The sequence below is a fragment of the Equus asinus genome, chromosome 8 (genome assembly GCF_041296235.1).
Source record: "Equus asinus isolate D_3611 breed Donkey chromosome 8, EquAss-T2T_v2, whole genome shotgun sequence".
Classification (NCBI taxonomy): Eukaryota; Metazoa; Chordata; class Mammalia; order Perissodactyla; family Equidae; genus Equus; species Equus asinus.
This window is the reverse complement of record NC_091797.1, coordinates 52,797,143-52,940,407: the sequence shown is the minus strand read 5'-3', so window position 1 is coordinate 52,940,407 and position 143,265 is coordinate 52,797,143. Positions and strand designations below refer to the sequence as shown.

The following is a 143,265-nucleotide window of genomic DNA, read 5'->3' as shown; positions in this document are numbered from 1 at the left end:
GCCAAATGGATGCCTTGGAGAGAAATGACAGTCGGTGGGAGGGACCTCAGATACTGGAGAGCTCTGGGGCCTCACAGCTTCCGAGCTTGCCTTGGCAACAGCTCTTTTCCCTATTCTCTGTTGAAAGGGAATTATGTGACTGCTGGCACTAGGCAATTATCATTTGTGAACAGTTTTTTTCTTGTGTCATGTCAGAGAAAGACACACACAAACTGTGCCTATGAACAGTACATTCAGGAATTATAGGCATAAACCAATCTAGTTTTAAAAATGATGTTGCCATCTAAATTCTATTAACCCTACAATGCAATCTCCCTTAGACCAAAATATTGCAATTTCCTTCTCTTTTCACTTTCTTTTTCCCCAATTTAATTTGATTTTTGCTCTCTTTAGAGGATACACAGTAATCGGGTTAGGCCATCATCCTTTCAGTATTGCCCTTAAAGTTCCTTCTCTTTCTATTTCAGCCCATTCTCTGCTTCTTCCTTAATCCACTTTCTGCCCAGTGAATATTCCAAGAAGAACTGGACAGAGATAAATCATTTTGCCTTGGAAATTTATCAGGTTGAAAAAAATAAACAAGCTGATGCCCTCCAAAACTCAGAAAATCACGTTAGCCTAAGGTACCAAGTCTGTTTATTTTCCTTTATCTAAGGGATAGATTTCATTATGAAACCTGGGCCTGACCGAATGGCCAAAGGAGTCCCTAACGCTAAGGAAGTGCCAGAAATAATAAATGGATGTGTTTGCTGTTGAAATAGTCCACTCTGGGTTTCAGAAGGGATTGTGTTTGTTTTTTTGGAGGATAGTGAATCATATAGGTTTTAAATAATAATTCTGCAACTTCAGCCCTTTTTGAGGGCATGCAGAGTTGTTTGCCAATTCCTGAGAGCCCAGAGAGTAATTGATTTAAGAAGACTGAGGCAATATTGCTTTTTATGCAGCTTCAGGTATAAACAAATATTTCCTTTTAACACATTTCTAAAGTTTGGTATAATAACATTCATCAAATTAGATGAAAACAGACATATCTTTTAAAAATCCAGGCTTCTTTCATTCCTTCTTTTTCTGTCTCCAAGAAAATGAAGAATAGAATGAATAAGCTAGAATTGGGCAGCTGATGAAGGCTAAGTGGCTTGTTTATTTCTCTCTTATAAAGTTTAGTTACGTGTTGCCTTGAAAAAGAGAGAGCTCTCTGCCTACAAGATCTAGTCAAAAGTGCCTTTTTTATTCTTTCTGAAAGGAAAACGAAGAAGTAATAACAATATGATGACACTTCCATTCTGGCAAGGCGACCCCATGTGTGGTAGTGCAGCTGTGGAGAGTGCCGTGGTCTGGAATCATTCAAAGAAGCATCTTTGGCAATGCGAGCCTCAGTGAAACTCCACAACAAAAAACTCAGGCGATCAGACTCATTTGCTAGCTCCCATGTTCTGGTCAGCCTTTCTACCGTCCTTGGTCTGGCTTCACACACTGGCATACCAACCTAGTAGGATTCTGCCACCCTGAGACAAGACGGATTTGATGTTAGGATGACCTTGAAAGACATCCTTCTGTTAACAAGCCTGCCAGGTTACAGACATCCTTGGTTACAGCTCAACCAGTGTGGCTTGGAAAAGTCTCCAACCAGGATGACTGGGCATGAATCAGTGGGCGATTCCTGCAGTCAAAAGATAGGGTCCATGCTCCTCCAAAGGAGAAAACAAGTCGTTTAATATGCAGGGACAAGATAGAATATGTAAAGGCCCATTGGCAAAATCTTGGTCTCTGTCAAATTTAAAATTAGATGGGTCACTGATAGAGAGATGAATGGATCTCTCCAGATATCAATAAACATAAACCAACAGGACTGTGTCTGTCTGTCTAGTGAGCTATCTCTCTATCACGATATAAATATAGTTCCAATTAATATGTTTTGCTAATACTTATTATACTTTATTTACACAACTTAACTTGGCAAATAATGCCATGATGTTTACTCTCGTTTTTTTAAATGAGCAAAATTAGAAGTAGCTCATCCTTAGGCAAGGCAACAAGCAAAAGTCTGTGATCGAATCACTGTCAATGACTCGTAGCGGGCTGTAGAGAAGACTCTTAGAAATGAAAATTGACTGGAAGAGTAGGCTTGTACACTTTGTGCAGCAGACATGAACACAATTACAATTTGCCTCAAACTTTGCAGGCAATTTACCTTTGGATTGATGTCAAACAGGGAAAATTTCAGCCTGAGGACACTTTTTAAAGAAACTGATCAGTGTTGAAAACAGAGGAAACAGAGAGAACAAGAATGGGTGTGTTAATGGGAACTCCATCTCAGTCATGCCGGTGGTGCTAATGCGAATACGACAGTGGAACGAATATCATTGAAACAGATAATTCTTCTTGTTCCTATTTCCCCACCATTCAACCTGCCAACCTGTCATGATTTGGAAGTAGGAGCTTTCCTCCTCCTTTCTGTTTTCAGTTGACATTTATATCTGAGCACTAAGGTGCTGCCAGAATGTACCTGTGAAATGGCCTGGAAGGGAGGGATAACAGGCCAAGGTCCACGACCACAAAGAATATGTGAGGATCTTCAGTATAACTAGAGACCCAGCAGAAAACATACCTCAAAGCAACTTTATCACAAGTGACTATCTTTGTTTGTTTGTTTATCAAGTGTCAAGCTTATTATGATTGGTTACCTTTGTTTAATGTGTCCACCTATTTATTTGTTCAAATAATACATATGTGTCATTAGAGTTATCTGAAACCAATGTAATTCATTCAAAGCGTCTCTGCTGAATCTTCTCTCCATTATCTATCTCTGCTGTCCAGGGAGGGCCTAGGTCATGATGCCATCTGCTATGTCAATAAACAAGCAAAAGGCAGGGGCTGGAGTTAGGTGATATGCTTTCTGTTCTAGTAGGCATGTGCTTTAGTAGGTACGTCTTGGGCCCAGAGCTGAGCCTCCGTCTCTTTAGGTACTGGAGTAAGTATAAGCAGACTATATAGGCATACACTGATGTCATCTTATCCCTACTTCCATTTTTAAGGGAGAAGTCACGTAGAGTGAAAGGTCCAGTTGGGAAAAGAAAATGAAGGCCAAAGGGACAGGCTGTGGGATTCTACCTGGGGTTCTCATCAATCCTATCTCCTTACTGTGGGGCTATCTCTGTAGTTGTGGGTAGATGGTTTTCTCCTTGGCTTTCAATTCATTCCAGTTCATTCCAATCCAATTTAATTTCTCAATACACACACACACACACACACACACTCCCACACTCCCACACTCCCCTCTACCTTTGTCTTCACCTGGGAAAGAAAGAGAAGAATAGCTGAGGTGAGAGTGGAAGCCATAAGTCAGGCCACAAGGGAAGTAAGAGGCCAGCAAAGGAAGCAGATAAGGCAGCAAGGAGAAGCTTAGGAATGAGGACTGTGAGAAGTACAGTCTTGGGTGAAGCATGGATGACTCAGTGGGTGAAATCACGTGAAAGCTATTTTATCTGCCCAGTCTGTAGTCTCACCCCATTCCTCGTGTTTGTTTTTCTACCTTAGTGGGAATTTGTGCATATGTACTGGGGTAGGGAGGAGAGGATGGTGGGTTTGGAGTAGCAGGAACAGAAATACGGGAAGAGGAAAGGAACAAAAGGGAGAAGGGAAAGACTGCTAATGATTCCCTTGATTCTACACTTTCTTGACTTTGCCTCCATGTTTGCTCTGCATAATGTGTGATTACAAGAGCAGGTACTGCAGATTCAGCAGCCAAGGCGTGAGAATTGGAATCACTCACCTTCAGAGAAGGACACATTTGTGATAGGATAAATGGAATGACTATGTTCATTCATCAGAGGCTGCTATGCAATGAATTTCCAACTGGTTAACGTCTAAATAACAAGGTTTGCTATAATGAAGGCTGAAGGGCACTGGAGTTTGGTTCTTATACTACAAAAAGCATCCAAATTTACACTTATTTTAAACTTGGTAGGAAGTTATTAATAGAAAGAAATAACAAATCCTGACCAGTGGGTCTTCATCAGTGTAGGCAAGTACATGAGAAATCAGTGGCCGAAAAAGAAAAGACTATGGCGAAAAGAGAAAGAAAGTTGTAGAGATAAACTTTAGTAATGCCTATCCAAGCACCACTTAGGGGAGAAGATGCTCCCAGGCTGGTGTGAGCTGTGTCCACATCTTAGTGAGGGATGTGTGCAACTATCATACTCTATGCTGTTAAACATTCAATCCAATTCTGATGCCCTGCTCACAAATCCCCCTGTGATGACCTGACTTCCCAGAGAGCTTGCCTCAAAGGAGGAGAGGACACAGTTCGGGCTAATGCAAATTTCTGGGCTATCCAGAGTTACATTTCCTATTGTCGATTAACATGCTTACATGTTATGTATGTATTTTAATATTCTAATTGCAATTCTCCTGAGTCAAAAATGACATCCTACAAAGCTTCCTTCCTTCAGAGCCATACGTAGTAGACATTATCAAGATCAGCAGTTGTTTCCAAATGGGCAGCTCCCACAATCATCCCCAATTTTGGCATCCCCAAAACAATGAAATCAAATTGTATAAGATAAGTCAATTTCGAAGGTACCTTAAGTGAGTCATTTCGCAGGGCTGACTCAATTGGTTATGTATTGGTTTTGAATTTACATACCACATACTTTACTTTCCATTGCTAGTTTCATCTTGCTCTTCAGCCTCCGTTTATGCTGATGGCACAAAACGTGAGCTTGTCATCCCTTCTAGCTTAAAGTCATCTCCTTGGGTTAACTCTCCAGTCTTTCAAGATTTCTCCCCTGTTTGGTTGGTGGGGCCGTTCTCTGGGTCTTCCCAGAATCTGTGGTGGTGTTGCTTGACCCACCTGTTCTTTTGAGCATCTAGCTGGCACCAGTGCCTAAGACTCTGGGTGTGGCCATTGCCTCTAGGGTTGAAGTCTCCACCCTCTGTGGCCTCCTCATCCCAACCCCAGCCTTCTTTCAGCAACCAAATCTCTAAGAATATCGAGAGCTCCCGAGGAGGTTCTAAGGCTCAGCTGCCAACCCCTGAGCTGTAGGTCTTGTACCCCTCCATGCCATGTTGGGTGTAGAGCCATGCCACTCAATTCAGCTTTTATTCCAATGCATGGCTGGAGGGATCTTTTAAAAAGTCAGATGCTTTTTCATCATCCCTTCCCCTGAAGTATTCAAAAGCTCACTATTGCTTTTAAGACAAAGTTTCTTAACAGGGCCAATGGAGCTCTGCACAAGTTGCTCCTGCCCTGTTCCCACCCTCATTAGGCTCTATATTCTCTCCGACCCCTGACTTCTGCTGCAACCCCACTGACTCTCTTTTGGTCTGTACTATCCACCATGCTCCAGCCCACCACAGGGACTTTACACGTGTTGCATCCTCTGCCTTAAATGTTCTTTCTTTCCTCTTGCCTGGTTAACTATTATTCACCCTTTAAATCTCAATTCAGCCATTAAGTATTCAATGGATGAATGCACTGCTAAGGTACTTAGGCATATCCTTTTCATGCCAAGGGTTTCAAAACTGTTTTTAGCAGCTATCATCTTATTTCTTAGTGAAGCAGGAGTAGAGGACCAAAACTCTGCCCTTCACTTCCTCCTTGCTTTCAGGCACTGTCTTAGACCCCAGGACTCTGACAACCATAGTGGGAAAACCACTGCTTTCAGCAATAAAGAGTCCTTTGAAGAAGAGGAGGGCATGAGGACACCTATGCTTTAGGAAGATCACTCTTGCAGCTGTACAAGTTTTATCAAAGTGGGTATCATACATCTCTCATATACAATTTCAGATATTTTCAGTCTCTCCTTTCTCTTGTTCCAGCTGCAGCCATGTCAAACAACTCTACATGGGCTCTGGCTGAGCTAATGAAGGTACGTCCTAATGGTTGCTTGCTTCTTCCCAGGGCCACATGCCTCTTGCCTCCCACTGTGGAGTCTCCTTGTTGATATCAAGGTGGGATGCTTCACAAGATCCTACTCGACACTCAAAATGCTCACCCTGTACATTCAGGAACTTATCACCCCATGAGGACGAGTTCTCCCTTTTTCCCCTAGAAGGTTGGTCCTCAGATGGAACTTATGTGGCTTTTCAGAAGATGTTTTTCCAGAATCAAGCAACCAGTCGCTCTTAACAATGGCCAGTGTGGTCATACATCCTATGTCGACTCTCCCTCCTTCCATGTCTCTCTCTTTGTCCTTCACTACTGTTCCCTCGGTATGCGGTCCCTAAGAAAGCAACAGCTTCTACCTCTGGCTAAGACAGAGGGCCAAGACTCCAAGGCAGAATGACTTCCAGCAGGTTCCAGTCAGTGGAAGTCCATCCCTGCATCTGGTTAATTGGTGGTTTGCCAATAATTCATGTGAAAGACGACCTAGGTCTCATCACAAGGAGTGGCTATGGGGATGGAGAAAAAGCGGTAGACTAGAGAGATATTTCGAAAGGAGAAAATGTAGGATGTAATGACCAGTTAGATTTGGTCTAGGATGACTCCCAGCTTTCTAGCTGGTCCTCTTGCATAGGAAGATGGAAGTTTAGTTTTGCAAATGTTGTGCTTTTGGTACCTGTGACCTTAAAGATGTAAGACTCATCGGGATGCCTGGAGTCAAAGAGAGTAGGGGCTGGATCACCCACAAAAAGCATGTAGAATAAAAAAAAGAGCCAAGGAAGCCTCTGTGGGGTGAAGTGGGGTAGATCAAAAAAGAACAGCTATGGAAGAGGAAGGTGAAGTCCGAGATGTAGGAGCGTATGAGTCAGGTGGTGTCTAGCTTAATCATGTGACAAAATGACGTCCAATACATTTTTCCATGAGGAAATGGAAGATTTAAGAGACAAGGTCAAAAGAACTTTGTTTATACAAAATTAACATAGTGACTCCTGACTTGCTTTAATGTATATAGATATATAGCATTCAACATAATATGGGCACTAAACTGTAAATCACTTTCAAACTTTGAAAGATTAAACAATATGATCTCTGCAGAAATCATGGTATTTAGGGAAAAAAATGTGCACTTCAAGACGGAGAAAAAAATCAACTTGCATGCAAATAAATGGGCATTTCAGTTTTAGGAACTCTAATATAAGGATTTTTTTGGCTGCATCTATACTGTAGGCCCAAATGTCCATTTGGTGGGTGGGAAGGGTAACTCCTTTTTTAGGTCTGTAACTATATTAAAAAATATAAAATAAGCATTTAAAAACAAACAACTGGTTGGAGTTGTAGAGTTTTTAATGGTCATTTACAAAAGTGGCTATTACAGACCTTTTGAAAAACCCACTTTAATCGTGTATTCTGGAGCAAACTCAAAATATCGTGAAAGCAAAGTGAATACTTACTAATTCATTTAGATAAGTTTGAGAAAAGGCAACCTGAAACTAATATAAAGTTATACGTCACTGAGATATGTTCATATCTTAATTTAAAAAAAAAAAAGGGTATGGGGCCAGCCCCGTGTCTGAGTGGTTAAGTTCGTACACTCCGCTTTGGCAGCCCAGGGTTTTGCTGGTTCGGATCCTGGGCATGGACATGGCACCGTTCATCAGGCCACGCTGAGGTGGTGTCTCACATAGCACAACTGGAGGCATTCACAACTAAAATATACAACTATGTACTGGGGTATTTGGGGAGAAGAAAAAAAAGATTAAAAAAAAAGAGTAAGGAAGTGATCTAGTTTAAGAAGCAAATTTAGCTAAAATACATGAATAAAAATTTCTGGATACCACTTTAATTTTCTCAAAGAGCATTCATAATTTAAAAAATAAATTCATACAAAGTTCACTTGTTTTCCCGTATATATTTTTATGAGCACATTTGATACATATATATGTATATAGAGGTGTGTGTGTGTGTCTAGGTGTGTGTGTAAATATAAGTGCAATAAAATTCTATTTTACACATACACACACAAAGTCAGGTTCAGCTTCTAGTGTACTCAAAATAATTCTGTTTTTTGAAATAGTGAATCATACTGTTAAGGTCTAAAGCCTCATTGCTCTACTAAATGATCAAATGATAATATCTATGCATTTGTCCACTAATATGAAGTCAATGAACTGTACTTCTAGGAGCAGTTTTTTCTTTTGTTGTGTTTTTTTGGTGAGGAAGATTGGCCCTGAGCTAACATCTGTTGCCTTTCCTCTTTTTGCTTGAGGAAGATTATCGCTGAGCCAACATCTGTGCCAGTCTTCCTCTATTTTGTATGTGGGATGCTGCCACAGCATGGCTTAATGAGTGGTGTTTATTAGGTCTGCACCCAGGATCTGAAAATGTAAACCCCAGGCCGCCAAAGCAGAGCATGTGAACTTAACCACTACACCACCAGGTTTGCCCCTGAACTTTATTTCTAATTAGAACAATGGTGAAGAAACTAACAAACAGATCTTAAGCTGATATCAATAGGTCATAAATAGGAGCCAAGGGGCTATTATAACATGGCAAGATTTCTCATTTAATCTTGCCCAGCAGGGTAACTGCTTTTAGCTACCTGTGTCACATCATGTATTGACAAATATATAGCTTTGTAAAATACACGTCAAGATGGATTTGGTTGAATAATATATATTTGGCCTTATTTTTCTCCCTGGCTTATGTTATAGTCACAAAGTCGCAATGACTTTGGATAATGGTGGTTGGATAAATGAGGGACAGTATGTGGCTTTTGATTTTCTAAGAAGGCTGAGTTATAAAAACTTTACGTATCTGTGAGCTTTGGATAGAGATCCAATGAAAGAAAAGTCTTTTAACAACCCCTGGAGATGGTTCCATTCAGCAGGATGAGCTAACCTGGGAAACAGTCACTTCTGGCCAGTTACCCTGCTCCGGTTGCAGCTGTTGATTTGGTAAGCAGTTTAGTTGGTTGGTTGGCAAAGTGCTGTGAGAGCAAATGTGAAACCCCAGTACACACACACACACACACACACACGCTATGCACCCATACGAGGTTACAATCACTGAACCTAAAAGAAGAGACACAGATTTTCTTACAAAGTGAAAATGAATAAAGCTACATGTCTCAGTATCTGTTATCATCGTCCAAATGGCATTCAGGCATCAACTGGGACATTTGTTAGCTATTCAGCTTCCAAGATTAACTCAACAATAGCAAACAGGAATAGAAATTTTAGTAAATGACAAAAGACCCAAAAGGAAAATGCATCCTCAAGGTCTGGCTTCCTTAGCAGGGAACTTCCATCCTCCAGCACTCTTGCCTGAGATAAAAGTCGTGAAGGGGTAATACCTTAAAGAGGTAGTGTGACTGTGGCCTCTGCAACTCTAACCAGTGGGACAGCTCCACTCTTTGACAGGCAACACTCCAGCAATTTCGAGTGGCCATTCTAACAGAACGGGATCATTGCCAAAGGACCATGAAATACATATTCTCAACCCAGGGGCCTTGCTTCTCTGTGTATATGGATGTCTGTTTGGATGCATTGTCCAGGTGTCCATGTGAGATCAATTCTCATTCTCTTTTCTCATCTTACTCTTTAAAATGCAAGCTTCAATATCTTAGGAAGAAAGCTTTTCTTGGAGATAGATTTAGAACACATGGAACTAAGTCTACACAAGGGAAAAGGACATTAATGTGAATTTAGTAATGTGGGAAATACTCTTACAGCAAGCGGTCTTATAGAGCTCCTTTGTGTCTCTCCCACAATGATACCAATGCATTGCTGTACGTCAAGCAGGTCACTGCTGAGTTTTTCACAGTTAGTAATGGATGCTTCTGATCTGGTTGCACAGACAACAGGCAATAAGTGACATGAAATTTTGGAAATAAATCATTGGGCCCCTTGAGCCCAAGGATGCAATGTTTCGGGTCACAATTCTTTCATGTATAAAATTATTTCCCACTTACTCCATTTACAAGTCTCTTTACTCTCGTTTCTTCTACACACCATTGCCAGGTTGATTTACATAATGATAGCTCTGCTCTCAGCCCTGCCCTGCTCAGAGGCTGCTCTTCACCTTTAGACTGATGTAGAAATTTTCATCCACAACCAAGACCTGCTGGTATGAAATTCCAGCCAATCGTTCAACTGTTTTCCTCACAATGTTCCTGCTCATACTGCGCACTTGAGCCAAAGTGGACTGATTTTCATTCTCCGTATGTCTTTACACTGTTCTTTCCTCAGTCTCAATCTTTTAACGTCTTTCTTATTCCCTAAAGTCCATCTCACATCTCATCTCTTTAATGAAACTTTTTCCTGGGTCCTCCGATAATACATGGTCCTCGCTCTTTCAATAGTAACCGAGCCTTGTATTTCTCTTAACTAGGTCTCTTAACGAGGTATTTCCCTCCTAGACGTGTGTGTACTCATTTCCATGCCCATCCTCCAGTTCGACTGAGAGTTCCTCAAGGGCAGGCATTGTGTCATAATCTCATCTGTCTGCCACTGCCCAAACCCTACAGCACAGTGCCTTGCTCAGAATGGATATCTGTGGGAAGGCACTGAATCAATATATTTTCCATTTATTTATAAACAAGCAAAGGAGTGTCAGGTACTAAATGGGGCTATGGAAGTGAAATATTAGATAAGAAGATTCCACAAGGAATTTGTTGTCTCTCTTCCCTTTAGAGAAGAAAGAATACCTTCCCATCCAGCTTTCCTACTAACCTGTTACTGTCCCATACCATAAATATCCCAGTGAGGTCAAGAAATAGCAACAGAGAAAAACAGGATTTCTGATATCGTGGTACCTTTGGAGTGCAGGGGCCTTCGCTTCTCCCAGCATCATTGTAGAGAGTCTGTGAATGGTGGGGGAAATGCAGAGAGAAATAGAGGGGTTTGGGAACGCCTTACTACTAACAAGAAAGCAGGGAGGGAGTGGTGAGTGTGGGGATGGGAAGAAAGAAAGAAAATGGGCTACTAAGTTGAAGATAAAAAACCTTCCGGTTGGTTGAGACCAGGCCTGCTGAGAAGCCACCACACAGCTCTGGCTCTTCTTATAACTTCATCTCTGTCCTTGCCTGCTTATCTACGAAATTCCACAGAGACGCTGAGAGTCCAAAGCACTGGAAGATTCTTGAATCAAAAGGCAGTATGTAAAGGCAAAGCATTGTCATTATTATTATAAGGAAACTGTCATAGATGGAAACAGACACCACAATGCATAATTTTTTAAAAATAAATACCATGCTGTCAAATTGGATAGTGACTGGCTGTTAGATAATTTGGCAACTGCGGAGAAGCAAATGTTCAGGAGAGGTGAGTATTTTTCCACTCTTCCAGAAGGCTGGAAGCATAAACAGCAACAATTTTTGCATCAGTCTTTCAGTCGTGTCCATCAAATTAGGCTTTCAAGTTTAATGCTGAATAAAATACCCTAAACACAGCAGAGAGCAAGCCCAGACTGAACATCTTGAAAGCAGTAAGCTGAAAAAGAGAGCGTGCACATTCCACGTGAATGTTTCAGCAGTGTCAGAAAATGCAGCACATTAAAAAAATCAGTCTGTGGTTTTCTTCAGTGCCTTCCCTTTTAACAGTCCAAAGGGAATTCGTGTTTTAACCAGACGATGTACTCTCATAGCAATTTAGACAGAGTTGATAGCATCAGAAGAGGGGAGCAGTTAGCTGGGCACCCTGTACTCCACAGCAAACTAGGACACTCTGAGTGCAGAGGAAACTTACACAGTAGGTGTGTCCCTCACACAGCCCAGCTCTTCATGCCAACGACGGGCACAAGGTGGAACAAAATCAGCTGTGTGTCTGGATTTACGACCAAGGGCACAGTGAGAATGAGAGGGTGCAGCGACACACTTGCCCATGAGCAAAGAGATTGGCTAATAATAGTTGTGTTTATACCAGGGGGAATTGAAGCCACAACAGAAGGGGAAACTAGAGACATTAAATTTTAGTAGAGCTAATTTTGGAAGAAAGGGGAAAGTGCTGAGGGAAATGAAACAGGATAAAGCTGTTGAAGAGAAAACCACCAAGGAAATAGAAAGTGTTCAAAGATAAATTAATGCATGACCAAAATCACTACCAGCTACCCAGTCGTAAATATTCCAACAGGGTAAAAAAAAAAAACCAAGGTGGATTAAAAGTGGGAATCAATGGTAAGAGAAACAGAAATGCTGTAAAATAAGAATTTGTGGAAGTATAAGAAATCAAGGATTGGCTAAAAGGCTATCACTAGATGAAAATAAAATGTGGAGAGGCAATTTTTTTGTTGGACAAACACCTCTATTTACTCCTCTATACATTTTCCTCCCAGTTCACTTTCTGTCATCCTATAAATACTCCCATTTGTACTTTTCTGCCTGGAAACCCCTTCTTGATTCATCTCATGTTTGCTCCTGTATGTTCTTGATTGAAGGTAAGGAGGTGGTTTATCTGAAACTGGGGGGAAATCCACCTCAGGGAAAATACTGAGGACTCAGGCAATGGCTAGACTGCCTCTTAAGAATACTTCCCTCAACATCAGAAGAGGAGGTGAGAGAAAAATTTCTGAGGTACACTACGAAGAAGTCAAGGTGTCAGCAGAAGATATTCAAACCAGCGCCTCCTTATGGAGAACACAGAGTTGCTGATGAAGGCACACAAGAGTATTTCTGTTGCACTGTTCCCTTAGGGACAATCCTGTGAACTCAGTGGGAAGAAGGCACACGTCTATCTCGGTGGCTTTGCACAAGGGGAAGGAAGGCATGAGGGACCCACAGCTTTTAAGTCTTAACTTCCTAATAAGTAGGTCAAGTGGACGTCTGCAAATTAAACATGGGAATCAAGAAGGGGCAAAAATTATGCCTCATGGCTAAACTACCAGCAAGTGACTCCAACTCAGCATGGTAAAAAGAGAAGAAAACAATAAAAAGAATTGAATCCTCTGCTCTGTGGAAATCAAATATGCTTATCAGCAAGCACACATACTCTGCAAGCCAAAATAGCCTGAGTTTTAATATTTCACTTTCATAGAGTATAGGGGTCTTGGTTTGGTGAGTTGCTTTCATCTGGGAAGGTTTTCTAAATATTAGTAGTTACTACATACAGATGAGTCCCTTCTAGAGGCCCTGCTGGGAGCAAGCCACAGGTCAGGAATTTCCAGTCAACTCCACCATCTTTGTGTGAGCTGTACTTGGAGGGGAATGGACACGGCTAGACTTTCCACATATACCTCCTACAGTAGAGAGAGTAACATTTCCTCACTAAGAGATCTGGTGAGTAAGAGTCCCAGAAAATGGAGTAGGGTTGGAGCCAGCTTGAAGACTGAGGACAGCAAGCTGATTCTTAGATTCTGGAGAAGGCTGGGAAAGAAGAGGCTATGCCTGGCTATCCTAATGTCCTAGATCACAGTACATTAACAACAGGAAATTAGCAGAAGGCTGTACTGGGTTGAATAATGTTCCCCCAAAGTGCATATCCATCCAAAACCTCAGAAAGTGACCTTATTTGGAAATAGGGTTGTTGCAGATGTAATAGTTAAATTAAGATGAGATTATATTGGATTAGGGCAGGCTCCAAATCCTATGACTCATGTCCTGATAAGATACAGATACAGACACACACACACGGGGAAGTTGGCCGTATGAAGATAGAGCAGAGATTGGAGTGATGCACCTACAAGCCAAGGAATGCCAAGGATTGCAGGCAACCACCAGAAGCTAGGAGGAGGCAAGAAAGTGTTTTTCTCTAGTACCTTCAGAGTGAGTGTGGCCCTGCTGACACTTGATTTTGGACTTCTGGCCTCCAGAATGTAAAGGAATACATTCCTGTTGTTTTAAGCTATCCAATTTGTTATGACAGCCCTAGGAAACTAGTACAATGGTGATCACAGGCAGATATTCTGACAATAAGTGACAAAGGAGTGAGGAAACAGTCAAAACAACTACAAAAAGCTGACCCAAGGACAATAAAAGCACTGCCTCTCAGGACATTTTATCATAGAGTAAACAACCCAATGTGGCCCCCACACACAGTTGGGGGTGGAGGGAAAAGTCAGAGGACACTTTTAAAATCGAATCTCAGGACAATTTTGATGTGCATGAAAGTAACACTCAAATCTCCATTGTCCAGATCCTACAAAGGGAACAGTGAGCAGGGGCAGAAAAGAGAGCATCTTTTGTTTCCAGAAGTCAGTGTTCCCAGCAGCACTCTGCTGGAGCTATTCCTTCCCCCCTGAAAAGCACAGGGGAAGATAAATTGCTCCTCCTAGGCAGGTTGCAAGGGGAGACCAGAGGGTTTGTTGGAATCAGCACAGTAGGAGATTCAGGCACTTACAATAAACCATGGAAGTCAGGCTGGGAAGACGTGTGAGGTAATGGCTTCTCAGGTGTTCTGCTATATGCCTATGGCCAGTTTCTTCTTCCATTCCTCAGTGTGTATTTCCAAGCCTTCGAGACTTTCCCTGAGGCTCCCAACCTCTTCCTTCTGTTCTTTTCTTCCTTGGTTTTAGACATCCTTGCATTTTGCTACACAGAGAAATTTCAGGCTATCCACCATGCATTTCCTCAACTTCCTGCCTCTTGTTCTACGAGTACTCGTTACACATCTTTCCTTCCCGTCTAGAAAGAACAGTGTCTCCTTCATGTTAAAAGTCAACTCCCCCACCTGCTTCTGCATTTTCCACTCTTTTCAGAGACCTTGCTCCATCAGCTCTTTCCTCTTTCATTCTCCAGCCTCTTCTTGTTCCCTTCGGGATAAAATATATTCAATCTTCCTCAATTTAGAAAACCTCTCCCTGGCTGCTGTGATAGCTCCCGTCACCCTCAGTAACTACCCTCTCGTACTCCTTCCCTTCTTGAGGCTTCTAGGAAGAATAGACTGCATTCGACAGGTGCATTTTTGCACCATCCTGCTGCAAGTCTGTCTTTTGGCCCCATTACATTGAAACCATCAGAGACAAGGTGGTTGCAAAATTAGTGGACACTTCCTAATCTTATCTTAGTTGATATCTCCATTCTATTTGGCATTGCTTCCTTGAAATTCTATTCTTCTTTGACTTAAATAACATCACTCTCTCCTTGTTTTTCTCCTACCTCTCTGGAAAGTCATTTTTTATCCCCTTCCCTTGATCTCCTCTTGTTTTGGGATTACCCCCAGGGTCTTCCAATAGCTTCCCTTTGTTTACAATGAGCCCTTTCTTTTTTATTCTGAGAGAAGAATGCTTGGGAACATTCTGCCCAAAGGATACTATCCACGTCCATATCTTAATACATGCTGATGATTCCCAAATATAGAGCTAAAGCTCTGTTCTTTCTCACTAAATTCATGTCCCACAGGCCTTCCCAATTCAACATGTTCAAAGTTAAACTAATCCTCTTGCTCCATTCATCCTTCTTTCCCCCCACCCCCGCCAATCAAAAACCCTCTTCTCCTCTTTAGCTTCTTTCATTCACTGTTGATAATTCACCTAAGGTTTCTTGACATACAAAACACTAGATGCTTGGTCCTGAGTTTGCAGAGATAAATGAGATCTCAGAGGACAGAAGGAGAGAAAGACAAATATATATTACGTTAAAGTTTAACAATGGAAACAAAATAGGAAGTCTGTACAAGATATAGAGGTAGCATGGAAAAGATGATGATTTGGATCAGAGGAGGAGTAGATTAGGTCAGCAGTGCCAGGGAATGCTCCCAAAGATAGATGAGACAGTCTCTTCCCTCAAAGAGCCGCTGGTGGGTCTCAGTTCATGCCCACCACCACCACTCCACCACTGGAGCCTGAAACCTAGGAATTTTCCTAGAGTCATCTTCCACATCTGATCAACTCTTATTGTCTTTTATGCAAAAATCTCTCAAAATTCCTCTTGGACAATTCAATTTATCTCCCAATTGGCTTAGCTCCCACTGCATCCCCAGTTCTACCTCCATGAGAGCAAGGATTTCGTCCACCTTGTTCACTTTTTTATCATGCATAATTAGATCAATTTCTGCACATAGTGGGTGCTTAATAAATACCATTGGGAAGCAAGAATGCTTCAGAGTGACCAGAGTGATATTCCTAAGCCCTAGATCTGATCGTGCCACTTTACTCTTTACAAATCTAAGTAAAATAGAATATTTGCTTAGTCAACAAAGACCTTTACATGCCAGTCTCCACGGTTCATGGCAGCACACATATCACTCTCTCAAGCTTCCGTGTCTTTGATTGTTCCCTCCCTTGAAATACATGGACCTTGCTGGTCCACAAGACTGCCTTCTACTCATCTTTTATGATTCAGTTTAGGCGTCTTCTTTTTATTTCTCCCATGCTTTCTGACCAAATAAAGCCATGACTTGTCCTTGATCCTTTGTGTTCTTAGACTCTCATGTGTTTGTCACTAATGATCTCTTTGACATATTTACATATCCACTTCCCCACTAAAATTGTGAGCTCCTTGTAGACAGGGCCTGGGAGTCAGAACAAAAAAAGCCACCTAATTAGCACGTGATGGTGTCACTCTTGGGCCAAAGAGAAAACCACAAGTACAAAATAAACACAGGCTGATTTGAGATGCTTTTTCTACTCTACACGTATTGCTGTCTCCCTGGGTGAAATTATATTATGTTTATATAAGAAGGCAATCAAGTGTGTAATATATTTAGAAATATTTCTATCAAAACGGTTCCGATTTTTAAAAATATTTGGGAGCTTACAGAGGATAAGCGTTAATTATCTAAAGACTCATTGGTATGGAACACCTCATTGCCTTACAAAACCAGGTAAATGGATATATGTAAAGATTACAAAACACGCAGCAACACCTTCAGAGACAACATGAGATGACAAACTCCATTGGTATGATTGGCATCGTTGAGCCCCAAAGGGAAAACTAGAAAGACCGTGGATAAAAGCCACAAAACAGGGGAGACTATAAAACATTCAGCAGGAGAAAGGAAGGGAGATACAGTGCTGTGGGAGGGACAGAGTTCTAGAGGCCTGAAAGGGAACTTTCTTCTTTTAGACATAAAGGGAGACTGCTGCTTATAAACTGCTTTCAATAAGATGGCATTTAGCATGACTTTGACTCTCCTGATTTGCAAAGCATGATTGTGAATATTAACTAACTGATCAACCTGCAAAACACTCTTTAGAATTCAGTAATACTGGATCCCAATTAAAGAGGAGAAAACATGCCAGGAGAACCCACATAAAATCCTGTGGTTGAGCTGGAATCCTCAGTAGCAATGAGGTCAGCCATTGCAGATGTAAATTGGTCAGGTCTTAGGCATGGGCCAGCATTTCACAAGTTCTGGAACCTTCATGAGATGAGTTTAGTGGGTAAAGGATAGACCTTTTTTTCTAGCTTTATTGAGAAGGACAGTTTTTTTTCTGAGGAAGATTCACCCTGAGCTAACATTTGTGCCAATCTTCCTCTATTTTGTGTGTGGGTTGCCACCACAGCATGGCTTGATGAGTGGTGTAGGTCTGCCCCCGGGATCCGAACCCACGAACCCAGGTTGATGAAGCAGAGCACGTGGAAGTACTAGGCCACGAGGTTGGCCCTGAGAAGGACAGATATTTTTAATTTTAATAGTTGATTAATTTAATGTGCCTTTGGACAACTTCTAAATATAGCATCTTATTTGTAATTATAATGCTTAAGATGAGTTAAAAATTTAAAAGGTAAGTCTATTCAAAGAAAAATAGTAGTAGTACCCATATCATGTGCCAATGGTGTTACAGGAATAACTGAAGTTTTGGGAAATGCTGAGCAAGAACAATACTCACTGTTATTGTTTTAAATTTGTGCCTGTTTATCCTTCATGTCTATAACTTAATGATTATAAATTTGTAAAGCTTTTATTTCTGATGTGGAGTTAAAGGAAAAGGGATAGAAAAGGAGGATGATATGAGGAAAAAGGAAGCAAGTAGGGAGAGCCATACATGCAAGCTCTAAAAACCGGCAGAAATAAGTTCTTTGAATACAGTGTACAAAACAGCCTTCATGAAGATGCAGCTCTATTTTATTTAGAATTTGGCTCTCTTGAGTGCCCTGGGGAGACAGGCATCTCATTTTCTGGAGGGGCCCAGAGAAACAGCAGTCACTCGGCATTCTCCTTGCCAACATCTTGCACAAACAGCACACAGCAGCAGCTCGATCTAACAACACTGAGCACTAAGAGCCGAGCTCTCTCAGTGGAGACAAGGCTCCTGGAGGTGTCAACTAAAAAAAATAAAGGATTCTTTTGAAGTTCCTTTTTTTTTCTTTTTTCAAATTACCTCTTCTAATTGCATGCTTGTGGTTGATAGTAATTTCACAGAAGAAACCAGACTGAGAAATGTAAGAGAAGAGGTGACACAGAGACATGTCATGTCAATTCTGCAGATTGCTGAAGCAGGAGCCAGTAACCAGATCTGCCAGAATAAAAGCCCGTGACATCACATTTCAGCCAAAAAGGGATGCTTTGTGGTTTCCTATAGAAGGGTTCAGCCTCTGGCCCTTGACCATCTCTCAGCCTCATCTCTGACCACTCCAGCTGAGATAGCCCATTCTCTCAGCCTAGTTGGTACCTCTTAGTTTTTCAAGACTAAGCCCAAACTCGCTTCTTTCAGAAGACTTCCCTGGTTCCTGTGTTCTGAGTCAGATCCAATGCTCTGGGCTCCTGTAGGGCCCTCTTCCTCCTCCCTGCCTCCTTCCCTCCCTCCCTCCCTCCTTATCTCCCTTATTAGATCCTTCAGCAAGTATTTACTGTGTACCAATGACTGTTCTAAGCACTAAAGCTTTCATGGAGTGCACATGGGGAGGGGTTGGGGTGAGAAACAAAACGCAGCCCTCTTCCCCCGCAAAACACTCCAAATTATAAACGATATAATTTTTATTTTTATTTATTTATTTTTTTAGGAAGATTAGCCCTGTAACATCTGCCACCAATCCTCCTCTTTCTGCTGAGGAAGACTGGCCCTGAGCTGACAACTGAGTCCATCTTCCTCTACTTTATATGTGGGACGCCTACCACAGCATGGCCTTACAAGTAGTGCATAGGTCTGCACCCAGGATCTGAACCGGCAAACCTCGGACCTTCAAAGCAGAACCTGCGAACTCAACCGCTACACCACTGGGCCAGCCCTTAAGCAATATAATTTATGATAATAAAAGTCTGTGATGACAACAAAAAGGGTCCTATGTAGTGACCTGAGGAGAGTTGTTTACTTTAGATTGAGTAGACAGAGAAGGCCTCTCTGATGAGACCATTTTAAGCTGAGACGTTGATGACACAAAACAGCTATAAATGGGAAGATCTGGAAGGTCAGCAGCAACGGTATATGAAAAGCTTCTAAGACAAGGAAGGGCTGGTGGGAGTTTCAGGAAGAGAAATGAGGTCAGTGGTCTTAAGTCACTGAATAAAGAAGGGGTCAATATGGGGTCAAAGAGGGAAGTAGGGGCCAGGAACCACCGGGCTTTGGGCTTTTTAGGCCATGGCAAGACAATTGTCCAAAGGCAGTTGGAAGCCACCTACATAAGTGGTTTTCGACCAGCGTGAGGTGGGAAGATCTTATCAAAATCACCTGAGGGTCTATTTTTAAAATTCATTTGTTGCCAGACATTCTGATTCCACAGGTCTGGGTAGACCAGGCAACACATTTGGTGAACCGTTGACCAAGATGCTCTGTAGACACATTAAACTTGACCTGATCAAAACAAAACTCATCATCTTCCCCTCACTCATCTTCATTGCCCTTGTTATGTGCCGCCAAGTCAACTCTGACTCCTGGAAACCCTGTATATGAGTGATGTCCACAGTATCCTGTCCTCAACAGCCTTACTCAGCTTCTGTAGACTCTTGCATACGGCTTACATCTCACCAAAATGGCTCCTTTTGTATCCTATTGCTGACATTGGCAGTGCACAGTCAACTAAGTTGGAAATCAGAGTCATCCTTGATTTCTCCTTCACCTTCACAACTAAATTTAATCAGACTGAGTCCTGTTCATTTTATCATCCAAATATCTCTTGATCGGGTCTCTTCTCTCCTTCCCACTGCCAACTGCATTAGTTCAGACTTCATTGTCTGTCATCTGATATTTGTAGTAGTCTTCCCAACTTGCCCAAGGTCTCCACGTGCAAAGTATCTTCCACACTGTAGTCAGTGTTCTCTTTCTAAAAAAGGGGCCATGATCACAGTGGGTAAGTCTCTGTTTGAGAGGGAGTATACTGATATTTCCTTTCAGATATTGCCGGCTTTCTTTCCTGTTAAATATCGCTGACAACTCCACGTGCTTACAAAATAAATCTCAAGCCCTTCCCATGGTTTATCAGACCCTTTTGAATCTACCTCAATTTATGTCCCTCACACCTCTCCAACACTCGATTTCCTACAATTACTTCTTGCTTCTAGGACATTCCCTGCCTTTTCATGCTTCTCTGTCTTCTCACAAGCTGTTCCCTCTATCTAGACTGCTCTTCTGCCCAGGCAAACTTCACTTGTTTTTAAAGCTCTGGCTCAAATGCATCCTCCTCTATAAGTGTGGGTGCTCCATTATCAGTGCCCCCACATATAGCTCTTAGCACTTTATATTTTCATGACTTCTCGTTTCGGTTATAAATATTTGAATCCCTATGAACCTCTCAAGAGCAGAGACTGGATCTCATTTATCTCTTTCTTTCTAGCACCTACTATAGTATCTGACACAAAGTGCCCAAAAAGATATTCATTGAATGGATAAACCAATGAATTACCTGTGTCCCCCACCCCCATTTGCCATGTATTTTTATATCCAACTCCCCCACCCCATTTGCAAGCAAACAAGAAAACAAACAAGGTCCAATATTTCAAGCCAGTTCTGTTGGATGGCCCCCATGGATACCTCTTCAGTCACAGATTTAAATAATGGAAGGTGATGCTAAATTGGAATTATCTTGGCACAGTTAACTGCCTCTGAGATTTATCTGAGTTTGGGCCAAAAGATTTCATTTTTCAAGTGCTTTGCCAAAATGGCTAAAACAGAAACAAGCAGGCACTGCTTTAAATATAGTTTGCTTCCTCTTCTGTTCAGGGAGTTACTGGCCCACTTTGAAACTGGTGAAAACTCTCCAGGGGAGAAAAGCAATGATCATTCCTCTTAGTTTAACTACAGGTAGGACAGCCACTCAGAGACACTGGACTGTTTGAACTATTTGTCCTGGCACTTTTATTTGGCTTTACCTGATATAGTGCTCTGCTAAGAACTTGCTAATGAAAAAGTGGTGTTATTAACATTTGGCTGTGCTTAGAAGCCTAGGCAAGAAGGTCAGCAAGATCTAGAAAGAAGATGTCAGTATGTCTCCGTTGGAAAGGTTTACCCACTGCAATCACAAAGCAGAACACAGAAAGCAAAGGCAGCTGTAGGGCTGAGTTAGAAGACTTTTGATGCACAATCACGTTGAAACACAGCCAGAACCTAGGGAGAAAGGGGCTGCCATTGCACAGAGAAGACCTCTGTGTTGGCTCCCTTGGATTGTTCAACTGTGTCCATCTTTGCCTGGTTAATGGAAAGGAGCTTCACTGAGCTGTGCCTTCACTGTATAGAACGCATGTTGCCCAGCTTTAGAGTGAAGCCAACCCTACTGGCAGGTTTCCATTTCCTCATCTGTAAAATAGGGACATTCATGTCTAGAGGAGTTTGAGTCTTTGAGTTCAGAGGAACCAAAGATCGCTAACGAGGGATATGACTCACATCAGGGAAAGCTGCACAGAAGCTGTGGGCTTTGAGCAGTACCTGGAAGAATGCACAGGATTTAGAGTTTGAGAGAGGAGGACAGTGCTGTTCAGAAAGGGACACTGATGCATGGAGGGCAGAGACAGGAAAGGGGGAAGTATGTCGCAAGGAAGGTTAGTAAACCATTTTGGTAGGAGAGCTAAGTTCCCCCATATCTGTCATTTAAGTCTTTTATCTGCTAATGTTAATAAATTTCCTTGTATATACTAAGCACTGTACTAGTGGCCTAGGGAGGTAGAAAAAAGTGTTCATGTCCTCAAACAATGCATAGTCTAGTGGAGGAATCAGACTTCTAAACAAATTCAGAGCAATATGATGGATACTGTGGTAAGAGGTGGAAGCAAATACCTTGGAAGCTCATATAAAAGACTGCAGGATTGCCCAGAGAATTCACAGAAGCCTTCATGGAGGTGATGACCTTTGGATTGAGTCTTATAGATAAGTGGAAGCTTGCTAAGTAAGGCAGAAGAGAGCTCCAACAAAGAGTCTCTCTCTAAACCTCGCCTCCTGTTATTGTATGAACCCTCAAGTACTTCTAACTTCCTTGATGTTCCCATATATGCCAGACTCGTTTCTCCTCTTTCTCATCATTATCCACTCTTTCTCCTCATTACCTACTGTATGTGCTGAGCCTGGAATGCCCATTCCTAAATACCAAGACCCAGCACCTCTTTGAAGCCTTCCACATGGTCTCCCCAACTATAGTTAGTTGGAGAAATAATATCAATGCTGATACATCTGAGATGTCAAGAGATGAGACAATTTAGTGTATAACAGCATAAAGGTTGGTATAAACTCATACAAAAGAATTGCTCATTGGGGTCCTTCTACTCCTGTTCCCAAAAACGTCTCAGGAAAATGTGATGCCAAGCTTGCAAATGGCTTCCACTACTCCAGTCCATGGTGTTCTTTCCCTGCTTTGAAATTCTAAAACGCTCTTAGTTTGTCCTGCCAACTCAGCATTTATAAATTTATCATTTAAAACATAAATTCATCATTTTTATTGTTTCTTATGTGTCACTAACTAAACAATAGTTAGTTGTATAGTTAGATGTATCTCACTAACTAGAAAATAAGCTCCTTCATGACAGGAATCAACTCTCATATTCTTCTGTAAGTAGTGTGACCCTATGCCTCTGGGATCCAGTAGCAGTCCCGGTCACACCAATTACGTGATTGCCCTACTTCGAAGCTTCCCAATAATCAGCCCTGTACTGGAAACAGTTGCAGGCACATAAAAAATATCTGAATCATTGATTTCCTCCAAACTTTCACCAGCCACCTGATCCTAAAGACAAAATGCCTCAGAGCATCGCCTTGCCTGAGACAGCGGCTCCACAGAATTCAATGAATCCAACAACACCACTTTTATGGAAATGATTCCTCAAGCGACACCTTGAGCCCTGACACGTCACGTGGTCTTCAAGACTCCCATTGCCCTGTAACCCCAGGCACTTAAACTCAATATGTCCAGAATTCATCCTCACCACCTTACCCTGAGACATGCTCATTCTCCTTCCTTTCTTATCTCAGGGAGTGGCATCCATTCTGCTGCTCAAGCCGAAACCCTGAGACATCTTTCACTTCAAACTAGAGTAAGCATAAAACTGTCACACTCTTGAGAGTGAACAGAGGTGCCAATAGTAATTACTCTGGCACAACTAGGACTGCTATGGACAAACCAGGACCTATGGTGACTCCACTTCTTATTGTCTCTCACCACTGCCTTCCTTGATGATTAATCAGTTGCCAAGTCCTGTTGATTCCATGCTCTGCTGTCCCTGTTGCTTGTTGCCATCATACCTCGCTTTGATTGTTGTGAGGGTTTCCAAACACATTTCCCTGCTCACAGTCTTGCAAGTTTCCAATCTATTTTCCTCCTAACAGAGGGATCTTTCTAAAACATGCATTTAATCATCTCACTTGGTGCTTAAAAACTCTTCAGTGATCTCACATTTTTTTAGGAAAAAAGTTCAAGCTCCTCAATCTGGTCCCCATTTACCTCTTGGACATCATCTCTCATCATCCTTGCAACTTATGCTGCAGCCAGATTGAAGAACGCTATGTTTCCTACCACTGCTGTACTCTCTCATCATGCGGCCTTTACACGTGCTCTGCTCAGAGTCTGAAACCCTTCTCTCCCCTCACATCTTTCACAGGGTGAACTCTTCTTTATCTCTCAGTACCCCTTCAATCTTACCCCCAAGGTTTACAACTAACTTCTATCCAACAACTGGAAAGACCTCGCTAAAACACAAATCTAACCACTTCGCTTCTTTGATTAAACAATTCAGTGATTTCTGATCTCCTACAGCATAAATTCCAAGCTCCTTAGTAGATCTCCACCTGGAATGATCCTCCATATTTGGGGGATCATGGTGCTAGATTTGACTCTTGGTTCTAACACTTATTAGTGGGGATCTTGGGCAAATTTTTAACCTATCTCTGTGTTAGCTTTATCCTCAGAACAATAGAAATAATCATAGCATCTATCTTAGAGATGATATGAAAATTTTGTGATGACATGAGTGTTTTTTATTTATTTATTTACTTATTTATTTATTTATTTTGGTGAGGAAGATTGGCCCTGAGCTAACATCTATTGCCAATCTTCCTCTTTTCACTTGAGGACTATTGTCACTAAGTTAACATCTGTTCCAGTCTTCCTCTATTTTATGTGGGATGCCACCACAGTGTGGCTTGATGAGCAGTGCTAGGTCCATGCCTGGGATCCAAACCTGTGAAGCCCAGGCTGCCGAAGCAGAGTGTGTGAACTTAACCACTATGCCACAGGGCTGGCCTCTACATGAATGTTTTAAATAGTGACTTTCAATGAATATTAGCCATCATCATTAGTATCCTTATTGTTATTAATGGTCTAGACATCATCTCCTCCAAGAAAGTTTTGTTCAACCTCCAGCTTTTATTCATTCACTCAGTAATATTTTTTAAACCCCTATGGTCTTCCAGAGACTCTCTAGATACTAAGAAATAAAGATCAGTAAGATAGTCATCTGCTTTCAAGAATATCATAGCCTAATCCTTCCCCCATGTCACTAGTGGTAATTGTACCACTTTACCATGATGAACCAGTTTCACTATACGTCACCTTCTCCATGAGTTTGTATGATCCTCAGAGGCAGAAGTGGAGATATTCACTCTTGATTCCCCAGTGGCTAGTACACTTCCTGGCACATAGTAGGTCCTCAATTAATGTTTGTTGGACTGAATAAATACCACATTTCATCATTCTAGTCTTATACAACTCTTAGCAAATATTCTGCAAGCAAGTCTCAAATTCATAAAAACCAGTTTATACCAGTTCTAAAATTTCCTTTCTTGTTTCTGCTGTGCTGAGGAAAATAAAAGTGATACTGCACAGTTTATCTATTATATCTGATGATTTCAGAAGTCTGCAAACTTGAGACAAAATGTGCTACAGCCTGTTATAAGTTATGGATAGAAGTGAAACAATATTCTACTTTTCTTAGTAAGCTCCATAAAGATAATCATTGTGTACTTCTCTGAAGCATCAATAACAGCCCTGTACTGTGGACAAATTTCAGTAAGGATCATTCTAACTTCAAGCCACCTGTCCATCCTCTCTTTGTCCATCCATCCATCCATCCATCCATCCCTCTATCCACCTGTTCATTCACCAATTAATATCAATTAAACTTAAACTCTAGGGCTGGCCCTGTGGCTGAGTGGTTAGGTTCGCGCGCTCCGCTGCAGGCGGCCCAGTGTTTCGTTGGTTCGAATCCTGGGCGCGGACATGGCACTGCTCATCAAACCACGCTGAGGCAGCGTCCCACATGCCACAACTAGAAGGACCCACAGTTAAAAATACACAACTATGTACTGGGGGGCTTTGGGGAGAAAAGGGAAAAAAAATAAAATCTTTAAAAATAAAAAAAATTAAAAATTTAAAAATTAAAAATAAGATCTTATTCTAAAAAAAAAGAAAAACAAAAAAAACTTAAACTCTATGACCAGAATGATGTCAAGGAAGTAAAGTCTTATGTATTTCAGTATTTCTTATAGAATTTTCTGCATTAAAAGTAGGAGTAAAGAAAAAGATAATATGGTTGTCTAATTTCTCCTTAACACATTTATTATTGGTATTTTAATTTAATCGTGAGCAGTTTTGTCAGAGTTTATAATAAATATGCCAGTTTGGGGAAAAGTTACCTTTTTAAGAAAGCAAAATATTCTTTTTAAGCTGCTTTGAGAAACTAAACATGAGTGAACAGATGAAAGGCCTAAGAATTTAATAGAGGTAGAACCTCAAGGTCTAACGAACAAATGGAAGGAGGTGATCACGTGGTTCTACGTTAAAGAGAAAATTGCCCAGAGCTCACTTGGCAAATTGTAATCATTACCAGCTCCAAGCTTGCTAATAACATTAATAAATCCAATCTCCCAAACCAAACTTAATCAACCCGGAATAATTGCAAAGAATATCAGCCATAGTAAAAGGGAAAATGCTTAACCATGGACTCTTTGTGTGGTTGCATTCTCTCAGAAGCAACATATCAAGGAATACTTTCTTCAAAGAAAATCCCACGAGAACAATTCTATCACCATAGTCCATGGTGTTCAGTACTCTCCACAAAGTCTGATCCCTTTCAAATCAAAGAAGAAAAATCTCCAGGCCTAGATATGTCATTTCTTGCATAGTTATAGAGCTCCACCTGCTGAACAAGGCATGGACAGCACACTCACAAGTCAGGAAATCTCAAGGGTGATAAAAAGATTGGCTCAAACCTGTGATGACCAGGAAACAATCACACACTTAGTTTTGCAAGAACTCTTTTTCGGGAACCCTGAGCATGTAAACCTTCGGCCAAGCTCATTTAACTTCATTAAACATCAACAAGCAAAGGTTGTATTCTTACTTTGTATAGTCTAGTCCCAAGGGGATAATCAGGAAGTTGGAGGAATTTAGGGCAGTTCCCAGGCTTACCTCTCTTCCTTCTGCTGTACATGAGGGCCTTCAGCTCCTAATCCTATACGGAAGAAGACAAATATATCCAACTATAAATAACTGATGATATCATCCCAGAAAAGCTTGCTTTCTCTCTCTGCTCTAAAACCACTGCTACTTTTTCCAGGTGTTTCTCTTGAGAAGGGACCATCAGCACTTCACAGAGTACGCTGCCCACCTGCTCTTCCGGAAGCAGCAACCCACAAGCTCAGTGACAATAGCTGAAGTCATTTTCTTCTTTGGGGTCCTTTTATAGCAAGTGTCTCATCTTTAAATCTGAAGAGGCTGACAAATAGGACTTTCTTGGTGGAGGAACTTAGGGACACCGTCTGCCAAGGAACAACTTTCAAGCCTTCTGGGCTCTGTCATTGTCTGAAAGATCGTAATTCCTCCTTAGTAATTAGTCACTGTTTCCTAAGATTCCCTAAGGCTTTCTAATTATCTAAAAAAAACCTGTAAATGGTGTGTTTTATATCCTACCTGTAGATTTTGCTCCCTCACTTTGAATTCTAGTTTGCCGGTTACTTACTTATGCTAGAATCATCTCATGGAATCGTCGGCTCAGTAGTCTTATGCCTCGTGTCCTCTCCTATTGCCCAGGTGCAGCTCTCTGCCTGGAGGCAATCATCTACAAGGGGACAGACTCATGGACAGGGACGTCGGGAAGCCTCTGAGAGACCATGCAAATCAGGCCAGCCTTTCCAAGTGCTGAAATGAACCTGCAGGAGCCTTTCAGGCAAAGGTATATTTTGGGACATCAGCACTGCATATTTAGTGTCAAATCCCCTGTTACATATTAGTGTTTCTCTATCTCTCTCTTTCTCTTTTGCTCACTCTCATTCTCTCTCTCACGCGCACATGCACACACACACACACACACACACACTGAGACACATAGATACAATCTGTGTGTTTCTCACTGTGTCTGATTGTCTCCTTCTGTGTCTGTCTATCTTCTTCTGTGGCTTTCTATTCTCTCTTTCTGTTTCTCTCTCTGTGACTCTGTCTCTCTTTATCCATTTGCTTTTCCCATGTTACTTTCCCCAGTGTATCTTTTTCATTAAAACAAGAAAATCCTATTGTCAAATGGCTACCAGTAATTGGTCACATGAGCCAGTGTGACTTACCCTGTTCTTAAGTTATTCTTCTTGTACTGTAGAGACCTGAGAGGATAATGGTTTTCCAGGGAAGAAGAAACTGATGTTTTTGTATTCCCAAGATTTGGATGCTTAAGAATGGTCTAGCAGTCTGCCAAAAGATACAGAGAGAAGAAGCATGCCTCTGGGAATACGGAGTGCCTTGTCTTCTAACCATGCCCAGGCAATCGTCAGGAATTCGATCACTTCATGAGAAGTGATATGGAGCTGAAGCCCAAGTCACATGCCATCAGGATTCAGATTAAGGCTATTTTGATGATTTTAGCAAATGGAGAGTATTCAGTCCTTGCCATAGGAATGTTTCAAATCAGCCTTCGACAAATTTCTGATGAATAGACCTAAAAGCGATCTCTTGTAGCCATCCCTCCCCCACAAGGCTCTCCAGCAGTCTCATCAATGTCTGGTGGACATTCTGAGTGGAATCTTAACTTCATAATTGGGAGGAGGACAGTGGAGCGTTAGTAAGAAAGAGAAGGAAGGATAACCGGAGGGGACAACAACACTGTAGAAAAGCACTTTTTAGAACTTGGAATGAATATATTCCAAGTTGGGAAATGACCCACTAAAGTAAGTAAAAATTAACTAAAGTTACCAATTTCTAAAGAGTAGATTCAAAGAGAGTATTTCTCACGTACTAAATTGGCATAGATTCTAAACTGAGAATACCTGCAGTGCTGTTAACGGTATGGTGGAAAAAGTACTCTTAGGATACTCATAAAAGGATACAAAGGTTTTGGAAATCAGTCTGATGGGATGTCAAGATCCTTTAAATTTTTCATATTCATTGACACAGTAACATAGAATTTTGGGTAGAATTCTAAGAATAGGTTCTGAAATCGATTTAAAAAACAATGCACAGAGATCTTCCTTACAGCATTACTCATCATTCCATAAAGAAAGAAAAACTAGAAACAATTTGAATATCCACCATAAAGGAAATAGTTCAGGAAAAATAGTTTGCAGAGAATTTTAAATATAGAGGAATGCTTATAATAAAATGCTAGGAGAAAAAGAGCAAGATATGAAATGATCTCAACTATGACATGAGTAAGAAAAACTGAATGTAGAATTATACGTAGTTTTTTTACTTCTGTTATTTTAAGACCTTCCAAAATCTCTACAATATGCAAATACCACTTTAATGATGAGGGAAAAAATGGCGCTCTTTTGGCTGTAATCTGAGAGGTAACAGCTTTCCAATACTTTGATTGAGACCTTAGAATTTAAACTCTTCTCACCAGTGCACAATGCTTGATTAGCTAAAGTGTTCATTTATAGCATTAAAATAATCCTCTTAGTTCACCATAATGCATTCTACTTTCACCCTCAGAAAATTGCAGAGGGCAGAAATTCAAACATTCATATAAATCTTCTGAGTGGACTCACCATCTAATTCTCTAAAGTTTGGTTCCTTGAGAAAAGAAACTGTGTAAATGTTTCCTTCTGAGATTCGTAGACTCTGATAAATTTCTATATTTATCTTTTATTAAATTATAATAACCACAGCCCTGATTACCCACTCACACATAGGATTTTCAGAAATCTTTTGGAGCAGCTTCCCAAATCCTTCCGGCTTTTCTGTAGTTGTAAAACTCAGACGGTTTAGTTAAACTGGCTATTGCATGAAAATATGGTCTTACAAGTTGGCTTGCAAATGTTCTCTGGTAAGATTTTAGTAATCATATTTTGGTGAATAAACAGAACTAGAAGAGTGACTGAATCATGTCCTAAGATGCCGTTGTCCGGGAAGGGATAGTCTTGCTTAGAAACTCTCCCCTGGGCCCTAGGGCTGGCTCCAGGGTACCATAGGACTATTGTCAGTACCTGTTTCCATCTAAATTTAGTAGGCTCTCGCAGAACCTGTTGGTTTGATAATTTCTTGCTTTTGATTTGCATATTCTGGATATCTATATTTGTCACATAAATGTCCTGGTAATATTTTCTCCTAATCTGTGGCTTACAGATTCATTTTCTTAATAATGACTTTTAAAATTTTTGATGAAGTCCAATTTGTTATTTTTTTCCTGTTAGTTTTAGTGTTTTATGTCCTTTCTAAGAAATATTTGCCTACCTCAAGGTCACAAAGATATTCTTCGATGTTTTCTTCTAGAACCTTTATAGTTTTAGCTTTTAAGTATAAGTCTATGGTCCATCTCAAGTTAATTTTTATGGGGCATAAGTTGGGATTCAAGGTTGATTTTCCCCATGCCTTTGTTTAATTGTTCCAGAATGATTTTGTTAATAAAAACTCTACTTTCCTTGTTGAATTCTTTTGACACTTTTGTTGAAAATCAATTGACCATATATATATATATATATGTGTGTGTGTGTGTGTGTGTGTGTGTGTGTACGGGTTTATGACTAGACTCTATTATATTCCACTGCTCTATTTGTATATCCTTATACCAATATCACACTGTCTTGATTACTGAAATATAGTGATGCAATTTTTATTTATTTTATTTTTTATTTATTTATTTATTTTTGTTTCTTTGGTTTTTGGTGAGGAAGATTCACCCTGAGCTAACATCCATGCCAGTCTTCCTCTCTTTTGTATGTGGGGTGCCTCCACAGCATGGCTGATGCGTGGAGTATGTCCACTCCTGGGATCCAAACCCACAAACCCAGGCTGCTGAAGCAGAGCACGCAGAACTTTAACCACTTGGCCACAGGGCTAGCCCTATAGTGAGTCTTTAAATTGCATATTATAGGACTTCCAACTTGGTTCCTTCTCTCTTTTTTTGTTTTCAAGATTGTGTTGACTCTTCTGGGTCCTTCACATTTCCAGATAAATTTTAGAAAGAGCTCTTCAGTTTCTACAAAATGGCTGTTCTGATTTTGATTAAGAGTATATTGAGTCAACAGATAAATATGAGGACAGTTGACATATTAGGAATATTGAGTCATCTTATCCATGAGTGTGGTGTGTCTTTTCATTTATTGGGGTCTTCTTTAATTTCTCTCAGGAATATTTTATAGTTCTCAATGTGGAGTTCTTGTATGTCTTTCATTAAATTCATTCCTTACTATTTTATGGTTTTTTAATTGTTTTAAAAGGATTTGAAATTTTTTCATTCTCCTATTCTTTACTGTTAGTTTATAGAAATGCCACTGATTTATGCATATGGATCATGTATCCTGTGACCTTGCTAAATTTACTTATTCTAGTAGTTGTTTTGTAGAATATTCAGTATTTTCTATATAAATTATCATGTTATCTGCAAGTAAAGACCATTTTATGTCTTCATTTGCAATCTGTATGCCTATTTTTCTTACAGCTTTAAGGTATAGTCATCATACAAGAAACTGAACATATTTAATGTATACAATTTGATACGTTTTGACTTATGTATGGACCCATAAAACCATCACCACAATCAAGATAGTGAATATATCCATTACACTCAAGTTTTCTTGTGGCTTTATGTACTCCCTCCTGTCTGTATCCTCCTCCCCCCCATCTAAATGCCTTTATTTCTTTTACTCATCTTATTGCCTTGGCTAGAGCTCTGAATTACAAATATTAGAAATAAAAGTGGGAAAATCACTGCACATCCTACAGATATTAAAAGGATAATAAGAGAATATTATTTATAGCAATATTTCACAACTTAGATAAAATGGACAAATTCCTTGAGAGATATAGCTTACTAAAACTGAAACTAAATGAAATGGAAAATCTGAATTACTCTACATCTATTAAAGAAATTGAATCCATTTTGTTCCCTCATTTTCAAAAGATTCTCCCAGATATTCCTAGTCATTTCCTTTGTTTTAATTGTCTCCTCTACCCTGATGAATTCCAAATCTCTATTTCCAGTCCAAATTTGTTCTTGAGGCCCAGATCTTATATCCAGCTGCCTATTTAACTTCTCCACGGGAGTGTCCAGACTTAGCATACCTCAAGCTGAACTCATTATATTGCTCCCCACTTCCACTCCACCTTGTCCTCCTATGTTCCTTATCTCATGAGAATGGGAAGTTCAGTTGTTCGTATCAAAATCTAGGTGATATCCTCGACGGCTCTTCTTCCTGGATCTCCCACATTCAATCAGCTGCTAAGTTTTCCAGTTGGACCTCCTAAATATCTCACAAAACCATCCAATGCCTTCCAACCCCACTATATTATCCTAGAGTAAGCCACCATCAATTCTCACTTCAATTCGACATTCGTGTTCTAATTCTTCTTGCTCTCAGTCTTTTCTCCTTCTTATCTGTTCTCCACATTGCAGCCAAACTGGTATCCTAAAACTGAAATCTTATCACGACATCACCCTGCTTAAGACCATTAGATGGCTCTGCGCTGTTCTCACAATGAAGTCCAATGTTCTTAACATTCCCCTGGGCCCTGTGTAATCTGATTGGTGAGTGGCCCCTCAGCATCCTAAACTTCCCCTGTCATAACACTAATTACGTGATAATATCTCAAAATATCATCCTTTGTCCTTTTCTTTTCCCAGCATCCATATGCTTGCGTGACTTCTCCATTTGTCAGAGGCATCTACTCTGCCTCGAGGAAACGTAGGATTGTTAAAGCAAGAATTTAAAAAGCAGGAACCAGCCGATGTTCGGTATTTCTTTTTTTTTTTAACCTCTAAACAGGCTTTTGAATATCTGAAGAGAAGTCCTGAGGGAATCAGAGAACAGAGTTTAGACCATAAAAATAGAAGTAGAAAGAAGATAAGAGAAAAATGGAGCATCGCCTCCCCACCACTACATCTAAACGGAGGGTCCTTTGGGCTGAGGAGCAGGAGCATGATAGAGTGGAGGATGGGCATGGCCTTAGAGGAAGCGGGGACTGGGAATGAGAGGTCTGACTGAGCAGGACAAACATAGAGAAGCAGGGTCAGCGTCAGGAGAATTGCTAACCATGGTATACCAGGGATTCCTGTTGAAGCAGAATCAAAGCCTAGAGACAATTTGTTGCCATTCCAGGGCATACCACACACTACCCAAATGGGGAAGTCATGTCAGCTATTCATCTTGTCCTTGACAGCTTCTATTATAATAGTTAATTGTTTATTTCTTTCCATCTGAAATGTATGGGTAGTCACTTCTCTCCTTCACTTATTAAGAGCTTAAGATACTCACAAATTCTTCTCCCAACAGAGGGTGATGGGGCCTTGGCATGCAGAGATGAGACGGTGGAAGGGACAGTCCCAGCACTGAGACTTGGGTGTAAGTACACGATAATAAAGAGCATTTATATCAAACACTTACTACACAGTAGCATAATAACTTCATTACTTTTCCTACCCTCCACTATTCTGTAAGATTGTGAAGGCACAGATCATGTTGATGTTGGTCAGCATTAAGCCCCACTGCCCACTGCAGTGCCTGGTATGTTGTAGGTGCTCAGTAAACATTGGTTGGTTACTTTAATGATTTCATAAAGAATGAGTGACTTTAAATTCATTGATTTTAGTGGTTTCTTTGAATAGTGATTGATCGATTTCTTTAAATATCAAGATGGTAATATCTTTTTATCCTAAGCATATAAGGTCTAACACTTTTAAAAATTAAGGTAAGGAACCGAACTATGAATAATTGTAAAGTAATTTTCCATTTTCCTGTTCTGTTATTAAGACTTTCAAGCCTTAGAAGCCTGTTTACAGTCTCCTGTATTCATCCTTTGGATGTCCTATATATACTTGGCATTTCAAATGGGAAAATCATTGAAAGTATGACACCCAGAGAGTTAGAACATGCATGTATGTCATTATGAGCAAACTCTGTTCCTTCCATTTGCAAGGAACAGTTTATGTACAGAAAAGTATTAATTAGACATTTTTCTTTTCTATTTGTGGTAAAGTGAATAATGCCCCTCCAAAAATATCTATGTTCTAAGTCTCGGAACCTGTTACTTTATATGGCAAAAGGGACTTTGCAAATGTGATTAAGTTCAGCATCTTGAGATGGCGAGATTATCCTGGATTCTCCAAGTGGGGCCAATATAATCACAGGAATCCTTATAAAGAGGCAGGAAGGTCAAAGTCAGAGAAGATACGATGAGGGAAATACAGTCAGAGGGAGATTTGGAAACGCTCTATTGCTGATTTTGAAGGTGGAGGAAGAAGACTTAGACCAAGAAATGCAAAAGCTGGAAAAATCAAGGAGATAGTTTCTCTTCTAAAACTTCCAGAAGGAACACGGCCATGCTGACACTTTGATTTTGAGACTTCTGACCTCCAGAATTGTTAAGACAACAAATTTATGTTGTTTTAAGCCACTAAGTTTTGGGTCAATTATTACGCAACAATAGGAAAATAATATAGTTCTAAAACCTTATCAGTTGCATTAGGCATATCCAGAATGCTCGCTGAGAGAAGGTGTTTGAGAAGAACTTTATGAGATGATGTTCAACTGGGACAGAAAAGGAATTCTATAAACAGATCCAGTGATGCTAAGGAGCTTAAATTATTCATTTATGTATGAATTGCCTTATGAATATTTATGAGCATATGTCTGACTATTATAAACATATCCAGATTATATATATATATACATATATATATATATACACACACATCGCACACAAATACACACATATACACCATCTTGGGAGAGGTGTAAACAGAAGAGTGTGATACAAGAGTACCTAATCCATTTTTAAATTACACATGCCTTACCCAGATTTTCCACATATAGTACTGTATTTTTCTTGAAAAAAACAAAGTGTTGTAAGAGTTGGTTTTGGAGGGAGGAGATAGAGTTCTTGAGAAGTAAATGAATTGATAGTTAGAATTAATTAAATGAAACAATACAAAGATGTACCAGTGTTTCATAGTAGAGTGGCTATTGACTTTATTGGATTTTCTCTAAGAATATGAAAAACCCTTATCTTTGAGCATAACCATAAAGCATTTTACGTCTGCTTTATATGCCACAAGGGTCAAGGCCAAGTGTATAAATAGAGGTCATGAGTTGTGGTGCCAACTTCTAAGTGTAAATTCTCCCCAATTGCAATGCTTTGAGAGGTACCAGTGGGACCCTCCTAGCCAAAATAATACTCTCCACCTTCATCAAAATGCCTGAAACTCAATTAGTAGCAATTTGTTCAATTATGTTAGCAACATCTTTAGTCTTAGTCTTCTCTTGAGATGCCAGCATCCATAAGATAGGGAAGCTCTCCAGGTCATTGTCACCAGTGACCTTAGCAGGAATAATTAACGTGGATTCCTTTTTAGGGGAGTAGGAGGTGAGCAAGAAGGAGAACACTAGAAAAGAAGGAAAGAAACCAGAATCTGCCTAAGGCTGGCCACAGCTAGGGTCTAGGAACTCTGCGCTCAAATTTTTACCAAACATAGCTGCAAGCAAAATTGCAAAATAACGATTGCTAACTGCATTAACTGGGATATCGCTTTAACCTTACAACAGCCCTGTTTATTAGATGGCGATACGATTCCAAATTTACAGGTGTAGTAAGTGAGGTATAGAGCTCGAAGTGAAAGAATCAGGACTAAGTGTCAGATCTGTGGGACTCACTCTGCTTCCATTTCTCCCACGAAGCTTCTGTTTGGCACCAGCCTCTTCCTCCACTGCTCCTTGACTCTCCATCTCAGATGCTCTGTGCTCTCCTATGTCGCTCAAGGTGTCTCACTCCAGAACCCCCACTCTGCTAGGCCTCAGACTCCTATACGATTCCTTCTCTAAGTGGAGGAGCTGGGGTTTGTTTAATGCAACATAGGTTGCAGAGGCACTCCTGAGAGAACTATCATGGGCTTAGCAGGAAGTCCAAGGTGGCAGAAAGTTAGTACGGCACTGATTTAGTTGTAAGCAGCAGGCCGTTACTGTACAGGCATGTATTTAATGGCCAATGGAGGCCTGCTCTTCACAAGGGAGCTGTGGTAGGTACCGGACAATTGCAGTTAGAGCTGGGGAAGTCTGAGAGAATGCAGTGGACACACAACCACAAAGCTGGGAGTTTAGAAGCAAGACTTTAGTATAGGAGGAATAAAGCACAAAAGAAGATATTGTGCTGGGCTCCCAAAATTGTGAGCCAGTATTGGAATTGGAGTACAAGAAACAAAGCAAGAGCCTGATTGCTAGACTCAGACTCGAGGTGAAAGTCAGCTGAGCAGAAAGTTTGCCTTGACCTTGAACTATACATCTAAGACTCTAAGTTCCTACAGCTGATGGTCATATAGACTGAGCCATTGTTTTTCAAACTGCAGGTCATGACCCATTAGTGGTCATGAAATCAGTTTAGTGGGTGGTAAAGACCACTCTTGAAAAGAGACTAGAATCAAATAGAGAGAAAAGAAGATAATGCAGTACATTGCATATAGTAAGTGTTTCAGTTTTAGATATATGTGTCTTGTGATGTAAAATATCTTTCTTAAACTTACAGTGAGAATTTTGAAAACTTATGATTTAAAACTGGAGGATACAGAGTAGGAAACCAGGTTAGGCAGTGTGTTTAAATTATTTTCTGCTTTTCCCAAATGACCGTGAGCTAACATAATAAACCAATCCAGACTGTGGTGTGGCTAGATATGAATGAATTAAGGAGTACAACTTCCTTCGTGGAGATTTTCCACATGAAGCCCTGCTTGAGAAAGAAAATTGGAGAATAAAGATAGAGAGCTTTTAAAGCTAAATGAGCTATTGGTGGTTTCCATGCCTGCCAGATTCCTTTACATGTTAACAAACGTATCACAGGATCACTAGCTTGGGAACCATTACGCTGTTCTGCCTCCATGAGGCCATGAACTAGGACCAGCTTTGAGGATCTCCCTCTGGCCAATATGGCAGTGCCCTTACGTGGCTGAGTCCAGAGGTTTTCACCTCTTGGTTTATTGCAATAGTTAATACCAATGAATCCAAAATCTGGATCCCAAAACCTTCCTTTGTCTCCAGTTCCACATCTTCAGTGACTCGCTAGATATTTTCACTTCAGCTTTCCTTTCCCTGTCCAATCTTATCCAAAAACTCTATCTTCTTTTCCCAAACAAACTTCCCCTGCTACCTTTTCTGTCTCTATTAATGGCACCAACACCCTTTCACTCACTCCCATTTCAAAGTTTGGAATCATGTTCAGTACTCTTTTCTGCCTTCTCCACAAGCACGTACATAGAACGACAGAACAGAATAAACGTTTGTTGAGATGTGGTCTTTTCTGTCCCAGGTTCCCCATTTCCAATTTCTTCCCCATATCACCGTCAAAAAAATCTTCCCTAAAGTAACTTGTAGTCACGCTATTTCTCCTACTCAACATGTGACTCTCGTTTCCTGCCGTGAGGCACTTCCTTGAATCATTTTCTGGCTGTTTCCACTCTTCATCTCAAACTCCTTCCCTCTGCCTCCCCAGATATAGATTCTTCTCCACCTATTTATTTAACAAACACTTAAATTGCACTTAACTCTCCCCAAGAACAGCTCTAAATGCTTTACAAATATTAAATCTTTAACCCACGTAAAAGCCCTGTGAAGTAGATAATACGATTACTTCCCATTTTACAGATGACAAAACTGAGGCTCAAGGAGGTATGTTAACCCAAAGAACATCCAAATTCATGTAGCTCATCTCACTATTTCCCAGGAATGTCGTGTTTCTTCCATCTGCAATGTTTCTCTCACCTAGAGTGCCATTCCATCCGCCTGGTAGTGATAAAGACGCTATTCATCCTTCAAAGCCCAATTTCTAGTATTGTCCCTTTTTCCTGGCAACTTATCTTTCTTGAAAACTCCAGATCTCTTAATATTTATCTCCTTTGAGTCCTACAGTGCTCACAGTCCACATGAAAGTTGGCACTTAATGATACAGCTGTCTAATATTTCTCTAACTTTTCATGTCTTGGAGGCAAGGACCATGGCAAATAATTGTTCTGCATTCTTCTCTCTCATTTCTTTCCCTCTTGGCCCTTTTTATTCCTCCTCTCCCTCCCCCCCAGCCAAGCCTTGAAAATATTCGGTACATGAAAGATACTCCACAAATAATGAATTGACATTAGAACTCATCATTTGGTAGATAGAGTGGGAAAGCCTAGCACGTTCACTCAGGTCCTCTGAGAAGTAGATCACAAGACAGAATTAGACATGCAAGAGACTTATCGGGCTAAATGTCTGTGAGGAACAAATAGGAGAGAGCCAGTGGAGGTGAGGGCACTGCAGGGCTGACCCCTATGAAGGAGAAGGGAAAGGAAGGAAGATTGGCTAGAGAGAATCTTAGACTGCAGGACTGTTCCAAGAAAATCTTGGTCTTGCAACATCAAAGTCTTCAAGGTAAAGTCCCCAGCAGGAGAAGTCTGGCATTTCACAGCAATAGGCTGCATCAGGACTCTGCTGAGCCAGCTCATTGCCTGGAGCAGCCCAGGGGAAGCATGGCCTGGGCATGAACATGGAAGCAGATGTGGAGCACCATCAGATGTGACCATTAGTCAATTGTGCCTCCTGCAGCAAGAGGTCTGAGTGGCATGTTTTTATGGCCGTTGGTCCTGGGGCATTGGAAAGAACACTGGATTCAGAATCAGTAATCCAACCTTTGGATCTCAAGTTTATCCCTCATTAACTCTGCATCTTCACTAAAACTCATCTTCATCCCTTCATATGTTAAATGAGAACGACCAACAGCTTCATGGATTATTGTGAAGACCACACTTCAGCAACAGTATACAGCATTTGGTCTACACTGACTGTGATTTCATCAGCTTGACCTAATTATAGTAATACCTGATGATTGTGGAACTTCTCACGGTCACAGTAAGCTTTGTTCCAGCCAATGATCCTGTGAGGAAGGAAGACAACAATTCCTTTCCACATTCACTGTCCTCTTGGTTCCCTAAGAATGGCTCTGGAGGGGACATTGGGGTTCTGAATACAGATGGGGGCAGGACCCAGAGTCACTTGCCAGGTAGGACCTGGGTGAAACCATGGCAGGTGAGAAAGCAAATTCCTGAGGAAAAAATATGTAGAAAGGATCAGATGAGCCCTGGTGATCCAGGTAGATGCAAGAGCTGGCCCAGAGCATCCACTCAACCTGAAAGCGGGCTGGCCAGGTCCAGAGTCCAGCAGGTCATAGGTAAAAGTACCACCCGCAAACCTGAGACACAGGAAGTGAGTTCCAATCTTGGGACAGACAATAATGGGCTAATTGACTCCCCCATCCACCTTATGTGCAGGTGGAAAGGAGGCACACACGTGTGTGTGACAGAACCCAGGAGAGAAAGAGACTGCCTCTCTGTAGGAGCCACTGTGGGCTCTTGCAGCAACCATTTGCTGAATAGAATTCCTCTTCCCTTGAGGGTCCAGGCCCTCAAGATTAGTGTCAAGTAAATAGTCACAGAACTGGCCCCTTCTCTTCACAGAAAGCATGGGAAAGTCAAAGCCAGGAGCAAAGAAAATGTCTTACTCTTCTATGTAATACCAGGTTCGAAGAATGCCAAAAGCATCCATAATCTCACTCCAGGAATGTGAGCAGAGGCACCAAATTTGGAAAGAGTACGACCAACGTGCTAGAAGTTGCACATACATAGGTACTAGAATTTGAAAAGAAATTAAACACGAGTTCTGTTATTGGTTGAATTGTGTCCACTCCAAAAAAGACATATTGGAGTCCTAATCCCTGGTATCTCAGAACGTGACCTTCTTTGGAAATAGAGTCTTTACAGAAGTAATCAAGTTAAAATGAGGTCATTTGGGTGCACCCTGATCCAATATGATAGATGTCCTTATAAAAAGGGGAAATTTGGACACAGATACTCACACAGAGGGAGAACACCATGTGAAGATGAAGCAGAGATTGGGGTGATGCTTCTACAAGCCAAGGAATGCCAAAGATTGCCGCAAACCACCAGAAGCTAGGAGAGAGGCATGGGACAGCTTCACCCTCACAGCTCTGAGAAGGAACCAACCTGCTGGCACCTCATCGTGGACCTGCAGCCTCCAGAACTGTCAGGCAATAAATTTCTACTGTCGAAGCCACTCACACTGTGGCACTTTGTTACAGATGTCATAGCAAACTAACACAGGTTCTACAAGAGTTCGCTCAAACTGGCATCTGTGCAGGAAGGAAATGGAACTTGCCCTAATGTAACCGCAGGCCCTCCAGGACCAGTTCAACTGACCCCATCTCTTATCACAGAGCGAATAAGAATTGCCTTTCAGAAAATCTGCAAAGTCATGTTGCCAGAGCATGCGCAAAGGAAGAAATCTTGACCAGAAATGACCACGGAACCAAAGATCCTCCTTCCCACAGAACCCAAGGACGGGGACAGGACTGAAACTCGAAAGTCTGATGCTTATCAGAAGTGAAGGGTCCCTCATTCAGGAAGATCTGGTGTTAAAATTCCTTCCCCATCTCATGCAAAAATGTTTAGAACCCTATCATAAAAGTTTAGAACCTCATCATAAATGTTTAGTACCCTGTCATAAATGTTTAAAACCTTACCATAAATACTTGAAGCCCACCAATTAAAACCTGTGCTGCCAGAGTTTTTGTCCACCAGCCTGTTCTCCCTAACCTCTTAAATTTTGCCCCAAATCCTGAATCAGGGAGACATATCTGAGGGCACACACTCCCTGTTCTCCCTGCAGATCGATCTCATCGAATAAAGCTGATCTCTTTTCCCAAAGGCTGACGCCGTAATTAGTTGGCTGTTTACGTGCATCAAGCAAGAGAACCCCAATTTTGTGCAGTAACACTAATGCTACTTCTTTACTTCCAGTTGAAGTCAAGAGGGTACCTTCTCCCGCCTCTCCTCTTTTTCCTCACTGATGCCCCCATCCCATCAGCCCCAAAGGTTTATCCTGGAGGGATCGGGGGATAGGGTGAGGTTGTGGACTGATCTGAGGAGTAGGTTGGGGCTGGGAGGTATTGCTCTTCCGTTTTTCCTAGGTCATGTCCTGCCACGAATTTGAAACAAAAGACCAAATGCCCTTGATCAAACTACCTCTGCATCAAGATACCAGCTTCTAAAGCTAGGAGGAGCATCCACGCTCACATAGCTTGGCCTCTGTGAGTCACAAGGAGGCCTCTGGAAGCACCCTCTTTACTCCTTCACTTATCCCATGACTTTCATTTACACAAATGCAGGCGCCCTCCTGGTAATCAGAGGAGGGAAAAGCTGATCTATGGAAGGCAAGGCAAGAAAATCTGCGATCAGCTGCCTAAAAATAGCTGTGAGCCTTTGCCTCGCTGCATGCATTTACTGGGTGCCCGGATTTGCAGTGTAGACCCGAATTATTCCAGCCTCCAACACTGTGCCCAGGCTTTAAATGGAATCACTGTCTGTGGTAACTTTTGGCAAGAGCTGGTAAGTTGAGGTTTTCTTTGAAATGTAGACAGGCGTAGCATTTGCTCTCACAGAGGCAGGGCTTTCCAGCAAGTGTGAGCTACAGGACTTGCCCATTGTTAGGAGGGAAAATTGCCCATGGTAAATACCAAGTGGGAGAGACAGGTGTCGAAATCTCGAGAGCAGAATTTGCTGTGAAGCTCCAAGATTTCGAGAGAAGAAACCATCTTGGCATGTCATGCTGCGCATGCTACATCTCTGTTAAATAGAAAAGCTCCAATTTTAAAGGATGAGAAAGCCATGAAAAAAGATATGAAAATTATGTCATGCCCTGCTTCACCTTCTCCCAAGGCAAATAAAAGTCTTGAAATGAAAATGTTTCTGCTTTTTTTCAAATCTTTGCATGAATTGCACCCTTAGTCATACATTCTCTCTCATCTTACAAGCAGCTTAAATGGAAGTTATTAGCATGAATGAACACTCTTTCTTAATGGCTGGATCCTGGATGAAGTCGGTTGTAAAACTCAGTCAGATGAAGAAAAGCAATTAATAGAATTGGCCTTCATCTAAAAGAGACTTACATTGTTTGTGCAGCTGTGTATTGAAGGAAATGAATACGGCGGTTGGTTATCAGGAAAAATAGAGTGAATCCTGTCCACGGGTAAATTCACAAATGTGCTTCCAATGGAAAACCCAAGCCTACAACCTCGAGGAATTGCACCAATGTATCACAAGATGAGATTTGGCCCAGTGCCTAGAAGCTGACGAGGTCACAAAACTCATTACTCAGAAAATAAGCAGTGGGCCAGGCTTTCATTGTATTGCATTTCACTGTCGAATGGAGTTCCCTCCATCTCTTCTCCTGCCCCCACCTCCCATCGTTGGAAGTCAAATATAATTCCCAGGTGTTTAACTTTTGTAATCATACAGACACTCGACACGTACTCTTTCATCCCACAACCTGATTTTAGTTGTGGCTCTTCTTGCTCTGTCTGTAGGCATCTCAGCAGTTAATGGGAGTGATTCAAATGATGCTACTCCAATTCCTGCTATTTTAAGATACTTGGCTTTTCTTAGCCATGGATTTCTTCTGTCTAAATCTGCCCGACTGAATTGGAAGCTGCCCAGAATCATCTTCTTTGGAAATTACATTTGTGCATCTAGGGTATATTTGTCGTACCGCCCACGCTCAAGCCACTTTTTGAGAAGAGCAGAGCGAGTCATGTGACAGTCATCAGTGTATTTGCACCCGTTTTTGTTTAAAAACATAATCTGCATTACAAATTGCACCAATTCCTGTATGTAGTAAGTCATCATTCAATAAAAAGCACAAATGTATGCCTGTCACATTCAACATAATAAACTGCAAGTAAATACATCTTTTCTTAGTCCAAATCAGTCAGTAAATGATGTCTTTATTTTCTCTGTTATGCACCAAGTTTGCAATCAGCTTTATTCTTGATTCTCTCAGGCCAAGCCCGCACAGCTTAAGAGCAGAGGAGGAGCGTGCTTTTGTCAAAAGCGATTGGACATCTGAGGACAAGAACATGACTGAAACAACCCATCTCTCTAATTCACTGTGTTCTACTTCATCAGCATCACTCCGATATTATCATCATCTTCATCATAACCTCCATCTAAAAAAGATTTATTACACAGTGTTTGCGTCTGTGGTCAATATATAATACAGACAAGACAAGTGCTCCCTTCCTGCTATAGATGAGTTTGCAATTTATAAAGGAGTGTGGTGCAGAGGAAACACCTTATGCTTTGAAATAAAACCAAACTGGGTCAGAATCACAGTCTTATCGCATCCATTAGATATTTGAGTTTGGTAAGATTGTTTGACTTCTGAGAGCCTCAGTTTTCTCATCTACAAAATGAGGATAATAGGTACTTTACAAAAAGAGATGTGATGACCTTAAATTACACGTGTGTTGTGCTAGGTACACAGTACCTGCTAAATTAAGTGTTAACTAGTAACACAGACATGTTACGAAAAAAGCCAAGATAGCCAGGCTATGTCTACTGTGGACATGTTACTAGTGACAATGATTATAACAATGGCTACCACGCTTTCCTTTAATTCTGTAACAACTGGGTAAGGTCAGCTCTGTCATTTCCTTCTTACAGATGAAGAAACTGATACTCTAATTGTAAGCCAGATTTTTCTGCTTTAAATTTGGGTCCCTTTTCACTAAGATCATGACCGTGCCACTGCCCTCTTCCTGTCCCTCAGACAATTGAAGCTTATTTCTGCCTTAGGATCCTTGTACTAGCTGATTTCTCTGCCTGGAAAATTCTACCATTTTATAAAATGGTATATGTCTGACTACTTCTCACTATTTAGGTTAACACTGAAATGCCCTGTCCTCAGAGAGGTCTTCCTTGCCCACCCTATTTAGTGCAGGGCCCTCCTCCCAGGCACTGCCTTCCTCCCTGCCCCAGACTTCATACCTTTACACGCAGGAGTCCATGTGACATAATGATTATGAATGAGGGATCAAGAATTAGATGGTCTGCATTTAAGTTTTGGTTTTACCACTTACCGCCAGGGTGACCTTGGAGAGTGACTTAATCTTTGTTTCTGTGCCTCAGTTTCCTCATCTATAAAATGGGGCTGATAATAATGTCACTGGTAGCATCAAAGTCCTGGGGGATTAAACCAATTAATGCATGCAGAGCATGTAAATCAGTGTCTGACACAGAGTCAACACTCCATAAATATTGATTAAGCTTTTACGGTTATGTGGCACACCTCACTCTCTGACGTTATCTCAACTGTTTGTGTTTGTCTATTGTCGTCCCCACCGCAATGAAGGCACAGAGGCTACCTGTCTTGGTCACCACTCTATACCTAGCATCTAGAATGGCACAGAGTAAGGACCTAATAAAAATGCTTTGTTAATGAATAAAAGAATGTGAGATGTGTGTATTAGAGACCATTGACAAAGCTGTGATGGGAAAGAGGTGAGGACAGAGCTGCTATATACTTAGGTAAGATCGTTTCCGGGGACTTTCTGCTTCTAGTTCACTGTAGGTGATGCATTTGTTCTCCCAGTGCCTTCCAAAGCCCTCTGTTCCCCTCTGATTTTATCTCTGTGCACCCAAGCCAAGACGCCATGCAACCAGCCCCTTCACAGGTGTGCTCGTGACCCATGGGTGTAACTTCACAGACTGTTACAACTCAGGAAGAAAGAGCCACGTTGAACCCTCTAGAAACAATAGCAGATTTTGTGCCTACTCAAGAAAGGCAAGCAGCGGGCCGACTCTATAAAAAATCAGCATCTCCGTAAAAATAGAGCAGTGTCCAGAAAGTGAGCAAAAAGAAAGGGGGCCTTGACAAAAGCCGCCTCTGCCACACACCCTCATATACACACACACTCTCACATCGCAAAACAGGGACTCTCTCCCATACAACACACACGCACAACCTTGATGTGCTGTGCTTTTTCATCAGTCATAGGAATCTGTTCAGGCTTATAGAGGTTGTCCGGTTCGATTACTCATTCAATGCATGAAGCCCTGCCAGGTGGTCATCGCACTTTGCCTCCATCTCTTTATCTGTCCAAACATCCAGGGCATCTGTCACCATTCTTCACCTGTCACCATTTCAGTTGCCAGTGCCCTCCTGGTTGTTCTCTCTGTATGTTACACTTTGCTCATGACTAGGATGACATATGTCCCTATTTGTCCAGGACAGCCCCAGTTTGCACACATTATCCCCAAGTTATTACCAGTGGCACTCCTCTTCATAAATGTCCTGGTTTGGACATTAAATTATGTGGTCCCCTAATTATGCTCAGCTTCAACTGTGAGGCTTAGAAGAAGATGCAGAAATCCCAGTGGGGGTCATTTCTAGTGCTCCCCAAAAAAGTGCCTGAGAACAATCCACTCAGTCTTCTAAATCAATAGTAAGCTACCAATCTTTGGCTGTTCCATTTCTAAAAGGAGGGCAAAGATACAGAATGTTAAGGTATCAGAGTTATTGAAAAAAGTCAGAATGCAGATGAACTATAATAAAATGTGATAAACTATAACAAAATAGAGAAATTGGAGCCTTACTTCCTTCAACTTTATGCTATGTACATAAGTAGGTGTACTTTGCCATTTAGAAAGGTGCAACCCTGAAAAGCTGCCTGTAAAATAAATTTCTGTTTCCTATAGCTTATTGTTGAATTTGAATTTAAAATATGTTGTTCAGCATTTATGTATTCTCCTGGAACAAATGGATTTAAAAGTCTAATAAACTTTCACCTAAGTGTGACCGGAGTGAACACCTATGCAGTTTGGGATGCAACTAATGTGCACCAATTCTTCCCCGAAGTGCACATTCTTGACACTGCACGCTGATTTACACACTCACTGCTCAGAGCAGGAGGTCCAGATCAGTCTAATGTTCCTCAGGTCCCTTTCACTTGTGTTCTCACCTCCTCAATAAGATTCTAAGTCTGAAGCAGGAAACAAGTTCTGCAGTTTTCTTACTTTTAATTCAACTTGTTTTTTTACACAAATAATCTATGAATACATTCTCAATGTAAAATATTCAAATACTTCTTTGCACTCTTCTTCTATACCTCAAAAGATCTTGCACATACTGGGCATAAAATAGGTGTTTAGGAAAATAGTTTAATAAATGATATGCATGGAGTCGTTCAGCGTGTTTGAAAGTGCTCCAGGTAATGTTCAATTGAAAAATTTTTTTTCACTGTGAAATAGATTATACATACATAAGAGTATGTAAAACGTGTAGAATGGAAACTGTACTAATATTATGTGTAGAAATTAAACTATACTAATATGAATGCTCAAATACTTGCCATCCAGCTTAAGAGACAGAAGATGACCAGTACCTTAGAACTTCTCTTCTTGACAAGTTCCACATAAAACCATGTTGGAATTTTGTTGAAATTTTCACTCAATGTCTACATACCTTTTTATTGTTAAAATAGAGATACAGAAAACCACACAAGTTTATAGCCTAATGAGTAATTACAAGGTAAAGAAACAGAACTTGGCCAGTCATCCTAAAATCCCTTCCTTGTTCTCTATCCCAAACACTACTTCCCTCTGCCCCAAAAGCAACCACCATCTTAAATTTTATAGCAATTGCTTTCATGAGGTTCTTTATATTCCAATTATTGTCTTGGCTATTTTCTTAAATTTGTATACCATAAAATTAACTTTGGGTGTAGAATTGACTGAATTTTAACACATTCATAAATTCGTATAACCACCTCCACAATCAGGATACAGAACACTTCCATTGCCCTCAAAATTTCCCCGGGCTACTCCCCCCAAGTCAAACCTTTGCCCCCCTCTAACCATTGTCAATCACTGATCTCTTGTCTATCCCTATAGTTCTGCCTTTTCCAGAATGTAATACGAATGGAACAATATGGCATATAGCCCTGACTAAGCATGATGCATTTGAGATTCATCCTTGTAGATGGTATCTTTTTATTGCTGAGTAGTATTCCACTGTATGGATCACCGCAGTTTAGTTAATCCCTTCACCCACTGAAGGACATTTAGTTTGTTTCCTAGTTCGAGTAACTATGAAGAATACTTCCATAAACATTCGTGTGCAGATTGCTGTGTGAACACATGTTTTCGTTTATCTAGGTCAAATACTTAGAGTGAGACTGTTGGATCAGATTGTAAGGGTGTGTTTTACTCCATAAGAAACTGTCAAACTCTTTCCTAGAATGACTGCACCATTCCACATTCCCCCCAGCAATGCATGAAAGTTCTAGTTGCTGTGTTTCATTACCATCACTAGGAATTGCAATTTTATATTTTTATTTTTGTTTTAGCCTTTCTAATATATATGCAGTAGTATTTCACTGGTGGCTTTAATTTACATTTCTCTAATGAGTGACGATGTTGAGCATCTTTTCGTGTACTTATTTTACATCCCTATATCTTACTTAGGGAAGTGTCTAGTCAGATCCCTTTTTATTTATTTATTTTTTTTGAGGAAGATTAGCCCTGAGCTAACATCTGCCAATCCTCCTCTTTTTTCCTGAGGAAGACTGGCCCTGAGCTAACATCCGTGCCCATCGTCCTCTACTTTATATGTGGGACGTCTACCACAGCATGGCATGCCAAGCTGTGCCGTGTCTGCACCCGGGATCTGAACGGGCCAACCCCAGGCCACCGAAACGGAACGTGCACACTTAACCGCTGTGCCACCGGCTGGCCCCAGATCCCATTTTTAAATTGGGTTACTTGTTGAGTTTTGAGAGTTCTTTATATATTCTGGATATAAGTCCTTTGAGGCATATGATATTTGCAAATATTTTATCGGGGTCTGTAGCTTATTTTTTCACTCTCTTACCATTGTCCCTCAGAGAGCAAAATGTTTTCATTTCTTAATTTTGAAGATGTCCACTTTATCATTATTTTATTTTATGGATTATGTTTTTGGTATGATATCAAAGAACTCTGCCTAACCTAAGATCATAAAGAGTTTTCTCTTGTTTTCTTCTAAAAGTTTTATAACTTAAAAAAATTTAGACTTCAATATAAAGCCTAAGTGAAGCTTTGGATAAGGTGTCAGATATATAGGTGTCCAATTGTTTCAGGACCTTTTGTTGAAAAGATGCTTTTAGTCCATTGAATTACTTTTTACCTTTGTCGAAAGTAAATTGACCATATTCGTATGTCTATTTCTGGACTGTATTTTCTATTCCACTGAACCATGTGTATGTCCTTATGCAAAGATCATACTACCCTGATAACTGTAAATCATAAAATCTGGCAATGTGAGTTCTCTGACTGTTCTTTTCCAAAATTGTTTTGGCTATTGCAGTTCCTTTGATGTTCCATCAAATTTTAGAATCAGTTTGTCTATTTCTACAAAAAAAGTCTACTGGGATTTTTTATTAGAATCTTTAGATCAAGTTGATTCTTCCAATATATCAACAAAATATGTCCGTTTATTTGGGTCTTCCTTGATTTCTTTAAATGACGTTTTGTACTTTTTAGCATATAGATCCTACATGTCTTTTGCCATCTTTGTAACTAAATATTCAATTTTTGGAGCTAAATGGTACTGCTTTTTAAAATTATGGTTTTCAATGGTTTATTGATAGTAGGTAGAAATAAGATTGATTTTTGTATGGTGACCTACAGCCATGCTAAATTCACCTATTGGTTCTAGGAACTTGTTTTATAAATTCCTTGGTATTTTCTATGTAGATAATCATGTCCTCTCTGAAGGAAGAGGGTTTTATTTCTTCCTCTCTAATATGTATATCTTTTATCTATTTTTTCTTGATGAACTGCACAAGCTAAGCCTTCTAGTGTGATGTAGAATAAAAGAGGTAAAAATGGATATTCTTGTCTTGCTCTTGATCTCAAGGGGAAAGCATCCTATCTTTCATCATTAAGCCTGATGTTCACTGTACATTGTAGGTGTTCTTTACTGGGTTAAGGAAGTTCCTTGCTATTCCTAGTTTGCTAGGTGTTTTGTTTTTGTTTTTGTTTTTGTTTGGTTTTTTTTTTGAGGAAGATTAGTCCTGAGCTAACTGCTGCCAATTCTCCTCTTTTTGCTGAGGAAGACTGGCCCTGAGCTAACATCCATGCCCGTCCACCTCTACTTTATATGTGGGATGCCTACCACAGCACGGCTTACCAGCGGTGCCATGTCTGCAGCCAGGATTAGAACTGGCGAACCCCAGGCCACTGAAGCTGTATGTGAGCACTTAACCACTGTGCCACCGGGCCGGTCCCCTGCTAGGTGTTTTTATCATGAAGATGTTTTGGATTTTGTCAAATGCTTTTCCTGCTTCTATTGAGATAATTATGTGTTTTTTGTTCTTTAGTCTGTTAATATGGTGGATTCCATTCTCAAATGTTGAACTAGCCTTGCATTCTGAGATAAAATCCATGAAGATGTGATATATTTTTCTTTTTACATGTTACTGGATTTGATTTGCTAATATTTTGTTGAGAATTTTGGAATCTACTTTCCTGAGGGATATTGTTCTGTAGTTTTCTTTTGTTGTACTGTCATTGTCCCCTTTTAAGATAAAGGTAATTCTTGTCTCCTATAATAAGTTGGGAAGTGTTCTCTCCTCTTATATTTTTTGTTTCCGATTGGCTGCACGCATGCTTAGCTTGGGACTTCATGCAGAGCTTTATGGATTCTTTTCTTACTCTCTTTCTCTTTATGATTTGCTTCATGCTCTCCAGCTCTCAGAGTCCTCTTTTCCTGGTCCCTTGGCCAGAAATATAGGATTTTTTTTTGAAGATTGGCACCTTCGCTAACATCTGTTGCCAATCTTTTTTTTTTCTTCTCCCCAAAGCCTCCAGGTACACAGTGTATATTCTAGTTGTTAGTGCCTCTGCTTATGGAATGCGGGATGCCACCTCAACATGACGTGATGAGTGGTGCCACATCCACGCCCAGGATCTGAACCTGCAAAACCCTGGGCTACTGAAGCAGAGCGCACGGACTCAACCGCACGGACTCAACCACTTGGCCACAGAGCGGGACCCCCAGAAATATAGGATTTTATACTCCCCATTCTGGTACACACTTTCCTTGGCTAGGTCCACTTCTAGGGTGAAGCAGTAAGAGAAAAGAAACAACAATGACGAGATTCCCCTCCCCCTCACACACACACACACTTTCAGGTAACAGGGACTCCTTTCTGCCATGTCTTTCCTCAGAAAGAAGGATTCTTTCTCTCTCAGAGTTTCAGGTGCCTGTGCACTACTGCAGCATTGTTGGCAGCAGCAATTCATCTCCAGGCCCAGGTCTTGCCTCATGGAATGGCCAGGAGAGAAAAAAACAGGTGATTTCCCCTGCTGTCTCCATCCTGCAGTACCCCCTCCCAACCCCTACCCTGCATCCTCCTCCTCTTCCTAGAAGGTTTTCTCTTGGAGCTTTTTCTGCCCGTTTCTATTGGACAGATCCAGGGTTTAAGCTGCCATAGGACTAATTGGGGAGATACAGGAGGAGAAAAGAACCAGGAAAGTGGCAACCATATTTGCCATCCTTCAAATTTTTAATTCCCTCTCCAATCCACCTGCTATTATTTACTTTCGGAGCCCTCAAGTAGTTGCTCTGTATATTCTGTCTAGGGTTTCTAGTTGTAATTTGTGGCGGACACAGACTATAGTGTGCTTACTCCATCAGCTGAAACGAGAAGTCTGGTCTTTCCCATTTAGACAAAATTTGATATGTATATTAGGTCTCTTTTATCCCACAAGTTCCTCTCTATCCTTTTCTTTTCCTTACAATTTATTTGTTAAATGACCTGGGCCATTTGAGCTGTTGTGTATTTCCCATACTCTAGATTTTGAGGATTAGGTCTCAGGTTTGATCACTTTTGCAAGACTATGGATGATAGTGTGTTCTTTCAATGGGGAGCAAATGATGTTCTGTTGTCTATTTTTCTATAATCTTTGCAGCCGTTATGCTAAGCATTTAGAGCCATCAATTCATTAGTGGGTGCAAAATGACAATGCTAGCTTCTATAATTTCTTTTTGATTTATCCATTGGAATGCTTTTATAAAGAGACACATTCCTCCATCTTTTGTTTGGTTATTCAGTGGTATAGTTCTTACAGGCAAGTCAGGATAAAGGCTTCTTTTCCCCTTTGCAATTATCATCTCTATTAAAGCTCATATTGTTCCATCTTTGACCAGTGTGAGCCTCTTCAGGTTGGCTACTGAACCCTTTGACATGACTCTAGTAGTCTCTGACAACTCCCTTGCTATGTGATATGACAGGCTATTTCAAGAGCATTTTGTACATTTCCCACTCCAAACCTAGGATCAGCCATTTCTCCAAGAAACTTTGATATCCTTCAGTGGGAAATCAAATGCTATATCAACACCATCATCTAGATGCCAGGGGTGCTTATTGCTACTGGGCTGGTCCTTGTTTTTAAGGAATTTTTAGTGAATCGAGCTAGAAAAATTGTACATGAGATAAAATATCTAATTAGTTTATACTGCTACTTTCTATTTAAATTCAAGCTTACAGAGTTTTTACTTAAACTTTTCTATATTACATCTGTATCTCCTTTCTTCCTCACTGGTTATAAAGGACACTGGGGATGGTAGAATTAGAATATACCACAATTATTTGTTTAAATCACATGGCATACACAACAGTCTCAGAAAAGCAAGCTAATACTCCCACCATCAATGTAATTTCTGAAAACACTTTTTAAAATTTTCACAGTCTCCTCATTTTTAACAGTTGTCCAGTGTCTACGTTGTCAGAGCATATATCCATTACATACTGTATTCTCTTATTTTTGAGCCTCAATCCTCGTTCTAAAAGTAACAATATTCATCAACTGTTCTAATGTCACTGTCTGTCTAGTTATTTTGGTTTACTGAAGATCATTCTTTGGTAGATTCTTCAGGAGGAGCTCGTGTGAACAGTATACCTTGCATTCTTGTATGTCTCCTTGAAAGTCATGTTTCATTTTGTTCCAGTTAACTCAAAAGTTGGTTTTGCTGGATATAAAATCTTTGGCTCATTTTTTCCTTTCTTTACTATATTAAATTATCTATTTCCATGAGCTGTTGTTAGAAAGTCTGGTGATAATCCGATTTTTTTCCCTGTATAAAATTGCATGTTCTTTTTTGTTATATGTCCAAAGGATTTCTTGCTTTTTCTTTAGGGTCCAGTAATTTTATTAGACTAAGTCTCAGTGTTGGTCGTTCTAGGTTGATATTCTCAGATTCACAGCATGGCCTTTCAATATGTAGTTTCAAAATATTATTTTATTTCAAAAAAGATGTCTTGAATTATAGAATTTAAGAGGTGTCAAAGAAAATAACCAACCTATAAATGAAAATTTGGGTGAGTTTATTCTGAGCTGAAATCTGAGGACCATGGCCCGGGAGAGTCTTTCCACAAAGGAACAGAGCACTCCAAAGAAGTGGGGGTACACAGGGTGGTTATATACTCTCAAAGAGGGTGTTTCACATATGATTGAAATGTCCCTCTTGCAATAGTCACAAGATTGCCCTGTTGGCACAGCGCTTGATGGACACAGCAGGTAGTGGTCTGCTATCTCAGAGGGCGTAGCAGGAGGCAAGTCTATTGTCTCGAGCTGGGTGGTCACAGGTGGGCGCTGCAAGCAATCAGTTGCTAGCCTAAGGAAAGATGCTTAATCCTTAAAGAAATGCCAACGTTGGGAGGGGGAGAGAAGTTGCACCTTTATCTCAAGGGCCTTTGTTCTTGCCATGGGGAATATCTAAAGCAGATATACAATGCATGCTCAACGGCCATAGTCAGGCCCTTTTGGAAAGACAAGGTCAGGCTGAATTAGGTTCACACAAAATGGCTTCCTCATATACCCCAATATATCCTATTACTTGCCATTTTTATTTGTCAGAGGTATTTAAAATCATGTAAAGTCCCTAACACATTTCCTTACATCTATTATCATTCAATTAATACTAGCTACAATTTAAATATCAAAATTCAGAATGCCACCCCACCCCACCTCACCACCCCAGAAAGATGAAGAAACATTTTCAGCTTCAGATTTCTAAGAATCTGAATATACTGTTTGATGCAGAGAGGGATGGTAGTGGTGAACTGGTTGTGTTCAGTATAGGCTGTCAAGAGCTAATATCCTTCATGCACACACTAGGTACTAACCAGGACTCTGTAAACGTGTGCTGTGATTTTTGAGCTTTGGAACCAGAAATCCCCTGTAAATTAGTGTGTTATCGTGATTTATAATAAGAAAATATATGTGATCTTGGTCCTGTTTCTGGCACAGAGCTCCTAAAACCCTTGGAATTTCCAAAGTGATGAGAGCCCTTAAGTTGTCTTTTGTTATGTCAATGACATGACGTTTGGAAAGCCCCTAGGTAACCTAAGGAGGGGGGCTGGTTGCCAGGAGAACCATCCTTGTGATTAGAGTGTTGGAACTTTCAGTCCCACCCATTGTCTTCCAGTCCCCTCCCCACCCCAGGGAGGGGAGAGGGGCTGGAAGTTGAATTAATTGCCAATCACCAATGATTTAATCAATCATGACTATGTAATAAAGTCTCCATAAAAACCTAAAAGGATAGGGTTTGGAGAGCATACTGTTTGGTGGACACGTGGAGATTAGGGGAAAGTGACAGGCATGGAGAAGGCATGGAAGCTCTGCCCTTTCCCTCATACCTTGCCCAATGCATCTCTTACATCTGACTGTTCCTGAGTTATATCCTTTTACAATAAACTGGTAGTCTAGTAAGTAAAATGTTTCTAGAAGTGCTCTGAGCTGTTATAACATATTAGTCAAACCAAAGGTGGGAATTGTTTGAACCCCTGATCTATAGCTTGTCTATCAGAAGCCTAGGTGACAGCCTGAAATTGTAATTGGCCTCTGAAGTGGGGAGAAGGGGCACGCAGCAGTCTTGTGGGACAGAGCCCTTAACCTGTGGGATCTGATGCTCTCTCTGGGTAGATAGTGTCAGAATTGAGTTGAATTGTAGGACACACAGCTAGAATCCAAGAATTGTTTGGTGGTGTGGGGAACTGCAGGCCCCCCCTCCAACACACACACTGGAATTGGTACTAGAATCATTTTAATTAGATACTAAAATGAATCTAATTATAGTCTTTAGAAACCTGGAACAAAATAGAATCTTCATGGGTAAAATGTATTGCCTCATTACTCCAGATAGGACTGGGCTTATTTAGATATAGGTGGAAATTAGAATGGATTATGTCTATATGAAGCACTGAACATTTTGTCTGCCCCATTATATCTCTCTCACCAATGACTCAATGTCTGACACCTCCCCATGACCTTGCCAAGGGTAGCTCAGGTAGCAGATACACAGCTGGGATCTGAATCTTTCTCACTCTCATGACCAAATCCTCTGCATTCTGTTCTACTCAGCTGCCTTCACATAGTTGAGGCACACATCGGAACTGCAGTAGCTTGATGGGCTTGTCTTCCCAGCCTGACTTGGAGAAAAACCATACATTAGTTCCAAACACTTTGCCTTTGCTTCCCCGTCGCCAATCTTAATAGTCAGTTCTAGTGGTGGCTGACTTTGCAACAATATGTACTCTATTAACTCGAGCTGTATTAAACCCGTAGGAATCAATCCCACAGATGCCAGCAAGCTTTTGCCCGTGTTACCACTTTTGCCCTTGGTGGTATCCTGCTGCTTTGCTCCAGTACAAAGAGCCTCTTGAATGTTTTCCCCGCCGGGTTGGCTGGGTTGCAAAGTTTGCTTCTCCACATTCTGGCGTCAGGCAGCATTGTTTGGTGCTACGCTCCAGTGTTTACTTAGGACAAGGGTGGGGACAATTTTCTGTAGAAGGTCACTAGCTGTGGGAAAAACTTGCTTGGAGGCTACATAAGTAAAATGGAGATAAATATAAAATATAAGGCTCAGCCACTTTGGATATTAAAAATTGTTAACAGGAAAACAAATGAGAAGAAAACAAATAATAAAAATGATTGTTTCATATCGCAGCTCTATTTAAAGGAGAGATTAGGAGACAAATAGAAGGAAGAAAGAAAATAGTGTTGAAAATAGAAGAAAAAGAGAGAGCTACTGATGAATGGAGTAAAACCCAAAGATTTAAACAGAGCAATTGAATATGCTTATACATATATATGTAGATACATATGTGTATCTACATATATATTCAACTGAATAATGTGATGGTTAATTTTTTTCTATTCATGTGTGGCTTATAAGAAACACATGCAAAACATAAGTATTCAGAAAGGTTAAAATTAAAGATTGAAAAAAAATATTCTGTAGAAATATCAACTCTATTAGTTTTCTGTGGTGTATAACAAATTACCACAAACTAAACAGTTTAAAGAATTTCAAGGTTTCTTTGGGTCAGGAGTCCAGGAACAGTTTAGCTGGGTCTGCCAAGGCTGCAATCAAGGTGTTGGCCAGGGCTGCATTCTCATCTGGAGGCTTGACTGGGGAAGGAGCTCCTTCTAAGTCTCCTCAGGGTGTTGGCAGAATTTATTTCCTCACAACTGTAGGATTCATGGCAGCTTTCCTCTTCAAAGTCAGCAACAGAGAGAGAGAGAGAGAGAGAGAGAGGCACTAGAGCAACCCTGCTAGGCACATGGAATCTTAGATAATGTCACACAACCATATAAGTGACATTCCATGTGATGGGTCATTTTATGTGTCAGCTTGACTAGCTAAGGGATGCCCAAACAGCTGGTAAAACATTATTCCTAGGTGCATCTGTGAGGGTATCTCCAGAAGAGATTAGCATTTGCATTAACAGACTGAGTAAAGAAGGTAAAGTGACTAAAGTGAGTAAGTGAGTAAAGGTGAGGTTACCCTCATCAATGCAGGTGGGCATCATCCAATCTGTGAGGGCCTGAATAGAATGAAAGGTGGAGGAAGGGCAAATTTGCTCTCTCTGCTTGAGCCCGAGACACCCATCTTCTCCTGCCCTTGGACATCAGTACTTTTGGTTCTTGGGTGTTCAGCTCAAACAGGGACTTGCACCGCTGGTCCTCCAATTCTCAACTCTTCAGACTCAGACTGAATTACAACACTGGCTTTCCTGGTTCTCCATCTTGCAGATGACAGATTGTGGGACTTTTAGGCGTCCATAATTGCATAAGCCAATTCCCGTAAAAAAAAAAAATCTCCTTTTACATATATCTACATATATCCTATTGGTTCTGGTTCTCTTGAGAACCTTGACAAATACAAATACATATATTCAATTGTATATATTCAAATATATATTCAATTAACTACAACATTTAGTATGTATATACATACTATACATTCACATATATATGTTTATGTGTGTGTGTACATATATATATATATATATGTAGAGAGAGAGAGAGAGGCCAAAGGAGATGCCCATTCCTCTGGCCCCACTTTGCTTTCTTTATTTCTCCCCTCTTTAACTCCTTCAGCTGTCTGCTGATGCCCCGCCTGCCTCCTGTAGACTCTCTTCGGCCCAGTTCCTGACCCAGTTGTAAAAGGAAAGGTAGGATAGCCACAGCCTCATTGCTATCAATTGGTGGATCTTGGAATTGAATCTCAGGACATAGACATGGGTTCCAGCTGCCCAGCCTCATCTGCTTGGCAACCCTGGTGGGTCAACAAGGCTCTGTGACTCCCCAGGAAACCTGGAAGGTGAGGGTCACAATCCTGGGTCTCTGTGGTGAGCCTGAGCTGAGGTTCTCCTCCCCACCCAGTGATTGTTGGCGCCATTATTTTGCTATGGCCAGGGCACGTTCCTCCACATGGAGTGAGTTTCCTTCTATGAGAATCACGCTGGGAAGAATTAATGATGGGGCAGGAAAAGAGGACTCAGAGGCAAGCTTTATACTGGAGTGAGGGAAAATCTCCTCCTCTCTCTGAGGCCTGGACTAGTTTTGGCCCAAGCTCTGAGATCTGGAGCAATCTGGAATCTTCCTGTGCAGGCCTGGCAAGGCACCTGGAGGATGGCTCAGGATCTGTGCCGTGTCAGTAAATTTCTCTCGGGGCGAAATTTGAATTATGCTTCCTGCCCATTATTTCTGACCTTCCAGCAAACTCTCATTAAGGCACAGGCTGATGTTTACCCTGTGATGGGGAATTAAGAGAGAGGAACCTTCCCAAGTTGATGACAAGATAAACAAGGAAAAGCAATGCCTTCTCCCCTGAGGCCAAAGTGGCCTAAAAGTATCAATAGTGGGAGAGGAGAGCTGGACCCACGAGAAAAAACACTCTCCCAGGCAGTGTAAGGAGCTGCAGCAGCATCACATGACAAGAGGTGGGTACTGGCAGTAAGACCTGAGAGACCTGTACCTGCTCCCAGAAATCTCTGGTGAATATTTTGAGAGAGAAGATTTAGGTAATAAAACATCTGATGTCAACAATGTTGCGTTACTGTAATAACATCAACTGTTGTTTGTTGTGTACAAAATGCTTTCCGTGAATGATCCCACTTAATCATCCCAACAGCCCTGCAAGGTTAATGTCTTTATGGGTCTTTTGCATATGAGGAAACCTTAACTGAAGCTCAGAGCCAGGAAATAGCTACTAAATAGCACTCAAGGCTTTGAACCAGGTCCATGACTCCAAAGCCAGGGCACTTTCCACTACCTCATACTACCTCGCCCTGCTACTTTTTCACTTAACAGGTTAGGAAATCATGTGAGAACAGCGACAGTATTGCATTATGTAAATAAAAAGTCACAAAGGGCATAGGCCAGGCTCAAGTACTGTTCCTCATCTTGCGGCTTTTAAAGAAGTTGCCAACAGTCACTTGTATGATTCCACTGTTTTGGGGGTGACCATAGGCCTAGGTGAAAATATAGTCTCTTGCTATTTGTCTTGTGTATAGGATTAAGTTTAAGTTCAAGAATGGATTTGGCTCTGAGTCCAAAGTTTCCCCAATCGGGTTCAAAATCATTTCCTCTCTTAATTCTGTTCTTAGACACCTGCCCTCAGTGTAACCTGAGCAACTCCTATGTTGCTCTATTCTCTTCCTTCACTCGCTTGTCTTCTGCATCATTATCCCAGCTCTTCCACAGTCCCTCTCAAAGCAAATATCAGTTACTGAAAGAAATTAATATGCCACAGAGGCTTCCTTCGACAGCAAAGCACGTATTACAGTCACATCTCAGTTCAAGTAAGCCTCTAATTCAGATACACGATGTTTAAACAGCCTTTAAAGATAGACCTTGAAGAGCTTTTTTTTGAGAAGAAAATGTAACACAAAAATATACGTTTTAAAGAATATTCACATAAGATCCAATATATACCATTATTTTCTCATACATGAACCCTTTCATTTTATGTTTTATTTCTGAGCCATTCATGTCACTTGGATTTGCAGTAATTTCATGAGATTCTAGCAGAGAGATATACCACTTTACAGCACTTACATTTGCAGTAAGGGTAAGGGTATTTGGTTACATTAAAATTGTGACAATATTTTACACGTGTTCAGCAGTTTTAGAATGAGAAGGAAAGCACTCCCATAGCCAGGACCGTAGCCCTATTCTCTGCACATGAAGCAGAATATAATCTGGTCATTTGTCTTTGTGTAGTGGGTTTTCCAAGGTTTAAATTCGTATGGTATTTGTGTGGCTATAATCTCTCAAATATCTTGTCCTCTCATATTGTGATCCTATTGCATTTAAATGGAAAAAAAAATCAAGTCAAACTAAAACGATCGAGGTCCCCATTATTAGAACATTTATTAGTACTTTATCTGGGTGTTATGAGGAGTGACAGAAATATACTTTCCTTTCGGGAGGTCCATGCTCATCACAGGCAATTTGGATGTACACGGACACAAAAATGGCCTTTATGCCACAGGAACAAACTTTAAAATAGCCTATTAAACTGATGTATAGGAATTTTCCACCTGAAATCATATTCCCATGGAGAAAGTTTCCCTGGTTACAGTTCTTTTTGTTGGTTTGTTTATGTTTGCCCTGTCCCAGAGAGAATTTTAGACAGCTGGTCACTGCTGTCTGTCTGATATGACGTGCCATGTATTATTAACAAAAATCCTTCCAGTGCCCACTCTGACGGCATGAGGATGTAGTTAAAGCAAGCATTTTTGAGTTTTCTTCGTGCACCATTAAGATATCACCAAATTTCATCAACCTCGACCTAGTTGTCACTTCTAATATCTTAACCCACGATATATGGATTTTTAAACATAGATGTTACTGTTTTCATTTAAGTGGCTAAGAATTTTTCCGTGTTCACAAGTAATGCAAAACAAAATGATAAAGCCTGATGTTACTCTGAAAACAGGAAAGTATTGATGGAGGCATTCTAGGTGATTCTGTCCCGTAGGCAGATTCATCCTAGGGGAGCATGAGGAAGCTTAGAAATAAGGAAGACTTATTTATCCAGTTAATCAAGACCAGGAAGTGGTGACTTATGTTGCATGCACTTTCATGATAATAGTAGCAGCTTTCATTGATTAAGTACATACTCCATACCAGGCACTGGAATAGGCTGGGGCTTTAAGTACAAGCTGTGGGCCCTGCTCAAGGTGATTTAGCAATGTCAGGCTTCCAACCCAGGTCAGCCTGGCTCTAGGGCTCTCCCTTGACCATGATGATTCTACTTCCCGTCTGGCGTTATAACACACACTTGGCATCATGAAGTCCTCGTCTGCTTTTGAGATGGCGGAAAGAAGCTAGGTAGATGTCACTCACACCCACACCATAGCAAGTTTAGGCCTCCATTTGGGAATAAACCTAGATGAATTGCAACTCTCTGCACTCTCCTGGTTTTCATTTGGATTATCAAATATTTCAAGCCTCTTAGATCGAGTGACTACATCACAGATGTTGTCATGCAGGGGCAAACATTCCTCTTCCTTCTCTCAGGCCTCCATTTTGTTACTTCTAATCTACACACCCTCTGGTAAATATCAACAACATTTTGAACCCCAGGCCAGAAGCTACAAAAAAATGAGTTTGAGTGTTGATTCCTTGATTAAATAGCAAGGTAGAGATTGACCGTGAGATGTATGAAAGGTGACATAGCTCAGCTTGCCTCTTCCAGATGGTTTCTTATGAGGAACAGGTTTAGATTAAGGAGCAGAAATGATTCATTAGGAAACATTTGGAAACTCTTAGGAATTACACTCACAAAGAAGATACCGCTCTTTGGAAATATTGAGAAGTCATGTTTATCTAGTAACCAGGAACATCTGGGAGTGGATTGCAGAGAAGCATTTATATTTGCATAATAATATATATAGAAATTATTTCCACTCTATTCTTCGCTCTGCAGAGGAGAAGTCAATGTTTAAAAGAATAGGGAAATTAAACACAAGGACAATAGAAAGAGTTCAATTGATCTGAAATGTTTGTATACTAACCTGTGCATTGCACAGTGCTGAGAGCAACATAGTAAGAATGAAAAAGATGCAATCTTTGTCCAAGAATAAATAATAATCTAAACATGCCTATTAATAAAGAGGTGTAAAATCTGGGGAAAATATATTGGGAGGAATTTCCAGGTCATACTTGATGGAGGGGGAGATGGGAAAAGAGAGTCTTAAATGATAACAGATGCACAAAGTTCTATCAGCAATTTTGTCCAAGTAATATATATATATAAAATACATATATTTTATCATATTATATATACAATACATACAGCTCAAATCGTACCCATGTCCAATGTTGACCTGATAGTCTTAGACTAATTAACAATTACAGAAGACAAAAACAATAACAATGATGACAAGATAGGCACTTCAAAAGAAAAGAATTTGAATGTCAAAGGATTTTTAACTGAGATCCTTGGGAAAACTGATAAAGCTCAGAAACAGTTTTGTACAAAGGAATCTCCTTAAGATAAGGCTGTAAAAATTAAATGTGAGTGGAAAGATACATTGAGCTATCATACAATTGGGAGCGGGTAGGGCCCAACCCCTCATTCCTAGTGACACTTGATTTCTTTTCTCCTTCTAAGAAATACCACAAGGTTGCAATTATCATCTAAATTTTATTAAAAATGAGAAATATATTTTCACGATTTTTAGGGATTTTGGGGGGTTTTTTGAGGAAGATTAGCCCTGAGCTAACATCCGCCAGTCCTCCTCTTTTTGCTGAGGAAGCCTGGCCCTGAGCTAACATCCGTGCCCATCTTCCTCTACTTTATACATGGGACGCCTACCACAGCATGGCGTGCCAAGCGGTGCCATGTTCCCACCCGGGATCCGAACCGGCGAACCCTGGGCAGAGGAGAAGCGGAACGTGCGAATTTAACTGCTGCACCACTGGGCCAGGCCCAAGGGGTTTTTAAAATCAAATCCCAAGAAAATCATTTTCTCACTATTAACTATTATATTTTGGCCTCAGCTTTTTTTTTCTTCTTCTCCCCAAACCCCCCAGTACATAGTTGTATATTCTAGCTGTAGGTCCTTCTGGTTATGCTATATGGGAAGCTGCCTCAGCATGGTTTGATGAGCGGTGCTACGACCCTGCCCAGGATCCAAACCAGTGAACCCCTGGGCCACCCAAACGGAGAGTGCAAACTTAACCACTCAGCCATAGGGCTGGCCCCTGGCCTCAATCTTAGGAGGCCTTTTTTCAACTCTGGTTATGCTGATACAACTTCCTGTATATTGTTAAGTGAACAGAATAGATTGCCAAATTGTTACCTCTTGCTTGGGTAAAAAATTTTAAATTATGTACATATATATGTATATGTATATTTGTATACACACAGAACATTCTTAGTATGATACATATTGTATACATATTATATAGATGTATATATAATATACATATTATATATAGTATGATAAAATTAGCTATCATCAATGATTCTTGTGTAAGGTAGCAGGAGAAAATTAAAAACAGATTAAGGTAAAACATAGCTGCTACGATCCCTGTTTGCATAGCTGGTCATAAAGCCCAAGCCGATATTCACAGCTCCTTCCTCCACATCCGTTCCACTAACCCTTTACCAGCATGTAAGCCAGTTAGAGTTCTTTACATGGTGGGATGATTCAAACTTTAATTCCTGTAGGATCTAAGTTCTTGGTGGTCCTGTCCTTACCTGTTTGCTCCAGATTTCCATTAAGCAGAGCTAGCAAACAATGGAGTACTAAGAGGAACACCAACAAATCTCCTGGGTTCTAGACATAGTTTTTCTGGCCCACGTTATGTAACTGCAATTCAATTTCCTTTTAGGGATCAGTACTGGTTATTCTAGAAAATCCAGTGACCCCTCTTCTCTGCTTGTTATTTTAGTGGTATGTGGAGCCTTAAATGATCAGGAGGCACTTTTGGCACCCAATATAATGGAAACGTTACTCTATTCCCTGGTGGAAGCATTTCTCCATTGGGTATTAGAATCTCCAAACCCGTTGAGCTCAAGGTTGTAGGGATGAAAAATCAAAAGACTTCATCACCAGCACAGCTCCACTATAAGAAATATTAAAGGAAATATCTCAAGAAAAAGGAAAATGATACTAGATGGAAATATGGATTTGCACAAAGGGATGCTGAGCACCAGAAATGGCATGCAAATGTAAAAGATTTTTTCTTATGTCCAATCTCTTAAAAAGATAACTGTTTAAAGGAAAAATAATAATGTTATATAAAATGCATGACAACAATAGTACAAAGACCAGGAGAAGGGAAATGGAATTAACTGCTGTAAGGTTCTTCTGCTGTATGTGAAATGGTTTCATATTGTTTGAATATAGATCATGATAATTTAAAGATGTAAAATATAAACCCTAAAGTAACCACTAAAACACAATCAAGTTATAGCTATTAAGCTAACAAAGGAGATAAACTAGAATAATAAAACACTCTCAATAAATCCAAAACAAGTCAGAAAATGAACAAGAACAGATGGAACAAAAAGAAAACAAACAGAAATATGATATAGGCCAAAGAAGAAATCAAAAAGGAAATCAGGAAGTATTTTGAAATCATGAAACACCGTTAACAAAATGAAAAGTATGGCACAAAATGGGAGAAAATACTTAAAAGACATATATCTGATAAAAGACTACTATCCAGAATATATACAGAATTCCTTTAAATCAATAATAAAAAGACAACCCAATTAAAAGAGCTCAATGGGCAACTAACAAAAGGAGTTATCCATATAGTCAATAAACACCTGAAAAATTGTTGACATCATCAGAAATCAGAAAAAGGCAAATTAAAATTAAAATGAGATACTACTAAATACCCAGCAGAATAGCTAAAAGTAAAAAAACAAACAAAAAAATCTACTAACCATATCAAGTGTCAGCAGGAATGTAGAAGACTAGAGCTTTTATATATTCATAATAGATGTGTATGATACAATCAATTTGGAAAACTGGCAATTTCTAGTAAAATTAAACATGACCTAGCGAGATATATGTATCTAAGATAAATAAGCTGGCAACACAAAAAGGCTTGTACAAGAATGTTCATAGTTGCTTTAAGTATGTAGTCCAAAACAGACAAGAACCCAAATGTCTGTGTACAGGAGAATGGATAAACCAATTGTGGTATGTCCATAACATAGAGTACTACTCAGAAAAAAAAAAAAGATAACCTACTGGTGCATGCAACACGTGTGAATCTCAGAAATATTATGTTGGATTAATAAAAACAGATCCAAAGGACTCAAACTGAATGATTCCATTTAAATGGAGTTCAAAACAGGAAAAAGTAACTTAAGTTGATGAAAGTCAGAAGAATTGTTTATTTGATGCAGGATAGACTTAACCAGAAAGGAGCATTCATGAGGAAACTGACTGAGATGATGGAAATATTTTATATCTCGATCTGGGTAGTGGTTGCATTGATGTATACATAGGTAAAAATTCATCAAGCTGTACACTTAAGATTAATACATGGTGTTCTGTATAAATTATACAGCAATTTAAAAAATATGACATATGGGGGTCAGCCCATTTGCATAGTGGTTAAGTTTGCACACTCTGCTTCAGCAGCCCAGTGTTCACAGGTTTGGATCCTGGGCACAGACCTAGCGCCACTCATCAAGCCATGCTGTGGTGGTGTCCCACAGAAAATAGAGGAAGATTGGCACAGATGTTAGTGTAGGAATCCTCCTCACTGAAAAAAAAAAAAATATATATATATATATATATATGACATATGAATGAATTGATGGGGCCCTCCCAGGATCTTGGAAAGGATCTGTGCAAAACGATCAATTCCAAAATCAAGTCTAAGATAAAATGATAAGGACAAAACCAAACTAATAAATCTATTCAACAAAAATGCAGGATATAAGATCTATTTACCAAAATCAATTGTATTGCTGTACAATAACAAGGAACAATTCAAAAATAAAATGAAGAAAAGAATTCCATTTATAATTGCATCAAAAAGAATAAAATACTTAGGAATAAGTTTAACAAGAGAAGTATAAGACTTGTCTACTGAAAACTACAAAACATTGTTGAAATAAATTAAAGACCTAAATAAATGAAAAAAGTCCTATGTCCGTGGATAAGAAGACTTAATATTGTTAGGATGGCAGTACTTCCAAATTGGTCTATAGAAGCAACGCAATCCTTATCAAAATCCCAGCTGGTTTCTTTGCAGAAATTGACACGGTAAAATTCATACAGAAACTCAAGGGACCCAGAATAGCCAAAATAATCTCGAAAAAGAAGAACGAAGTTGAAGGACTCAAAACTTCTCAATTTCAAAACTTATTACAAAACTACAGTGATCAAGAATTTGGTATTGGCCTAAGAACTGAGATAGAGATCAATGGAATAGAATTGAGAGTGCAGAAATAAACCCTTATGTTCACAGTCAACTGATTTTAGACAAGGATCCCAAGACTTTTCAACAGGTAAAGAATAGTTCGACAAATGGTTCCAGATCAGTTGGATATGCATGTACAATAAAATCAAGTTAGACCTTTTTCTTACACCATGCATGAAAACGAACTCAAAATGGACCATAGACCTAAGTGTAAGAGTTAAAATTATAAAATACTTAGAAGAAAATCTCGTAGTAAGTCTTTGGGCCTTGATTTAGGCAACACCTTCTTAGCTATCATATGAAAGTACAAGTAACAAAAGAAAAATAGATGAATTGGATTTCATTAAAATTAATGAAAATCTAAAGTAAAATCTTTTGTACTTTAAAAGACACCAACCAGGGAGTGAGGAGATGACCCACAGAATGGAAGAAAATAATTGCAAATCAGATATCTGATAAAGGACTTGTACCTAAAATATATAAAGAACACTTACAACTCGATGACAAGTCAAACAACCCAATTTACAAATAGGCAGCAAAGGGTTTGAATTAGATATTTCTCCAAAGAAGTTATACAGATGTCCTACAAACACATGAAAAAATACTCAAGATCATTAGAATTATGGAAATACCAACATATACTTTAAACAGGTGAAATTTACAATATATTAATTTTATCTCGATAAAGGTGTTTTTTAAAAAGTGTAAATAATTCCTGAAATATTTATGAATAAAGCAATACGCTGTCTGGAATCTGTCACAAAATAATCCGGAAGCAGGAAGAAGAGGGTGGGAGTATAGATGAGATAAGGTTGGATACGAATTAATAATTTTCTCAAAGCTCGGTGATGGATACACTATTTCCTCAACTTTTTGTATGTTTGAAATTTCTCATAATAGAAAGTTAAAAATATATACTTAGAAAGTCCCAAGGTATACACAAAAACTTGTACACAAATGTTCATAGCAGCATTATTCATAATTTCCAAAAAGTGGAGATAACCCAAATATCTATCAACTGATGAACAGATAAATAAAACATGGCGTGTTCATATAATGAAATATTATTTAGTCATAAAAAGGAACGGAGTTCTAATAAATCCTACAACATGAAAAAACCTTGAAAATATTATGCTCATTGAAAGAAGCCAGACACAAAAAACTACATATTGTATGATTCCATTTATATGAAACGTCCAGAAGAGGAAAATTCATGGAGACAGAAAGTAGGTTAATGGTTGCCAGGATCTGGAGCGGAGAGGGACGGAAGTGACTGATAATACACATGGATTTCTTTTGGAGCAAGGAAAATGTTTTGGAATTAGATAGTGGTGATGTAACCGAAAGCTCGGTCTCTGAACCCGACGCCAATCCAAATAACGAGAACAGAGTCTTGAGTGGAAGAGGAAGGTTTTTACTATGCCAGGCACAGGGAGCAAAGCAAGAGCTCATGCCTCAAAAATTGCTAGCTCCCCGATGAGGAATGGGTAGGGATTTTTATTTGGGGTTTTGGGGGGGGGCGGGGAACATGTAGCTTGTGCAGCTCGGTGCTTTCCCGCCAGCCTGCGTGTGGCCTTGAGAGGCTGCTTGCAGCAAGGCGGGGCAGGGGGGTGGGCGGGGGGTTGGGGGGGTGAGATAGGAGGATGGCAGGTGGGCGTCCTTCACCGTTGTCTCGTCTTCTTGTTTGAGGCGGGTTCGAGTGCCGGGAGTCGAGGAGTCGAGGTGTGGGAAGCCTCCGCTCCTTGATACTCTTGAGACAGCGGCTTTCCTGGCAAACTCAAGGACACATGATTAGCTAAACTTTGGTGTGGCTCCAACTCCAGGCCACCTGGGCTTTTAACAATTTGTAACTCCCATTTAGTTGTAAAGCTCAAGGAGTCCAAGTTTAAAGAAACAGGTATTTACATATGAGTGGAGCTAGAGAAGCAGGAAAGGCGGTGGTGGATTTTAGTTTTAACCCCATATACGCTGGGTTCAATGTGGAGGAACTGATATCAGGGCTGATGTTAAGAGCCTGTAACAGCGATTGCGCATATGCTAAAAACTACCAAATTGTGTACTTCAGAAGGGTGAACTTTATGGCATGTGAATTACATCTCAATAAAGCAGTTATTAACAAAAAAAGATTAAAGCCAAGAAGTAAGTCTGACCAGGTCTCTAAAATAAGAGATTTGAAATGAATACTGAACACAAAGTATAGATCAAATAGTGATTTTTAAAAAATCTGGAAAAAAAGAGCATGGAGAAGTGGTTTATATTACAGAAAGAGAGATGGTCCAATTCTGTAACCAGAGGATAATGCCTGACAGAGGTTTTGCCTGCTTCTACCTCAGGTTTACCACAGGATGTAACAGGTAATGTCCGCCCCATCCAACACACTGATACCCCTACCCCTGTGCTTGAAGTGCCAGTTGACTGTTGGGAGCTTTAATGTGGTTACCATCCACTCATTAAATATTTGAGGATTAACACACTGAGTTCCCCAACATCGTTGAGAAACTCTGCCTCCTCTGATAAATCCGGTGGGCTCCCTGGAGGAGTGAGGGGATAGATGGTGGATTCTCTGCTGCAGCAATGAGGCTGGACTTCCTGAAAGAGCTGGGGACAGGGCGCTGATGATTGAACAACCCTAGGAAGTCTCCCAGAAGTCTAGCTTCTGAGAGGAGGAAGTCTAGAATTGCTTGAGATTGCAGGAGCCATAGATTGGTTACAAAGGGAAGTTGCTACTAAGTCAAGGTCAGGAATTTACAAGCAGGGTTAACAAGTTCAGAGCATCCTGAGGAAGTGGACACAGGACATGTTGAGGCAATTATAATTCCTCGTTTTGACATGAATGTGGACTAAAGTTATTCATGACACAAACATCACCAACAATCAATCTGCAAGTCTTCGATTAGCATTACATTTGTTCTAGTACTATGCTAATTTGTTAAGACGCTATTAGGCTACCTGTTGAGGGAGAAGGTGGAGTCATTAGATACAGACGATAGAGCTGTCAATGATCCGAGGAAACGTGGATAATAATGACCAATACTTACTCAACACTTGCTGTGTCCCAGGCACTGTGCTAAAGATGGGAAATGTTTTAATTCTTTTAATCCTCACATTGACCCTGTAAGGGAAATAGTATTACCTTTTTATAGGTAAGGGAAGTGAGGCTTAAAGGACATGAATCACTTGACCAAAGGCATATAGCAGTAGGGCCAGAATCTGAAACCAATATCAGGCACCTGAAGTTTCCTTCTTGTCCCCTACAATCTATGACCTCAAGGCCATGTAAAGACCAGAGGTTGTTAAATATAGAGATCATCTATTCTAAATATGTGACATTCAAAAGGGAAGGGAAAGTTGAAGTGAGGGTCAACAAGGCAAAATGAGTTATGAAAAAGGGAAGTTGAACCTAAATATATAATGGGCTTAAGTTCATTGTGACCTTTGTGGGAAAGGAATTTAGAAGTAAATCTGAACTTACATTGCAAAACAAGCTGTCAGATAAAGTAAAGGCAAAATAGTGTGTACCCAGAATTGCTGTGATTAGCCAAATAAACAGAGTACAGTCCATAAGAATAAAGACACTTATGAATCATTGGTGGGCATGAGTGGGTAACCACACACGCTACTAGACCAATCAGAAGTTAGAAATAAAATATGCTAATCGTTGCTTACAAGCATACCCAGTTCCAACTACATTGAATGCTCATTAGATTGATACTATAGTTTTGGAAAATAAGGGTACAAACTTTTTTAAGGATTTGGCTTAACTTTTATTGAGCCAGGGTGAACTAGAGCAAGAAAGCATTCTTTAGCATGGAACACCAAGAATTTCTTGGGAGAAAAAGCAGATTTCTATTGGAATAATTATTAGGACCAGGACTAATCAAAGGATGGACCTGCCTGATCTGGGGTTTCCTGTGTGTGTTTTGATGGGATTGCTATTAACTTCCACGCTAAAGTCTACTAGAGCCCAGAGCTGTTGAAGCTGCATGTGTTTCATTGATAGTGCATCCTAGGAAAAGCCACCTGCCTAGTGACACGCAAGTGCCCCCTTTATCCTAGAGACTGGCACAGACTTGGATTTTGTTCCACTCATTACCTTCAATGCCATTGTAATCACCTATTTCTCAGAGCTCAACATCAACTAATTTATATGAGGAATGAAAATAAGTGTGCAAGCTATAGTCCCCAACCTTAGTAAGTTGTCAGTGTCCTTCCTGAAACATAACTAATATGCATGGAACAGAGAGCGACAAGAAAGATGTATAATGAGCGATGAGCATGGTATAGGCTTTAGAAAAGGGAGAAATTAATGTGACTACCATCATTAACGAAGATCTGACAGGAAAGCTTGCGCCTAAAAGGATTTAAATAAATGTAAGCCAAAGTGTATCAACATTTCATATTATATCTTTTAGTCCCTTAGTTTTCCTGTTTGAAACAATGAAGGTAATACTTGCCCTGTCTTATAGCTGTAAGGGATAATGACCAACTCCAAGATGTGGAAATATCTGGAGGAAGGACATTATCTTGTTAACCAAATAGAAAAGGCAAGAAAGTGGGGGATAGGCATCAAAACCTGAACAATTGCATCCTTTAACATAACCTGGACCAGCCTAACGGCACAATTTTGAATGTCCCCTGTATGGTGTTTCTCTAGCATTGCACTGGCCAGAACTTAGCATGTAGATTCCTTTTCACGCATTTCTTATTATTTGGCAAACTTTGGAATCTTCAACAAGAGCAAGCAGTTATGTAGCACCAGGGACACTTTAGAGACATAGCTTTAGAGACATATCAATACACTTAACCCTCTTGAAACAAGTCCAGGTGGTAAGTGCTATTATCATCTCCCCATTTTCCTGATAAGGAAACTGAAGCACTGAGAAATAGCTTGCCCAAGGTGTTGCAGCTAGTGAATGGAAGCAGCGGATTTGAATCGAGATAGTCTAACTAGAGCCCATGCATTTAACTTCCAAGCTTTAAGGCAATCCCCCAGCAGACCACTGTGATGCTTTGCAACTGGTCGATATTTCCAAGCGAAGGAAAAGCAGCATAAGGCTCTCCCAGACAAAAGTGTTGCAAAAGATACTGTGCAGGAGGTGTCCACAGACTGCAATTTCACAGCATACCAGAGAGGGTAGAGAGGCCACCTTTACCACCTAGATGCTTTATCAATGATTCTAGAGAGAACCTAGCATAGAGGCCATGACTGGGGAGGGTTGGGCGACAGAGAAACGAAAGATAATAGGAGTAGGGATGTGGAAGTGGGACAGCAGGAATGGATACAAAGTGGTGTAATAGTCTGGAAAGGATTGGAATGCAGGGCAGTATCTTAAGAATCCCAGGCTCATTCTGTTTCATTGAGAGAAAATTTCCTAGCAACAAATCATCCCAGCATCTCAGGTCTTCTATCTACGCTGAAATGTTAATGCAATGAACCACAAGGAGTGTGGTTTCAAAATTGATGGGCTAGCAACACAAACTGGGAATTCTTTTGTTTATTTAAATTTCTATGACAAGGAGATTTGACCAGGGTGAGTTTATGATCCTTGGCACCTTCACAAAAGCATGATCTGGATATTTTTCTTCTAGACACTGTTTATCTAATTGACAGATATTAACATTGTAAACATTTTAGAGGAGACGCCTCTGGTAGATGTTGGGGAAATAGATGAAGAGGACCAGCCACTGCTCTCAAGGATCTCAGACCCATATGTGATCGATGACAACGCAGCAAGTGTGTCAACAGAAAACTGATCCCAAAAAGGCCCAGAGGGTAAAAGCCTGACTCTTCCAGAAAGTTTCAGGGAGGAAGTGCTATGGCTGACTATTGCAAGAAGACTCAGGTGGAAGGGGAAGATAAGGAAGGACATTCCCGGCAGAAGGGACAGCTTGGCCAAGGTATGGAGGTATGAGGGAGCACGATGAACTCAGGTACTTATAAGATGGTATTCTCTCTCTTCGTTTTCAGCTTAAACAGAACATGTTTATTATCTCACAATTTCTGTGGTTCAGGAGTCTGAGCAAGGTTTAACTGTGTTCTCTGCTTCAGGGTCTCTTACAGGGCTGCCATCAAGGTGTTGGCCAGCAGTGGGGTCTGGTTTTAAGGCTTGTCTGGGGAAGGATCCACTTCCAAGGTCATGTGGTTACTGGCATGATTCAGTTCCTTGCAGGCTGTTGATCTGAGGGCCTTGGTTCCTTGCTGACTGTTGACCAAAGCCTGTCCTGAGTTCTTTGCCACATGGGCCTCTCCAACACAGTGGCATGTTTCATGGAAGCCAGCAAGGGAGAGTCTGCTAGAGACTTGGAAGTTACAATCTTATGTAATTTAATCACAGAGATGACACCCATCATCTTGCTGGATTTCATTGACTAGAGGCGGGTTATTAGGCCAGCCCACACTCAAGGCAAGATTACACGAGGGCATCTATACTAGAAGGTGGGGATTTTGAGGGCCATCTTAGAATCTCCCTGCCACAAAGAGACAGTTCCGTGTAATGGTCTGAGGTGGTATTTGGAAGATCGTATTCATTACTATGATTTTCCATTTATTCCCAGCTAGGAATGGTTAATAACAAGTCAGTAACAGGTGGTGGGGAAGGAGGAGATTGGTAACTTTCTACCCATATGCCCTGCATTGTTAAAAAGACCCTCCCAATTGAAAAACATGATGGAAGATTCTAGCTGTCTCTATAACAGTCTGCTAATTTGCTTTTTTTCTTTCTGCTAATTTGCTTTTTTTCTATCTTCCCAGTCACTGAAGGGAATTGGCGCACCTCTCTGGTACCCATGACACCAAGCCCCTTCCTGGGATGACAATGGCTCCAGTTCCCAGTCTCTTATTTCCTGTCCATGGCAAATTTCTCCCTAATTTGATTACTACTATATTATTAAACTCCATTATCATATTACCCTTTTTAGCATATAGATAGAATTTTTAGTTTTCCTAAATGCTTGAAATAATTTTTACCCCTTTAAATGCTTTTTCAATGAATGTTACTCATTACTGCTGAGATTGATTCACCTCTGGCTCTTTTTAAAGGGCGTAGCATTAAGGAGAGAGCAGGTTTTGACAAGCTGCTGTCAAAAGAAGGGTTAAGTCCACAGATTTCATTGTAATTCCTGGCACAGAGTTTGAGGTAATATTTTGTACTTATTTTGTTACATGAGCTTTATCATATAACCTCCCCCCGTGCCCCACCACCCAAGGACCTTACGGTGTGACAGTTTCAGTGACAATACACGGCTTGTGAGTCCCCTGAAAGAGATCAGAGAGTATCTTAGAAACAAAGTAGGATTTGTCTCTCTCTGATCATGATAACCAGAAATGGAAAAGAACACCGAACCAAAAATAGTAGCACATTTACTCTGACAGAATAGAAACTGGCAGCTTCTGCTTGTGACTTTTAGGATCTCGAGCTAGCAACACCTCTGTGACTCCTTCTACTCATCTGTCAAGCAGCAACGATGATGGAGATGCAAATGTATTTCCCTAAACAGAGTCCAGAATTAGTACAATTTGGAGCCCAATGTGAACAGCTCTGAATCTTCTCAGAAGAAAGGCCCAAAATAATCAAGTAGCCCACCAGCCAAACGGCAGGCAGAGATTGCCGTGGGTTTTAATAAAATTCTATTTATAGCCAGAATTCTGGAGCCACATCCACAATTGTCTGTTAAATAAAGGAAACACAAGATGATCATATGCACCATTGAGAACACAGTTAAGTTGTAAAGATTCTAACACAGAAATGAACAATCTTGACGAACAATCTTTAGATGTTATGTCAGAAGGTAGAAAAATCACATGCTTTCGAGTCCAAAAGTATGGATCCTAATCTTCGTTTGGCTATTGTGTGACTCCCACAGCCACTTCAGCCTAAGTCATCAGTTCTCAATCTTTTCACACAGGTACCACTATCTGCAAAGGGGACCAAACGGATGACTTGCCCAGGAATTTGGGGGAGAGCCTGAAGCCATCTCCTGTAATCATAGCATCTCATTAAAAAATTCTGATTTATTGTAAAAATCTATTTGAACTTGTGTCTAATCCATTTTTGTATGTGTTCTTGGTTTTCAAATAAAAATGTTTTAAATTAATTATTTCATGTAATATTTACCTTCCAGAAATTGTGCCATGCTTTGCCTGTGACCTTGAGTAGTCAGTGGAGATTGCTATAAATCTCCAGATTTTAAAAGTTCTGGGGCTGGCCCCGTGGCCGAGTGGTTAAGTTTGCATACTCTGCTTTGGCGGCCCAGGGTTTCGCGGTTCGGATCCCGGGCGCGGACATGGCACCATTCGTCAGGCCACAGTGAGGCGGCATCCCACATGCCACAACTAGACGGACCCACAACTAAAATATACAACTATGTACTGGTGGGATTTGGGGAGAAAAAAGCAGAAAAAAAAAAAGATTGGCAACAGTTGTTAGCTCAGGTGCCAATGTAAAAAAAAAAAGTTCTGGCCAAGGTGATTATACAAATGAGGGAACTGCTATCACTATGAAATCATGACTGTCATCGTCAGGTGGACTCCCAACATAGCCCAACTCTGCAATGAGCATTTCAGAATGTCCCCACTCTCAAAGCTCTGATTCTCCTTCCTTCCCTAATCATCCTTCTGAGTGAAGGATTCTTTCTCACCCTAAAAAGAGAAAACTGAGCCCATTAGATAGGACCTTTCTCATATTCCCTCTAGACAGTTCACTCACCCACCTGTGTCTGTAGCAGTCCTTGCCTTCGTCTTTTCTGTTATCATGTATGAAGCATCTATCCCGTCTTCAAAGGTTTTGTCATCTCTACTGTCTCTTACCTTCTCGGGGACCATTCTCTGGGTTATCTCCCTAATCTTCTGCATCCCTGATCTGCCCCCCTTTCTGAATAGATCCTTCCTATCGGTATCAAATATGTTTCATCTAAAAAAAGCAGTCAAAATAAACAACCCAGGGCCCGCCTGGTGGCGTAGTAGTTAAGTTTGCACACTCCGCTTCGGCGGCCCAGGGTTCACAAGTTCAAATCCTGGGTGCAGACATACACAGCACTCATCAAGCCATGCTGTGGCAGTGTCCCACATAAAATAGAGGAAGATTGGCACACATGTTAACTCAGCGACAATCTTCCTCAAGCAAAAAGAGGAAGATGGGCAACAGATGGCAGCTCAGGGCCAATCTTCCTCACCAAAAACTAAAACAAACAAAAAAAACAACCCTCCTTGATCCCATCTCCCACATCTGCTAACTATCTACTCCATTTTGGGGGGGGGTTTTGTTTTGTTTTTGTTTTTTTTTGTGAGGAAGATTGGCCCTGAGCTAACATGTGTTGCCCATCTTCCTCTTTTTGCTTGAGGAAGATTGTCGCTGAGCTAACATCTGTTTCAATCTTCCTCTACTTTATGTGGGATGCTGCCACAGCATGGCTGAATGAGTGGTGCTCGATCCAGGCCCAAAATCCGAACCTGCGAACCCCAGGCCACCAAAGCAGAGTGTGTAGACATAACCACTATGCCACCGGGCCAGCCCCACCTTCTGCATTTTTTCATTCAGAACCAAAGTTGTTTAGAGCTGTCCCTCATATAGTCTCCATTTTCTCACCTCTCCTTCACTTTTAAAATTATTTTTACATTTTTTTACTAAAATAATACATGTACATAGTTTTAAAAATTCACATATTACTACAAAGTATATTGAAAATGTGCTCTCCTGCCCTACTCTCTATGCCCAAGTCAGCTGGCTGCAGGAAAATACTTTCAATTATTCTAGCTTTTAATTTGGACATTTCTATTCATATTTCTAAATAATATTCTTGAACTTTATATAACTGGACACAATACATCATCTTCTGCACATGGAATTTTTTGCTCAGTGTTATGTGTCTGAGAGGCACCCTATAGTTCAAGCATTTTCACTACATATTGTGTTGTGTTACATTCTGTTTGATAAATATACCACAATTTATATATCAGTTCTTTTGAGACTGGTCATCTGAACTGTTTCCAGGTTTTTGCTGTTATAAACAATGTTACTGTGAACATATTTCTACATATCTCTGGGCATATGGCAAGATTTTCTCCACATTCCTAGATGTGGAGTAGGAGGGTCATGCAGAATGCAACTTGTGTTTCCATATTCTCTATGAAACAGAAGTTCTTCATATTAAATTAGGATTAAAGTAGTCAGTGTTATCAGTCTTACCTTTTATGATTTGTCCTTTTTTGTGTATTGTTTGGAAAGTTGTTACTTACTCTAAAATCATGCAAATGTCTTCTATATTTTCTTCGAAAAGTTTTAAAGTCTCACCTTTCACCTTTAAGTCCTGAAGCCTCTATGATTTCTTTTTCAGTATGGTGTGCCCATTTCCTCTTCAACCCTTCAGTCTTGCTCCCGTTTCTACCACTCACCTGAAAGTGCCCTAGGGAAGCTAACCAATGGTCTCCCTATTGCTTAATCCAATTATCCTTTTCAGGCCTCATCTCACTTGATCACTCAGCAACGTTAGACACAGTGGCTTACTCCCTGCTTGAAAGATCCTCTCTTCTCAGCTGCCTTTTCCTGGGATTGGTTCTTGGCCCTCTTCTCTTTCTACCCTGTTTTCCCAGCCAATCTCATCTATTCGTAGGGGCTTATGCTGATGACCCCTAAAATTGAATCTCTAGGCCACATCTGGCTCCTGAGCTCCAACCTTATATCCCCATTTGGATGGTTCCCTGACTTCCGAAATGATCATGTCTAAGACTGAACCCTTGATCTTCTGTTCCTCTTCCTGCCTTCCCCAATTCAGTAAATGTCACCCATCCACCCTGTCATGTGCCAAATATCTGAGGAGTCATCTGATACCTCCTTTTCCCTTAACTCTAACATCCAAGACAACAATGGATCTTACCTAGTTTCACTTAAAATGCATCTGGAATCTGATTACGTATCTCCATCTTCACGACTAAGCATTTATTGTTTATCACCTGATAACTACAATAGCCGCCTAATCATTCTCCCTGCTTCAACTCTTGTTCCCTTTCCATTTTATCTCCAAATAGAAGCCAGACTGATCTGACAAAAATATAATTGGATCTATGTCAACCCTCTACAAAAACCTTCAAAACTTATTCTTGTGCTTACCATGAAATCCCAAACTCTTGACATGGCCTAGAGAGTACTATGCATTAAATGGCACCAACCTGTGTCTCTAGAATCCAGTATACCTGTGGGTCAGCCTGGAATAGTCTTCTCCAAGTGTTTTTGTTTATCTCTTCTCTCAAGCATCAGGTTAAGTGTCAATTTCTGACCCCCACCCACACACCATTATATAAGCTCACGTTAACTCGTACTGTCCTTTATATCATCTAATATGGTTTGCGATCAGATGTCTGTCTGATCCTTAACTCATTGTCTGTATTCCCACCAGACCCTGAGTTCCTGGGGGCAAGGACCACGTCTGTATGATTATTGCTGTTGTTGTTATTATTATTATTCCCCCAGTACATCCCAGGCCTAGCACGGTGCCTTGTCCATACTGGGAACTCAATAAGCCCATGTTAAATGCAGAGAGCACACATAGCAGATTATGCCCTTTCCTCGCTGAGAAGGCTGCATAGTCTTGTCTAGTTCCTAGTACAGGGGACTCAGGATCTCTGGGCTCCAATCTTGTTTCTAGGAGAATAACATTGGGAGATTCACTCTTCATGTCTCTGAGCCTCATTTTCCTTATCTGGAAGCTTCCCTTTTGCCTGCTCCTGTGTTTGCCCACCCCCTTTAAGGCTGATTTCCTTCTGAAGGGGAAGATAGCAGAGAGGAAGAAAAGTTTTTCCCACAAAGCATGCCCAAGTGTACCAGCTGCATAAGCTGATTATTACTGTTACTTTAAAGCAGAAATGTAATTAGTGTATTAGTACTTAATTGTACAGTAGGCTATTAGTAGCACAAAATCCATTCACCTAAGGTTATTCCTGTAGATGATTTGGACACAATAATGGCAAGCTTATTACTATTCCAGCTTCTCTGAAGTATTATTGCCCCCTGGTGGTGATGTTAATTACTTGGCCCTGTACGCTTGAAGATGTTATTTAAGCAGAGAGACGAGAATTTTCCCTGAAGATCGTGGTATTCCCTTCTCTCTAAGTGAAACCAGAGACAAAAGACATGAGAGCATTTTCTTGAAGAAAACTTCTGTGTCGACCCCACCTGCATCTTTTCCTTAAGGGCTACGGCTCCATCCCTTTGACTGCCATCCCCACAGAAGATGTTTTTGTCCCCTCTTAGGTGCTGTCCAGGGAGGCAACCAGCAGAGGAAGGAAGCCACTTGGTCTCAAAGAACAACTGTTTGGGGACGCTCATTTTAGAGAACACCTGTGCAATATTCAGTCTGATAGCAGCTAGCTTTTTTTGTGGGATTTAGGTGTTCAGGCAGCAAAAAATGTTCAAATGTATGAAATAGAAGCACTGCCAACAATCAAACATATGAAGCTACATATTAGTAATAACTGCATACAATAACTGCATTCTAAGCAAGTGTCACCTGTACGCATTTTCTTGTTTCCAAATGCGTTTTCACTCTTCAAATCAGAAACTTACCCATGAGACACAAATCAACTACTCACAATTCTGCAGCCTTGTTCTAGCCTTCGAGACACAGTAGAGGAAAGGGAGATATAGGGAACGATGTTTCTAATTGATAGAAAAAGCTTCGACATAGTTGAAATATATATATTAGTCTTTGCTATATGTTCCTTCCAATAGAGAGAGCATTTCCCAAATGCTGGCTTCATTTATCCTTAATAGAAACAACTCAATAAGGATGGACAAACTGTTCACAAAGCACAATTAGCAGTGGAAACACTGTTTTTCCTGCTATCTGCATTCTCATTTTTTCTCTGTGGCCCTGGATTTCGAATCAGAAAGGTCTGGGTCTGAATCTTGACGCCTTTACTTACTAGCTGTGTTACTTTAGGCAAGTTACTTAAGATTTCTAAGCTTCAGAATCTTCTCTTCATCTTCAAGATGGGTGTAGTAATATCTACTTCATGCATTTGTAAAAATCTAATATGATATTATATGTAAAATACTGTGCAAAGTGCCAGGCACATACTGAGCATTCAAGAAACAGTAGCTGTTATTATTACTATAATTATTTTGAAGGTTATTTAAAACCTTATGAAGGGTCTTGAGGAAGAAAATAACATGAAATCAATCAAACCTAGTTTCTTGCATCCAGGAACAATGTTTAGTCACTTAGAAGAGATTATGAGTACAAATAATTGACGAATAATATCCTTTTCCTATGCTTATTCCTTTCTGTCTCCATGGGCAGGCAGAATTCTAACACGGCCCCTCACATCCCAGGACCCTGGTGTATGGATATTGCCTGGATAGTCTCTTCTCCTTGAATGTGGGTGGGCTCTGTGATTATGATGACGTGTCACAGTCATGGTTAGGTTACATGGTTAGGTTATGGCAAAGGTGAAGGCATTTGCAGATATAATCAAGGTTCCATATTAGTTGATTTTGAGATAATCAGAGGTGAGAATGTCCTGGGGGGCACCTGGCCAAATGAAGTGAGCCCCTTAAAAGAAGATCTAGAGGTCAGAGATAGAAGAAGCAAGAGAGTCTCTCCTCCTAGTCTTGAAGAGGCAAGCTGCAATGAGTCCCACAGCTGCAAGGAAATGAATTCTGCCAATAACCACATGAGCTTGGAAGAGGATCCTGAGTCCCAGATGAGACCCCAGCCAACACCTTGATTGCATTTTGTGAGATACTGAATGAAAGACCCAGCTCAGCCACACCTGGACTCCTAAACCATGGAAACTGCAAGGTAACAAATGTGTGTTGTTTTAAGCCACTAAATTTGTGGAAATTTGTTACACAACTGTAGAAAACTAGTACACTCCCCAGTTACTATTACTAGTAATTACTATTACTAATTACTCCCCCAGAATACTATCATGATATTCCCTGGTGTTTTCATTTCCCAGAGAACTGGGAAAAGAAACTAGATATCAAGAGTCTTTCTTTCAGTTATTTACTGCTTCTTTGACTCATGGATTATTTAAAAGAATGCTTTTTAGTTTCTAAATATTTGGTGGCTTATCCAGAGATCATGCTCTTGTTTTGTTTTTAATTATACTTCCAGCATATTTCCATTTCTCCCCTCCTGGCCTTTGTGCTATTGTTGTAGTCAGACATTGCACTTCCACATATATCAGAAACCCCACACTGCCTTGCTATTTGGTTTGGACAATCAATGATCTTTTAAAGAGATTTAAATAGTCAGAACAACTCTCATCTCTTTATGCATGTAGGTACCATTTCCAGTGCTCTTCATTCCTTTGTGTGGATCCATATTTCTCTCTGGTATCATTTTCTTTCTGCCTGCAGGACTTTCTTTATCATTTCCATATATGTGTCTGCTGGTGATGAATTTGCTCAGCTTTTGTATATCCAAGAAAGTCTTCATTTTGCCTCTTTTTTTTTTTCTCTCTCTCTCTTTTATTTAAGGAAGATTAGCCCTGAGCTAACATCTGCTGCCAATCCTCCTCTTTTTGCTGAGGAAGACTGGCCCTGACCTAACATCTGTGCTCATCTTCCTCTATTTTATGTGCGATACCTGCCACAGCATGGCTTGCCAAGCAGTGAGTAGGTCCACACCTGGGATCTGAACCAGCGAACCTCGGGCTACTGAAGGGGAACATGTGAACTTAACTGCTGCACCACAGGGCCAGCCCCTTCATTGTGCCTTTGTTTTTGAAAGGCGTATTCACAGAGTATAAAATTATAGGTTGCCACATTTTTCTTTCAGAATTTTTTAAATGCTCAGTACTTTAAAGTTTCTCTGCACATAGCAAGTATTCTTTCTGTCTGCTTTTAAGATTTTCTCTTCATCACTGGTTTGAGCAATTGATTATAACATACTTTGCTGTAGTTTGCTTTATGTTGCTTGTGCACAGGTTCCTTGAGCAACTTGGATCTGTGGGTTTATAGGTTTCATCACATTTGGAATTTTTTCAGATATTATTTTTTCAAATATTTTTCCTGTCTCTCCTCTGCCTCTTTCTCTCCTCTCATTAGGGAGCTCCAATTACAGGTACTTTATGCTATAGGAAGTTGTCCCTCAGCTCACTGATACTCTGTTCATTCTTAGTTTTACTCTTTTTTCTCAGCTTGTTTCACTTGGGATAGTTTCTGGTGCTATGTCTTCAAGCTCACCAGTCTTACTTCTGCAAGGTCTAATCAGTCATTACAATGGACTGAATGTTTGTGTGCCCCTAAAATTCATATTTTGAAATTCTAACCTCCAATGTGATGGCATTGGGAAGTGTAGTCTTGGGAGGTGATCAGGTCATGAGGATGGAGCCATCATGAATGGGATTACTGTCCTTATGAAAGGGACCCCAGAGAACTCTCTCACCCTCTTTCTACCATGTGAGAATACACTGAGATGTCTGAAACTGGAAGAGGGCTCTCAGCAGAGCCCAACCATGCTGGCAGCCTGATCTGGGACTTCTAGCCTCCAGAACTGGGAGAAATAAACTTCTGGTGTATCAGCCACCCAGTCAATGGTACTTTGTTACAGCAGCCTGAATGGACAAAGACCACCATTAACGCCATTCGGTGTATTTTTAAAAACCTCAGACATTGCAGTTTTCATCTCCAAAAGTTCAGTTGGGTCTTTTAAATATCTTTCGTGTCTCTACTTAACATGCTAAATCTTTCCTCTGGCTCTCTGAACACCTGGAATACAGTCGTAATCAGTTTTAATCGTCTTGTCTGCTAATTCTAACATCTGTTTTACTTCTGGGTCAGTTGGGGTTGACTTATTTTTCTCCTAACTGTGGGTCATATTTTCCTGTTTCTTTGCATGCCTGCTAAGTTTTTATTCAGTGTCTGACATCATCGATTTTACCTTGTTGGATCCTGGATAGTGCTGTGTTCCTATAAATATTCCTGAACTTTGTTGGGGGGTGCAGTTCCATTACTTGGACAGTGTGCCAGGTATTGCTTTTTCTGATTTGCTGGGTGGGACCATAGTGATGCTTAGTGAAGGGCTAATTTTTCCCCATTACTAACAACGAGTACTTAGTACCTTCTGAGTACTCTAACCTGTGCCTCCTGAGGTTTTCTCGTCTTGCTGGTAAGAAGAGGCACTGTCAGAGCCCTGAGCACCATTCCTTCTAATCCTTTTGGGTGGTTCCTTCGCCAGCCTCAGGTGGTTCTCTCATATGCTCGTGTTGATCGGTCCTCTGTGGAGTATCTAAGGTGACCCTCTGTAATCTCCAGAGTCCCCTCCCTGTCTCCTCTCAGGTACTTTGTCCTGAAAACTCTAGCCATCTTTTTCCTCCCTGGACTCTCAGCATCTTCTCCTCAGTTAAAGGAGTCCACTGGGCTCTTCTGGGGCTCTCCCTTCCTGCACCATCATCTGGAAACGTTCTCAAGGCAGTTAGCGGGAGGCATTCATAGCTCAATCTATTTGCCTTCCATCTCTCAGGGATCACTGCCCTTCATTGCCTGATGTCCAGTGTCTTGAAAACCACTGTTTCATATAGTTTGGTTGTTTTTAATAGTTTCCAGTGGGAGGGTAAATCTGGTCCCTGTTACTCCATCTTGACTGGAAGCAGAAGTTTCTCTGGACCATGTTCCATCAGGGAAAAGGGAAGAAGGTGGGAGGCATCATTCTAGTGAATTTCTTGAAGCTGTCTAGATATATGATAATGATACAATTGAGACAATTTTTATGTCCCACCCTCTATTCTTTTTATACAACAGATTGAGGAAAGAGGACAGGTGAGATGTCTCTTTTTTTTCTTGTGGCAACTTTGAAACATCCTTTGCTTTTTTTCCCTAACAGAATGGGAAATAAAAGAATTTTTAAATTGTTGCTGAATTTAATTCAACCTAAGCTAAAAGTGTAAGAGGATAGTAAGCTGAATATTTTCTTCTAGTAGTCTGAAGCGATATCGCATTTTCTCTGAACAATTGAAAGTACACTTTCGCTACATTGTGTACTGTCCTTTGGAAGTAAGATTCTCCCTGTGAGGTGACCATCATGGCTAATGTCACGGCAAATACCTATCACTGTTGCCCTTTTAGCACTTCGCTGGTAAATAGTCGGTCTAATTAATAGTCAGTTGGGATTAACCTAGAAGGGAACAAGAATAAACTCAGCAGGAAAATTTGAGGCCTGCCCACAATGGATAGTTCTTCGAATACTCCTTTTAAGTCTGCAGATACTGCGCTGAAAGGGGCTGAGGATGCTGTTAGCTATAAAACCTGTCGGGAAGAAGAATGTTCCCCACAACAGTGCTTGCCGGAGTACATCACTGTCTGAGCAATATCCCGCGGTCCCCATCCCTGCTAACACCACCTGTTTGTAAAGTAAAATACATTAGGGGAAAAAATGGAGGAATTTTGTCATGAAATACAGTATTATCCTCTGCCGAGTGCTAGAGAAACTCTACTAGGGGAATAAGAAATAGCAGGATCCACACAGGTGAGGTGGACTTAGGAGCGTTGGGTGCAACCATATCCTGGGCCCATAGCTTGATAAATTATCTCCTTTCTGATGCTCCATACTGCATACGGTGAGAATAATAATGCATGACCTCCTCAAGAATAAGACTAAATGCTACTACTTCTCTTGGGGTCTCATCCAGGCCTAAGAGCCATGATGCTGACCTCGTCCCTACATTCTCCTAACTCCTGTGCAGCCGCACTGGCCTCTGTGCTTTCTCTCCCACATTCCAAGCATGCTTCTGCCACAGGGCATTTTTGCTTACTGTTCCCTTGGCTTAGAACACTCCATCCACCTACATCCGTAAGGGTCGTTTCCTTTCTACTTCTCCTGACTCCCTAATCTAAAAGTGCACCACTCCTCCAGTTGCTTTCTATTCCTTTCTGAGCTTTATTTTTATTTTATTTTTCTGCACAGCACTTTTCGCCACCTCCCATGGTACATGTCTACTTATTTGTTTATTCCTTTGCCCCTCTGGAGTATAAGCTCCATGAAGGCAGGGACTTTGTTTGGTGTCTCCTGTATCCTCAGCACCTGGAACAGTGCCTGGTGCACAGTAGGACCTCGATAAATATTTGTTGAATAAATAAGTAAGCAAGCACGTAGAACAAATGGCAGGCTAAAGAAGTGTGTGCAGATCATAGGAAAATTGACTTGATTACATGGAAGTAACAAATGATGTTTGGCCATAAAGTTAAAATATAATATAGCAGGCAGTTGGTGATACTATAGGAGTCCGCAGGTATGGGTTCAGCTAGGATGCCTGAGTAGCAATCTAGGAAGGCGATGAAGGATTCATGAGAGAAATGAGGATGGTTGGGTCTGAGACACTTCCCCAAGAAAGAATTAGTAAGAGCCACTGGAAGGACAAGGCCTCAATCACAGATCCTACAAAACATCCCACACAGGCTGGTGTACACTCCATAGAGAGTGGAACAGCACAACCTTTTTTGACCCACATAGTTACTTAATATTAGTACCTGAAAGCATGGTGGCAAGGTACCTAACCACAAAAAGAACAACCAGCAGACACTTGGGACCATTTACAAAACTGAGCTAGAGTTTTGCATTGGCATGCTCCCCTTCTGAGCCAGCATTCCTAACACAGACTTTTTTTTCTAAGAATAAATGATATTTTCGCATTCTAGGTCCACAGTGTCTGCCTGATTTTTCTACTTTTACAATGATTGTCACTAGGAGAATTGTACCCATCGACATATAGCTGAAAGGTGGGTCTGAAGCAGAAGTTATCATGGGCCAACTATGTGCCAAACAGAGCACCTGACTCTTAGTAGATGCCCGATCCAAATTTGGGAAATTAAATGGAACTGAGCAATTTCTGCGAGTAATGACGCTGGTGCCACCCGGTGTGTGGATGAAGCCCATTCAGGGGAGGTGAAGAACTGAGTTCCTCATTCCCATGGATGCTGGTCCAGAGCATACTCACGCGCTCTTATCTGTTTGGGAAAGTTGTCCTAATCTTCTCCCTTTAAAAACAACCTTAATATCCACCCTTCTGTCTCTGTCTCTGTCTCTGTCTCTCTCTCTCTCAACTTCTCTCTGTCTCTGTCTCTCTGTCCCTCCCTCTCTTTCTTCCCCATTCCCAACCCCCAACAACAATACTTGTACCTGAGTTTTGCAGTCTTCATGGAGAGACAAATCGGTGGCCACCCGCCATGATGGTTCTCCCGGTAGATTCAACAGACTTTCTCAGGGAGAAGAGCTGTAATTTCCCTCCGAGTAATTACTATCAGGCCCTCACCGCAGCGAGTTCTGAAAGAGAACAGAGAACAGGCAGCTCTCTGTAGCTGCTATAATGGGAGAGCCTGACAAAAAGGAAGACAGAGGCAAGGAGGGCGAAGCATGGAATTCTGGGGCTTATGTGACCCCGAGCTGTGCTCAGAAGGGGGTTTTTCCAGAAGGAAGAATGTTGGCATCCTCCACTGTGAGAGGGGCAGAGCTCGAGTCCTGTCGGGGGTTTATGACACACAATACTTGCGCTCTTTGTGTGTTTTCCTAGAGCTTTGGGATCTGATCCGTCAGACTAGAGGGGGCTGAACTATGGTAGAAAAATGAGATGCAATCAAGCTTGCGGTTATAAAAACAACAGCAAAAACTACATTCGTTCGAAAGCCAGGTTATTCGAAAAAATTATTTTCTTCACTTGCAGTGATGTTAACTTGATAAAGTTGTGGACTTTCAATCAGAATTTAGAATTTTATCTACTTTACAATAAAAAATAGGCGGACCCTAAATGTCAAAATATAGTTTAAATCACCTTAGGTCCCACGTGTTGCGTAATTACTGTGAGTGAGTGAAGCACTTCCATGCCTTTTTTTCACATTTAATCCTCCCAATACCTCTAGGACTAGGTACTATTGCTCTCTCTCTCTCTTTTTTTTTTTTTTTCTGGAGGAGATTGGCCCTGAGCTAACATCTGTGCCCATCTTTCTCTATCTTTTGTGAGATGCCGCCACAGCACAGCTTGACGAGTGGTACAAGGTCCACACCTAAGATCCGAACCTGCAAACCCTGGGCTGCCAAAGCGGATCATGTGAACTTAACCACTATGCCACCAGGCTGGCCTCCACTATCTTGTATTTTATAGATGAGTAAATTGAGACCTAAGAAGGTGAAATAATTTCCCAGAGTCAAAGGTGAAACCAGATCAGTCTCCCTCCAAAGCCCAGGTTCTTCTCTGCTCTCTGCAATGTGGCTAGCATTCCCGTGCATTTGAATAACTTTAGATCATTCTTGAAAATACCGATTCTGGGGCACCAATCTCGGAGATACTGATCTGATAAGTTTGTTCACGTTGCCGAGAAGCTGCATTTGCGACAAGCAGCAGAGGTTATTCTGAAATGGATGTTACAGTACCTCACTTTTAGAACCAGTGTTCCAGGGGCTATTAAATATCCAGCATCTCCCAGTCCAACCCCTTCATGAGAAGAGCGAGGGACCAGCCTCCAGAGGTTAAATAACTTCCTAGAGGCTGGTCCACTAGCCCAGAGCAGGACTGGGATCAAAATCGAGCCAGCTGGCCCAGCATTCTTTCCACCACATTCCAGTGGAGAAAAAAGCTCAAGTCTCTTAGAGAGCTTTGTTCTTCCCCTAGCCTTTCAGTTCTGCCAGCAGCCAAACTCCCCTGGAGCGTCAAACAATATGTTCAAGGCCAACACGGAAAAATCACACCACTAATTCAAAAACTCTCAGTGCTCGGTGCCCACGTACTGCCAAAATTGGAAGCAGTGAAAATCATTTAAATATTACTTTTCTTTAATTGTGAGAATATCAGTGTGTGAAAATTGCCATGTGTAACCTTAAGAGTTGTTACAGCTTTCTAAAAAGCAAGCTTTCTTTTCCAACTGCCATTCAGCAAATATTGTTTCTCCTTTCACACATCCTTATTAAGCTCTCAGCCCAGAATCAGACCCATATAACATCTAAACGCGGTTCAGAACTGGTTCTTAAGGGCAGATGTAAATGCGAGTCTTATAATCCTATGAGATTATTACAGCTAAATTTACTGTTAAGCTGCCATTCTCTGAGCTATTACCCAGATTGGCGTTTTTCTCTCTGTATTTACCCAGTTTGTGTTGAATGAGCCAACATCAAGATTGTTGGCTGAATGCCAAGGTTTGGCAAACAATTGTCCCCCTGTTTGTGGGCTTATTTATTTATTTCTGGTTGTTCTCTGCAAGAATCTGTCATATCAAGTCCCTTTACGGGATGCCTAAAATATCCTTGCTCTCTGCATTTTGAAGCAACTCCGTTATTCATTGCTGGTGTTATTGCAAGCGTTCGCTCACAGATTGCAAAAATCTTGATTATGCAAATGTGTTGTGTGTTTTTTATGACAATGTTCTGGTACAATTTGCCTTTAGTAATAGTAGTTTTCTGTATCACGCAACTGTTCACAGACAGGTCTGTGAGCTTTCTAAATACACTTGGTACTGTTACTGAGGCAACCTGCCCCAGCGGATTCCAGAGATAGAAACTTCAGAGGCCCCTTCACATCTGAGCGACACAATGTGTGTATAAAGGAGAGGACTGTTCTAGAAATACAATGTTTGGGTTAAAGTGTCTGACAAAGGGACATGAAGAAGCAGAACAATATGGGGTTTTAAAATTAGGTCTTTGAATTCAAGATGACACTCAGAATGCTCCCATTTCTTACAATCTGGCGCTCTCTCCTCTTTTTCCAGAAGCTACAATGCTCCTTGCACTACGTCTCAGGATGCAAAACAACAGCCCAACACAGTGAGGTTTTGTCCCCGCTCCGTAACCCTCCTGTCGAAGGGGTGCTCCAGTGAAGCATGGCAGGGTTTTAGCAGCTGAATGAAACCAGTTAACAAAATGCTTTACAGGCCTGGGAGTCCTGTTAGTTAATGAGATACATTCCCCCTATGTGGCAGCCGCTCTCTAGGACTTTTTTTTGCCCTTCTGGAAGCAGTACAAACTCCTTCAGGCCATTAGGGTTCCACAAAGTTATTTAATACCCTTGTGGGAATTACTTTATCATTTTAAGTCAGAGATCAGCAAACATTTTCCCTAAAAAGGCTAGATAATAAATATATTCAGCTTTGCAGGCCATATGGTCTCTGTCTCAATCACTCAACTCTGCCGCCGCGGCACAAAAGCAGCCGCAGATAGTATGCAAACAAATGAAAATGCCTGTGTTCCAATAAAACTTTATTTATGGACACTGAAAACTTGAACTGTCTATAATTTTCACGAATCACTAATTAATGTTCTTTTTTTCAATATTTCAACCACTTAAAGATGTAAAATCCATTCTTAGCGCATGTGTCAGATAAAGACAGGCAATGGGCTGGATTGGGTCCATGGGCCATGGTTTTCCAATCTTTGCTTTAAGCCAATAATTGACTGATAAAATAGAAACACCAACACAGCCATCAGCTTCCCTCATTTACCTAATCCTTAGCAAGCACTCAAAAATGTCAGCTGTTAGCGGAACGATTAGTCAGTGGGAATATGTTTGGGAATGAAAGTCAGCACATAAGTTTTCTATTCATCGAAGAATGCTAGTAAACTCTGAATTCAGTGGTGGGATCAGAACTGATTTCTCAGACTTCCCCCTTCCTAAAAAATCTTGGGGTTTGAACTAAAACCAGGAAGGTCTCAATGTGAAATCCAAACCCCTCAGCTGTGTGGTACCCACCCCGCCCTGACATACCAATGCTCTGAGTTCTACAGGGAGACATCTCTGCTCTCTGGTTTACTTACCATTCCTGGAAGGGAAATTTTCTCAGAACAGACAGAAGAGGGAAAACTAACTCCAGAGCTTGGGTGATGGCAAGTAAGGTTGTTCTTTTCTTCTTCACCCTGGCCCACTAACTCACAAGATCCCTTCTCCACCAGGGAAGTGAGAAAAGAAGCTGGTGTGGTCCACAGCCATTCGACCCTGACCACGCCCCATCTCATCTGATCTTGGAAGAAGCTAGTGTGCCACTGGGCTCCTACTTGTAATTTTATGCATAAAGGTGCTTCCCTGACTGAGAATACCTTGATAAAATCAGGCCAGTGTTTCTTTTCCTCTGTACTTGATTGTCTAATGGACTTTAATTCTTCTCCATCATTTTCCTCTTCAATTCTTCCTCCTTCCTTCCATTTTTCCTTTTTCCTTGCTGTCTTTTGAAGTAATGATGTAACATTCAGACGTGTTCTATACCCTTCTTATTCCAGGTATGATCCTCTACCAACAGCCACAGCATCACTGGGACCTTGTTAGAAATGTGGCACTTACAGCCCTTCCCAAAACCTACTGAATCAGAATCTGCATTTTAACAAGATCACCAGGGCGTGCACTTTAAAGTTTGAGAGTCACTAGTCCTTACAGTGTCCTCATTGCTCCAGAGAAGAAAGCTCAGGACAAACCTCAGGCTTAAATAAATTCTGGAGGGACCTGGAGAGTTGACCTTCTCCAGATTATTCAAAACTGAAGAGAAAAATCAAGGCTAGTAGTTAAGCTTTAAAATGAGCAACTGGAGGCCCAGCATTGGTGAGAATCAGAGGGTTTTTGGCTCTAGCAGTCTTAAAGGTAGAATCAGGTTATCCCAAACCAGAGCATGATCCTTAAGTACCCAGAGCATAGAACCTTGGTGTAACGCCCCAGCTCCAGGGTGAAGGGAGACTGGAAATGATATGTACACACATTCTGTGGTTAGGGCTATGGGTGGCTAAGGCCACTTCACTGCAGAGAGAGATCAGAGAACAGTAAACAACACAGAGCCATTCCTTGGCATTCTAGAATATAAGGGCAAAGGCAGTGATGTTTTGGGAGATATTTAATAACCAGCTCTCTGGGGGAGGGGAGAAAGTCCTGATTTGTAGCATTTATCGATTTTCATGGATTACGTATTCCCACCTTGGCTGATTTCCCTAGAAAAAGGACATTTTCACAACTTTGCTGTAGTTATAGGATGCTTCAAAAGATACTGGCACAACACTTTTGCGTACCACTCCCTTCATTCACACTGAATGAATAGCAAACCTCTGTTCACAGATTGACTTAAAAGAAAAAATGTTTTGCAGTATTTCACTCTTACACATCACTCTTACATCCTACAGACTTTCATTAAACTTTCTCAACAACATTTTATAGGTGTCCTCTGTCTTGGATTAGTCTAGTTGAGAATTTTCCCATTTCCAGTTGGAACATTTCATGTGACTTATTACACCATGAGTTAATACTTTCAGAGATATTCCCAAACGCCATTTTAGCCTTGTTTCAACTTTCCATTCACAAATTTTTAATCCTTCTGGCTCAATAATTATAATGCTTTGACTTAAGTTTCAACTCATCTTTCCTCTTCCTCTATTTTAGTAAGAGGAAAATTGACAAGGCAACACCATCCAGGCAGGAAGGAGAAAGAGTGAATGACTTTAAATGCTATAAAGTAAATAACCAGCTTCCAAAAACACAGCTGACCATTAATTTCCTTCGAAGGATCCAGGATTTTTACATTTCCAAGAATCCTTGCTAGTATTTTCCTGGTGTTGTGGACACATGGAGGGACTGAGTCAGGCCACACAGTTCCTCATCCCAGATCCCTCATTAACAGCCCCTCACCCCTGCCCATCTAAATCACTCAACCTCTCAGCATCTTTGCAGCAAGGTGTTGGTAGACGAACTCTAAGATCCCTTTCAGCTCCTTTTAAAAAAAATTCTCGTTCCGCCCGGGCAGCAGACAAAACTCTCTGTCTGCCATTAGCGGAGGGGCCACTCCCAGCATTCACAACTCCGGGAAAGTCCCGGAGAGAATCCCAGAGGGCGAGGCGACCCCCGAGCTGCCGTTGCCCACCCGGCAGGGCAAGGGATTGCCAGAGATCTCGGAGAGGACTGGGGCTGGGTGGAGCTCCAGAGGCCGGCTCCAGGGCCCGGGGGGGGGGGGGGGACGGAGGGGGGGAAGCTCCAGAGTTCCGCCCAGGCAGCAGACAAAACTCTCTGCCATTAGCAGAGGGGCCATGCGTGCATCTACAACACCGGGAGGGTCCCGGAGAGGAGAATATCAGGCAGGGCAGCAGCTGACCAGCTACCACTGAAATCAGGATCTCCGGCTATCCCCCAGACAGGGCAAAGGGTTCCCCGAGTTCCTGGGGAACAGGACTGGGGCTGGGTGGAGTTCCAGAGACCTGGCTCCGTAGCCTAGGGGGAAACCCTACAGGCTCACAGCAGCCTCAGCGAAAGCCTCTGTACAGCACTAGTAGAGAGCACCCATCTGGCAGCCACAAGGCTGGAAGACCCCGGGACAAAAGTAGCATAGCTAGGTGAGCTAACCACAGACTGTAGAAGAATGCCAATAGCTCTGCTGCGACCCATAGTGGACAAGTGAGATTTTGTGGGTGCCGACAGTGATGGAGTGGCAAATATAAGTGATCCTACCCCTGGCCGCTGGAAAAGCCCATAACACCATTGCAGACCCCAAGGAGGGAGCACGTCTAGGTGGGCTGCAACAGTAGGCACCAGCAGCCTGAAGCCACCCCGTGACGGCCCCCACGGCAGAAGAGGGAATCCAAAGGACCACTGTGACTACGAGGAGGGGCCCAGGCCCAGTTAGCAACTGCGGATAGGGTTCCTGGTTGGTGCAGTATAAACAGCTGCTCCCCCACCACACCAGCAGAAACAAGTGGAAGGAGCAACTAAACTCTATCTCTATGCAGAGGCACAAATCTACAACATCAAGCAATATGAAAACATACATTAAATCTCCAGAACAGAAGGAAAATAACAAATACACAGAAAACAATCCCAAAGAAAATGAAATATATAACCTAAATGACGATGGCTTCAAAACAGCCATCATTAAAATACTCAATGAGTTAAGAGAGAATTCAGATAGACAACTCAACGAGTTCAGGAGCTATGTCACAAAAGAGTTTGATACGATAAAGAAGAACCAAACAGAAATACTGGAAATGAAGAACACAATAGAGGAGATTAAGAAAAATCTAGATGCACTGAACAGTAGGGCCGATAATATGGAGGAAAGAATTAGCAATTTGGAAGATGGGAATATAGAAATGCTGCAGGCAGAGAAGGAGAGAGAACTAAGACTAAAAAGAAATGAAGAAACTCTCCGAGAACTATCAGACACAATTAGGAGATTCAACGTAAGGATTATAGGTATACCAGAGGGAGAAGAGAAGGAGAAAGGGGCAGAAAGCCTATTCAAAGAAATAATGGCTGAGAACTTCCCAAATCTGGTGAGAGAGATGGATCTTCAGGTGACAGAAGCCAATAGATCTCCAAACTTTATCAATGCAAGAAGACCAACCCCACGGCATATAGTAGTGAAGTTAGCAAAAGTCAACGACAAGGAGAAAATACTAAGGACAGCCAGGCAAAAGAAACTAACCTACAAAGGAACCCCCATTAGGCTATCAGCAGATTTCTCAGCAGAAACTTTACAGGCTAGAAGAGAGTGGAATGATATATTCAAAAATCTGAAGGACAAAAACCTACAGCCGAGAATTCTCTACCCAGTGAAAATATCCTTCAAATATGATGGAGAAATAAAAACTTTCCCAGATAAACAAAAATTAAGGGAGTTCATTGCCACAAAACCTCCTCTTCAGGAAATCCTCAGGAAAACCCTCATTCCTGAAAAATCAAAAAAAGGAAAGGGGCTACAAAACCAAGAGCAGAGGAGATAAGTAGAAGGACAACAACAGAGAGTAGCAGCTCTTCATCAGAACAGATTAAACCATGGGACAAGAAACAAAGGAAATTGAAGAAAACCGGAAAACAAGACATAAAATGGTAGTGGTAGGCCCCCACATCTCAATAATCACTCTAAATGTAAATGGATTGAACTCCCCAATCAAAAGACACAGAGTGGCAGGATGGATCAAAGAACAAGACCCAACAATATGCTGCCTCCAGGAAACACACTTCAGCCCCAAAGACAAACACAGACTCAGAGTGAAGGGATGGAGAACAATACTCCAAGCTAATAATGAACAAAAGAAAGCAGGTGTCGCTATACTAATATCAGACAAGGTAGACTTCAAAGCAAAACAGATAAAGAAAGACAAAGAGGGACAGTATATAATGATAAAAGGGACTCTCCACCAAGAAGACATAACACTTATAAATATATACGCACCCAACACAGGAGCACCAAAATTTATTAAGCAACTCTTAATAGAACTAAAAGAAGACATCAACAACGATACAATAATAATAGGGGACCTCAACACACCATTAACACCAATGGACAGAACATCCAGACAGAAAACCAACAAGGAAATAATAGAATGAAATGAAAAATTAGACCAGATGGACTTAATAGATATATATAGAACACTTCATCCAAAAACAGCAGGTTACACATTCTTCTCAAGTGCACATGGAACATTCTCAAGGATTGACCATATTTTGGGAAACAAAGCAAACATCAATAAATACAAGAGAGTTGAAATAATATCAAGCATCTTTTCTGATCATAATGCTATGAAACTAGAAATCAACTACAAGAAAAAAGCAGAGAAAGGTGCAAAAATGTGGAGCCTAAACAACACGCTTCTGAACAAACAATGGAGCACTGAAGAAATTAAAGAAGAAATCAAATATTATCTGGAGACAAATGAAAATGAGAACACGACATACCAAATCATTTGGGATGCAGCAAAAGCAGTCCTAAGAGGGAAATTCATTGCAATTCAGGCTCACCTCACTAAACAAGAAAAAGCTCACATAAGCAACCTCAAACAACACCTAACAGAACTAGAAAAAGAAGAACAAACAAAGCCCAGAGTCAGTAGAAGGAGGGAAATAATAAAAATAAGAGCAGAAATAAACGATATTGAAACAAAAAAGACAGTAGAAAGGATCAATGAAACAAAGAGTTGGTTCTTTGAAAAAATTAACAAAATCGACAAACCTTTAGCCAGACTCACGAAGAAAAGAAGAGAGAAATCTCAAATAAACAAAATAAGGAATGAGAGAGGAGAAATCACAACAGATACCAATGAAATACAAGGGATCATAAGAGAATACTATGAAAAACTATATGCCAACAAATTGAACAACCTGGAAGAAATGGACAACTTCCTAGACTCCTATAACCTTCCCAAACTGAATCAGGAAGAAATGGAGAATCCAAATAGGCCAATCACAAGTAAGGAAATAGAAACGGTAATCAAAAACCTCCCCAAAAATAAGAGTCCAGGACCAGACGGCTTCTCTAGAGAATTCTACCAAACATTCAAAGAAGACTTAATACCTATTCTTCTCAAACTATTCCAGAAAATTGAGGAAGATGGAGTACTCCCTAACACATTCTATGAAGCCAACATCACTCTGATCCCCAAACCTGACAAGGACAACACAAAGAAGGAGAACTACAGGCTGATATCACTGATGAACATAGATACAAAAATCCTCAACAAAATTCTGGCAAACCGAATACAATAGATGCAGAGAAAGCATTCGACAAGATCCAACACCCATTTATGATAAAAACCCTCAATAAAATGGGTACAGAAGGAAAGTACCTCAACATAATAAAGACCATATATGACAGACTCACAGCCAACATCATACTCAACAGACAAAAACTGAAAGCCATCCCTCTGAGGACAGGAACAAGACAAGGGTGCCCACTTTCACCACTCCTATACAACATAGTACTGGAGGTGTTGGCCAGAGCAATTCGGCAGGAAAAAGAAATAAAAGGAATCCAAATAGGTAATGAAGAAGTAAAACTCTCACTGTTTGCAGACGACATGATCTTATATATAGAAAACCCCAAAGAATCCATAGAAAAACTATTAGAAATAATCAACAACTACAGCAAAGTAGCAGGATATAAAATCAACATACATAAATCAGTAGCATTTCTATACACTAACAATGAACTAACAGAAAAAGAACTCAAGAACTCAATCCCATTCACAATCGCAACGAAAAGAATAAAATACCTTGGGATAAACTTAACCAAGGAAGTGAAGGATCTATACAATGAAAACTACAAGACTTTCTTGAAAGAAATTGACGACGACATAAAGCGATGGAAAGACATTCCATGCACATGGATTGGAAGAATAAACATAGTTAAAATGTCCATACTACCTAAAGCAATCTACAGATTCAATGCTATCCCAATCAGAATCCCAAGAACATCCTTCACAGAAATTGAACAAAGAATCCTAAAATTCATATGGGGCAACAAAAGACCGCGAATTGCTAAAGCAATCCTGAGCAAGAAGAACAAAGCCGGTGGAATCACAATCCCCGATTTCAAAACATACTACAAAGCTACAGTGATCAAAACAGCATGGTACTGGTACAAAAACAGGTCCACAGATCAATGGAACAGAATTGAAAGCCCAGAGATAAAACCACACATCTATGGACAGCTAATCTTCGACAAAGGAGCAGAGGGCCTACAATGGAGAAAAGAAAGTCTCTTCAACAAATGGTGCTGGGAAAACTGGACAGCCACATGCAAAAGATTGAAAATTGACCATTCTTTTTCACCACACACCAAAATAAACTCAAAATGGATCAAAGACCTAAAGATTAGGCCTGAGACAATAAGTCTTTTGGAAGAGAATATAGGCAGTACACTCTTTGACATCAGTTTCAAAAGAATCTTTTCGGACACTATAACTCCTCAGTTGAGGGAAACAATAGAAAGAATAAACAAATGGGACTTCATCAGACTAAAGAGCTTCTTCAAGGCAAGGGAAAACAGGATTGAAACAAAAAAACAGCTCACTAATTGGGAAAAAATATTTACAAGCCACTTATCCAACAAAGGGTTAATCTCCATAATATACAAAGAACTCACACGGCTTAACAACAAAAAAACAAACAACCCGATCAAAAAATGGGCAAAGGACATGAACAGACATTTCTCAAAAGAAGATATAAATATGGCCAATAGACACATGAAAAGATGTTCATCACCACAAATCATTAGGGAAATGCAAATCAAAACTACATTAAGATATCACATTACACCCGTTAGATTGGCAAAACATCCAAAACCAAGAGCGACAAATGTTGGAGAGGTTGTGGAGAAAAAGGAACCCTCATACACTGTTGGTGGGAATGCAAACTGGTACAGCCACTATGGAAAACAGTATGGAGATTTCTCAAAAAGTTAAAAATAGAAATACCCTATGACCCAGCCATCCCATTGCTGGGTATCTATCCTAAGAACCTGAAATCAGAAATCCCAAGAGTCCCTTGCACCCCTATGTTCATCGCAGCATTATTTACAATAGCCAAGACGTGGAACCAACCTACATGCCCAGAAACTGATGATTGGATAAAGAAGATATGGTATATATACACAATGGAATACTACTCAGCCATAAAAAAAGACAAAATTGGCCCATTCGCAGCAACGTGGATGGACCTCGAGGGTATTATGTTAAGTGAAATAAGCCAGTCAGAGAAAGACGAACTCTATATGACTCCACTCATAGGTGGAAGTTAATATATTGACAAGGAGATCTGATCGGTGGTTACCAGGGAAAAGGGGGGGTGGGGGGAGGGCACAAAGGGGGAAGTGGTGTACCCACAGCATGACTAACAATAATGTACAACTGAAATCTCACAAGCTTGTAATCTATCATAACATTAATAATAAAAAAAAGAAGCATCTAACTCAAAAAAAAATTTCTCAAAAATAGAAATTAACTGAAAATAAGATAAAAAAGGGAAAAATTCAGGAAAGAGCAACTTGTTGCTCAATTGAGCAGTCTCCCTGGTCTGCCTTTTTTGACGGATTACACCGTTTTTACTTAAATCTCTGAGAGAAATAAGCATACCCATGCTCTTTCGTTATAATGTAACAGCTCATAAAACGCGTTGTCCATAAAAAATGAGTTGCATGACCCATCTCGCAGCCGCTGAGCTGTTTATGATCCTAAATGTCTGGTTTTCTTCGTTGTGTGGGTTTCTGTTTGTGTGACTGTCATCTCCGAGGTCGCCCCATGACACTGAGGTCTGGTGCTGTCCCTGCCGCCTCCACTGCCCACCTGTCCTCAAGAGCTGCTTCCGTCGACTGGACGTCTCACAATCGCCCTGCAGAGTCTGAAGCACGAAAGCCAACATCTCGAGCGCACAGCCCAGGCACCGGGGGTGGAGGCGTGTGCCACGGCGTCTCAGGAAAAAATAAGAGGTCCCCGCGGGATGCTTACTATCTAATTCGGCCAGGCAGCCGGCTCTCCCCTCAATTCGTCCTGGAGAAGGCTGCCGTTTGCATCCCAGTGGTAATTTAACGTCTCTGATTTTCGATTTTCCATTTTCCAGTTACAAAAGTCCCACCGCCTCCCAGGACCTAGGTCCGCGTGATGCGATTTATTGTGGCAACAGTTCCCGGCAACTGCCCAGGTACCGAGCGCCTCCTGCCGAGCCTTTCAGCGCGGGCGGTGGGAGAGGCCGGAGGGCACGGGCGTGCGGGGCGCGGGGGCGCTGGACTGCGGGCGCCCGGCGCAGGGGCGCGGCAGGGAGCGCTCGCAGGGGCGCGCGGTGAAGCCGGGCCCGGGGAGGAGCGCGCGGCGCGCAGCATGGGCTGCGGACCTTCCCAGCCTGCTGAAGAGGCGAGACGCGTCCCAGCGCCCAAGAAGGGTTGGGAAGAGGGAGTCAAGGTAAAACAAACAAACAGAAACGGACAAACAGGCATAAAGCCTTGGGGGCGACCGGCGTGGGCTGGAGCAGGTCCCCTGGGGCTCACAGCCCGCCTAGTGGATGAGCAGTGGGGTGGGAGCAAATTTATTCAGCCGGTGTTTAACTGCTGTCTGAACCGGGACTCCTGCTGCTGTAGGACTAGCTTTGAGAGCGTTTTGTGTTTCAGGAGCCTGCGAAGGGCCAGAGGCAGGAAGAATGAGATGAGCGAGGCGTTCTGCGCGGAGCTGGGGTTGGTGGTGATTCTCGAGAGGGTGGGAGTTCCTGGGAGCTGCCATATATTACTGGCTTCCGGAAAGTGGGCCCTTTGGAAATTACTTAGAGCTGGAAGAGATCTTAGAAGCGGTCTGGCTGAGTCTTCTTGCTTCCCACATGAGGACTCTAAGGCCCAAAGGGGTGGACAGCTTGTCTGAGGCCCCATACTTTGTTTAGGGGCAGAGCTGGAGATAGAATCTAATTTTCAAGTCTCATTCCCACACTCTTTCCATTCTCCCTCAAGGTTCCACCCCGTAATTATTCTGGAGACATGAAGGGGAATTTTTTCCAGGGTGGAGCATAGAGGGATGGATTGGTCCAGGCAGAAATGAGGTCCATGATTTCTTCCCATCTTCACCACCATCAAGACTCCACAAACAGAACTAGGAGACCACAAGGCTCCCTTCAAGAGGAGTTACCAAGAGATTATGTTACCATGTAAATTATCATCAAAAGCAGGATACTTTTAAAAATGAAAGGGAGCCCTATTAGTAAATTTACCCAGACATGTAATTTAAGCCCATACTGTCCACAGCAAACCAAGATTTGTGGTCACCCTTCCTAAAAGGCATCTTTGGAAGTACTGGCTAAAGAACACCCACTTTCTCTCAGCAGGCAATGTCCAAGACACTATTTGGTGTCAGTTACAGAACCTACTATGTGTGGGGCACAGCTGCTGGGCTCTCGGAGGACATCGAAAAGCAAACCAGAGGCTAGTAAAGGCTGAGACCCAGGCTTAGTACCTGTGCCCTGGGGAAAGCCTGTGCCCAGATGCCCACCCATCTTAACACTTTCTGCTGTCCATCCCAAAGGCCACTGTCTGTGTTCAGGGCCCTATTCCTTCTTACTAGGTTTTTCTGCCTCCCCTGGTGCCACCCTGACCCATCTACCTCCCACATTGCCACTGTCTCCCTAAGAAATGATTCTGAGGGGTGTGCAAAACCCCTTACATTTGGTCCCTCCAGTCTCTCTAAGGTCATCCTCTCCTCTCCAGTCCCTCTTACTCGTGGACTCTTGGATCTGCCAAAGCAAGACTTGCAGTGTGGTTTTTCCAGGCTTCATCACAATCTATACCTTTCCACACACTCTTCCCTTTTTCCAGAATGTCCTCCCTGAGCCCCGTTCCCTGTTTGCGATGCTTTCCTACTCATCCTTCAGTACTGAGCCCGAACACTGTCGCTGTGATGCTCCCTTATCACGTGGTCAATGTCTGTGTAAAGCTCCCTGTCCCTCCTAGATTTATGAGCTTCTTGGCAACAATGTGGTCATCTTTGTTATCACTCAGTGTTGCTTTGGACTAATATGTATGAATACATTTTTACTCCCTTTTTCCAAAAAGTATATTAGTGTGATTTAAACTATCCATTGTGCCTCACTCTTTTTTCCACAAAATCTTTATTTTAGTTTTTATTTGTTTTACTGGCATGATGACATATAAGATTTCAATAGAAGAAAATTTTCACTATTTGTTTCTCTTCTGTTATCATTTGTTCCATTTCATGGTTATTACTGAAAATAATTCTTTTACTTATTAGAGAAGGAAGAAGTGCTAAAAGCAGTCCTCTCTGGATGAGAAGTACTCTGAGTCCCTCTAGGCCAGCCTCCCCCAGGCTGGGAGGGTTTCTGGTTTCTTCCTGAATGTTCTGGGTAAAATGGTCGTTGCCTCGCCCTTGGATTTTTAGACAGGTCCAGCTGGTCTCTCTAGACCCTTTCTCCATTGCCCACCCCCACCTCCCCTCCAACTCCAACCTTCCACATGACCTGCAGAGTGATCGTCCTCAGATAAAATCTGATTATGTCACTCTGCTGAAAAAAAGTTTCCAACTCATTAGGTAGCCACACAAACCAGCAGTAAAGAGTGTGGCTACCTCCATTTGATTTCTGGGTTCACTGTTTCTTGGTTGTGTAACTTTGGTCAAGTTATTTAATATCTCTGTGTCTCAGTTTCCTTATCTGTAAAATGAGGGTAATAATAATAACAGTTATTTTATAGAGTTATCATGAGGATTCAATGAATTCCATTCACGTAAAATGCTCATGCCAATGCCTGGCATAGAATGAGTGCTTAATATTAGTTATTACAATTGTTATTATTACGGTTATTTATGTAAGATAAAATTCTAAATCTTCAGCGCGCCTCACTAGCCATCCTCAAGCTGACTTCTGTCAAATTCTCCAGTTTCCTCTCTCCCCACACTCGTATTCTAGTCAAACCCAGCGACTTGTTGTTCCCCATCCCATGCTGTTTCTATCGCCAGGCCTTCGGCCCTGCTGTTTCCTCTCCTTTCAGACCTTTCCTTCTCCACCGTCTTGAGCCACCGGCAAGCATGTCCTCATCTTTCAGGACCGCTCTTCCTGACGCCCTCCTTCCTCCCTGCTACTGCCGCCAAGCTGGCAGTGTCGACCTTACCCCTTCTCCCATCGTATTTCAAAACTTTCTGTTGTTTCCATGTTTGCCTCCCATCCTGAGCTGTTACCTTCTTGAGGACGGGAACTGTTTTGTGTCTTTGTATCTCCAGTGCTTACTGTAGTCCCTGATGCAGACCAGGCACTAACTAACATTTCTTGAGTGTCTGCATGCCGTCCCTCCCAGCTCCTCTGATTCCTCAGCGTCTTCTTGTCTCCTAGTCGCATAACTGAACTAATGGCATTCAGCATGGAGGAACTTCAGTATTAAAATAACCTGAAAGTAGAGTCAACTCACGCATACACATCTCCTTCCCCTCCCCAGCACTTGACCTTGGAAATCTCATCTGGGAAAGATATGATTGTTAATTAAACACTCTCAAACTATCAAACAGTACCGCTTTCGCTACCTTCGTAAATGCACTGGGCTGAGAGTTTAGCAGTTCAGCAGCGTCTTTAAAACGAAATGAACGTGTTTGCTGGCATATTCATGTTTCTTAGCAGCACAACTTTAATATATTCTAAATCAAACTTCTTGAGATCTGCCTACAGACTTTCCCTTCACTTCTGCCTTAGTCTAAAGTGGCAGAAAAGACACTGTAATAAAATAATGCATAATAAGAAAAAAATGGGAAACTTTTCTTAGTTGGAGAAATGGTCTTCTTCTATATGGTTAACTCAGAGTTTCTTGCCTGTTATAAAAGGGGAGAGACTAGATTGGAATAAATGATCTCTAAGTATCCTTCACAGTTTTTCCCTAAACTTTGAAAATTCCTGTTTATCATCAGCAAAAAGGACTAAATTACTTCTTTGTGTTTTTTTGAGGAAGATTGGCCCTGCGCTAACATCTGTGTCCATGTTCCTCTATTTTATATGTGGGACGCCTGCCACAGCATGGCTTGATAAGCAGTGCTAGGTCCGCTCTCGGGATCCGAACCAGTGAACCCCAGGCCGCCGAAGCAGAATGTGCAAACTTAACCACTACACCACTGGGCCAGCCTCCTAAATTACTTCTTCAAGTCTGATGTTTAAAAGATCATATTTCTAAGTGCTTTTTGGAAGGTTGCTATTTATTATTACATTCATTAGAAGTAAAATTTAAAAATCAAATTTTGAAGAACAAATTCTTCCTATATGTCTACAGACATATATTTATAAAACACATCTGCCAATAATTTGATTTAAGAAGCGTTCAGCTCCAGGGAGCCTTGGCAAATGACTCCCTCCAAGCTGTTTGACAGATTTGTTTCTCAAAAGCTTTGGAACACAACATATAATACCTCCAGACCAAAAAACAAAACACAAAAAAACCCCACAAAACCCTATCTATAGTTAAAAGTCATACCATTTTTGCAATGCTGATAATTCCCATGCATCGCTGTTAGCTTGGAATTCACAGCTTTTCAATTCTGTCTAAAATTGGTAAAATTTTATCCCCAAGACAATAAAGTATAAAATCAAATTGATACAGAATGTAGAAACACACTGAATCTGTACTTCTGCTACAACTTCATCTCAGGGAAAAAATGAAAAGTTCCACCCAGCTGCCTGCTCCCTCCCCCAGTACCACTGCAGACAGACTTTTTATAGGTGTGAAAATGTAAACTCGGCATGCACAGATAAAACAAGAAAACTGTTTTGCCATATCCCCAAGAGGCATAGATCTAATTAATTTGTAAATATCTCTGGTCTTTGAACTATGACTATCCTCAAGTCTAGATTATGAAATTGGGTTAAAATTTCCAGAATGTGGTCCACATAGATAAGATATTTGAAAGACATTCTTAGTTTTCAAAAGAGAAAATCCTTAAATTTCTGCTGCGGAAACTGAAGGCTGTATATGTTATTTTATGCTGAAAGATTGCATTTCATCTGCTACAGTTTAAGTGTTGGTCACTCACAGAGTTTGAAGGCAGACTGTATCTAAATAAGCATGAATGGGTAAAGATCCTTGCTAAGGCCTGGATTAGTGGCTTTGCTGAAACAATTGGGAAATCATTCAGAGTTGTGGTATTTAAACCTATTCTTCCTTGTAGTTGACAGAATATCTTTGTGAAAAGCTACCTTTCAGACTGAAAATATCCACATTCGCTCTCAGTTCCAATGTGGGCATTTTGTTTATTGTTGTTGTTGTTAAATCAGTTAGATTTTTCAGAATCTCCAGTGGGAAACGTTAAATGACAAAGTGAGTCCCTGCATGTAACTCAGTGCTTCACTAGGTTCAAAAAATGATGGATCCGTGAAACAAAATGGACTTGTGAAAATACCTATCTTACTATCACTGCTTTGAATACTTTATTTGGGAAGCAGGGAGAGAATGCATAATGTGATTTTTACCTTCAGTTTGAACTCGGAGCCCCTAAAAGTAAGCACCAGGCCAGGTCTCTTTTCCTTTGTTACATGTAACTACCACAACAAAATATATTTATGACATATGTCTGATATGTCTAATATAGGATGATTATTATTATAGAATAGTATAACACGTAATATGTTATATGTAAGGACTCTTTTCCTGGGTCTGCTATACTATTAAGGGCCTGCACGGAGAGTAAATGTATCTATAAAGACAGACAGATGGAGAGAAAAAGAGCAACGCACATCGTTGCTCTCAGGCTTTCTCCTTGTGCTGATTGGTATTTCAGATCCATTGAGTTTTTGGTTGCTTTTTTGTTTGTTTGATTGTTTGTTTGTTCAGGTGAGTGATTTTTCATATTTTCCCATGTAGTTCTGAGCCACAGAACTCATTAACCGTCAGCACGATGAACCGACGTTGGTTTTGCTGGAGGGATCGTGTTATGTAAGTACGATGAGAAGGAGCTATGTAGTCTCCCTGCAAACATGCCAGAATCCCTAATTGAATTATGAGAACCTAGCTGGTGTTCTGATGGGGGTGAGGCAGCCACTGTAATCTAGCTATTGCGATTCCTACTTAGCCTCTGAGGGACTTCCACCTTTGGTGTGCTTCCAGAAAGTGGTCCATGTGCTTAGATTTTTAAAATTTGTATGATTGTCATTGTGAGAGTACTAAGAGTTTCATGCCAGTGTCCTATTTTGTATTCAGTTTTCCTAAACAGAACGTTTTCTATTTAGTTTCTAGAGTCATAATGTAGAACCAGAGGGCTCTCCCTCCTTTGAACTGAAGCTCTGAGGGCTCTGTTATCTACCTTTCTGATATTTCTGGCCCAGCCTCTTTCCCCCATTTTTACTACCACTGTCCTAGTTCCTGTTTAGTCAAATCTCACTTAGACAATTGCAATGATTGTCACTGGCCACCCTGTTCTGTCCCTTCCTTCCTCAACTTCCGCCATTTGCACAAACCCAAGAGTGATCTTTCTAAAAACACACCTGATCATTTTATTTTACTTCTGTGTAGAAAAATCCTACAAAATATTCCTGTTGTATTCAAAATAAAATCAAACTCCTTTACTTGTTGCAAAAGACTTCCTTTTTTCACCTCAGTACCCACCACTTTCTGCCTCCATCACTGGAATAATTCAAGTTCATGGACACAATAGTGTTTCATACCCCATCTTTGTGTGCACTTTGTCCTCTGACTAGAATGACCTTTGCTCCTTGTTCACTGGAAACTCATTCATCCAGACCCAGTTCAAGGATCTCCTCTTTCACACCTTTTTCTACCCTCAACCAGATGCGAACCTGTATCAGTAAACAGGGCTGTGCTGCAAAGAGTGGGAGTTGGAGGGTGGAGTCCTGAGGCCCTTTGAAGACTCATGGGAGAACAAGAGCACCCCTTGGGTCAAAAAAGTGAAATGAATAGATATAAGAAGAGCCAGAAGACAGTACTCTGTAGAAGATGCATATATTCTTGCCTCTTCCAGAGACACTGAGAAGTCTTCCTCTGACAAGTGTGTCTTAGTTGGAGAAGAGATTGGCTGATAACATCTGCCAGAAGCCTTGGCTTCCATTGAACAAGAAGTAGGAAAGTTGCAACCCAGCAATGAAAGAAGGGCCAGCCCTAGGAGAGAGGAGACATGGTAGTTAGAGGGAATATGAGAAGACTTTTCTTGAACATAGTAGTATTTAAAATATGCTTCCTCTCAAAATAAATGACAGTTTTTTTTTTAAAAGATTTGCCCTGAGATAACATCTGTTACTAATCTTCCATTTTTTTTTTCCTCCCTAAAACCTCAGTACATAGTTGTATATTCTAGTCGTAGGTCCTTGTCGTTCTTCTATGTGAGCCACTGCCACAGCACGGCTACTGACAGACGAGTGGTATGGTTCTGCGCCCGGGAAACAAACCAGGGCCACTGAAGCAGAGCACACCAAACTTTAACCACTAGGCCATCAGGGCTGGCTCTAAATGACAGTTCTTTAAATTGAATTAATTTAGTTTTGTAAAAAAGTCATTGCATTTTTTCTTATTTTTCTTCTTTTGCTGTGGAACTGTGAAAAATTTGACGTGGACCAGCGTTTTGAAGTCAGTGGTTTACTAAATCACATATAGTTCCTTTTTACACTGTATTTTGACCTGTTACGAGCAATGGAATTGTCCTATGAAGAAATAGACATCCTTAGAAGGAGAAGGTGGGATTGTAAGTCAGTGCACGATTTACGGAGGGTCCTCTGGAAACACATATTAATATAAAATGTGCATATTCTTTGAGCCAGCACGTCCACAACTGGGAATTTATTTTCATGGATTGATTGGGTGGGGTCACACTCATGTATATGGACTAATATTATGCCAGCACTGTTTATTATAGAAAAGTCAGAAACAACCTAGATGTCCTTCAGTAGGAACTAGTTAAGTAAATTGTGGTACAGTTATTAAGTAAATTGTGGTACAGTTACATAATAAGCTACAATGCAATTGTCAAATAAAGACTACTCCCCACGGTTAAATAGAATGAGGTAGACACACGTATATTGCCATAGGTAAATGTCTCTGATATGTTGTTAATGGAAAAAACAGGCTACAGAAATACAACATATCATTTAACGTATAACCTGATTTATTTTATTCTTTAAGCAGCTGTATTGAAATATAATCCACATATCATACAATTCACCCATTTAAAATATGCACTCACAATCATCAACACAATCTAATTTAGAACATTTTTACCCCCCCCAAAAGAAGCCACCACTCATTAGCAGCCAACCCCCATTTCCTAAGCAATCACTAAATCTACACTCTGTTTCTATCAATTTGCTTATTCCAAACATTTCATATAAACAGAGTGATCTTCGTGTCAGGCTTCTTTCACTTAGCATACTGTTTTCAAATGTCATCTATGTTGCAATACGTATCAGTATTTCATTTCTTTTTATTACCAAATAATATTCCTTTGTGGATATGTACCACATTTTATTTATCCATTCATCAGTTGATGGACGTTTGGGTTGTTTCCACTTTTTTGATGTGACAAATAATAATTACAAACATTTGTGTACAAGTTTTTGTGCGAATGTTTGTTTTCATTTTGCTTGGGTATATACCTAGGAGCGCAATTTTGGGTCATATGGTAACTCTGTGTTTAACTTGTTCAGGAAGTCTCAAACACTTTTCCAAAGTGGCTGCACCATTTTACATTCCCACGGCACTGTATTAGGGTTCCAATTTCTGCACATCCCAGCCCACACTTCTTATTATGTGTCTTTTTCGTTATAGTCGTCCTGGTGGATGTGAACTGGTATCTCATTGTGGTTTTGATTTGCATCTCCCTAATGACTAATGATATTGAACATCTTTTAATGTGCTGATTGGCCAATTCCAATTTATTTTTAAAGCTTATATTTATATGAGCAAACACATCTGGGTAGTGACATACTAACATGTTAATAATGCTTTTGTCTAGGGAAAGGTACTTCTGATTGTCTACTGTATTTCTGTATCATTCAGGTTCTACCAAAGGAACAGAGGCAGTATGATGGATGGCTGGCTAGACAGATAGAGAGAGAGGTAGATAGATAGATGTATTACAAAGAATTGGCTTATGTAATTACGGGGGCTGGCTAGGCAAGCCCAAAATCCATACAATAGAGTAGATGGTCAGAAAGAGTAGGCTTGAGCCAAAGCTGCAGTCCACAGACAGTATTCCTTCTTCCTCAGGGAGATCTCAGTTCTCTTAAAGCCTTCAACTGATTGGATGAGGCCCACCCAGATTATCAAGGATAATTTCCTTTACTTCAAGTCAACTGATTGTAGATGTTCACCACATCTACCAAATACCTTCACAGCAAAACCTAGAATAGTGTTTGATGGAATAACTGGCTATGATAGCCTATCTCAGTTGACACATAAAGCTGATCACCGTAACTTCCTTCTGTTTTAGTTAATTATTTTTATGAGTCTGTATTACTTTCTTAATCAGCAAAAACAATAAAGGTAGTTTCATTCAAAAAAGCTTTTTACATTGCAGTATCTTTACTTTTCACATTTGATGATTAAACTTGTTCGTCTTGGTATCCTCCAGAGTGCTCACCATAAAGCTTATACCTGGTGGGATCGTATTAGATACTATATTAATTTTCTATTGCCGCTATCACAAATTAACATAAATTTAGTGGCTTATAACAACACAGCTTTATTCTCTCACAGCTTGGAAGTCAGAAGTCCAAAATCAGCTCCACTGGGACTAAAGTCGAGGTATTGGCAGGCCTGGCTCCTTTCAGAAGCTCTGAGGAGAGAGTTCTTTTCCTCACTTTGTCCAGCTTCTAGAGCTGCATTCCTTACATTTCTGGGCTGGCGGCCTTTCTCTTCCTGTGCTGGTACTCGCTTCCATCTTCACTGCTAGTACTGTAGCATCTTCAGATGTGTCTCTGCTTCTCACGTCACGTCACCGTCTCCTTTTCTGTAGTCAAATCTCCCCCTGCCCCCCACATATAAGGACACCTGTGATTACATTTCGAGCCCACCTCGCTAGTCCAGTATAATCTTGCCATCTCAAGGGTCCTTAATTTAATCACATCTGTGAAGTCCCCTTGGCCACATAAGCTAACACTGACAGGTTGCTGTGTACTATTCAGCCTGCCACAGGTACTAGTTGGCTAAAATATTCACAAAGCAGACCCTGCGACGCTGTTTTCATTTTCTAAGAAACCTTGTCTCACAAAGCCATTCCCTTTTCACAGGCTGATGTCACTGTGGCTCATTCCGGGGAGGATGGCAGACCCCAAATTGAAGCTGCGCTGCCCAAGGAAACTGTGGGCAGCCCTAAAGGCCTGGAAAAACAGGCCCAGTTGGGAAGCTTACCCGGAACCATTCTAGAAAGTTCTCTGTCTCCTAGTGAAAGAAACAGAAGAGTAAATTCAGGTAACAATCCCCATTCATGTTGCTCTCCATAAAATACTGTTTCCCTGAATACGTTCTATAATGTGTGTCTGGGGACCATTTTCTCACAGCTTTGTAGGCCGGGCAGGGCTCTAAATGGCAAGATGCCTATCTCTAAGACGTTAGGATTCAGCCTTAGGCCTTTGCTGTGTGAGTAAATAATACTAACCATTAATCTTCTTGTCAATGAAGTAATTAAAACCGTCTCTTTTTTTTTTTTTAAACTAAGAGCCCTTATCGGTGGTTGGGAACGGGCCCTTGGAACATTCCTTTCAACCTCTCCTATGTTAACATCTTTCCAAGGGCGAGTTCTGTGTTTGAAAAAATAAATAAAACCTACATCAAACTATTTCCCCTGTCTCTCTCCCTCTGAAGTATCAGCAAAAACACAATCAAAGAATCTTTCAAAAACGTGAAAGAAGTAGTTATGGCCTGGTGTGCTCTTCGGAAAGTAGTTCTGGTTTTTCCTGTGCATGTTTTCACTTTACTTGAGTTACCGGAGGTTAACTTAAGAGCTCTTATTTATATTCCATCCACCGTTGAAACCATTGAACTTAACAGACTTCGAGGGCAAGAACACAGTTTATTTGGAGGGAAGGCTTTCGTTTCACCCCTCGCCCCTGCAGTCTCTGCCCTGGTACAAGTTAGAATTGGAAAGTAGGTGAGTTAATAGGTGAGATTCCTTTTTGTGGACTTGTGCGGCACCCTCAAGTTATCACAAACTTCACATTCACCCTGGTCTTGTGCTTCTGATCTGGTGTAGACGTGACCTCTGAGAATGAGGTCGGAGGTAGGGGACGCAGCGCAGGGATGGCCCCTCCATCTCTCTGTGTTGGGCCAGCACAGGTATTTTTCCTCTCTGATAATTCTGTTGATGAAAATCCCTCCAAGACTGCAACACGAATGCTCAGTATCCATGGTGTCAACAGTCTACAGATTGTCAGGTGGCAGGGACCTGTGTCTGTGCCCTGGGACAGTCAGTCCTGCCTGCGGGACAGCAGTGTGAGGGGGGCCACAGGTAAGCAGGGTCGAGCTGAGAGAGAGCAGCTTGGGAGGGAGTGAACTACCAAGTCAGATGTTTTCAAAATGTGGTGTAAATTAGTTTTCAGAAAAGATCTTACCACGGAAGGATTAAGAACTAGTGCCCGAGCTCTGTGCTTGTTCTCTGCCTGGTTTCTCCTCTATCTCCCAGGCCTTAGCTTCCTCCTTTCTGCATCCCTGCTTCTCTCATCTACAGAGTATATCTGCTAAACATTTCAAGCTTCACATTAACATTTTCCAAGTATTTCTTTAAAAAAAAAAAAAACCTTATTTTGAATAGTTTCAGATAAGAAAAGTTGCAAAAAACCAAGAATGCCTATATTCTTTCACCCAGATTCCCCAAATGTTAACATTGTGCCACATTGGCACCATCGTTCTCCCTTTCCCTTCCTCCCTCCCTCCCCTCTCTCCCTCTCCCCAGTGTGTTTTTTCTGAGAGTGAGTCACAGACATAATGATACTTTACTCCTCAATACATCAGTATGAATTTCCTAAAAACAAGGACAGTCTGCAAAATCCCCCACCCTACAAGGAGCAAAATCAGGAAATTACCACTGATGGAGTACTATTATCCCTCTACAGACCACATTCCAATTTAGTCAATGGTCCCGCAAATATCCTTTATAAATTAATTTCTGCTTCAAGATCTAATCCAGAATCACATGTTTAATTTAGTTGTCATGTGGCTTTAGTCTCCTTTAGTCTGGAACAATCCCTTGGCTTTTCTTTGTCTTTTATAACCTTGATATATTTGGAGATATAGGCCATTTATTTTGTAGAATGTTCCTCAATTTGGGTTTGTCTGATGTTTCCTCATGATTAGGTTCAGGTTGTACATTTCTAGCAAGAATCCCAAAAATGATATTGTATCCTTCTTAGTACAACAAATCAGGAGGGATGTGATTTCTATGTTTGACTTATATTGTGGGGTTTTTTTTTGCCTTGCAAAAGATTTTTTTTAATGTAGTAAAATTGATCAATATTTTCTTTTATTGAATCTGGATTTTGATTCATAGTTAGAAAGCCTTTCCGTACATCAGGGTTAAAGACGAATTCACCCATGTTTTCTTATATGACTTCACTTTTTACATTTTTGCTTATGAAAAATTTCTAATGGTATGAGAAAATGCTAATATAAATACTCACTACATAGGAAACAAAACTGTGTTCAGTATGATGTCAAATTTATAAAAAAAAATTTTTATATATTAACAATAGTAATCTCTGAATGGTAAGAATATGGATATTTTTATTTTCTTTTTTACTCTTTTTTATATTTTCCAAGTTTACCATGATAACCATGTATTACTTTTATAATCAGAAAGAACTACAATGTTATTTTTAAACATTCACCCAATAGTCTTCAATGTCCCAATAAATCGTGAAAATTAGTTGAAATGACTGATATAGTCCAGGGATTTCTTCATAGGTCAGCTACCGTAAATGTCAAGCCAAATACTTTGGTGGACTCAGAAAAAGATGGATCGAAATGGTTAAAATAATTTTATTATGTTAGTGACAGATGTCAACGATGACACTCTTTTTAGAAACATCCAAAGAGAGAAGTGGACCATGACCCATGGGAGCTGTTTACATGACATATTTGGGAAGGAGGACAGTGAGGTGGTGATGAACATAGGTGCTAAGGTCAAATAGATTTAGATTCAAATCCTAGTTAATTCACTTCCTAACCGTGTTACCTTGAGCAAGTTAATTAGCCTCTCTCATATAGTTTGTTTATTTATAAAATAGGGGTAATGATATCTTTCTCAGACAGTTTATGTTTGAACTACATGTTATAAAGTATATAAAGTACTTAAGATAGTACCAGGTACTTAAGTGCTCAATAAATAGAAATTGTTATTATTTTGACCCTCCAGAGAAGCCCACCTTCTAACAAAAACTTATTCTAATTCCCCTGAAGAGGAGTCACCTTTAACATCTGTATTCAATTTTTCTCTGTTGTTTCAAGTTTCTATTTTACCTGGAAGACATGTTTTATGACTCTGTACCAAAATCTGCATAGAGTGCTTTCAAAGGAGTTTTAGCTCTGTTTCACACACGTCCATGGGTAGAAGAAACAGTACTAGAAAGATAATGAAATGGTAGGGAACTTGTTGGAGGCACTTGCAGTGGTCAGTTAGAGAAATCTCATAAGAGGAGGCGCAATATCCTGAAGTGAGAGACTTCTGGTCAGTGTGTGTGTGTGTGTGTGTGTGTGTGTGTTTTCTGTCTTCTCTCTACAAATTCATGACAACTGTCTTGTTAACCAGTGCGGTTAGACATTTTCCCAGAAAGCCCCCATCCTCTAAATGGCATGGATTTGGTTACTATCAGGACTTCCTTAATGTTACAAAATAAAAGACAGCTCATTTCTGAGGACTCCATATTGCACCTTTATTTTATAATGTGAAGAGGTAAAAACAACTGCTTCTTTGCTTATTTATATAATTGGGTGATGTGTAATGAGAAGTGTCTCATTAGTGCAGCTTGTAATAGACTGTTTATCATAAACCCATAAACTTTCGGTGCTCATTTTTAGAATCACTAATAAAAATGTAGCTGCTCTCAGTGGACTCTAGTTCTGATTTTGTTCAAAGACTCTTTTCAAAAACTCTTACTTTTACTTATGGAGATTTAGCAGGTGGCGTAATTGTGAACTCAAGGTTGCAGAATGAGAAGTCTCTTGGCAACATCACGCTGTTTATCTTTTGTATACAAAGCATAGAAACCAAACTGCAACTCATCAGAGTCACCACAAGGGTATCTCATTCTTAGCGGTGGTTTAGCTTCGTAATTAGTGCAGGGAAGCCGTGTAGTCATACCCAAGCGTATAAGTGTTGTTACAACAAAAAAAGTAGAACAGAAGCACATGAAAGACTTTTTGTTATGTTAATATGAGACCTGCTAAGTAAACAGTATATTATGTTGCTGTGTAATGTGTACCCTCTGTAAGAACATTATGACTTTAAACTTCAAAGGATTTGAAGATTTATAATAGACACGGATATTTAGGTAAGAGCGTTGAAACTAAGATTTAATTAACTAGCATAATTTATAAGCATCCATTCAGCATTTGATGGATAAAATCTTCATGCTTAAATTTTGCTTTCTTTTTTCCTTTCCTTTGGAAGCCCTAGTGACCAATGGATTAATCCACAGACCCCAACCCCTAGAGAGTGGAGAGCGACAAAAGTCGTCAGACATCCTGGAGGAATTAATTGTTCAAGGAATAATACAAAGCCACAGCAGAGTGTTTAGAAACGGAGAATCCTATGATGTCATGGCAAGTAATTTGTAATTAACATTATCTTATAGCTAAAAATAGCAATAGAATGTGATCATGAGTTATTGTTTCCAGCAGGCACATTTTAGAGTCACAATACAGATTATAGCATTTATGTAAGCCAGTTTTTTCTCCCATAAATTCCCTCACCCCTCTGCACACCATCCTTCTCTATGGATTCAGGAATTGCCCTAATCATTAATGATTTGCCCTAATCATTAACAATTAATGAACCCAATAAAACGTATCTTGGGTTTTCCCAAATATGAAACACAGTAAGTCCCATTGAATAACATGCCTTCGTTCTTTCAGCAATTTTTATTAAGCATTGCCTATGTACTGGGCATTGTGAGTCTAAAACTAAACTCTGACTTCTTCAATAAGAAAATAGGCCTAAATGCCAAAGCTGAAACCAATAAGCTTATACATTTATATTCACACCCTATGGTCAAACATGAGGAAATGAATGCAATAATAGAAATTGTTATACTCTTATTTTTCTTTGTTGATTCATCTTGGCTAATCTCTCATTGTTTCTCTTTAGTGTGAGCAGTATTTTTATTCTGATTTTAAATGGTTGTGGCCAAAGTCTTGAGTTCCTAATTTTTCAGTAAGTTCTGTGTAAACCTGTGAAAAGGATAGTGGGTTTTTTGTCGTTGTTTTGTTTTGTTTTCTTGTTTGTTTGTTTTTTAAACCAGTGCTCCCAGGAAGCACCAGTAGTCCTAAAGGATAGAGAAAAGAAAGAAGATGAAAAGAAGAGATAGGAAACAAAAGAAGCTTAAGGAAAAATGATTTGAAAAGAAAATAAAGAAACAGAAATGGTGGAAATAGAGACCAGAAATTACATCAAAGGCTCCTCAGTGGAACCCTATGTTGCAGAGAAAACGGTCAATGGGGAATAAAATGATTCGTTACTGAAATCAAGTTTGCCACCTAAACCCGGTCACTTAGTGTTGAATAAAAGTAATTTCCTTCTCTGTGTGTAGGAAATCCTGAGAACTCATGAATAAAAGCCAAAGTGGCATTTTCTTTTGAAGAAAGAAAATAAGTCCTGCAGAAAGTATTTGGGGAAAAGAGAGGAGATTGCTAAACCTTATGAATGATATTATCAGGCTGCCAATAATAAGAAGGTGTGGGAGAAAAGGGAAGGTAAAGGTGGATTATATAATGGAAAAGATAATGCCAATATAATGACAATTTACAACTGTACAATGCTGTCAGGATACAAGGCATTTTGGAGTAGCTTATGTTATTTGAAAGCACGGGAAGAAGGATGGTTCTTTAATAAGGGAAAGGAGAAGAGAGATTTTTTCCTGGCTGTAGGTGAGTCTCTAGGGGTCAGAAAAAAAAGATGTGTCAAAAGAAAAAGACAGGAGAGCAACCTCCTCCAGAAAAGACTGTGGAAACACTCAGCAGCTAAACGATGCCTCCTTAAGGGAAATGCTATAGAACCTTGATGCTAACACCAATGGGAATAGCATTAAAACATTTCTCAGTGATTCAAACACCAGAGATGAGCGGGTTCAGACTCAGACCTTGCAAGGGCACAGGCAAGGTTAACTAACATAAGCTACATCATGAAAGAAACATATCTATTAAAAAAATGAAAACTATGGGCTTGGCTTTCAATAACATCATTAAGTGAACCAAAGATGAAGACTGTTCATATTATATAGAAATGAAATGGTTGTCAGGAGCATAGTTGGAGTGTTCTCAAAAGGATTTAAATGTGACAGGGCTGCAGAGGTAGGAAGAATAACACAGTTCTCTTCTTTTCCGTTTTTCTTATTGCTTTGGAATTGGGCCAAGATGTCCTAACATCAGCCAGACTTGCAACAGGCTGGAGCAGTACCACACAGCTGTGTGTTTCATTGCTTGGTGCAGCGGTCCTTAACCTGCTGCACATTTGAATCACCTAGGAAGGTTTCAAAAATCCCAGTGCCCAGGCCCACCTGGCACCAGTGGCTGGGGGTGGGCCCCGGCTATAGTGCTTTTGAAAGCTCCCGAGTGATTCCAGTGGGCAGCCCAGGCTGAGAACCACGCCCTGAAGTTTCAACAAACATGTATGCAAAGCCCTCAAAAAGGGTTAATGCTTTGAAATAGAAATCCCCCTTCATTGTGAAAGAGAATTCTAAAATATTCTCGAAAATCTAACATTTTCAGGTATAAGACTAAGATTACACCCAGGAAGCATATGGAAATGAAGGAGATATAATTCTTAGTGTCACAGGTAGAGTCTTCGATTCAGATGGAGAACATAAGTGTGTCAGACACCAGATGTCTTGCATATTTTGGGAAAGGTTACGAGGCCAATGTGAAAAGTTGAGAATGAATATTGAAGGACTGAAAGGGGAACCATATGAACAATGGAAATATTATTAGATAGTTAATACTTTAAACTATTAATACTTAATAATATTTTGATTTTTAGAAAAAAACCCAGATGATAAAATTGGCTAAAAAACAAACCAGAGAGTCAAGGGAAATAAAAAAGGGATGGTCAAAAAAGGAATGCTAGTGTCAGCAGTTATTACAGTGTGATGAATTCAATCAGGCATGTAAATGCTATTTCTTCATTCGTACAAAAAAATCTTTTAAATAAAATATTTTCGGGAAAAATGTGAGAACACTTTAAAACAAGACTTCTTATGTAGGCCAATAGTATGCTTAAATACAAGAGAATTTTAGACGCAGATCTGTCTCCTTCTCAACCAGGCTGTTATCTTTAATTCAGTTATCTTTTAGAGTGAAATATAATAAAGGATGCTGAAAAGTGGAGGTCTTTCATTCATCTTCTCAATCAGGGGACTCTCCTGTGAGCTACTCTCCCTAAAGGTCCATGGCGGTATCTGTGTCCACCATAGGGCCCCCCTTCATCTTTTTTCTTGACGTTTATCATTTGCTTGTTGGCCAGTACTACAGCAATTCTGTAGTGCCCTCAGGGTAACCTGCTTTGAAGCATAATCATACTGTTCATAACATAGATGTTATGCTCACTCAGAAAGAATTATAATGATATGTAAGAAATATAATATTAAGAAGCTAAATATCAGACTAAGTGAGTTTTTCAGTGTATTTTAAAACATTCTAATGAGACTTAAGTGGCTGTATTATAAGCGTGCATTGGTTTTATGTACACATGTAAATATGTGTATGGATTGGTATAGATCTCTTTAGGGAGATGTGATTGTCTCTCATTTATCCACATAAATATTACCTACTTTAGGTGTCTTTTATCCCAAACTCATTTCTCCCTGCCTCTTACTGTGTCTGGGTCTCCCTACATAAGACTCTGAATTCTCTACTGACTCCTCCTGTCTCTGGTCAAAGTTTATTTCCTTCTCCAGGTGACTTCTGTACTTGGTAACCTTTAGTGTAGTTAAGGAGTTTATTCACATTGCATCAGAGTCTCTAACATTATTTGTTGAACCTCATGGGGAGTTGTTTAAGGAGGAGGAAGTTGACTGGAAAGATTAAATAATGCCAGTTAACACCCAGAGTGACCTTCCCCAGGAGGTCTAACAGTGACAGAGCAGGAATGGCACATGTCTTGTGAGAAGCTTTGGCCTATTCTATGCAAGACTCTGGTAAGGGAGCACAGCCAAGGTAGGTTCATCTGTTGGTCAATAGTTAATTAGGAAAAGCTCTGAGGAATATGCAGTGGATGCAAGAAGTAATGTATGCAAGTTGGGTTGGCTAGAAACAAGACCCAAATCTTATCACAGCATCTTTGGGCATGGCAGTGCTTTGATGGTGTTCTTAAAGAATATAATTGAACTAGTAACTTCTATAGGTCTTAAAGTTGATGTTTTTTCTTTTTTGAGTTTCTGTGGGTAGCACCTCTCTAAGTATAATGTGATCATTGTTACCATTTTTAAGTGGCAGCAGTTGGTAAATCCTGACTTCATAAAATCCAGTGGTAAACAATACAATGTCTTTCCTCAGATCTTCAATGCTTTTTTTAAAATGTCAGACTCAAGAAAGGATGAGGGCTACACAGGTAGGATTAACTTCCGCAAGGGGGAGAAAGTTCATCATGTCATAGGCATTGCTTTGAGATGAAGCCAGAGGAAGAGTCCACCCAAACCGGAAATCCCAAGTTCTCTCAGAACTGCTGATCTCATCATTTTAGCCAGGGTTCAGAGTTCTTTGTGAAAGCCTAACTGAGCCTTTCTTTACTGGATCTTGAATTACCATTTCGTTTTCTTTTAGCCCTCTATGAGTGAACTTCCCTAAAAAATGCTTTTCATTCTAATTTCACAGTATCTCTAATTGAGCCACCATAGCAAGTATGTCCCTCTTTTCAGCAGATGGCTTGTGCCAGCAGGAAACCCGAGAGCCAATTGTCATAAAAATAATGCAGTGATGGGGGAGGGGAAGTTGCTTTGACAAACATCCCACAGTTTTCATGTAGTGAACAACTTCTTGCCGCGTAACACTGTCTGATGGCTCTAACTGAGCCAAAACTTCAATCAATGTTTTCCCTTTCAAAGACTTTTTAAGAATTAGACCTTAAAGCAGGAAGGAACCTTAGCAGTCCTCAGTCCCCTCACGACTTTTGCATTTGAGGAAACTGCCTCCGCAGTGAAGAGGGGCCTTGTCTCAGGTCACATGGTGATATTAGTGGTAGACCCGGGGTGGAAGCCACCCGCCTGCTGGCCTCGAGATCTGACTCTCATCTCTCCCCTTCATGACAAATAGTGTATGTTGGTTATAATTCTGTGTGCTGTCACTGAATAAAGTCACTGCTTTCACTGAATGAAAAGTAATTACCATGTACTGAGTGGCTGCTATGTATGTATGTCCTCTCTTTTTCTTTAAACAATCCTGTGAAAGAAGTATTGTTAAACCTATGTTACATATAAGGAAAACAAGGCCTCCAGAGTTTAAGAACTCACGCAGAGCCGCACCGTGGCTGAGCCAGGATTCAAACCCGGGTCTGGCGGAGACTAGCTCTGGTGCCTTTTTGCGCTGTGCTAAACTGCATTGCTTCGTTTGATTTATACTCTCAGTACCTGCAGTACTGTAGTATGAAGAGACAGTCTTTTAGACATCACAATGGATCTCAATAGCTCCTCTGTCTTTAAAAGTCTTTGGAGAAATTTTCTAGAACAATACTCAGTTCATTTGATAATGAAGCCTTGAAGCTGATTAAGACCTTCCCCAGTTGAAATAAATCTATATACACTGCCCTAGAAAGATGTCCATATTAAATTAAGTGAAGAAAGCAAATTACAGAGCAGTATATACAGTATAATCCCATTTATGTTTGGTTGAACGTCATAGATGTACTGCACATATATATGTATAGAAATATATGTGCATAGAGAATTCTGGAAAGACACTCACCAAACTCTTGAAAATGGTTCATGCTGAGTGGGACTAAGGGCCAGGTGGTTGAACAGATCATTAGGAGATTATTTATATATCATTTAAATTTTTCACAGCCAATGTATATTACCAAAAAACCCCTAATTTTTAAAAAGAAAGACATGCAAATTAAAACTTTCTTTATAAACCCTTTGCAACAATTTTACTTTTTCTATAATTAGAAATTATAATCAGAAAGCCGTTAATACTGCTTTGAACTGTGTAAAGGGTAGGCAATTATATGAAACAGTGTGGGTTTTTTCTACTGTCATGAAAACATTTGCAAAGCCCAGCACAGAGTTGCTGCATGAGTAATTGTTAATTCTTTCTTCCACGAGACCAAAAGTACTAAAAACTAATGGCGATCTCAAATGAAAGTCATCTGTAGCTTGTGGAATATTATAAAATCGTTGGGTTTAACTCTTTACCTTGAACTACAAATTTGTCGCTCGTTCGCCACCTTTTTCCCTCTTGTATTTGTTCTCAAGGTTTTTTTCCTTCTCATGAGTCTTCTGCCGGTTTCAGGACATTGTTGCATTCTTTTGTGTTTTTTTGGTAATAGCTTGTTTTTTTTTTTCTAGGCATCTAATAGGTTTTTTTCTTTAGGAATTAATTCTGTTGTTACTAGGAAATAGATCTTCAGGAATTAGTTCTGTCATTACCAGCTTTCGCATTGTTGGGGTTTTTTTGTTGTTTTTGTTTTGTTTTGTTTTAAAGATTTTATTTTTTTCCTTTTACTCCCCAAACCCCCCCGGGACACAGTTGTATATTCTTAGTTGTGGGTCCTTCTAGTTGTGGCATGTGGGATGCCGCCTCAGCATGGCCAGATGAGTGGTGCCATGTCCGCACCCAGGATTCGAACTGACGAAACACTGGGTCGCCGCAGCAGAGTGCGCCAACCCAACCACTCTGGGTCACAGGGCCATCCTGCGCATTGTTGTTTTTTAAACTTGCCCCTGGAAAGTTTAGACTTTTAGGGTTTACACTTTAAACTGTGTTTATTCTGCCTCTCCCCTTTCTCCTCTGCCAGGGAATACATTTGTTTCTCCATTTTAAAAAGTGTCCTCCTCCAGGTGAACGCAACTGAGAAGTCGCTGAGAAAGCCGCCAGCCAGGCTGGAAAAACTCGAGATCAAAAAGGAAGTAAAAGATTTCCCAGTGAAGGACATGGAAGAGAAGATGCCAGTGGTGGAGGAGTGCAGGAAGGTACCGGAGCTCTCGCACGAGGCATGTCTGCCGTCTGAAAGGAACTCACAAGGAGTCAGCTTTTCATATCAGCAGCTTTTAGACAAATTGCACGGATTTGTATTAAATATTTTAATGATCTGTATGCTTCTTATGCTGTATGTTTAATTTTTTAAAATTCTCTTTGTGTGGTGAAGAAATGAAACAATATCTTGAAGTTGGCTGAATTAGTTTCATCCATATAGCCTAAGGAAGCAATACCCAATTCTCAGAATTCAGTAAAGCATGAAGTTTTCTTTATATGAAAAAAGAAAAGCTTCAGTTGGGGCTCGGGTTGGGAAGAGGTGTGGGGTGGAGGATGGGAGTTGAGAGGAGGCTGAGCAGAGCATCAGACAAGAACCGCAGCATTTGCACACGTGGTCCCCATAACCCTGTGTCAACCGTTCTCCCAGGAACCAGCCTCGGCAGCTTTGATCTGACAGCCTTCGTTTCCATCCCTCTGCTTGGCCCTTCAGAGAGCAAGGACTAGAGTATAAACTCCATGAGGGCGGGGAGAGTGTCTGTCTTCTTCAACAGTCATTCCTCAACCTGTGTTTGTTGTGACCGAATAAGGAAATAGAGAAGCCATACATGTTAATGACAGGCAATCTTAGTGAGAAGTTGGAAGTGTTATTTGGGCTCTTTTTCATTCTTTAATACTGCTTTTCAGACTAAAGAAGAAGAATTAAGGAAAAGGCTACGGAGTGACCGACTTTTGCCCCCAGCCAGTCATTCAGCTTCAGCTGAATCGGGTAGGGCCAAGGTTCCATTTACCAAACGGCTTACCCCTGGGAGTTCTGCTGTGTTTGAACCATCTGACCTGCAAGAAGGAAAGCCACTGAAGAGGAAGAAGAGTAAGAGTGATGCAAGCTCAAGTGATAGAAACTACGATTATGAAGGGATTGGGGTCGTGGAGTCAGACATGTCCTACAACCAAGCGGATGACGTATTCTAATGAGCTATCTTATATGAGTTTCGTGAACAGGCATCCATTCTCCCCAGTTGTGACATTTGTAGTGTGTCTCATGTTTTTCTTTGACTGCCTGAGCTCACCCCACTGAGTTTAGGAGTGATTGTGTGAGCTCCATGGGTGGGAGGTTAGTTGAGTAAATTAAATGGCTGTGCTAGCTAAAAAAGGGAAGATTTGACTGGTTTCGCTATTATATAGTTGGCATTCTCCTCGAGTGTGGCTTCAAATATTGTGAAGATGTCTATAATTTGTGAGTCCTTCCAGCTTACATTAATGTGTTTGTGCCAAATGAAATCCTTCTTTTTCGTTCCTGCCTCTTCCCTATGTCCACCCTCTGAGGGTGCTTTAAGACAAAAATGTATGGATTTGTATTAAGTATTTTAATGATCTGTTTGCTTCTTATGCTGTATGTTTTTTTTTAATTATTCTCTTTGTATTGTGAAGGATCAAAGCAATATCTGGAAGCTGGTTGAATTATATATTATATATATAGGTTAAGGAAGCAATATCCAATTCACAGAATTAAGTAGAATATGGAGTTTTCTTCATATGAAAAGAGAAAAGCTTCTGTTAGGGCTCGGGGAGGGAGGAGGTGTGGGGGGTGGGGAAGCTGAGAGGAAGCCTTAACAGAAGCGCCTGCCTTCCCTGCGGGCACTAATTGAGGAGTTTGCTGGCCCTCCTCTTGGTGGAATTATACTTTGCTTCTCTCTCCCTCACCACCCACATCCAATCAACTATCAAGTCCTATAAGCGTACATTCTAAGGCTCTCTTGTATCCATTTTCATACTTCTCCCCTGTCGCTGTCTAGTTTAGACCATTCTACCATCTTTCAACTTACAGTAATCTTCTCCATATTTATACAGTAGTCAGTCTTCTGCTTAAAACTCTTTCTTGGCCCCAACTTATGGTCAAGATAAAGTCCGGACTCCTTTTTGTGACTGGAAAGGATCTCAGCTTTCACAATTCACTCATGCTGAGCTTCCAGTTCCTCAAACTTGGCACACTTTTCCTAGCCTCTGGGTCTTTGCACATGCTCTTCCCTCCTTCCTCTCTCCCCTTTTCGTGACTTTACTTGACTAATGCCTTCTTGTTGTTTATGTCTGCACTCAGACACTACTTCCTCCAAGCCTCCTGGTCTGGGCTGGTGCTCCTCTCTCATAGTTGCCTTTTGGCCCTGCACTGCTGCTCATCTTTGTGCTTACCCCCTTCTGTAGGAATTGCTTGAAACATTTCCGTTTTCACCACTAGATATTTCAGTTCTGACAGGTCAGAGGACGGGTCTGTCTTGAGCATGGGTGTACCTCAGTCAAAGTACCTTGGAAAGTGAATGGCTCATAATAAGTGCTGTGTAACTATTTCTTTCATGGCTGTATCAATATACTCGTACATCTTCCAGAAGTAGGAGGACAGCCCCAGGAGATGGTTTGTTTTCCTGGGAACCAGTGGCTGGGAGTGGTGATGATTTGAGTTGCGGACCACTCGGCACCTCCTGTTTACACATCCCCTTCGGGATGTTGCAAATGGCGGCTTGTGTTCCTATAGCCTGTAGGACTGAGGACTCCTGCAACCAGTGAGGTACGGTGGTGGTGGTGGTGGAGGGGGACTTTTTCAAAACTCATTCCAGAACCCAAACCTGTAAGAATCAGAGTCTACTGCTTACAGCGTGACCTAGAAAGTCCTGCAGGCTCTCTGTGTCTGCATTACCTTATATGTCAATTTGGGACAGCGACCTTCACGCAGTTGTACCAAATGAAATAATGCGTTTAAAAGTACTGTGTAAACTAGAATACACTCTAATATTTATAGAATATTATTTCTGTAAAATCCCATGTGAGCAGCATGCTGTTTTCATCTGTCCCTGTGAGGATAAGCTCGTGGTAGCACGTGCCAATCTTATAAAATATTCGAGTACCTAAATTGATTGTACTAGGACATTTAGGAAGGGATTGGGGTGTCATTCAGATCTCGACAAATAAAATTTAAGTACCTAAAAATACATTCAATGCAAATTTATAGTATCTTGTAAGTTAAATCCTCAAATTTGCTAAATACCCAAATAATCTTTTCTCTTGAAATCTTATGCTCTTGCCTATGCTGTATGGCGGCTAACTCTGTAGAGTTAGAATATATACAGTATAGATGTGAACATTATCATTGATACCCTGGCTTGAAAACCTCTCTGCATATATAGAGTTAAACATGCCAAGGACTAACGCCCTCTAAATGACAAGCTGTGTATTTTCTTTCTTTCTTTTTTTTATTGCGGTAACACTGGTTTATAACATTATATAAATTTCAGGTGTGCATCATTATATTCTGATTTCTGTGTAGATTACAGCATGTTCACCACCAAAAGACTAATTGCCGTCCATCACCACATGTGTACCTAGTCACCTCTTTCCGCCTCCCCCCTCCCCCCTTCCCCTATGGTAACCACCAACCCAATCAGTTTCTGTGGTTGTAGCTGTGTATTTTCTTAGTGAGACCATCCACTTTCGCAGGATGAGAAGAGAAAAGATGAAAATGTGGCCCACCTAGATACCCGGAACTGCTCTAAAACTCTAGATTACTGCTCACAAAACTATCTAAGGGTTTAGGGATGAGGAAACGGAGGCTCAGAGACTCCAGGCACATCCCACCTTCTCAGAGCCGCCAGCTTCACCCGCGATAGAGCATGGGTTTGAACCTGCTCTGCCTCCAGTGTTGACCCGTTCCCTGCAACACTTTTTTTTTTTTAACTTCAAATATAAATGCGACTTTTTTCCATGATCATCTTTCCTTTTTTTTTTTTTTTTTTTAGGATAGTTTATACTGAAGAGTAATGGAAAAGAAAGATTGAGATTTCTAAAATAGAGCCTCTGGGATCATGTTAATTTTATGTATTGAAATAACATGATTGGTTTGTCCATTCTTAAAACATAAAAGTTTTGAACAACCACCAGGGTATTTGAACTAAAATCAAATCACAACCTTCAGGAAGTTATGAACCAGGAAGACAAGATTAAGTAAACATCTCTATAATCATTTTAATTGGGGTCAACTTAAAAATGTCTGTACACATTTCTTGTGAAAGATGACCTTTCTCTGTCTAAAGATACTTTGACATCTAGTAAATTGTCTAGTTTTTTGGGGGGAAAAACATTATGGATAACATACTTAAAATGCTATTTAAAAGGTGTATTTTTAAATATTTCACATATATTTAAAGTAATACACGTAAGATTCTTATGTCAGTAAAAGTAATTTTGTATCGGGGGACAAAAATAGAATTTATCAGAGTGTTGCTATAGCGACTACCAGTAATTTCTGACTGTGCTTATTTCTGTGTTTGTTATTCCATTATCAGTAAATAGCTGGTATTTAAAGGAGTAATTATATGGTAAATACTGCATTCTAAAGATGTGCAATGCTACGGCGTGTCAGTGGATAGATCACTTTGGTGCCCATATAACCTGTGTACATAGTGCCTTCTTGTAAGACGGTAGAATTTACGTCTCGGGCAGGTCAATAAAGGGCATTATTTTAAAATAAACTATGGGAGACAACAGTTATGGTCTCTCTGTGTCACTTGTATTTGCTTTTTAAAAACAATAGCTGCCTCTTTGTTATTTTTTTTAATTACATAAGTAATATGTAACAGGAAACACTGAAAAACATATGCAAAAATTACCTGGGACTCAACATTTTTCCCTCCCACTAAGATAAGTGCTAGAAAATGCTATACATACTTTAATACTTTTTCCTCACAAAAATGGACTCACACTATATAGGCTGTTTTATAACTTGCTTTATTCACTCAACAATACAGTATCTTTCCATGTAATTAACCCTATTTCCACAGCATAATTCTTTTTTCTTTCTTTCCTTTTTTTTTTTTTTTTTTGCTGAGGAAGACTGGCCCTGAGCTAACATTCACACCCATATTCCTCTACTTTATATGTGGGACACCTGCCACAGCATGGCTTGCCAAGCAGTGCCATGTCTGCACCCAGGATCCAAACCAGCGAACCCCGAGCCACTGAAGTGGAACATGCTTACTTAACTGCTGCACCACCAGGCTGGCCTCCAGCATAATTTTTAATGATGTAACATTGTTTAATGTCCCTCTTATGTTTCTAGGGGTTCCCATAATTAAAGACAATCAGAACACAGGTTTCCATTTCTGTTTTGAAAATGTTGATAAGTAAAATAACTTGGACATTTCTCTGTTAACGCCAAGCAGCCTGAACCCCTTGGAGGGCAGAAAGTGCCATGCTCCCTCTCCCAGCACACCACTTCCATCATCTTTGTTCTTGGTCACTGCCCCTCTGTGCAGGACTGGGAGTGCAAATGAACCCTGAAGGTCAGATGCAACCAGTGTTGCAGATCCACCTGCAGACTCTTCTCCTCTTCAGGAAGTTGAATTCATTTCATCACAGTTTCTATGCAGCACACTGAAATCTCAACTATGCTTCAAAAACCCATGTGATAAAGAGAAAAAAAGAGTGACGATTATATCTGATATCCAAGTTGACTTCCCGTAGATCAGGAATAAAGGCTAACCACATTTGCAATGTGTTGTTGACAGAAAAGTGTTTGCAGGGAAGGGTCTGAAACCTTTTCTCTTATCATTTAGAAACGAGGAATTACAGCCATAAAAATCCAGTGATGGGCTATTTTAAGCACAGAATGCGATCATTCTAAACATCAGAGTTGTGAAAGCAATAATTCAGTTCCTAGTAATTAATCCATAAATTTCCTCTCCAATACAATTCAATTCCTAAACGAAGCACGATATATCATCTAAAAATGTGTATGACAACGTCATGCTTTTTCCTGCTTAATTTAAAATAAACAGCAGCACTCACTTGTTAAATGGGAGAAAGACTGTGCAGAGAATTATTCAACTCACTATATTGGCCAATCCAGTGATTCTCAAAGTGTGGGACCCCCACCAGCAGCATAAGCATCACTTGGGAACTTATAATATATGCAGGCCCCACCCCAGACCTTCTGTATCGGATCCTGGGGCCAGGGTTCTGGGTTTAACCAGCCCTCCAGGTGGTTCCGACACACACACTCAAATTTGCCCTATGGTTTCATTCTCTCATAGGCATGCCAAGCCCTGCCCACTCGAGACGAGAAGGCCACTTTCCAGCAGACCCAAGGACAGCTGCCTCCCAGGGTCAAGATGAACATTTACCTAGAGGCAGTTGTGTTTATTCTAAATACCCATTAATGCCATTTGTACTGACTATTATATTTAAGTTTACTAGCTTTTTTTTTTAAAAAAAAATGTGATCTGTAAAGGAATAGACAAGATTGTAAAAAAATCTTCAAAGGTTCTACACTCACATCATTTCATAAAATGTACAAATTTCACCCTCCAATTTAGGGAAACTGAAACCGCAGTTGTAGATAATGCATCATGGATATGGTTTATGTAAGAATTCCCATCATGCCCTGGTGTTACATCAAAGTATTTTCAAATGAAACTATATGTAAATTTTTTTTTTTTTGAGGAAAATTAGCCCTGAGCTAACATCTGCTGCCAATCCTCCTCTTTTTGCTGAGGAAGACCGGCCCTGAGCTAACATCCGTGCCCATCTTCCACTTCCACTTGGCAGCATGGCTTGCCAAGCAGTGCCATGTCCACACCCAGGATCCGAACTGTGGAACCCTGGGCCACTGAAGCGGAACGTGCGCACTTAACTGCTGCGCCACTGGGCTGGCCCCTATATGTAAATGTTTTATGTTAAAATATTTAGGGTATATATACATTGTTTCTTAAGACTTCTTGTCTGCTTGACTATTTTTTATTAACTAATAATCTCCGATTATGGCATCTAGTGTATTTTGAAGAAGTTTTATAACAGAATCTTGAATATATTGATCAAAAAATTTAAAATATTTTTTATTTAAAATCAGCTCTTTCTCACATGCCAGTAAAAATTGCTAAAAATACTTTTAAAACCAGTCATGAGGATTTGCAATTCTAAAAAAGTTGGGAGATGCTATTATTTATTTAACCGCTCCCTCTTGTCGGAGGTTTTGGTTATTTTCAATTTATCAATATTATAAGTTATCGTAAATAATTCTACAGTCAACATAGAAATGCTAGTTTGTTAAATTAGTCTTAACTTTGATCTCACAAGTTCTATAAAATGGAAAATTTCGTTTTGGATCTTGTGTCTACTGTTGCAGAGAATTTGAGAATGCAGGGATTGCCATTGTCACATAAATATTTTAACAATGAGTGACTGCTTGATTAGCCCAGATGACTTGGAACTATTTGTTCAATTCTCCAAAGAGTGACTACTTATTCCTTTGTCCTTCCAAATGTTTGAATCTGTGCAACTTGAATGCTGGAAATCCACAACAGGAAACAAACAAGCAAAGAAGTAATTACCAGCTGCAGCTGAGGTCAACAGATTCGTTTGGACTTTAGTCCTCAGCCCAAGGTGAACAATTGCTGGCTGCAAATCAGTTGCTAGAAAGACTGACATCCTCCAGCAGAGGAAGAAAGTGAAGTCCTTGGCAGATGGTCTTGGATATTGACTTAAGCTAAAATATTACATTCCACTTTCTGTAATATAAAAATCTTAGGTTAAATAGGGTCCAATCATTGTCAATTTCATGTCACTCAGCCCAATAAAAGCCTACTATTTCATAGGATCAAGGAGCATTTCAGGGCCTGCCTAGACAGCATTCCCCCAGACAAGTGTGAGGACAGCGGGGAGGGGAGGGAGAGCCTGGGTTCTCAGTGGGGGCCAGTAGGACCCTCGTTGTGCCCCATGGAACCGCCTAACAACCAGCAGGCTTGAGCCCTGCCAGGGGTGGCTGCCAGTCAACTGTTTCTCCCTTGTCCTCCTCATCGACTCAGTAACATTAGTGAATATTTCTCAATTTGTTTTTTCTTCCTCTTCTCCTGGTCTTAAGCTGAAAGCTTTGGAATGATTTTAGTTACTCTCCCCTCGCTCCAATTCCCGGTTTTTCTAAGTTAACTTAGTACTTTTGATTTAATATTGTGCAGTGTGAGTGCTTGACAGTTGGCTGTTTTAAAAAAAATTGAAAGGCAAGTGCCTGACATTAAGCTTTTGATTGCCGAGGCATCCACTTCAAAGACAGCTATCTCAGTAAACACATTGCCAGCTATCGGACTGAATAAAGAGCCACCCCTCCCCCCCAGTTTTAGAGATCTCTAGTTCACTTAAATAACTGACCATTTGCTTGTTTGTGCCTTCTCGCTATAATATTTTAAATTCACCAATAAGGAATGAATCCTCGAAATCCTAAGCACCCTACTCTCTACCCCAACAAAACAGAACCCCAGGTCCGTGCTCTCCCTCTACCCACAACCTTGCTGTGTGGTCCCAGGCACACCCTGTACCCTCCAGGACCTGTGAGTAGTAAACCTTGTCCTTTCAAGGTTTCCTGATGGTTATTGCCAAGGTGCATCTTGCAATCAATCATAGTAAGAATCACAAGGGCTGGTCCAGCCACAACATTGGTTCTGAAAGGGTAAATGTCTATGGGGCTCACCGTGGGCCCAGGTGAGTGCCCCTAGGCACTTCTAGCCAATAGCATCACTATCGATAGGCTGAGACCCACACAAAATATATTGTTGAATTATCCATAAGCTGTGCTCTTTTGTTTCAAGAGTTCATATTTGTGCTTATATACAGGTTACCATCTACCCTTATTCACTTATATAGATATGGATATATTACAGATGTAATACCTCAAGTTTCATTGTTCATGACTGTTTCCTGTCATCTTCATCTTGCCCTATCTTTTTTTTTTCTTTTGAGGAAGATTAGCCCTGAGCTAACATCTATGTCCATCCTACTCTATTTTATATGTGGGATGTTGCCACAGCATGGCTTGACAAGCAGTGCATAGGTCCATATCCAGGATCCTAACCAGTGAACCCCAGGCCACCAAAGTGGAACATGTGAACTTAACTCCTGCACCACCATGCCAGCCCCCATCCTGCCCTATGTTTTTTTTTTTTAAAGATTGTCACCTGAGCTAATATCTGTTGCCAATCTTCTTCTTTTTTTTTCTTCTTCTTCTCCCCAAAGCCCCACAGTATATAGGTGTATATGCTGGTTGTAGGTCCTTCTGGTTGTGCTGTGTGGGACACCACCTCAGCCTGGCCTGATGAGTGGTGCCATGTCTGTGCCCAGGATCTGAACTGGTGAAACCCCAGGCTGCCAAAGCACAGTGCACAAACTTAACCAGTTGGCCACAGGGCTGGCCCCCATCTTGCCCTACCTTAATGTCTGGGTTTGTGTTCTGGTTGGAGCATTCCCTTGAGGAAATCCTTCATTTGGGAGCACTTATGTGTATAATCTCTGAATTCATGCATAGCCTCAAATTTCTTAGATATGTGAGGTGGGATATCTTGGCTAGGTATAGAATTGTGGCCTTCTTTTCTCTCAGAAACCTGTAGGTTGGATTCTACTGTATTTTAGCTTCTAGTGTTACACATGAGAAGTCCAATGCCAGTATGATTCTTTTTCTTTGGGAAGTGATTTGTTCTTTTTTCCCTGACAATTTTATGATTTTTTTCCTTTCTTTTTTGAATTCAGGAATTTTATTGGGATTCTCCTAGAGTGTGTCTTTTCTCATAAGTGCCATCTGGAAATCAGTCTACCCTTTCAATCTGAAGGCCACCAATATCTATTCAAGTTATAGAAATTCTCTTTTATTTATTTTTTTTTTTTGAGGAAGATTAGCCTTGAGCTAACATCTGCCACCAATCCGGCTCTTTTTGCTGAGGAAGACTGGCCCTGAGCTAACATCCATGCCCATCTTCCTCTACTTTCTATGTGGGATGCCTACCACAGCATGGCTTGCCAAGTGGTGCCATGTCTGCACCCGGGATCCGAACTGGCAAACCCCAAGGTGCCAAAGCAGAGTGCACAAACTTAACCGCTATGCCCTGAGCCAGGCCCTTCTTTTATTATTTTTTTAAAAATTGTCTCTTTTTCTGGAGCTCTACTATAGACTTAGGTATTTAGGCCTATTCTCCAAGTCTCTTATCTCCTCTTTTTGATATACTGTTTTTCTCTAGTCATTGAGATGCTTCTTGGACTTGCGTTCCCAAGCCCACTGAGATGAGCCTTAACAGTAAACTTCTCTTCTATTTATCTTGGGAATAGCTTAATTGTGTATGTATTTTAGCTTTATAAATTCTTTATTATGTTGCCAATGACTCCCTTTATTTGATCTTATTTTTTCGCAACTAAATTTCTGTCTATCTCCTCCAGCAGCTTTACTTTCTGGGGCATGTATTCTATTTGTTACAACAGAAATACAGAGAATATAGAAATATTCTATTTCCGTCTTTTACTGCTGGCCTTGCTTAGGTGGAATTTGTTGTTGTTGGTGGTAGATGTCTTATTGGAACCCCTAACGTGATATTGTTTAAATACTCTAAAAGGCAACAGGCACAGGAGGACGGAGGCAAACCAATCTCCATTCCAGGAAGTTTCATGTATAGAAGTCAGACCGCCAGCCCTCACTGAGGTGCGTGAGGGAAGACTCCCTGACACAGGTCCTCACGTACTTTACCAATCTTACGGGAAGGAAGGGCTTAGCTACCCGATTTAGCTTCTTAACATCATAGAAGCCAAGTACCCAGGCCCATTTTGTCAGGGCAGATGGTGATTTTCACCAGGGGCTCCTTTTATCTGTAAAAGATACATTCTTCCCAATATCCACCATTGTCAATCCTGAGCTGCCTGAAACTGGTCTCCAGGCAATCTCCTGCCCCTGGGAGAGAAAGCCCCATGCTGGTTCTCCCTGCTGGAATCCAACGAACCGTAAGACCCTGAATTCACACAGCTTCCTAACCCCAGCAGTTGGCTGGCTCAGGAAGCTCAGGTCGAGTGGGGATGGGAGTAAAAGGAAAGAGGTGGCCACATTCAGATGGCTACACTCCCAAGATGCTTTTGCATCCACTGAGAGGGCTGATAAGTATTTTTCTACTCATGGTTTAATAAGATAAAAATCTCTCATGCACAAATGTATTTGAATTTTCCCAAATGCTTCTTCCGTATATATCAAAACGGTCCTGTTTTTTCTCTCCTCTGACTCATTGATGGGATAAATTTTGTCACCATCTTTGCCAATACCAAGCAACACTGTCACTCCTGGAATAAACCCCCAACCAAATCATTTTATCAGTTAGGATGCTTTCACCTAAAAATAATAAAAAGCCCAACACACACACGAATTTAAACAATAAAGAAGTTATTGATGTATATAGCCAGAACGCCCAAAGTAAGGCAGGTCCGTGGTTGGTTGATTCAGTGCTCAACAGCCATCTGGGACCCAGGGTTTTCTGCCTCTCTGTTCTTCTGCCCATGACATCAGCTTTGTTCTAAAGCACATATTCCTTCTGGTCATAGGATGGTTTCCTATGCTCCTATGATTTTGTTTGCTTGTTTGTTTGTTTTTGAGGAAGATTAGCCCTGAGCTAACATCCACTGCCAATCCTTGTCTTTTTGCTGAGGAAGATTGGCCCTGAGCTAACATCTGTGCCCATCTTCCTCTATTTTATATGTGGGATGCCTGCCACAGCATGGCTTGATAAGCCATGTATAGGTCCGCACCCAGGTTCCTAACCGGCAAACCCCAGGCCTCCAAAGAGGAGCACAAACTTAACCTCTACGCCACCGGGCCAGCCTCACTCCTATGGTTTTTAATTGCAGTTGGGGCTGCATGCTTTCTCTCTTACCTTAGGCAGAAGAGATTCATTTCAGGAAGCTCTCCCATAAAAACATAGAGGAAATTTTCTAAAAGACCCTGAAAACACCTGGATTGTGTTGGTGCCATTCCTGAGCCAGCCACTGTCGAGGTAATGGGAGTTACCTTTAGAACAAACAAATCCCCCCTCGGAGTTAGGGATGGAATCGCTTTCCCTAAGGCAAGTTGACAAAGGGTGGATATCTGAATAAAATTGGGTTCCGTTATGAAGCGAACAAGGCAAACGGATACAGGACAGGCAAACAACAATGTAGACCACATTTGTGAGGGATTATTATTTTCATGTGATGCTGCATTCATTTTGCTAATATCTTACATTGAATTTTTCATATTTTTATATAGTTTTCTTCATTATGGTTATTTCTCATAAGAAAAATATCTTGGGAATTTTCTACGAGAAACCTAAAACTATGCGTCCCATCCTCCTCCCAAGCTTCTAGATTGGGGTCTATCTGATTGTCTCCTGCTATTGCTCCTCCAACCACACACCACCAAAGGATTCAAATAATGTGCTTTCAACTTTGCTGAATTTGGAAAAGCTACAGTGATAAGCTTTAGACCATCCTTTCAATTCTACCAATATCTAATTTATTCATGCTCTGGTCTTTGATCAGTTTATTTTTAATACCCAAACATATTTTATTATATCTTTATTCTTTTTTAAAGTAAACTTTTTTATTTTGCTGTTATAAGAAATAATACAGAGAGATCCTATGTACCCTTTGCCCAGTAACATCTTGCAAAACTGTAGTACAATATCACAACCAGGATATTGACATTGATACAGTTAAGATATAGGATATTTCCATCACCATAAGCATCTTTCATGTTGCATTTTTAAAATTATTTTTTATTTTTAATTGTGGTTAAAAAAACACATAATCTAAAATTTTCCATCTTAACATTTTTAAATACACAGCATGGTAATGTTAAGTACATTCGCATCGCTGCACTGCTATCTTTAGGACAGTACCGAAGATTGCTTCTCCTTACTCCATTCTTTGGTGAATATTAAGCATCTACTTCTGCTTAATATTCGCCTGGCCCTGTAGTGGATACAGTAGCAGTGTGAGCATGTCACAGGTAATGTGTAAGATGTGGTACCCGATTAAAGAAAACTTTAACCTTTGGTGGGAAGGGGGAAACACATGAAAAAATAACAAAATAGATAGTATATTCCCCCAAAGACAAATTATAGAATAATCAGACAGTTCTTATGTCTCATTCCTTCTTCCTTTCTTTTATCCCTTTCAGTGCATATTTTTTTAGTCTTCCCGAATTCTGCTTCCCTCTTTCTATGTCCTTTTTTCTTCTATTTTCTTCCCTAGATATTTCAGAAACCAAGCGTTGTGAAACTGATTACCTCCGGTGGAATTTCAAAGTGATTATCTAATTAATCACAGTATACTAAGAACTTTTCTATTTTTTTCCACCCGCCATGAAATTGGTTAAAATCACAAGGACTGTCCTTTATAGGCTTCCTCCTTCTATGGTAAATTGATTTGGTCTGTGTCCAGCAGGTGGCGCTAAAGGATAGTTAATAAAAGTCACTGCGTCTCCACTGTGCACAAAATCTTTTGGAGTTTATAGCATTTTGAGTCATTCTACTTGATTGCATAATAACCAAAACTTTGTATGGTCTATCCTCTGAATATTGTAGCTCCTAGATCACTATTACACTTCTCGGTTTTTTGTCTTCCTTATGTCCCTGATCTCTTCCCATTAGGGAGCCCAAACTTTTTCCTTTGGACTTCTCCTCTTTGCTGTCCACATACTCACCTTTGGTGATCTCATTCCATCTGCTGACTTGAAATACCATCTATATGTGGATGACTGCCAAATTTCTATCTCCAACGCGGACATCTTCCCTAAGTCCAGGCTCCATTCAGGTGTCTCATTAGCGTCTCAACTTAATATGTTCCATACAGAGCTCTCTGCTTCTTGCAAAGCATTTCCCATCTCAGTGAATGGCAACTCCAACCCCCTCCCCCACCCCCCGCATGGCTCAGGCCCCAAACCCTGACGTCCTCCTTGACTTCTCTCCTTCCTACACATTCTCTGTCTAGTCCTTTAGCAGATCCTGTCAGCTCTTCTTTCAAAATACATGCAGAATCTGACCACTTCTCACCACCTATGCGCTAAATCCTTGTCCAAGCTACAACCATCTCTCACCTGGATTGTTGTCATAGCCTTTTAATCCACCCCCTCGCTTCTGTCCTGTCTCCTGTCTATTCCAAAGACAGCAGCCAGAGTGACCCTGTTAAAACATAAAAGAGATTGTATCACATTTCTAATCCACATTACAAAGACTTCTCATTTCATACCAAGTAAAAGCCAAAATAATTAGGTACAGTGGCCTACGAGGCCATAAATGACCACCCCAAATTTCCCTGGGCTTCATCTTCTAGTACTCTCCCCTCCCTCATTCTGCCCCAGCCACACTAGGACCTCATTACTCCTCAGGCATGTCAGACGTGGTCCCACCTCGGAGCCTTTGTGCCTCTTGTTCCCTCTGCCTGGGAGCCTCCTGCCCCAGACAGCCACACAGTCGCTCTTCCACCTTCTCCAGGCCAGTGAGCTCTCCCCTGACCGCCTGGTTTAAAAGCACAGTCTCACCACTCCCACAATTCTCTAGCCTGCTTCTAGCTTTGTTTTTCTCCGTAGTGATTTATACACACCAACACACACACACACTCACAATTGGTTTACTGGCTCTTCCCAGCTAGAGTGTAAGATCCATGCGGGCGGAGACTTGTGTCTGTTTTGATCACTGCTCTGTCCCCAAGACCAGTGTGAGCACCTGGCACACAACTGGCTCTCGACACGAACTTGTAGAATGAGTAAATAAATGAATGATCACGCTGCGTTGAATTAATGGTTGAATTCCAGAATATATCTCGGTACACAAATCTCTCCTACTGCTGGTGACATATAGCACTTTGACCCTCTGAAATACAAGCCTAGGCAGATCTCCAAGTCCTTGGTCAAGGTTTTATTGAAAAGAAGATTAAAACTCAGAACAAACCAACTCACAGGCTTTAGTAAATCATTTACCAACATACACTCTGCCAACAACTTTCTTTCCTTGATCCAGCTTTTATCTGAATGTCCAACTTCTAATGGAGTAAATTCTCCAAGGCTGAACACAAATGACACTTTATAAAATACCAGCCAGTGACAGAAAAACGTCCTCACCCTTAGAATCATCTACAAATTTAGGGTTTCTTCAGCCTAGCCAATATTTTAGAAACTTGAGAATGGATGACTATAATTTATTTTTTTGAACCACACTAAATTTCTCCTGTGGCCACTTAAGTATCTTTAAGCCCTAAGATACGTTCATTAATCTTAATAAAAAGGAAGGACTTTGGGTCTCTAGCTTCCAAATTACAATGTGTCCTATATTTCAAATGAGAAGGGTGTTATTGAGTCATTTCTCTGACTTTTTGTCAGGTAAAATAATTGCAGTTTATTTGCTCAGAAAAGTGAGCCACATCCAAACTCTCTTTCGTGCCAATGAGATTAAAATGCTAAGGCCTTTTTGGGAGGGTGGGGTAAGGAATGAGGACAGTAGCATTAATTCCTATGGAGAGAGTACAGTGGCCTAGGAATTCTCTTTGGAAATCTGCATATTTTCCGTACTGTCTAGCCTTGAAAACAGTTTTCCGATCCAGCTATCTGATATGCCCAACCCCCATCTAAAGAATAATTTTGTCTTTTCACTTTAAATACTTTTAGGCTTTATGGAAAAAACCAACCAACTCTTTGCTTATATAGTTTGCCCTTGACTATCCAGTCTTTCATGCAATGTGTCAATTTACCGTGTATTTTGTGCTAGACATTGTGCTAGGTTTTAGAGAAACAGAGAATATAGCGATAAAGAGAGTAAAATTTAACAGAGGCTCAGAATCGTTAGAAAGATATGCAAACAGATCGTCAAAATGCAATGTGATGCACTTCAAATTTGAGCACAGAGGAGAAGAGAGAGAAACTCTATTTCTGAAGGATTCGGTGATGGTTTCATGGAGAAAGTGACATTTAAGCAGAATCTTTCCTGATGAGTAGGAGTCTGCCCAATATAGAAAGAGGAGAAAGACTCCAGGGAGAGACTGTATATGCAAAGACAGAGAGTGTGAAAGAACAGGCCATGGCAGTAGAACAGGGAAATGTTTAGTGTGCCTGAACCAGAGATGCAGTGGAGGGAGATGTCACTGGAAAAGCTGAAGTGACTGTGCCCATGCTCAATGCTTGGGTTTTATACTGTAAACATGAGAGGGTTTTAGGCAAGGGACAAATGCCCCAATCTGATTTAGGACGATCACTCTAGCTGGTACAGTGCTTCTTGAGGTATGGCCCCAGACCAGCAACTGCAGCCTCCCCTGGAATCTTGATAGAAATCCAGACTATGGCTTCAACCCCAGACTTTAGAGTCAGGAATTCTCATCATGGAGCTTGGCAATCTGTATTGTATAAGGTGCCCAGCTAATTCCGATGCACATTCAAGTTTGAGGACCTCTGTTCTAGTAACAGCGTGGAAGATGGAGTGGGGGTAAGGACAAATTGAAACTCTGTGGGTTCTTCCAAATAGCTCATCCATGCGGGGGGAAAAATAAAAGGCCAGGGGCATGAGTTTGGGCAAGACAGGATGCATCAGAAAGACCTTTCCAAAACTTCATGTTTGGCAGGAAACAAACAAAGGATGTCTGGAGCACCAGTTCTCAAATCTCATGGATTCCCAAAATTATCTATGTGGCTTTTAAAAAATATAACTTCCAGGTCCCATTCTCAACTCACGAAACAGAATCAGCATACTGTTTTGAGCTCCTCTTCCTCTGCTGTTCTTACGTCTTCTCTACATTTTGTGGGGGGTTTTGCTCATGGAATCCTCTCTCTTGCTAAGATTAACTACTTGCACTTTCAGGAGATTTCTGGTAAGTACCACCTGCCTTCCTTATAGAGGAAGACAGCTTTCCAGCATGGGAGCTGGGAGGGGCTGTCACTACACAGAGACCCCTGGCTCTTAATTCCTGCCACTCATTAAGTCCCCTGGAGAGATTTTTTTAAATGCTGGCTCAACCTCAAGCTAAATAAACTAGAATTCCTGGGGGTAAAGTACTTCTAAAATGCTCCCGTGGTGACTCTAATGTGCATCTAGCATGAAGAACTGTGAAGTAGACCAACAGCTTCATCTTAGTGAGAAGGAGTCACAAAGAAAGAGATCCTAGAGCCAAGGAGGAGCATCTCATGTGACCTGGGTCCGATAAGGGCATAGTCAATGGTATTAAGATGCTTAAAAGGTGGAGAAGGATGAGTACCAAGAAAAGACCATTACATCTAGTCATGAGGACAATGCTGTTGGACTTCCAGGCACAGAAGGCGGAACAAAGCCAACTCGTAGAATCTCTCCCCAGTAGTTAAAGCAATGAACAAAATATTGAAAACGAACACAAAAGCCCAGGAAACAATAAAACAAAGGAAACAGTAAAAACTTACCTGCCTCAATTAAACAAGAAAAAAGGAAGAGCTTGATGTCATACACTTTGAAAAAGAAGCATCAAGGGAAGGACCAAATGATTCTGGAGTGGTAAGTCTGGTGCGGCTCCTGACTGCTTTCTCTTCCCCAAAAGCACTACTGAAGAAATAAGATGACTGACTGAGCCAACAACATCTTGAGCCTTCTCACTAACCCCTTCTGGTTCACAGAGAAGTGGACTAAGGTCATGGATTGGCATCCCTGGGAAAAATTGTAGAATTCTTCCAGATTAGAAGCCCTTCTCTCCCTTGGGGCCCTTGAAAGATGCTAAAAAGATTACAAGGGCTCCACACCCTCCAAGACATTAGGTTGAGCTGGGGAGATGAGCCAAACCTCACGGGAGTTAGATGTATCGCTTTCTAGGTCAAGTGGGCCCTGTTACATTTGACAGTCTCGGAACCCTTTTAGAGCTCACGCCCGCTGGGCTGGCTCGGCCCCAGCTTGGCTCAACCACTACCCTCCTCATACCACCAGGTTACAGAACAGCGATCTAAAAGCAATATCCAGCCTTAAAACTGGAAAGGCAAAATGAACTAGTCTCAGAATAGGGTGGAGAACATGTCAAGTAGAATCCATTGCAGCATAGAAAGGCAATTGGCCATCTGAGCAGAGCTGTCTAAAGCATGAGTGATTTCTGTCTGCTCTACAGATGTTCTGTGGCTGGAAACAAAACCAGACAACACTAAACTAAAGGAAAATGAGAAGTGAAAGAAGACAGCATGCAAAAGATGAGCAAAGAACTCAGTCTGGAAGAAAACATAAACCAAGAAATTAAAGTAGATTTCCCATAAGCACATTATGCTATCGAAGACTTTATTTTAAAAAATTTCTTTTTTAATTCAGGGAGATTCTAACACTCTTCAAGGAAATAATAGTTTTAGAAGAGTGGTGAGATGGAAACCAGATCCCAAAGAGTAAAGAATTGAGTACTTGCGGTAGGTAGGGCTTTTTTATGATAATGATTAAAAAGAAGAAAAACAGAAGTTTGAGGGTTTATCTGAGAAAGAGAGGGAGCCATGAAGATTTTTGTTATTTTTATTATTATAAGATGGAATCATTGAACATATATGTAGGCTAAAGGAAACAAATAATCAAAAATACAAAGACTTAAAAGTTTTTAAAAAGAAGGAAATACTGACACATGCTACAAAATGGATGAACCTTGAGGACTTTATCTAAGTGAAATAAGACAGCCACGAAAAGACAAATTCTGTATGATTCCACTTCCAAGAGGTATGTAAGGTAGTCAAACTCATAAAACCAAAGGCAGAATGAGGGTTGCCAGCGGCCGGGGGAAGAGGCGAATGGAGAGCTGTTGTTCGATGGGTATAGAGTTTCAGTTTTGCAAGATGAAAAATTTCTAGAGCTCTGTTGCACAACTATGTGAATGCACTTACTACTGTACACTTAAAAATGGTTAAAATGGTAAATTTTATGTTTTTTTACCATAATTATAAATAAATTAGATAGATAGATATACAGAATCTTAAGGTCCAAATAGTCACCTTTTATCACTCACTGTGAGCGCTCCTGCTCACCTGTTTAGAATGATTTCCATCCTCTCTGATGGAAAAGAATCCTGATTCAACAAAGAGGAGATAAAAGTCAAAAGACAGCGAAAGACTGAAATTTAGTAGCATCATTTGAGCCCCTAGGTCAAGTTATACCTGAAACAGTAAACCGCTGGAATTTTCAATTTGGAGAGAACATAAAACTCATGTTTTTCTTAAAGAAAAAAACTGAAAGGCATCCTATTGGATCCAGCCTGACTTGTATAATATCTTTCAGATTACAATGTAGAAAACAACTTGGACTAAATCATTTTTTCAATCAAAGGTTAATAACTTTTCTTAATAAGTTACTAATTGATTACATGCACTCCACCACAACTTAATCTGCGTTTAGCTCAATGTGCTAATTAATTGGTTGTGCATTGGCTGTGGCACATTTTGCTGTAGAATATAAAAGCACTGGCTGGGTTCATGAGGAGAAAAATGAACTGTGCCCTCTGTGTCAAGCAACAGCTTTGCTGTCTCATGCATAAGTGTTTCGATTCTATGCCAAAGCTCCAATATCCGTATAAGTTCTGGAATTCTCACAGATGGGTTTGCGAGATGATTCTTATTCATTTTGCAGCAATTCCCCTTCTGTGCATCCACTCTCCCATTTGGTTATTTTTGTCGTTACTCAAGCTGGAGATTCTGGTCTGCCTGTAATGAGCCATCTCTCTAAACTGCTTTCTAAGGTGGTCAGCAAGCTTCTTTAATTTAAGAACATTCAGAAATCTCCATCTGAAGGGGGAGGGACCTCAGGAATAGTTCACCTACAAGATGAATGGAATGGGCTTCTTGCTTCTCTGTCCAATTCAAGGAGAGAACTTTCATTGGAGTTCATCGCCTCCCCTTTTATTGATCTCTGGTTCTTCCAAGGAGGTGTAGAGATAGCTAAAAAATAAAACAGTGTCTGTAGCCATAGTAACCTCTGATGAAAAGGATCAACAGCTATTTCAAAGGACAGTTTAGTTCAAAGACTTAAAGCCAAAATTGAGCCATCACAGGCCAATCAATATGGAAAGCAAATGTTTGCTGTGTCGGAATAACAGTCTCTCCAGGAGAAGAACTTTTTGGAATTGAAGCTGTCTCAGGTGACTTTTTTAAAAACCCAGTTGAAATTATGGCTTACAAATGGCATTACATCATGATTCATTTAGCATTAGAGAAAAAACATTTTCATGTGAGGCATTTTCATTTCTATCGGGTAATTTTTATAATGGCTGCATAATATTCCACCTAGTGGATATACAACTTAGATCTTCGCTAACCTTTCTTTCTCCTGTTGAATATTTTGGCTGTTTCTGATATTGCACTATTAAAGATAACCATGATGAATATCCTTGTCCATGTAGCTTTCCCTGTATTGTGAATTGTTTCCTTATAACATCCTCAGAAGGGGAATTATGGCGTCAAAGGGTAAACATTTTTATCGTTCTTGATCCATGCCACTCAATTGGTTTGCAAAGTGGATTTAGTCAACTGAAGATCAATTTCACTCTCTTCCTGTTAACACTGAATATCATTGAAATAATTTTGATTGTAATTAAGAGAGAGGAAATGTTCATTTGCACTCATACTATTACTACTGAAATTAAACACTTTCCATATATTCTTTATTAATTTATTTCCCTTTTTGTGAATTATTGGTTTATGTGATAGTTTGTAAACCAATGGAAGAGGTGAAGTTTATTCTAGAACTTTCTAATGCCCTCAAACTCTTCCTTTCACTCATCTCAACTACGTGTGACAAGCAGGCCAGAAAAATTCCCATGATGCTCTACTCTCACACTAGGCAACTCGTGAGGCCGTGCACACTGCCTTGAGCTTCCAGGCAAATCCCAGGTGCTTTTGCATTACCCACTTCCTTCATGCTTCCCTCTACTACTTGAGAGAAGTGATGCCACCATTCCCGCACTTGGAGAATTTATTCCTGAAGTCAGTGGTTCTCAACGTTGACTGTACCTTAGAATGACCTGGGGGAATTTTAAAAATTCCCAATACCCAGCACATTCTACACAGCAATTAAATCAGAGTCTCTAGGGATGGGACCTGGCATCAGTGTTTTTAAAAGCTCCCCTGAGGACTCCCAAATACAGCCAAGGTTGAGAACCACTGCTTTAAATTCACAGTTTCACTATGCTAGGCCCTCAGGGTGCAAAGGCCCATGTGAGTGGCTCCTGCCCTCAGGGAGCTCACAGCTGGGTGGTTGGGGTAGCAAAGCAGACTGTGATGTTTTTAAAAGTGAGTAGCATACACACACACACACACACATGTATACACACACGTATACACATATGTATGCCCTTTTAATAACGATAACCTTTAACTTGATCAACCAGTGGCATCAACTTAACGGAGTTTTTCTGCACTCAGTTTTCATCATTAAGAGGCAAATTAGGGGTTGGCCCTGTGGCTGAGTGGTTAAGTTCACGCTCTTCGCTTTGGCAGCCCAGGGCTTCACCGGTTCAGATCCTGGGAGCAGATCTAGCACCACTCCCCAGGCCGTGCTGAGGCGGCGTCCCACGTAACAGAGCCAGAAGGACCCACAACTAGAATATAGGACTATGTATTGGGGGGCCTTGGGGAGAAGAAGAAAAAAAAAGAAAGAGGTAAATTATATGAAAACAAAGTGACAATAAAAACACAGTGTAACAAAGGCCGAGAGAGTTTGTGACGATCTCTCAACTTTCTGTCACTCCTCACCTGCAACATTGATTCTCCACATAGAGAACTGATTTTTCAAAAGGGTCACCTTAAAGCATCATCGGATTCTGATTCGCCTAAAAAATGGTTGGTTATGTTCACGATGCTGTATTTACTGAGGCAAAATATATATGTACAGATTAGAAATATCATCTGAAAACTAGAGATAAGAAAGAATTTTCACTTTATTTCTCTTAACAAGAAATTTAAACTCATTTCACGCCTCTCGCTGAGGTTTCGGCAGCAACATGTCTCTCTTCACTAGGTGGTGCTCTGGACAAATTCATAAGCTCTCGGCTTTGCCACAGTTAATGCCCGTTCAGAGAAACTCAAGTCTCATTCGGTGGCAGAAATGCCTATTCATTCATAGTCAGAATCGAAAGCAATCAAAAATGGTTTTCTTACATTTTGCTAATTGAGATATAAAGTTAGGCCTGTTTCAATGGTATTTATGACTATCCATTCAAATATTGTCTTTAGAATTTTAAAAACCTACCTTATTATTTTATTGAATTCTACTGCATTTCCCAATTATGAAGACAATTGTAGGTTTTGAAATGGCTTCACGGGCTTCATCTTACAGACATTCAGTCCCTTCTTTTTCTATTAAAGCCAATAATGAAATATAGCTCCCATCATCTATATATAAAGATCCAAACACACATTAGACCTCAAAGAATTGGATTTATTTTTATGGGTTAAAGCATCTGAATGTTATCTGAGACAGGATTAAATGGAAAGCGTTCCTGACTCTCCTCAACAGAAATAGGACTGGCCCTGGCCCTGGGCCCGGTCGTTGAGTCCTTGGCTAGAATAACATACAGTATTCAGGAAGAGATAGGTCAGGCTCAGAAGCGCCACTCGGGGTGGAGTTGCTGCCCATAGTGGTTGTGCAAGTTCTCAGGAAGCTCAATCAGAATTTCCAGAGGCAGCTGATCACCACCATTCCTTCAGCTATGCTAGGAAGGGTGGGATTCTTGACTGTCCAGGAGGCCCAAACACCAAATTGTATCCCGTGTCCATCCCCATCTAACCACAGGTCCTGTCTCATGGGTTCTTCTCTCTGACATCTGTGTTGCTATAGATAGACCATTAAAATGAGTTTGGGCTCTTCTGTTGTAAAACCAAGCTTGATAGCAAGAGCCAGAGAAGGCCAAAGATATGCTTGCTTCCTTCTAGCACTAGGAGAAATGTTACCTCGGGAAAGCTGGATACTAATGAGCGGAGAAAACGGCAGTAATATTTCATCCTTCCATTGGCACGGCCTAGAGGTTGGCTGGTCTCTGATTCTGCCTCAGCAAACATGATGCACTTGACATTCATAGCAGTTTCTCAGATGAAGATATTGGTGCCCGAGTGATTACATGGCACTCTTTCTGATTGCCAGTTGATTCTCTTTCCTGGCACCCTCTAGGGTCCAAGCCAGCCATGGATAGCATTAGCCAGTCCCCTCACTTCAAAGAGCAGTGCCCCTCAATCTGTCGATGGTGCTTTCACACAAACACTGCTTCCTCTTTCTAAGAAATGTTCTCCAAAGAACATGGGGTACTTGGAATGAACACACAAATTAATATGGAAGGTGAGAGAAAGGGGAAATGGAACACCTACCAAGTCATAGCTTTCAAAGGAGAACAATATTCTGCTCAAGACAAACTTCACACCCCAATGGGGAATCTGACCACATAGGACAGGCGGACACTTCACGTCAGATGAGTGCTGTCCCCATGTGAGGCCAGCCAACCTGGAATGACGTGGTGTTCACGTAAAACCAAGAGAGAGGGGAGGAAGCCACGGGGTAAGTGATGCCACTAGTAAGGCTAACGTGGGTGTGCGTGTGGCTCTTCCTAAATGTCCCCCTGCCCTCCTTGTGCTGGGGGGAGTGGAGGGGACTGGGATGACAGCCTTGGATGACCCAGAAAAGGGAATGAGGTCAGAGAATGGTTGGGACCAAATACAACTCTTACCAAGTAATCGTGTGCCAAGCACTTTATATAGATGATCTCCTTCAACACTCAAAACAACCCGCAGTGACATTACCATCCCAATGTTACAAATGTGAAAACCAAAACTTTAAAATGTTGAGTAGTATATTCAGCATCACACAGCAAATGGCTAAGTCTAAATTTGAGTCCTGCCATTTCTTCAGCTATGCTGCAAACAGCAGGATTCTTGACCATCCAGGAGGTCCAAATACCAAATTGTATCCTGTGTTCTTCCTCATGTAACCACAGGTCCTGCCTCATGGATTCTTCCTTCTGACATTTAGATTGATGCAGACAGAGGAATGGTACCTCCAAGCCTCACCCTCCGCACTATACCCCAGCAAGAGAGTGAGGTTTTCTATTTAGTCTTCCAGCCTTTCTTCTCGTCCTTTACAGGGGGCAAAGAAGCATTGCTAACTGAAGTGCTAGCTACCCCAGAAACCAGGAATGGGGAATGGGCAGGATAAGAGGAGAATTTTGTTCTAGTAAGTGATGATTAAGCGCAACAAAGCTGAACCTAATGGTAGAACCTGGTCTGCTCTTCTGTTGCAACGAATACTTGTCTTTTTAAGGGTCACATACCGCCAATATTCATTCTTATTCTTAAAATATGGGGAAATAACCCAGAGCTGCTTTTATCAACTTTCCCCCCTAAAACCTCAGCTTTAGTTCCTTAACAAATTAAAAGTACGTTTAAAACAGAACAGAGTTTTTCTTGCTAGACACAATATCCTAGTGCTTATTAATTCCATGGATTATCCATAACACTAAATATCCTTTACACAATAGTGCTTAACATAGGATTTTAAACAGAATATGTGACTCATTTTAATAAACCTGAAATAGCAGATTTTTCTCACTGAGATGGATATTTCCACTTATTCTGGAAAGGTTCTGTTAAAGGAAGCAAACACCATTTTCAAAGCATCAATTTCCTTTTTTTATTGAGGTATAATTGACATATAACATTATATTAGTTTCAGGTGTACAACATAATGATTCAATATTTGTATATGTTGCAAAATGATCACCACAATGAGTCTAGTCAACATCTGTCTCTATACATAGTTACAAAAATTTTTTTCCTGTGATGAGAACTTTTAAGATCTACTTTCTTAGCAACTTTCAAATATACAATACAGTATTATTAACCATTTAATAATAAATAATTTGCTAAACTGTCCAAAGGAAACAACTTTTCCAGATATCTGAGGGCTCTTGGCTCCAGAAGTGCTGTCCTTGCCCAAGTTGAACCAATCACAGCCCTTCCACCAGCATTTCATTTTACTTCGGGACCAGAGAGAGAGTGACTCAGTCCTGTTCTAGTTGTGGGAACAGCAAGATGTAAAATTGGGCCAGTCTGGAATGAGAATGAGGTCAACAGGTCGAGAAAAGCACAGACAAAGCACAGATCTTGTGATGTTCAGGTCTCTCATTACAGCTTTTCCTCAAGTCAAGACACATTCTTGCCCCTCTTGCTGTTTGGTTGGTTTCCTTTGATTACATAAGAAACCTCAGTATGCTAGTAAATCCTTCTTTGTGCTGAAGCTAGTTTAAGTTGATCTTTTATCACATTCAAAGAGAAAAAACAACTCAACTAATGTGCCATCAGACTGAAAATATATGAACTATTTGTTTCAAAAAATGTCAGGACTATGTCAGAATTTTAACTTCTTGATATAAGGAGGCCAACTTCTTTGATAGAGCTGCCAAATGGTCCCTACCTTAAAAGGGCTCTGTAAGATCTGAGCAAGATGAAAGCAGTCAGAGGAGAGCCCTGTTGTGGATCAGACATTTACATAAAAGGAAAGCATTGAGCACATCTGCATAGGAGCACACAGCCTGGCTGGCGGAAAATGCTAATAGGGATCCAACACTCCACTCTCGAGCTTGCACACAGCCCAAAAAGAAGCTGCACTGATGAGCCTGTGAGACCCAATCCTTTGCATGCAGAGACCAAATTTTCAAAATAGTACTCAGTAGAGAGGTTGAGGGGATCCAGTCACGTTGAAGTCTCATCAATAATTAGCAATAACAGTTAGACAATTAGAGAATACCGTTTATATGAATGAATGCCACTAGTGATTTCTTTCCTGGACAGAAACCTCGATACCAGGCTATCGTGTTCAAAACACTCTACAGCCCAATCCCTGTGAAGCCTTCGCAGGCTCCTTAGAATTAGCTCCCTCTACAGGGAGGAGCAGGCAGGCGAGAGAGAAGGATCAGGAAAAGGGAGGAGGCAAGGTGAGGGGAGAAAGTTCTCCAGTTCAACAGCAGGCCTAAGGAATGGAAGAGAGTTGACGCCCTGGGTCAGCATCTACAGGTGCCGACTCCTGCCCCCTTGGGTCTGATTTTCTGAAAAGAGAAGCCATGTCTCACCTGGCAAGAGAAGAGGAGAAAGGACCAGTTCTAGAGAAAACGTTTAATATTGCAGCTTGTTCCATCTCCTATCCAGCACCACCCATAAGGCCCCTTCCCCTCTCTCCCATTCTTGCAATGTCTATATAGTGGTTGAATAGTGTTCCCCCCCCAAATTCATGTCCAACCAGAACCTCAGAAGGCGACCTTGTTTGGAAATAGGGTCTTTGAAGATGTAATTAGTTAAGAATCTTGAGATGAAATCATCCTGGATTTAGAGTAGGCCCTAAATCCAAGGCCTGGTATCCTTATAAGAAGAGAGGACACAGAGAGACAGACAGGGAAGAAGGCTATTTGAAGAGGGAGGCAGAGATTGGAGTGATGCTGCCACAAGCCAGGGAATGCTAGCAGCCACCAGAAGCCAGGAAGAGGCAAGGAAGGATTCTTCCCTGCAGTCTTTGAGGGAGCGTGGCCCTACTGACACCTTGATTTCAGACTGCCAGATTCCAGAACAGTGAGAGAAGAAATGCCTAATTGTTTTAAGCCACCAGGTTTGTGGCAATTAGTTACAGCAGCCACAGGACACTAATACAGTCTGGAAGCCCTCTAGGCATCCCCCCCACTGCCTGGTACCAAAGATTCAAAGGCCAACAAGTTGACGAAATCAATTCTCATCAGAATA

General features: G+C 40.8%; 1 protein-coding gene and 2 long non-coding RNA genes across 5 annotated transcripts; 1 reads left to right on the top strand and 2 right to left on the bottom strand.

The window, feature by feature from the left end:
* Positions 1–65,327: 65,327 nt before the first annotated feature.
* Positions 65,328–95,546, bottom strand: LOC123286995 (uncharacterized). The gene is made up of 4 exons (XR_011505181.1): positions 95,200–95,546; positions 83,314–83,457; positions 67,236–67,309; positions 65,328–65,973 (listed from the first exon to the last, which is right to left on the bottom strand). It is a non-coding gene; the product is annotated as an uncharacterized lncRNA (long non-coding RNA).
* A 19-nt stretch (positions 95,547–95,565) lies between these two features.
* On the top strand, positions 95,566–121,248 carry STMND1 (stathmin domain containing 1). 2 transcript variants are annotated; one of them, XM_014866400.3, is made up of 5 exons: positions 95,566–95,811; positions 105,611–105,791; positions 109,984–110,135; positions 116,579–116,710; positions 117,399–121,248. In XM_014866400.3, exons 1-5 carry the CDS (start codon positions 95,731–95,733, stop codon positions 117,681–117,683), a joined length of 831 nt encoding a protein of 276 aa, XP_014721886.3. In that variant the 5' UTR covers positions 95,566–95,730; the 3' UTR covers positions 117,684–121,248. The 2 variants fall into 2 exon arrangements, with proteins under 2 accessions (XP_014721886.3, XP_070371702.1); XM_070515601.1 differs by having other exon boundaries at positions 116,579–116,731.
* A 223-nt stretch (positions 121,249–121,471) lies between these two features.
* On the bottom strand, positions 121,472–131,495 carry LOC106847196 (uncharacterized). 2 transcript variants are annotated; one of them, XR_011505182.1, is made up of 4 exons: positions 131,153–131,495; positions 130,627–130,711; positions 124,088–124,264; positions 121,472–122,149 (listed from the first exon to the last, which is right to left on the bottom strand). It is a non-coding gene; the product is annotated as an uncharacterized lncRNA (long non-coding RNA). The 2 variants fall into 2 exon arrangements; XR_001402100.3 differs by lacking the exon at positions 131,153–131,495 and adding an exon at positions 130,939–131,132.
* Positions 131,496–143,265: the final 11,770 nt, after the last annotated feature.

What these genes read in the sequence shown, in the direction of transcription:
- STMND1 (XM_070515601.1), top strand. Translation starts at nt 95,731, where the DNA reads ATGGGCTGCGGACCTTCCCAGCCTGCTGAAGAGGCGAGACGCGTCCCA. An exon ending in GTTGGGAAGAGGGAGTCAAG is followed by an intron (nt 95,812 to 105,610) that starts GTAAAACAAACA and finishes CCCTTTTCACAG; the next exon opens with GCTGATGTCACTGTGGCTCA. An exon ending in AAACAGAAGAGTAAATTCAG is followed by an intron (nt 105,792 to 109,983) that starts GTAACAATCCCC and finishes TTCCTTTGGAAG; the next exon opens with CCCTAGTGACCAATGGATTA.